Source organism: Cornus florida, unplaced genomic scaffold (assembly GCF_030987335.1).
Source record: "Cornus florida cultivar Cherokee Brave unplaced genomic scaffold, ASM3098733v1 CherokeeBrave_3.0.0_Hap2_Chr08, whole genome shotgun sequence".
Classification (NCBI taxonomy): Eukaryota; Viridiplantae; Streptophyta; class Magnoliopsida; order Cornales; family Cornaceae; genus Cornus; species Cornus florida.
Genome location: NW_026775578.1, coordinates 11,776,454 through 11,880,957, shown reverse-complemented (window position 1 = coordinate 11,880,957; position 104,504 = coordinate 11,776,454). Strand labels below are relative to the sequence as shown.

Below are 104,504 nucleotides of genomic sequence, written 5' to 3'. Positions count from 1 at the left end.
ATATATATATATATATATATATATATATATATAATCCGTCTAAAACATAAAAATAAAATGTCATCCAACTGATATAGTGGCCTGACATAAATAGGTAGGACTTCACATTTTAGTTAATCGGTCCCTAATAACACAAGTATGTAGGACTTAACTTCTTTAGTTAATCCGTCCCTAAAATAATAGAAATATGTAAGACTTAACTTCTTTGGTTAATCCATCCCTAAAATGCCACCATCCCATACTGATACATTACATCTATACAATCCAATTATTGATGAAAGAAATAAAATAATACATCAATAAATATGGGAATAAGCATAATAATAATCAGATATAAAGAATCATATTATGCAACCAACACAAGATTAAAATCATATGATCTCCATTTAACTTGCTGAAATAGTTCAAAGCAATTAAATCCTCCATTATCAATATGCAAATTTAATTAAAATTTCATACCGATTAATCTTTAGTATAACAACAGCAGAAACAATCCATGATTATATTGTACTGCTACATGATAAAAATCACATAGTATCCAATTAAATTGCTGAAATTATATTAAGTAATGAAATTATCCATTAACAACATGTCAATTTCATTAAAATTCCAAATTATTCAAGTTATTAGCATAAGAGCACAAATTATGCATTCTAGGATTTTAATATACTCATTTAAAATTTATTTAAAATCCCCATGACTTTCCAAAGCAACCCTAGAACTTCAAATTCCAACCACAGTAGCAAAAACCCACGCATAGGTGAGTTCCCAGCAAGGGAGCCGGCTCCCTCCATCATAGAACCGGCTCTCGGCCTAAGGGAGTCGGCTCTTTTCACCATGGAGCCGGCTTTCTCCCTGAGAGCCGTATGAAAACATCAAAAGGAGCCGGCTCTATTTCCTTAGGAGCCGGCTTTCGCCCTGTTACCTCTCTTCTTCTCCGTCTCTGGCGACCTTCGGGTGTGCCGATCAACTCCGTTAAGGATCCTAAACCTCTGTTCTAAGTCCCAAACAATCCCAATCAATTTCATAAAGTCCTTATGCATCCTTAACACGATTTAAAACAAGATTTCATGCCATATAATTCAAGATCAATAAACTACAAATTCATACACATAAACTTTGTTTTAAATCTGTTTAAGCATGCAAACAAGATCAATTTAATGTGTGATTAACCCTGGGATTACCCTAGGCATGCATAGAACATAGACCTAAGGAAAATAGTAAGAGTAAAATTTGCCTCTAGGTTTCGGATTGAAACCTTAATCTCTTCTTCCTAGCTTTTCCGGCGATCCTTAGCCACCGTCGAAGCCTCCTACTGCTTTGGTTTCAACCCCCGAACAGCCTTCAACTTCCTCTTTGGTTTGGCCTTAAGTCCTTGGTCGAAACCCTAGTTTCTTCTCTCTCAAAAACTCCCTGTTTTCTCATAAACCTTCTCTGCCTCCAATAGTACGTGAATAAAGTTCTAAACCCTTGGCAGATGTAATACCCCTAATTTTAAAAGGATAGTCTTGGTATTTAATTAATTGTTTAAATTGCATTTTTAATTATTTAATTGTTTATTGGCGTGTTTATTTGTATTAATTGATGAATTGTTTTATTTAAGTGAATTATTTTATTTAATGGTGTTTATTTGAATTAATTAATTATTTAATTATATATATATTTTTCTGTAATTACATTAATTGTATTATTAGTATTTTCTTTCATTGACGTAATTGTTTTAATAAGTTAAATGCGTTAATTGTAATTTAGGGTTTTGTTTTATTTTTCTTCACGTTGTGGCCAACTAGAATTTAATTAGGATTTTCTGTCTCCAATTATAAGTGGACTAAGGTTTTATATTAGCCTATATAAAGAACAATATGTCTGCCAGGGGTTTGTAAACCCAGTTCCCGTACAGAGAGACAAAGAGAAACTGAGAGAAATAGAGAGAGGAAGGCTAGGGTTTGGCTTAGACTAATACTGAACCAAGGAAGGGAAATTGAGCTTGCTTGTGGGTGGAACCAGGAGCAACAGTGGTTGGTGAAAGTAGTAAGGTCGCCGAAATTACTAGAGACGACGGGTTAAGGTTTTAAACGGAAACCTAAAGGCAAGTCTCTATTCTTACTCTTTCCCTTTAACCTGTGTTCTGTGCATGCTTAGGTAGACTCCAGGGGTTTAATTAATGCTAAAACAAATCTTTTATACTTGTTTAAACTTTATTTAACCTCGTTGAATTAAACTGGTTTGCAAATTCTTAAAGTTCTGTTAATTGGTTCATGCTGTCTTTGCGTTTAAACTTGGTTTAATTGATATCATTGATGCATGTCGATGCCTTATAAATGTTATGGGACATTGATTAAACACTGGAACAAGTTTTAAAAGAATAACAGAGGCCCTGGGTATCGCCAAAGGCGAGAAAGATGAAGCAGAAATGTTGAACGGCTGCAGGGAGTGATAGAGCAGGCTCCCAAAAGGAGGGAGTCAACTCCAAGGAGTGTGGAGACGGCTTGTGATACCCCCTAATTTTGGAACACGGATTGATCAAGTCCGCGCACAAAATCAAGGGATATCAAAACAATTTAAGTATTTAACAAGCACAGAATACAAAGAAGAATAATAAAGAATAAATAAACCGCTGAAGAAAACTAATAAATAAATATTACTTAATGATTCACCAACAATTACAATTCGGAAATCCCATAACTCAAGGACCCCTTAAAACATTATCCAATAATCCAATACTATTTAAAAGTACACAAGATGAATAGACGAATGACAGTCTCCCAGCTACGGATCCTCAACCTCGAGACTGAAACCTCTAATAACCTGAAAAATAAATCGTGGGTTAAACCCTACGAGCAAGTTCACTCTACCAGGCCTCTGAAAACCAATAAGCAGATCATCTCTGATCAAAACCAAACCTAATAAAGTTTTAACTTTAATAAAGCACGATATACATGTCTATATATAATTATATATACTATACTAATCACATCCATTAATAGGTTTATTAAATTTCCATACCTATTAAATAATTATTAAAATAATATTCATACCTAGACCAATCTACCATTTCATTTTATAAAAACTCCTTTGACCTTAATCCCATCCTAGTCAGTTGTTTAATCATTTAAACAACAAATTATAATAAAAGAAATACTCTATTTAATCCCAACCCAATAATGATTTTAATTGTTTAAATCACATATCCAAAATCCAAGTTTTGACAAATCATCCACATCTTCCCCAACATTATTTTATTAATGTAAAATAATACACTAACCAGTAAGTACTAAACTATTCTCATTTAAGAATATCTAACCCTAATCCAATCCATACATACAACAACCATAGATGATATTTTAATCATCTAACACATAATAACGTAATTATGCTTTGGCAAATCAACCATGCCGTTACAAATATTTTTATTTATATATTGGCAATTCAACCATGCCTCCACAAGTATATATATTTATACATTGGCAATTCAACCATGCCTCCGTGTATATATATTTATACATTGGCAATTCAACCATGCCTCCACAGGTATATTTATTCATACATTTAATTAGCAATTCATCCATGCTTTCCATATATGTATTCTATTCATACAAATATTTAAGTAATATATTTAATCATTTGACAATTCATCCATGCCCACACTTTAACCATGAATTAACTTTAAAATTAACAATACGCTAAATCATACATAGCCATCACATGCATATTATACGCATATCATTAATTTAACAACCAGCCTATTAAGATATGCCAAATAAGAATGATAATATTAATCATCTTAAATGATTTATATATATATATATACCTACACATATGTTATTTAATGTATATGTATGTTTAACACTTTCTTTAATAATCCTTGATTATTTAAAATCAATATACATACATACATACATACATATATATATATATATTCATCCTTCCATACAACTCATAGACAAATTAAACTATATATACACATATATAAATAATTATATATATATATATATACACACACACTTCCTTCCATAACAAATTATTAATTTATTATATTTACACAAATTAGTGCAACTAAATAGTTTCCTTTAAATACTCCATATTGGTTTAAATAGTTTTCCGACACTTTCTCACTAAAACATAAATATCTCCTAGTAGGATGGGAATCTGATAATGAAATTGGTACCATTGGAAAGAAGACGAAAACTCCTTGAATTTGAGCTCAAGAATGACCCAATTTCGATTTAAAATGACTAAGTTATGACCGTTTTAATTTCTAGTGTCGAATTAGGCCAACATAGTTACCCACGCGCGCCCACGTGCTTATTATGCACTTGCACGCGCTGGATTCAAGCCTCCTTGTGTGCTGGTATTGGCTAAGCTCTTTCAGCTACCGTGAGCTCACCACACTGAATCCATCACTTCCTTTATGCCGCATCCAATGGTCATAAATGAGTGCGCAAATGAACACGCTCACACTAGATTATTTTCTATTAACTATAATAGATCTAAGGTCCAGATCAGCGAGTGCACCATCTTCTCATGGTCTGCAATACACCAAATAATCCCATAGTTGACCAGACCACTTCTATGGTCTAGATACACCTGCGCACCAAACTTTTATGCGCCGCGATGCACCATATCAATTCACATAAGTTTAATTAATCAAATGGCCCTAATTGGCGTATACACCCTATTATCCTACACCGCGCCGCACTGGATCAATTCTTTATTGTGCCGCCGCTCCCAGTTACCTAGTATGTATATATATATATATATATATATATATATATATATATATATATATAATTATTTTCCTAACAAATAATAGGAAAATAAATCCTAATAAATTCCTAAAAATATTAGAAAAATTTCAGAAAATTACAGAACAATTCTAGAAAATAAAGAAACCATAATTAACTCTCTTGGGTCACAAATCCACCTATAGATTGATTTTAAAATATACATAACACCTATATATATCAATTAAAATCCAATAATCTAAAAATCAAATATAATAGTTTATACTTTTTAATTATTCCGATCTAACCATAATTTTTAAACAAATAAATTTAATTAAAGCCTTGATACTCAAGGTGAAATCCTTATGAGTTCTAAGAGGAAAGTTAGAGAAAACTCGCCTGAAGGTTTCGAAACGAAATCGACGCTTTAAGCTTTAATTATCTCTTCCAATTCCGACGTCCTCCTTTTCAGATCCGACCTCCTCCTTGTCAGCCCTTCTTCTTCCTCTCTCTCTGTCTGTTTTATTTTTCTAACGTGTAAAACCTCTAACCCTAAAGCCTTATGTGTATTTTTATACACCTTAAATTCCAAATCCTATTCCAACTAGTATTATGAATTAAAATAATAACCTCTAAATAATTTATATCTATAAACATATATTATATTACATATATATATATATATATAAATATATATTCCTTCCATAATTAACCCATTAGTTAATTAAATCATATATACATATATATATCAATAAATAGATATATCTATACATATATCTTTCCATAACAATTATTAATTAATTATATTTATATATTTATAATTAATACAAAAGTGATCATTTAAATAATTAAATAACCACCGGCCTTCATTAAGTAATCCAATAAGGTTTCATACAAACCCAAGACCACATCTTTTGGTCCAACTTTCCTTAAACCCAATCCAATTAATTTAAATAAATAAGATAATTAATTAAATACTAAAATTAAAATAACTAATTACATGAAGCACATAAACAAACAAGAATTTACAACTAAGTCATACAATACCAATAAAATCAACACACCAATAATTCAATCAATAATCAACCACACAAACAATCAATCATCATACATAATCACGAAATATAACTTAATTAAAATAAGATAATTAATCTAGTACTCAATAAAATAAAATAAATCATTGAAAAATAAAATAAAATAATTAATCCTAATTAATAAATCCTTTAAAAATATCGGGGTATTACACGGCTCCTAGCTCCACAGAGCCGGCTTCCAAGAGTAGAGAGCCGGCTCCCATGTTAATGGAGCAGGCTCTCACCCCGAATTACGTTTTAACTATATTTAGGGCGTTGTTTGGACTGTACAGGGTATTTCTACTTTGTTTAAACAGCTTTAAATGATGTATATGATTGTCATAGACATATAATAATATAGGAAACAATAATTCATTAATGGATTAAGGAATGAACATTGTGAACTTAGGGAAAAATCCTACATGTTGCACTTTGGTTGTTAATCAACTTACATACTAGAACTTGGAGATTCTTGTAAATATGATTTAATACTATTTAAACATATTTAAAAAGAGTTATAAGTGTAGTGAATTACTTGAAATTAACTATGCTTGGTTTGAATTAAATTGATATTTAACTTGTTTTTAACTGTATCAATTTATGGACAATTTGAAGGATTTAAATGTTATAATTTATTTTAGCAATTTAAATAGCTGGGACATGATTTTTAAATTCTGTAATGAATGCCTAATATTGTTATTTATGTATTAATTTATATTGATGCATACTTTGGAGAATGGTTGATGAATATTTAGTGCTATTTAATCAAATATGCTAATTGGAGGATTGTGTGCACCGGTATGGGATGGTTGCATACTAGGGATGGATTAGTTTAAATACTAAGTCCTACTTAATCTGGATTGAGGTATGGATTAACTATAAAGGTTAAGTCCTACCCGTATTGGTACCATGTCAATAAAACAATTGAATGACCTACTTTGGTTTCTGAATAAATTATTATACATATATCAAGCCACTATACCAGATGGATGATATTTTGTATTAGGTTTATACGCACTTTATATATTTATGTTATGGTGCCATGGTATGAGCTTGAGTTTTAGGACCATAGTTAGGGTGCGTATATTGCATAGGATGGATAACTGGACAATAGTTGTTGTTCCCTGGTAGGTCTAGGTACACATGACCACGTTATGTGCGATTTACATGGTATCTCTACTCAGGCTCCTATTGGACTAGTGAGCGTCCTATAGTGTGTACTTATACATAAATGGACTACTCTAATTATTGTTGAGTTATCTAGGATGTATCTGCGTATCGGGTTTCTGTATGGATCATAGTAAAATACGACTTGCATGTGGGCCTGACCTACTCTCTTATTTTTCAGGTGTTCGTCAACTCCAGGGTTAGAGCTTAGTCGTGCAGAGCGGATACAGACACTCATTTCTCCGATTACGTAGGACTACTTTCCATGTTTAGCTTTATGTTGTGTTTCAGTTGTTTCCTTTCTAGTTCGGGATTTTATTAGGAGTCCACCAGATGGATTCCTGAGTTGTTAAATAAATGGAGGTTTTGGATTATTGGATTTTAAGTATTTAATTTTAAAGGATTATGTTTTAAAATTCCTTCAGCTTTTAATTATTTATTTCTTAATTCATTTTGAAATCTGTGTTCATTTAAATATTAATTGTTTGATATTCCCTTGAGTTTAGGCTTGGGCTCGGGCTGATCAACCCATATCTCGGATTCGAGGGGTATCACAACAGACATATATCGTATGTATATATAAGCTAAATTCCAACCCCAATCCTACATAAAAACCAATTCCTCTAATAAAAGGAAAATTAAAAAAAAGAAAGATAATATAATAAATAATACATATATATAGGCATAGTCAGATACTAACGTGATTTTTAGATACGTATATATAATATATATAACTATTTCAATATTACTATTATTACTATTAAAAATAAATAAAGAATAATAGTGATAATAACTATCCATGTATATACATATATACTCATATATATATATACACCATCCATGGGTAATATTCGTACCCATTAATAATCCTATCCAAGTAGTCCATGTGACCCATTTACTTGATTCATTACTACTATCCAAATCCGTTTTTTTTTTAAATATAAAATAATATTTAAATTAATAAATAACTACTCATCATCAAACAACACTTAAACAAATAAACACAACCAAACAAGCACATTAATAAAGCAAGCATACCAGATAACAATTTAAATTAAAAAAAAATCCATCTAAGCACACATAATTTAAATTAAACAACTAAGTCAATTAAATATAGAACAAATAGCCAAATAATCAATTAATCAAATAAAAATATAATTAAAATAATTAAATAAATACCGTGAATATCTTTTTTTAAATTAGGGGCATTACAATACCGATTAAACCAATCAACATAATATATACCCAAAGTGTGCCTACACAAAACCTTCCGGGAAGATGGAGTACTAGGAGAAAAATAGAGGAAGGACTTATCCAAATTAACAAGCTGACCTGTTAAAGCTTCATATTTATCCAGAATTGTTTTGATTCTGCGTACCTTCAGATCATTAGCCTTACAAAAAATAGAGTATCGTAGCAAAAAGCAAATGAGAAATAAGAGGGCATCCTCTGCCCACCTTAAGACCCAGATGCTGAGAATTTCTCCCAAATTCTTGAAACAAAAGGGATAGCCCCTCCATGCACATGAGGAAAAGATATGGAGAAAGAGGGTCGCCCTGTCGGAGACCTCTAAATAGAGTAATATAATCACCCATCTCCCATTAATCAACACTGGTAGGTAACGGAGCTAACACATTCCATCATCCGGTTCACCCACTTCGGATCATAACCAAGAAGACCCATAAATTTACGTAAAAAAACCCAGTTAACTCTATCATATGCCTTGGCCATGTCAAGTTTAAGCGCCATAAAATAAGAGTCTCAATATTTTTTTGATTTAAGAATATGCAAGAGATCATGGGCAAGAACAATATTATCATGAATGAGGCGATTGGGCACAAAAGCACTTTGAGTTTCACTGATAAGAAAAGGAAGAAAGGGTTTTAATCTATTGGCGAGAACTTTTGAATAAAGTTTGTACATCACATTGCAAAGCGAGATTAGTCTAAAGTTTGACGTGATAGTAGGATGACTCACTGTTGGGATGAGGGCCAGATTAGTAGAATTGAGACTACTGGGAAGAAGACCATCATGGATAAATGAATTGAATCCCAAAAAAAGATCAGCTTTAAGCACCTCCCAATTTGTTTGTAAGAAAAGATGAGTGAAACCATCTGGACCTGGTGTTTGATGTAATACCCCTAGATTTTGAAGGAAATATTTAATTAAATAAATTGCATTTAAATGGGTTTAAATGGATTTACTGGTTTAAATTAATTTATTTATTTGTTTGATTTATTGGAATGATGATTGTGTGTGTATTAGGTGCTTGAGTGACTTTGGTTGTATGGAATGATTTTGTTGTTTGTTTGTATATGTGATGTATGTAATTAGTTATTTTAATTATTTGATTTATTTATTTATTTTATTAAATGGATTGGACTTGGAAATGGATTAAAGGATTTGGTAGTGGGCTATATGGGAAGTCTTGGAGGATTTATAGGGTTTAGAGGTCCATGGATTTATGCATGAATATATATATATATATATATATATATATATATATATATATATAGGGATTATATATATATAGTAATTACATATATATATGACGTAAATACATATAATTATCATTATTGTTGGATTTGTTATATATATATATTAACTGGAATATATATATAAATATAGTAAGTATATATATACATCGTATATATGTACTTATTTATTCTGGAGGAGTATATATATATATGTATATATATATTATTTATATGTATATTACGTATATACATATGGGGAGTTGTCAGATTAGGATTAAGAGATTAGGTGTATGTGTATGTGTATAGATAGATATATATATATACCTATTGTGTAACCCTTGGAGGGGGGTTTTAACGTGAGGAAGAGGGGAGGCAAAGAGGGTCTGCCGAGAGAGAGAAAAGAGAGAAAGAGTTGCCAAAAAGGGAGAATCGAGGAAAAAGGAAAGAGAAAAAATTGAACCAAAGGAGAGGCTAGACCAAAGGGCAGTCGGAATTTCAGAACAGATCATAGAAGCTTGCGGCGTCAGTTTCGTTTTGAAACTTCAGGCAAGTTTTCTCTACATCTCCTCTTAGAACCCATGAGTTCTACACCTTGGGTATCATAATTTAGACTGTAAATTGCATGCTAATCACCTAGACATAGGGTTAAAAGCATGGAAGGAAACTGGTTGTATGTATATATATTTATATTATAATGTTTTTGGTTGTTTTGATTTGAATGAAATCATGTTAAATCATGTTTAGAATACGTATATGGATGCATAACTATGTATTAAATCGTCCTAGAATTTAATTAGGATTGTTCTTATACGAATTGGAAGTGAGACGGACAAGTTACAGAGGTTGGATGCTGTCGTCGCGACGAAGAAGACACTTCAGCCCAACTCAGCCGACTAAGTTGGGAACTTAGCTTGCTCAGTTGGGAACTCAGCTTGCTAAGTTGGGAACTCAGCCTGCTAAGTTGGACCACGACCTGGATGTTGGTTTTAATTGCCCAGGATTAGTTTTAAACTTATTTTAACTAATCTAAATAAGAATGATTAATTTAATAATAATTTAAAGGGAAGTTTTGAATGCTTATACGGCTATTGGTTTTGGAAACATGTCTAAACAATTCATTAAATTGTTCTATGAGATTTATCATGTGTTGACATGTTGTAATTGGGATGAAAATCTTAGAGGATTATTTTACATCTTTTTGTGTATGCTTGTATTGTACCTATGTTGCTTATTGTATGCTTTATTGTGCTTTTAATTTATACTTATGGGATATGGTTGATTTGGAGGCATGGATTATTTGCCAAGGTATAAATATTTTGTTATCAATTTTGTATGTAGAGAACATACTATTGGAGGCATGGATTATTTGCCAGAGATATAAATAAATTATCATTAACTAAGTATGGACAAGAACATACTATTGGAGGCATGGATTATTTGCCAAAGTTATGAATAAATTGTCATTAACTAAATATGGACAAGAACATACCATTAGAGGCATGGGTTATTTGTCAGGATATAATTGGAATGTCAATTGGTTAAGTATATATATTATACTTGTGGAGGCTTAGACGAGCTGCCAAAGCATAAATATAATGCTATAGGAATTAGATAATTAAATAAACATATATGGTTATGGTTATGTGAATATGAGGAAATAAAATGCTCCAAGGATTGAGCATGGCATTATTAATGGTTAATTAACCATTTGGATTAATTTTGGGAAAGTAGAGTTCCATGTGATGGAAACGGTGTATGTTAAGGATGGTCGTGTGTATATATATAAATCTATATATATATATTTATTAATTCACGGTTTGGGATTATAGAGATAGTAATTATTATTGGTGATTTTATGTATTATTACTTATCACTATTTATTGAAGGCTAAAATTGGAATTAGGATGGTTGTAGTTAGAGATGTGTTATTCATCGGTTTTCAGGGGCTTGTTAGAGGGAACTTGTTCGTGGGTTTTAACCTACCTTATTTTATTTTTCAGGTTCGTAGAAGTTCAAGTCTCAAGGTTGAGGATTCGTAGTTTGGAGGCTTATCCATCATCCACTCTCATTTATTTCAAAGTAGGATGTTGTTAAGTTATTTGACTTTAGTTTTACTTATAATTTTTGGATTAATGGATATTGGTTAAGGGGTCCTTAAACTATTGGATTCCCGAGTTGTAACCTTTGGAAGATTTTTTGTTAATGGAATTATTATTTATTAGTTTCTTCAGCCTTTTATTTATTCGTTATTATTCATCTTTGTATTCTGTACTTGCTAAATATTAATTGTTTTGATATCCCCTAGTTTTGTGTGCGGACTTGATCAACCCGTGTTCCGAAATTAGGGGTATCACATTTGACAAGATATCCTATTACAATCACTAGAGACTTATGCCATTAAGAATCTCGACAATATATATATATATATATATATATATATTGGATAAATTCAAAATTAATGATCTTTTAAGGTATGGTTTTCGAATATTGCCATTTTTAATATTATAATTTTCTAGTAGAGTTGGCCAGGTAGGGATGGCAACAGGACGGGGCGGGGTTTCCATTCCCCATCCCCATCCCCGATGAATTTTTCAATTCTCATCCCCACCCCCATCCTTACTTAAAATGTCGCCACCATCCCCATACCCGCCTCCGCCCCCGACTCCTTATCCTCGTCCCCGACCCTATAATTTTTTTATTAAAAAAAAAGACACATTTTTTTTCTTATTTTCATATATATACTAAATATAATTTAGTAATAAATTATTATATGTATGGGTATATTAGTAATTTTACACTTAATCGGGGCAGGTTTACTCCATCTCAGCCCCCGCCCCTGACCCCAACAGGAATTCATAATTTGTTGCCATCTTCATCCTTGTTTAGCTAAAAGGATTCCCATTCCCACTATAAACGGGGCGAAGCGGGACGGAGCCCTGGCAGGGATGGGGAATTTGCCATCCCTATGCTCATGGAAGAAGGAGGGTAAAGAAAATGAGAATAAACTATGATGTTTAAAAAATAAGATCGGTAAGAATGATTATAGGGATTGTTTTGTCATTTAATTTTACTTAAAATAAGGATAGAAAGCAAGAGGAGTTTTGTGGGAGGCTCAATAATCTCTCCCATTACAAAAATGTATTGTCAATTTAACTAAAGTAACAAAGCAAAATTACCAAATAAAAAGGTATATAGATTCATATCCGCTCCATTTATCAGGAATACATCGGATTCAGTAATTAATAATAAATTAAGCAAAAGCTAACAACAAAAAGAGCATAACAAGAAAAAATAATAATAATAAAATAGACTACCACACAGCCGAATGACATGCCTTAAAAGGATAACAACGAACTTTACACAATCTCCTCCTCTCTTTTTGCCACTCACTTTTTCACCGCAAGTATTCAATAAAAACGAATCAATATAAAAAAATAAAAAAAAAAGTCATTTTTTTTTTTGGGTCTCAAAACTTTCCATCTCTGATGTGGAGTCTGCAATCTGAATCAGTATTTGCCTCTGGCGCTCTGGTAAAACGTTTTATTTCTATTTTCACACACTTCCAATATACTTGTTTGAAAACACTAATAAATCAGTTGTTTTATATTTGGTGTGAGAGAAAATTTAGTTAATATTTTATTTATTTTGTTATAAAATATTTTTTTACGTCAATATATATATATATATATTTTTGATATTTGACAAATGTTTAGGTTGACGTTAAGATTAAATTTATTACACGGGACATTGAAAATAATTTGCCTAAAATTAGATAAGTTATTTTTATTAAATTTTAATATATTTTTTTTATAAATATTTTACAAATACTAAAAAAAATTAATAAATATTCAAACATACGGAGCCTAAATTTTAAATTTTTTTCAAGCTCCAATTTAAGTAACCAATACAATACTCCTAAACATAATAATAATGTATTTCGTGTCTCAACATATTTTTTTACACAGATTAAACACAAGAAACCTAATAACAATAAATTGAAAGGGTTTTTTTTTTTTTTTGAACAGTTTAAAAAAAAAAAAAAAAGGAATTTTTTTTTAAATTTTGAAACACAAAAACATAAATGATTATTTCATATTTCAAAATATTGTTTTTGTATTAAAATGTAAATGAAACGTGTGGTATATATATATATATATATATATGCATTAAAATATACTGCATATATTTGTTTTTTAATACAGTCATATATGATTTCTAATACGTATTATTTATACTTTAATACACTTTCAGTCTTTTAATATAGTTGAAATACAAATATGTTATGTTTGGAAATTAAAAATTAAAGAAAATTAGTTAAAATTTTAAAAATATTTATTTTTATTTTAAATTCAAGACATGATTCAATACTTTCAAGTACAAGAGTCTAGTCAAACATATTATTCAATACAATTAAAATATAAATAAATATATTTTTTTAAACATGAAAAACATAAATAAATGTTAAATGTTAAATTACTAAAAACAGAAAGTTGAAAACTACAAGCATTTTCAGTTTCAAAGTATTGTTTTGTTTGTTGAAAATTGAAATGTAAATATCAAATGGGAAAATATATACAAATTCATTAAAAAAAATCACCTGTAAGGCCTTTTTATTTTTTTTCATTTTCCTTTTTGTTTTTCACCGCAAGTATTCAATAAAAAGCAAATCATTAAAAAGTCATTAAGTGGGTCCCAAAACTTCCCATCTCTGATGTGACCACCTGCTATTCCCTCCTCTCTCTCTCTCTCTCTCTCCTCACTTCTGACAATACTGCAGAAGATAGGTGAACTCCAGCCAGACTAGCCCTCTCACTCTTTCTCTCTCTATTATTTCCTTCTCTGTCCATGTTCTTTGGAATTTGGGGAAGCAAAAGGCATTTGGAAATTGGAATACGAGCCGATCTCTTTACTCCTCTGCTCTGCAAGCTCTCTTTCTCAGCTTTTCGATCTTTACTTACTCCTTTTATGGTATCTCTTCGTTTTCAAGATGGAGGAGTTTCTATAATGGCTTCTTTTGTCTCTGCATTTTGCCGATTACGTACGGTACGTGCTCTGTTATTGTTCTACTGAGTGATTTTCCTGAGAGAAATGGATTTGATTCTGTGGAATTGTGTTTTTTTTTCCCTCAGTAATATATTGTGGCATTTTAAGGGGTTTTTTTTTATATTATGATTCGTGTTCTTATATTCCCAATGTCTTGTTTGTGTGGCGTTTCGGAAGGGATGATTAATTAATTATTGATTCTTAGATCGAAACTCATAACGATTTTTGCTTTTTAAAAAGCTTTTACGAGAAAAATAAGTGCTTTCAAACCCAAAAGTTTGGAATTTATATGCTTTGAATTTAACATCACTTGAATTTGGGTCTTACAAAAGCAGAAAAAAAAAAATAATAAAGCTAGTTGCATCCTTTTTATTTTTTTTCTTTTACCTTTTTTCCTGGGAACCAAACGGAGGAAATGTTCAAAATTCGAATCACGGGTGGGCTCTGCTCTTGACTGGCTGGGTGGTTGTCCTTTTCCATCAGTTGTAGCTTTGATGAGGACTGCCCACGTTTCTTATCTTCATTATTGTTCATGCGAATGGGTTTCTAAGGACCACCCAATTTTTGTTTCTTTTCTTTGGCTTTCTGCGACTACGCGTTGATTACTGTCTTATTGCAGCTTTCTTCAATTTTACGACTTTCAGGACCATTTCATACCACTTAATATCTTAGGAGCTAATCTGAGGTTCTCAGTTGAATTGCGTTGTGGATCATTATTCATCACAATATTAGTGTTGTGAGATTGAAAATTAGAGAACTAAAATTCAGAGAACAACCAATCAAAGAAAATGACTGACCGTTGAGTTTGCTTTGTGGTATTGCCTTTTGTATTGGTAGGGTCATACCTATTCGTTGCCTTTTTCTTCATTCTTTGGTAGGGAAAAAAAATGCAGAATCTGAAACAATATTACAAGGGTAAACTTACACTGACCTCTTTGAGGTTTGGAAAATTACATACGGGTAGACCATTTACCCTTCAATACTTTGACCTCCCCTAAATCCTGCTGTTGGAAAGTGACTTTGAGAGTAAGAAGTCAATAATGCCCTTATATTATAATAAAATGACTTCGAGGTCAAAAAGTCAGTAAGGCTATTACTGTCATTTTAATTTTGGTCAAAAGGTCTGCCACACACGCCAAATCTCAGGGAGGTCAAAGTAATAAACGATGAACAAACCTCAAGAGAGGTCAGCGTAGTGTAATTTACCGATATTATAATTATGAAACTGTGGATCTCATAAATTGAGAAATTTTCTATAATCAAGTGGGTGGAATGATGTGTGAGGCTACAAATGAATTAGTGCAAGTTGACAGGTCCAGGGGTGATTAAAGATTAGTTCATTTTTTGTTGGGGAGAAGAAAAATAATAAATGAACAGTACATTTATTCTTCAGAAGCAAAGGGAGGATTTTGATTATATGGTAGAGCTCAATGAGTATGGGTTCTTTGTGCCGCTTGCATGCCTAAATAAAATAAAATAAAAATAATCAGGCATGTCTAAAAAAAATTAAATTAAATTAATTATGCATGTTCTTCATTTGATTCATGAGTGATAATGTAAGATTTGGATTTCTGTCAAATTCTACCAACTAGAATTTTGGTGATCATAATGTCACCTTGGACTTCTATTGCCTTATCGTTGTCCTCTGGATCGGACAATTTTCTCTCTGCTTACATCTGTTTCTTCTGTGGGAGAAGACCTTGTCCTCTCACTGTCTGTACCTCTTTATTTATATAGAGCTCAAGTGTTTCTGAGGAAGAGAGAGATGAAAGATATTGTAACAAAGTATATTAGAAAGTCATAACATTAGTGTGCTTATTGTGTATGCTGCCCAAAATTGTTAATAAAATGAATAAACATCTGCTTTCTTATGTTATCTCTTTATCATACATTTTCCGGAAACGCAAAATAGTCTAACGAATATCTGTTAATTATAACTCTTGTTTACGTGCATATAAGATCCATGTGCAAAGGATGCATATGTAGTCTATGATATTTTTGTGGATGAGAGAGGCAATGATAGAGAAAGGATCCAAATGCTGGAAAAACTATGGCTTGTTTTTGGTATATCTGTATTCTAATTTGATCACTTCGGCTGCTCAAATTTTTGTCAGTTTACAGAAAATGAAACTAGAGATTACTCTCAAATTTCTAAAGTCACTCATAAGGAAGCTCCTTATGAAAGTTTCCTGATTAAGGCTCCGTTTGTTTCGACTTAAAATATCTTTTTGGGAAAATATTTTCCTTTTTCAGGTAAAATATTTTTATTGTTATTTTTTTGTTATTTTGCAAAGGTCTAGGTCGAGTCCATTGGGTGGGGTGTGTAAGATGACTTGCCGAAAATTGATGAGTAAATTATTTTTGTTAGTTTAAAAAAAAAAATTCTTTCTATATATTTTACGACAACCAAACACAAAAAATAAAAAATACTTTCTAAAAAATATTTTACATCCAAACAAACGGAGCCTAAAAACACCTGCAGTCCTTTTCCTTGCCATACTGTTTTGATTATTCTTGTGTTCTTGCATCTAGTTGTTTTAATTGCTTATAGAGTCAAACATACCTGTTTCCTGATTGTTGCAACTTCCAGTATTCCTATGTGGTATTATCAGAAGAAAATGTATCCGTGTGATATTGTCAACTGACCTTGTCACAAGCTTTTGCAGAATTGAGAAGCTGGTAGATTGCAAGAATACTTTAATCTGTATTATGCCATCTGAGAAATAGCAGATTCTCATGTCCTATCAGGCACGTGGGATATTATTTAAAACTTGAGAAAAGTTCAAACGAATCAGCAAACCTCAGGAAGAATGGAAAATCGATGGGCAAGGCAAGGTACAAACTTGCAAGACAGGTTGAAATTAGAAAAATCCAAGTTGTCTTATGCTGATCTCCATTGCAAAGTAATAGAGAATGCAGACAATATCCCATCAACTTCAGGTAATCAGCAAAAGCTACGAGCTGAAAGGAAGGCAACTGAGAATGAAGAGCTTGTTAAATACATGTCAAATTTGCCTAGTTATTTGGAAAGAAATGAAAACCTCTGGAAGAAAGCTTTTAATGTAGGGGTTCTTGACTGGCGCAGTTTAGAAAAATGGCAATATAACCATAAAGGGATCCCCTACAGAAGTAGCAGAGATTCGCTGTCTAGCAGCAATGCCTCCTCATTTTTCTCAACAGAGGGATCATCTACGCATTCTAGCAGGGGTCCCAGCTGTTCTCCTGCTCGTCAAAGAATTCACCGGCCTACCTTGCAATCTCTGCTGATTGCATCTCCAAAGGAAGGCTATTCCCAAGGTGTCAAATCCTTTGGAGGAAGTGTTGGAAATTCTCAAGATCTCAAAGCTGCCTCAAGAGAACCCTTGAAGGGGCACCAAAGAATGCTTAGAACATACCAGTCTTTTGAGAAAGAAAGCAAGAGGAAAGATTCATACCCACACATTGTTCCAGACATAAAAGTTCGTCAGGGTTTTGAAAATTATAGTGGGGAATTGCATTCAAAGGGAAAGATGAAGATCCAAGAAGGTGAGTCTAGAAAGAGAGTGGAGAAAATGCAAGAGCCTTATCATTATTTTGTTGATCATGATTTGACAGCAATAAATTATCAAAGATCAAGTGAAGCAAATCAAAGGAGATTCTCAGACGTACTTTCTTCTGAGGAGGTCTACAGTGCGGAGCTCTATTCTGACATCCCACACTCATGCCCGCTGCCTTGTGAAGTTGACAAGATCAAATGCTCACACTTAAATCAATCCAGGTCCTTAGATAAAAAGAGTGTCAAGTTTTCAGCTGAACAGTCAAAATCTTCACCATCTTCTGCCAAAATATCAATTAATCCATCCAGAGGCAAGAAGTCTTCAAAACATTTGAAGCCTTCTGAGGGATCAGATCTAAAAATGGGCACTGTAGCTACTCAAGTGAGAAATTCTTCTCCAACTCGTCGTTTTAGCATTGATATGGGTAAGGCAAGAAGTGCCAGCTATAAAGATGGTTCAGTTTTACTGCAGTTAAGCTCCAAGCATGTTACTGCTAAATCTGGTTCAGAGAAATCTGTTCCTCCTGATTGCTTGGATAATACAAGTAGTGATAAACCGAACAGTACTAGTAGAGCCCGGTCCAGCCCTTTGAGAAGGTTACTGGAGCCATTGCTCAAGCCAAAGGCAGCAAACTCCCATCATTTTTCTGAACCATTGCGGAAAGATTCATCATCCACATATGGGGCCTGCAAATCATCTAATGGACGTGTAGAATCTTCCATTTTACATCCAGTGAAAGTAAAATTAGATTTTACAAGCTCTAGGACAACTAGTGCGAATGATTCACATCACAGGGAGAAGCATGGATTGTCAACTGTTCAAGCTCTTCTGAAAATTGCCATAAAGAACGGTCTTCCTGTTTTTACATTTGCCATTGGCAAAAATGTTGACATTCTAGCGGCTACAATGAAAAAGATACAACCTTCAGAAAAGGATGACAACAGTTGCATTTACACATTCTTCAAAATTTGTGAAGTCAAGAATAAGAATGGTCGGATAAATCAGAGAAGCAAAGGCAAAGGTCCTGGTTATGTCCCAAATGTTGTTGCCCAAATGAAGGTTTCTAATTCCCAGTTCTTGGAGTCTATCAGACACAATCCCGTGGATCAATTTAGCATCAGGGAGTTTGTTTTGTTTGCCGTGGACCTAAATCATGTGAATCGGCACACGTCAGACCTCCAGCCGAATGATGAGCTTGCAGCCATTGTTGTCAAGTTCCCAAAAGAGCCCCCTAGTGGCTTGATCCAAGATGGGCACCGGTGTGATAACTTCAATCATATATCAGTAACTGGTTTGAAAGAGCCATTGCCAGAGGTGACCAGCTATTCCAATTTTAAGGATAACAAAGAGAATGGGTCTTCTGTTGGAAGTCAAGACCTATTTAACATGACAGTTATTCTACCTGTTGGTATTCATGGACTGCCAAGTAAAGGAGAACCTTCACCACTGATTGAACGGTGGATATCGGGTGGGGCATGTGATTGCGGCGGTTGGGATTTGGGTTGCAGAATAAGGGTTTTGGCCACCCAAACTCAACTTAGGAGATCAAGTTCATCCAAAGCTCATCCTACTGCAGGACGATTTGAGATTTTCCCTCAGGTGTTTGTCTTTCCCAACTAACCAATCTATTTCCCATTTCTTTTTTAGGTTATGATTGTCAGTTAACTTTCCTAACTTATTCTCTACTTCTTCCACAGGGAGAAGTCTTACATGATAGGCCTCCCTTCAGCTTGTCCCGGCTCGTTGATGGGGTATTTTCAGTTGAATTCAACTCTTCACTCTCCCTTCTGCAAGCGTTCTCCATTTGCATAGCAGTTTTAAACAGTAGGAAACCATATGAGCTTTCAGAATCAAGTGACCTGTTTGAAGAGAAATCTTCCAAAGAAACCACATTACCGGAACACTATGAAATAAAGGCTCCTAGTGGTAATCAAGTGGAGGTTGCTGCAAGATATGCCTCGTATCCACCCCTTTCTCCTGTTGGGAGGGTCTAGTTTGCACAAGAAAGTAGTTCATGATTGGGATCAGGTTTTACATTTCCGAATTTCCAGATTGTGTTCAAGGCTATCTTCATCTGTCACTGAAAAATATCCAGAGTCAAATGAAGCATCGCCTAAAAAATCAGAATGTAATTTTGCAGTACTTGTGTATAAAGAAGCAATTTCACCAGAGTTTGGAAAGATATGTTGTTTTGTGTAAGTGTGCATTTCATAAGAAATCATTTGGTAAGAAAACTCAATATATGAATCATTTTTAGAAAAACTATTATAGCGTCATAACTGCCTCTCAAATGTATAGTGCAGCTGCTCTTTTTTGGACTGAGCTTAGTGGAGATCTCCTACTTGTTGGACTCACAGGTGTTGAATCTGTAATGAAACTTCAATTCTGGTTGAGGGATGACCCTTCGTTTTTTTTGGCCCCCACCATGCTGCACACAGAGAGAAGGGGATATACTATTTTCAGTAAAATTTTCAGATAACATCAATTTTTTTTATATATGCTTCATTCGTCCCATAACAAGTGTCTTGTTTAGAGAATCGTAAAAAAATATACCTCTCTGTCCCATAGTAAGTGTCTTATTTGAGAAACTGTGACTTAGCCACTGTTGTCCACAAAAAATATACTCCTTCTATTCTATGATAAGTGTCTTGTTAATTCACCACCAAATACATAAAATTCTCCATCTCACATGCACGGGTAATTACCGAGAAAAAACCACATAGGATCAATAGATTTTGGTATCTTGATCAAAGTTAGTAAGGTTAATGCTCGATTACCACTCCTGGGAGGTAGTGGATCCAATGAAGAAAAAAGAGTACAAAGGTCGAGCACGTGCGCACGTGATTCTCCCTTAATAGAAAAAGAATCACCTTGCATGTCCTGAGTCCCCCCTGACTCCTACCATACTCCTCTCTCTCTCTCTCTCTTCACGTGCCTGTCACAGTTCCAATACTGTTTCACTTTTCTCACTTCCCTTTTTGCTCTATCTGTTGTTTTATCTGACCTCGTCTCTGCTCTGCCCTACAAGCCTCAAAATCATTAAAGAACTATGGAATATGGATGATGACATCCCCATTAATTTGTTTGAAAATGAATGTCTTCTATTCATCTAAATATCTGCTATACTTACCTCAAAAGAAATATATTGGGAAATTTATTGAGACATATATTGGTTTAGTTTTCTACTTTTCTGTAATAGTTTTTTGTTTTTGAGAATTGAATATTAAGAAATTATAAATTTGTTTTTAATTTTATTTAGTTGGTAATTTCAGAATCAGTTAAAAATGTATGTTTTCATAAAATAGTCTTTTATAATTTTTTAAAAATAATTTTATGAATTTTTGAGAACTAATTTTAAGAAATTAAATAAAACAGGCCCATTCTATCATTGTGTCCAAAAATCGGCTCTCTTGTCAACAATTTCATTAACTCTCGGAACTTGTTTGTGTGAATTCTTACATAAGAATAAAGTGTCCAGCGGAGGGTTTCATTACTAATCATATTAAGAAAAATTATCATATAGTTATGAGATCATTAGTCACCGTCAACTACACAAAAAGAAATGTGTTTAAAGTTTTAAAATGATTTTGAAGTTGTTGTCTTGTTGGACACATAAACAGAAAGCTAAATACAACATGCTTAACACAATTGTTTACTTGTACATTGATGATGGGTCGGGACCATGCACTAATTTCAAACTTTATATTAGCTTACTAGATTTTTTTTTTTTTTTGGGTGAGCTAGTAGTGCAGAGACCGTGTAATCAATCCAAATAATAATAATAATAAAAAAAATTCTTGATAGGGAGACATTTACACAAATATAGGATATACACATACATATACAGTACTAAAATGTTAGAAGATTAGCATGCAAATATAGCTGTCTACAGCTAGTTGTAGCCTGTCCATGCCAATTCTTTGGAGGATGGGGATATATTATATGGCATGCACTTGATGAATCTTTGATGATGGCAATGACCACAGAGAGGCTCATGTTGTGAGTCATTGTAGGCTCAAGTTGAGCTGGAAAAGTTTGTCAAAAATTTGAGGACCCAAATTTTTGAGGCATACATATCTTACAGATGTGAGATGTCCACCTTTGTTTCTCTGCGACCTTTTATATCTCAATAAGAGCTCTTCTCATGGGAACTTAAAATTTTCTATGCTTTAGGTGTAATATGAAACACGAAGTCAATAAAGCTAGAAACTTAAGGCATAATTTAAGGGGAAAAAAATGTTGAAAACCATGTAATACTTATGCTGAACTATGCCAAATTATATATTCTCTCTGTCCTACAACAACAAAATGTCTTACCTTTCTATTTTTGAGTGTCTCAAAATAACTGTCATGCTTTTTATTTTAATGCATTATTTTTTTTAGTATTTCTAATTTACCCTCATTGCCTTGAAGTTATAAAAGTAATTCAAATTATGTAAAAAAGGATATATTTGAATTTTCGTAAACTACCACCGTTAAAATTATATATTAAAAATTACACTCTTACAAAGTTAGATTCCCAAAAATATATATATTTTTTTTGAACAAAAGGGGTACTAAACTAATAAGCATTTTTTTTTATTCCCGCTACAAGTTCACTATTACAATGAATAATTCCTCGTCATACTCCCCTTCCCAATGTGTGAATAAATGTAACCAATGTTTTAAAATTTTCATTGAGGTTGATAACATCTAGATTTTGATTAGATGATGGTCTTAGAAAAAGCAAATCATTGTAAAATTAGAGTATTGGTTAAATTTAAAGGTTAATTTCAAGGACACCCACTCAAGTTTGTTCAAATATCACATTGAATCATTTTTCAAAAATAACTATCACTCGTATTACAAACGTTTGATCCGTTTTTCATTTACACCTCCAAAGTTACTTTTCAAGTATGACAGATACTTTTTTGCATGTAAAATGACATTACTACCCTTCCAATTGTCTGATGACTTAAATAAGGGTTGAAATGCCTTGAATACCCTCTGACCTTCATTATATAAATTTAAAATTATTCTTCATATATATATATATATATATATATCCCATTTTTTAAACCAACCAAATTATAATTATTTTTTAAAACCAAATTATAATTATAAATTTATAAATATTTTTTAAAATTATTCTTTATATATATATTTCTCATCATGGGATATATATATATCCCATTTTTAAAACCAGCCAAATTATAATTATAAATTTATAATCATTTTTTAAAAACCAACCAAATTATAATTATAAATGTATAATTATTTTCTAAAACCAAATTATAATTATAAATTTATAAATATTTTTTAAATATTATTCTTTATATATATATATTTCTAGATAAAAGAGTGAGATGAAGAGTTTTGGGAGTGACGGAGTAATAAATGAGGGCAATTTGATTATTTCAAGCTTTTGAATTAAAATAGATTAAAAAAAATAGAGATAAAATTGTTATTTTACACATTTATAACGGAAAAAATAATGGACAAGGAAATTGAGGTCTGGGTGATAGTTAATTTTGAACGATGTTTAATGGTGATATTTGGTCAAATCTGAGGGGGTATCAGCAAAATTTACCCTAAATTTAAAAATGAAATCTGGATTAAGAATTTGACATTTATAACATTTTTTAGAATTTTAATATTGAATTAGAATTTGATATATTTACACAAAAATAAAATAGAATTTTCAAAACTTGGGTTGTTTAAAGTTGGCAAAATAGTATAATGATAATAATAATAATAATAATAATAAAACAAAAATCCGAGTATGTATGGAGTCCTATGCACTGGTTATTACTACTAAGAAATGAAAATTAATTATGCTTGCCCAATAATGAGAAAATTTTAATTATTGCATGGTTGAAGATTGCTTTCAAGTTGATATGCTGAGAAGGACTAGACATTCTTATCCCTTAAATGTTATTTTACCTAAGCCAAGTCTACGACGCTACACGTGAGTCCCTTTCTTTCCCATGCTGATTTGACCCGTCCGAAAATGATTTGTTTTAATAATCAATCCAGTCGAATTATATATTGTTTTTATTCTTAAAAAATATATATCTACTATTCTATTAAATGATAAAAGTGCCATTCTCTCCCTTGTGAAATTAAAGACAATAATTTTATAAATATTTTTAAAAAATAAAGTGCCTTTGTCAAAATATATTGATTCTTGTGATTTAAGAAATATTTTTTCTGTGAATATTATTATAGTGAAGAATCAACTACACATATTTTAAGTTGTTCATTCAAAAATTATGATTACGTCCATGAAATAAATAAATAACAAGTCAATAAGGACCACAATAACAACTACAAAATATGTCAAAATATTCTTTAAAAGACTTCAAAAATTAGACTAAAGTGTATATAATAAATACGAAATATACCAAAATACCTTTCAAAAATTTGAAAAAAATGGAATAAGGTGTACATATATATCAACAATATCATTACAACTATTCAAAAAACAACCAATATATATATATTTACTCTTACAGCCCAGCGGTATTACCCTAATGAATACAACGAAACAATAATTCTAGGGGAAAATACAAAAACGAAAAAGACGAAAAAAGAGAGGCCTGGATAAGGGTATAACTTAACGCGACCATCGCGTACGTGAAGTGTCCACACATTTAATCAGCCACGTGTTCGAATCACATAAAAGAACGCATAGAACATTTCCTTAATTATCGCGCGTGTACGTGCTTCAAATTAGAGCACGAGTTGTATCATCACCTCCATGCCGCACGAAAACCTTACTCTCTGCAAAAAGAAAACCAGAAAATGAGAAGAAAAGCCCAAAAGAAAAAAAAGATGCAGAAACAAGAGAATGATGAGCTGAAGAGAGAGAAACTCACTCAGAAAAGTTGCACGCAAGACGTGGTTTGTAGAGAGAGAGAGTGGAGGAGGAGGAGTGAGAAACCTTGGATCCAAAAAGCCTCTCCTCTTTTATTTTTCTTTTCTCTTTCTCTCTCAATCGGAATAAACAATTCCTCTCTGTCGCTCTCTCACTTTCTTCTTTCCTTTTTCCTCTGCCACGTTCACTCGAATGAAACCCTCTCAATCCCCGGAGTTCTAGAGAAAGAAAGCGAGGCGACACTTGATTTTCTACTTCTTTCTCTCTCTAAAACCTTCATCTCCGGCAATGGGAGCTCGTTGCTCCAGATTCCACCTCTGCTGGTTGTCGTCTGATCTCAAATCCAAAGTTCCAGATTCATCCGATCTCGGTTCGCTCTTACTTTCAACACTCTGTTCATATCTTCAGATCTTGCAATTTGCATGTGCTGAACTGAATGTTCTTGTTTTTGTTTTTATTTTTGTAGAGAACTGTCGCGAAAGTGAACAGGCCTCATTGCCCAGCTTCAGAGAGTACAGTTTGGATCAACTCATAGCTGCGACCTCTGGATTTTCAGTGGAAAACATTGTATCGGAACATGGAGAGAAAGCTCCCAATGTGGTTTACAAAGGAAAGCTTGAGGATGACCGTTGGATCGCAGTCAAGCGTTTCAACAAGTCGGCGTGGCCCGATTCTCGTCAATTCCTAGTTTGTGCTCTTGTTTTGATTAATTTGCTCATTGTGATTGTACCTTTATGTGTGTATGTGTTTTATGTTTGATATGTGTGGTTGAATTTTAGGATGAAGCGAGATTAGTGGGGCAGCTACGGAGTGAGAGGTTGGCGAATTTGATTGGGTGTTGCTGCGAAGGAAACGAGAGATTGCTTGTAGCTGAGTTCATGCCTAACGAAACTCTATCAAAGCATCTTTTCCATTGTAAAATTTTCATCCATGAACCTATTGCAATGCAAATAGTCTTTCTACTGATTTTGTCCTGGTTAAGTGATTTTCTATACATACTAGGTGAGTGAGGGATGTAATATTCAAAGAGCTGCACACTCTTAACTGCCTGATTGGGGTAGTGATTTCTTTTGAGAGGGTTTTGAATGTTTGAAGAGGAAATTTCTAAAAATTAAATATAGTAAAAGAAAAGGGATACAATATATATATTTATAATGTTGGCTTAGATTTTTATTAAAAGAATGCCAAGAAAGGGAAGTCTCTACTCAGCTGAGCTACATAAAACTGTTTGGCTTAGTTGTATTTCTCATTTCTTTAGGGGAATTTTTTATATTTTTTGAATGGTAAGGCCTGAAAGCTCATATAGTAGCGTGATATTATTTGTGAACCTTAAATGCAATAGAAGAGTGGGGGGATATAAAAATCTATAATGATATCTTGATTCCACACTAATTTAATTATTGGATGTGAATTTTTTAATTGAGGAAGTTTGCCATGGGTATAATTTGTATTGGTTGAATTGGATTAGGGGAGACCCAGCCCATGAAATGGGCAATGCGGATGAGAGTATCCTTGTACTTGGCACAAGCTTTGGATTATTGCAGCAGTAAGGGGCGAGCGCTATATCATGATCTCAATGCTTACAGGGTTTTGTTCGATCAGGTGCTTTTATCTTTCCTTTTCTTTCTAGCTTCACCTGTTTGTTGCCTGTCAAATGTTTAGCTATTTTTGTACTATATTCCTTATTGTAAGGGCGGTCTGCAGGATTGTAATCCCAGGCTCTCATGCTTTGGTTTAATGAAGAATAGCAGAGATGGCAAGAGCTATAGTACAAACTTGGCTTTCACCCCTCCGGAGTACTTGAGGACAGGTATATAAACTGATTACAGAATTTCATGTCCTGTTTGAACAAAATTGCATGCTGCACTGTTTTGCTTGTGAGTCATCATGGCAAGTTGAACAGCTTGAAAATTATAAAAACAAATGTTGGCTAATTTGCTAGCAGAAAAGGTCTTAATACTGTGTATATGACAACACAAAATGGAGATGTAAGTTATTATTGGGATGGAGTTTTGTATTTTTGTTCTTCTTCTTTACTGATTGGTGTATTATTACTCTTCTTAGTCCAGTTTGATCTATGAAAATTAGTTTCTATCCATTTAATCTGGCCAGACTATAAAAATATGGGCTGCATAGATGCGTCTATGGCTAGTAGCCTAATGGATGCTTCTAGCTTTATATGTATATACCATAAAAGGTTTTTGATTCTTCTAGTCCAGAATTGCCAAATGCATGTATAAATGCAATTAGTCTATGAACAGTAATATGCTCATTGAACATTTATTTACATTACTATAATTGAGCTAATGTGATTGTTCCAATTTGGCAGGTAGAGTGACGCCAGAGAGTGTAGTTTACAGTTTCGGCACCCTATTACTTGATCTCCTCAGTGGAAAGCATATTCCCCCAAGCCATGTAAACTATTCTCTCTCTTATATAAGCTTTCTTGAGGTTAGGCAAAAGTTTGGCCAGATATTTTCTTGATACTCCATGGATTCTGGTCCATGAGATTAGCTTAGGCTGCTATCATTACTTCACCAATGGTCACAAGCATGTAGGTTGTCAGATGCCCTTGACTTTCAAAAAATGTTCTGGAAGAAAATCTTATCCATACCACTTCCTTAGTTGCAAGAAACAGAGGTGGGGGACTGGTTTCTTGGCGGTCAAATAATTGTTTTATTACTTCCATAATACAATGTGGCAGATACATTGGATTTCAGGGCTAACAATTTTGAATCTTGGACAATATAGATAAATAGAGGTAGCTAAAATGCTCAACAAAAGATTTATATTGTAATTCTTCAACAAGTTTAAAGAAGCACCAAAAACAGTTAGTTTGTACAATTCAATTTAACTCAGCTAGCCTTAACACGGATCAACCATCTCCAGTCAGCTCTCTAAAGCCATATTCTTGCATAAATTATAGGCCGTGTCTGTTTCATAGCCTCAACCCATGGAATCTTTTGTCATTCGTCCTTTTAGTATCTTCAACTTGGATCAAACTCTCCTTTGCAATGGTGCGTAAAAATCCATCGCCAGTGTTGTGATTTTACGGAATAGATGCTTGATGATTGTATATTGTTCACTTTTGGTATTTTTTTTTCCCCTCATACTCCATGAAGTTGGCTGCCATTAAGTTCATAGATGTTCATAGCCACCAAAAAACGTGTTTTCTCCATATTGACTACCATTATTTGGAATTTGTATTCGAGTTATACTTCAAATACGCTCGCAGATGAAACTATGATGGTGAATTTGGCCCCCTTAACCTCTGGATTCCCATACACGTGGCCCTGAATTTATTATACCCCGTAGACAGCATTTATCTTCCAAGAAAAATGCATAACTAATTCTAACATCAAGCAACCTACTTGAAAATTTTGGCAAGGAAAAGGTCCATGAAATGTTGCTGGATGTCCTATTAGGAGATTGAGTATACAAAAGATGGTATAAATGATCCAAATTGCCTCTTCTGGAAACCTGTAGAATTTTTTTTTTTTTTGAAAAGATAAAGTTTCAGACACTCAAATAATTTCATCATTTCACTAAAAGGTGTATAAATAGTTTATATGATGTTGATCTATGGCTTTGGCCGAGTTCCATATATTTTGAAGTCTAATTCATTGGATGAAATCTCTCTCTCTCTAATCCCCAAAGTAAACATTTCTGGTTTTGCTTGTGGTTGCAGCTTGGTTAGTGCTGTCCATTCAGAGTATTTTATGCCTGATATAATTAGATGAAATGCTTTAACTTTGAGTTGATACTAGTTCCAATTACTTTGATCTTTTTTTTATTTATTATTATTTATTTATTTTTCTGGCAGGCACTTGACCTGATACGTGGCAAGAATTTTCTGATGCTGATGGACTCTTGTTTGGAGGGTCATTTCTCAAATGATGATGGAACTGAATTAATGCGATTAGCTTCACGTTGTTTACAATATGAACCTCGTGAGAGACCAAATGCGAGGTCCCTTGTAACTGCTCTTGCTTCTCTTCAAAAAGAAACCGATGTATGCCCCTAACTTCAAGCTATCTAATTGGAACTAAACTTTTGCTTGTATAATGTTTCTATAATAGTTATCTTGCCATATGCAATGTCATGTGAAGTTGCCTCTTATTCATATTCTCTCCATATCCCTGCTTGAGGAAGTAAAATATTTGTTTTTCTTTATATTTCTCCACCACGGCATATTTTTCTTCTGGCAGACCAATTTCCTTTCTTCTTCATTTAGTTAACGGTTGCCTATCTAGCAGCAAAGCTGTCATGAATGAAGGTCGTAACCTCTAATTATCAAAATTTCATGGTAAATATAATGAAAACAGCTTCCTAGTACTTAAGATTTGGTGCTGAAAATTCCATGTTTTATTGATACTCATAATTCTAATTAGCTTATTGTTGTTGAAATCTGATCTGCAGTACTTCAAATAAATAATCTAGTTGTATAATAGCATCTAATTCAGTGCTATTTAGCAGGTACCGTCACATGTTTTGATGGATATTCCTCATAAAACTGCATGTTCAACGCAAACATCAGTATTGTCACCGTTAGGTGAAGCTTGTTCAAGGATGGATCTTACTGCCATACATGAGATATTGGAGAAGGTTGGATACAAAGATGATGAGGGGGTTGCAAATGAGGTTAGTACTTCTCAATTGGTAAACTCAATGTTCTAGTTGAACGTAACCAAAGAATGGAAAAGAAAGAAAAAAAAAAAAAAAAAAAAAAACAAAAACACAGTCGCACACACGAAAAGATGAAACAAAGGTGAATCTATCTAAATAGGAAGAAGAAGAAGAAAAGAAGGAACTTTTGTGTTTAAATTCAACTTTTCTGTTCACGAGTTCCCATCACTCAGTTGACTGTAATTATCACTTATTCACTTATTTTGCTCTAATGTACAAGATTGAACCAGGGAAAGAACTGGCATTTGCCATGCTGTGATATTTTGCCTGTATGAATAGTGTAGTTGATATGCGTACTATCTGTCGGGTTGAATGTTTACTTATTTAGATTTTTAACTCATGACTTATGAATATGTCAACTAATTACAGCAAGTTGCTTTAGGAAGAAGGTTCAATAGTTAGACGCCTTATTTGCTAGGTTATTTTGGTCAGCAATTGCATTACATAAATGATAATTAAGGATTAAAAAAATTCCAGGTCCTTGGACGTAACAGTTATGAATCTTTGGATTCTGCATTCTTCTTAGTTTTGTCAGCGAGTCTAAGTCGAAAGTTTTTAGGCATTCTTGCAACTTGTTTTAATCTAATAATAAGAATACACATAACGTTCTTCAAGAAAGTTTATGCAACAATTCTCAAGCAGAGTTCAGGGCCGGAGGTGGTGGCTGAACTCACTGCAGCATATAGGAGTCAAATGAACAAAACAGTATTTGCAAATACCTACTCTTTTTTTTTTTTTTTTTGGCTTACTGATTACTGTATATAGCTGGATGGGCAGTAGTTCCTTCATAATTCTCACATGTAGGGCAGGGTTTGTTTGAGCAGCTAAAGATGCCTACCAAAGTGGTTAAAATAGATCAGAATTTTTGCTACCCAAGCAGCTTTTTACTAAGTATGAAAGATATTTACCGGTCTGGTTTTATGTGGGTATGTAAATGATAACTTTTTATGTCCATAAGTTGTCCTTTGTTCATTGCAGCCACAAATCTGTGCTGTTAAGGTCTGACTAAGAACTTAATTTCTAGTTTTTTTTAAGTAAAGGAACACCCTTTAAACTTGATTGTTGTGATAGACATACAAATGAAATAAGATGACAAACTGAAAATTGTAGAAAAGGACAATTCCTTGTCAATCGTACTTGTACATGGAATGTTCTAAGTGGAGTAGTGGATGCTTTGTTTTTTTGCCTATTTCTAACTGAAAGTTTTTACCCAATTGGGTTGCACTCAAATCTAAAGCATTGGATTAAAGCTTTTTGAGGTGTCTCCAATCCCGAGACTTCTAAAAAGATGGCTAATTTGGTCAGATCCACCATATGCTCACACATTTCCTTGAGATCGCCCATATTTGCTGGTGGACATGATGTCAATGTTAATCTGCCATATGTCATGGTATGTGCCTTTGAATTGAAATGTCAAGAATTCTCTCTGTGATGTTACTCACCATAAAGTCCTGAGATTTTGAAGTACCAAAATAACATAATGTCTAATTTTTTTTTAGAAAATCAATGCCAAAAGAATTATGGTATCTACACTAACATGTTATATTCTTCATATTTCAGTCTACTCATCTAGGCTAGCCCATTTGGAAAAGTACTCCTAAGAAGTCTTAGAATCTTCTTGCAAAAACTAACATGTTATCTATCTGCAAGACCTACACCTTATGACACAATCACAGAGAGTGCAGCAGTAATTACCAACTTTTGTTTTCTCGGATCAATATTGGCAGCTTGTTTTCAGTTAAACTTGAATTTGGTAGAAGATGCGTTTTCTGTTTCATTGATAAGTTGAATTTTTTTGCTGTCACAGCTGTCTTTCCAAATGTGGACAAATCAAATACAGGAAACATTAAATTCTAAAAACCGGGGGGACGCTGCTTTTCGAGCTAAAGACTTCACTACTGCAATTGATTGTTACACACAAGTAAGCCATTCTTCTGCAACTACAGCATTTTACTTCAGAATCTTTGCTGTTAAACATGAATGAGGCCTGGATATTTTGTGATCTAGGAAAACTTCAGTCATTACAGTTGTAGAACAGTGAAAATTTGTGAATGCATAAACGGAAAAAAAAAAATGCTTCATTGTCCAGGAAATTAAAATTTTGCAATAATGCATATCAAACCATACCTTTAAAGGTGGGGCATGCTATTCAAGTCCATGTTTTAGCATTTTCTTGGCATAAAAAAGGGGAGGAACTTCCATATTGACAATGTAGGAACACACTCATTTAACTGAAATCCTCCACTTTGACCTTGTTAGCTCAGTGGTGTTAACCACCTCTTTAGCATACAAAAATATTCCCTCAGATGATGATGGGAATGTCAAAGTTTCTAGCGTAGTGCCCTTTTCAAGATCCTGTTGGTCAAAAATCAAAACATTTTTTTAAGCATGGAATGAGTTTTGCAAGAATTCAGTTACTAGTACATTAGTGTTGCTTTTACCCATGTTCCTCGCTCAGAGGCATCTTGTTTGGTTCTTGTGTAGTTCATTGATGGTGGAACCGTGATATCGCCAACTGTTTTTGCCAGACGCTGCTTGTGCTTCTTGATGAATGGCATGCCACAAGAAGCTCTTGGAGATGCTATGCAAGCCCAAGTTATATCCCCTGAATGGGCCACTGCCTTCTACCTTCAAGCAGCTGCCCTCTTTAGCCTGGGGATGGACAACGATGCCCAGGAAACTCTCAAAGATGGTTCATCCTTGGATGCCAAAACTCTCAAAGATGGGTCGCCCTTGGATGCCAAAAGGAAAAGAATCTGAAAGTGTATAGTTTTTTTTGTTTTGTTTTGATTATTATTATTATTTTTTTTCTTTATTTAGAAATACTCCTTGTATTTATAAATTAAGCCTTTGCCATATGAGTTTCTGCAGCACCAGATGATTGATTATATCATTCATTTGTAGATGGTGTGCTAATGTTATCATTATCTGCAGAATCAAAGGAGTTTTTGTTGTATTTCGCCAGAAATCACATTTCTTTGTTTCCTCTTTGCTGCTAAGTTTATACAGCAATGATTAAATGAATATCAAATATGGTATATTCCCAATTCTTCTTAGCTTTTGGTTGATGATGTCATTGTGAAGTTTTAGTAGAAGACTTGGTGTATTATCCTTGTCTGATCTACTTATTGGTCGGGGAAAAAGTATCATGAAGATGCTCCCATGCACGTTCGTGCCATTAACTGTTGGATTGACAGGTTGTGAAGGTGATAGAGAGACCAATATAATTCTATTTCACAAATTTCTGGACTATATTTGAATTGATTGTATATAAAATGATAACATGTACTTTTATAGTAAGTATTGTCTACACATGTATAGAAAGAAAACCATAATAGATCAAACCAACTGACTTTGCTGTATATATACTGTGAATTGATTAGATGCTAGCTGGAGCACAAGCAAGTGAAGCAGATGATTCGCTAGACATGGGACCGGCAGCCTCAGCAGATGCTGGACCTGAAGCTGCAGAGACTGGACCAGAAGCTGCACCAGAACTTAGAAGCTCAGCCATTGCACGTCGTGGATTCGTTTGCTGTGCCTTGCACAAGTCTGGCAAAAACACTCCTGCAGATGTAACACAGCTTGTAAGTTAATTACCTACCTCGTTTTGGTCATAGGAATACAAAAATGCCAGTGGACATAAATGTATAAACATGTGTTATAACTACAGTGTATAACCAGTGGATCATTTGAAATCAACTAGGAAAAATGTTGGTGTTGGTGATAAAAGTTTGAAGGCAAATCACCACCTTCTGCTAGAGCCAAACTGTAGTAGAGGTCAACAATGTTGGGGCAGTTCTGATAACAAGCCGGAGAGCAAAGTCTGGCAGCGAATTCAGGCTCCAGAAGGGAATCTGAGGAGATCCCGACGGAGTATCTATCAATGCCACAAGCACTCACACACTCGTTATTCTCAACCCATTCAGGCATATTTTTCACCACCACCTCTGAGCTCTTGCATTGGTATGCAATGGTTCCATCACTAGACTCGGAAGTCTCTAACAAACATCGCTTTCCAGAAGATGCGACCGCGAACGAGCACATTCCTACGGGCAGTTGCTCACATACAAAACCACCTACATATATATATATATATATAATGTTAGTATTGCATATAAAGTTTTAGAAAGAGAAAAAAAGAGGAGAGAAGTTCTAGTGGTGGTACCTAGAGCGCCTTGGAGGAAGAGAGAGAAAGCGAAGAAGAGGATCAATGCCATTTATGTGAAGAAGCTTTGTGGTTCTGGTTTTTAGAAATTCTTGGACTTCGTTTAAAACTTTCTTGGGATGTTTTTTGGATGGAAGATTATAAGGGAGGGGAGTGTTTATATAGAGAAAATAACCTTGAAAATCTATAGAAAATGACAATGGAGAGCATAACAAGGTTTGAACTGTTTTTGGATCGCACTCTAACCTGACATAACGTGAATTCTCTTCCGTATTTTTTTAATTATAATATATAAATTAGAAGATTATTTTGGCGGAGGGGAAAATAATTTTGGTCCTTGATACCATTTTCATCTGACCTCAATACTAAATTTATTTGTCCTCTATGTTTGGCAAGGGACATATTTGGAAGCAATCATGCCTAACTATCGTCTTTTTCTTTAAAAAATAATAAATAAATAAAAGTCAAAAGAATTGCCTCAAGAGTAGTATTTTCAACAAATAATTTAAAAAAATGTTATGATGAAGAGCCTTTTCATATGAATATCCATGACAACACTTGTTTTTTAACAGAATGTCTAAAAAAATTTGCCCTTTTTCTATGTTGGATGTTTTTTCTTTTTTCTTTCTTACTTTTTCTTTTTTTTAAAGAAAAGTTTTGTTCATTCTCGAGTACTCAAAATCTATTATAAAATTAGAATGACCCAAAAATGAGAAAAGCTTTTACAAAATGTCCACATTTCGTTACATGATCAGCTACTTGCATTGAATTAGAAAAATTAAATTGAAAATTTTTATGTGCAGATATGTATGCTTAAGGAAGCTTTCAACATTGCGAGTAGGCAACAATTTCTCAGTCCAACTTTATTAAACGTGTCATGCACATTTAGGCCATAAAGATTAGGATTCAAATGTAAATATGAAAAAAAACACAGGCCTGTCAAGCCATTCCATCCTTTTCAGAACTTAAAAAACTAAAAAAAATAGAAAGTATAATCGAGTATTAAATAGCAAATGAACTAAATAGTAAGTATTATAAGATTTACTGAAACTTTGACTCACTGAGAATGCTCGAGCACAGTTTTTTTGTTCTCCATTAAACCTCAATAATGGCGGGTGATTCTCATAAAGTTCGAACATGAGAAATAAAAATAATAATTACAGTAAAAAAAGATAAATTTGGTTATTTTGTACAAAATTTTTAGCATTGAATTAAATAGTATTCAGCATCTTACGAGGTTCAATCAAATTTCGTAATTTAAATTTTTGGACTAGAAAGGGTTTTGCATTTTTCTGTCATCAGCATCCCACATAGGGAGTGCAATCAATAACTCTTTAATATAAATCAAATTTAAAATTGACATTGTTCAATCAGCAAGCTTTTCGTAGAGGAAAAAACATTTTGTAATCTAATATCCTGTACAAGATATATATTATTCGACGCATAAGCTTGCATAGTGATAACATTTTAAAGATACAACATTACCATGAAAAAAATATAAAAAAATAAAATCCAGGACTAGTTTACAGAGGAGTAAGTGTCCAATGCTGAACTCTTGCACAAAAGCTTACATTTATAAGCAATTCAATCTGCTTCTGGACATCGATGAATCTGTACCAAGGGAGCCTTAAAAATACAATCAAAATAGTTACAGCAGAACAAGGCAATTAGTATAAAAATACAAGAAAATCAATAGTTACAAAACTCATTACTTACAGACTGGGAAGAACTAACACGTTCAAATACTCCCTCAGACTCCTAGTTGAAGAAACCTTCAGACTGAATAATTAAATAGAACATGCATGTTTAGCCGTCTGGAACACCTTGGGATCGATATGAACTATAACACCTCACAACATCTCCAGATTCTCCACTACTAATCCACACTGAATTAGCTATCCTGTTTTACTTTCACCAGATCATGGCATAATAATGACAAATCATTATGGTAATTGTAACGGGTGGGCGCTTGCCCATTTACCCAAACGCTCGAACTATTGGGTAGTGCTGCATACCCATCCATTTATAGCCATGTCACTTCCCATCCGAATCCGATATACAACAAGTCTCCCCTTGTAACAGTAATTTACTAGCCCACTTAAGATGTCACTGGTTGATGATGATAGCGGAAAATCATAATAATTTACTTTTGGCTCCGTTTGTTTGGATGTAAAATATTTTTTATTTTATAGTGTTCGGTTGTCATAAACTCAACCTAGACCTTTGCCAAACATCAAAAAAGTATATATATATATATATATATATATATATACACTCACCTGAAAAAGAAAATTATTTTCTGAAAAAATTGTTTTACGTCGAAACAAACGGAACCATAGTATAAGGTTCAACTTATTGACAGTAACAAATGCAGTCAAATTGTGCCACTCCATGTCACCTTTGAAACAAAGGTAATTGGCAAATCCACCACTACTTGAGGGAAAAAAAAAAAAAAAATTAATTTTTTTTCCAGGCAAATTAGGGGAAGGGAGAACTCAACACAAGCACAACAACTCAGGAAGCTGGGCACTCTACTAACTAAGCTACTAGGTAATGCCCATTACTTGAGGAAAAAAATTCAAAATTTGATACCGAGGAAGCAAAGTATATTGACAAGGACAATCCTTGGATCCTCACTGGTGAGTACCAACTCTATCCTGCCCACTGATGTCATTCAATGACAAATAAACATGTCTCTCTAAACATCAAAAAAGTAAATATATATATATATATATATATATATATATATATATATATATATTTACCTGAAAAAATATATATATATATATTTATTTTCCGATAAAATTATTTTACATCGAAACAAACGGAACCTTAGTATAAGGTTCAACTTATTGCCCGTAACAATTGCAGTCAAATTGTGCCCCTCCATGTCACCTTTGAAACAAACTTAATTGGCAAATCCACCATTACTTGAGGAAATTTTTTTATTTTTTATTTTTTATTTATTTTCCAGGCAAACTAGGGGAAGGGGGAACTCAACACTGGCACAACCGCTCGAGGAGCTGGGTGCTCTACCAACCAAGCCACTAGGTAATGCCCATTACTTGAGGAAAAAATATCAAAATTTGATACCGAGGAAGCAAAATATATTGACAAGGACAATCCTTGGGTCCTCACTGATGAGTACCAACTCTATCCTGACCGCTGATGTCGTACAATGACAAATAAACATGTCTTCCTTGATTAAAAAGAAAAAGAAAAAGAAAAATAAGGAAATAAAGGGAATGAACCCCGATCGACCTTAATGAAGTCGGGTAAAACACGTTTCTTTTCCTTGATCTTTCTCCATCTTTTCTCAGGAATCAAACGTAGCTCAAAACTCAAGACCCACGACTTGGATCTCCCATCATTGCTACTTCTTGAATCTTAAAACTCTTAAAATTACACATTATACTAGCTATAAAAAGGTTTTTTTTTTTTTTTAAAATGGAATAAAAGAAAGCAATGCAGTAACGAAAATAATCAGTGTTTGGCTCAATCATCTTTCTATGGTGATTTCAATGAAGAAGAGTTTGGAGAAAACTCAAAACCCTTACCATCCAGTCTTTCCAACACAATGTCCCAACAAATCCAGCCTCATCCAAGTTCTTTCTACACAAGAACTCTTCACTACAACTTTCTCCACCTCCCAATTTATATCGTGCACAAACGCGTATATCATGCACAAACACGTGCATGTCCCCTCTGCCTCGATTCTCACCAGCACACCAGCGGTGAATATCGCTGCCATCTTCCCCGGCCCTGCCGGGAAGTACCCCACTTGGCCAGTCCACCAAAATCACATCCCAACCCATTTCTAATACATGATTGGGAAGGTCATTAATGCCCAATTTGCAGTTTCAGAAGAGAAGGTTCTGTAGGGGCCTACACTCATTTCAAATTTGCTCTCGAAGGGCGTGCAAATCACTCACTCTGGTGGTAAATTGAACGTTGTACTTCCTTCTGGGCATTAGTAGGGAATTGGCATGATGTAGTAATGGATTGGTCCTGGAACATAAGTTCTGCTGGAGTGGGGTAGGAGCTATGGATTGGGATCTGTTCGAACTGGTTCCATGTTGCTTATCCATTATGAAGCTGACGGATGTTCTGGCTCTTTGGGGTTTCCGGAAGTGGTTCTTTTTATTTTGCTTTTATTCTCTGATGTTGGTTTTTCTGTGTATGTGTTGGTCATGTAGTCAACTCTTGTTCTTTGTGGGTCATACCTCCTGAATTGTTGTTTGTTGAATTAGGAATTAAAAATAAAAAAATGAAGGTTGTAGGCTTTGATTTCCAGGTGTTTCTCTTCGATCCGGTCCATTCCTTTATTTCCTTCATTTTCTGATTTTTAATTAAAAAATACATGTTCATTTGTCATTGGACAACATCGATAGAGTAAGTACTCACCGGTGAGTACCTAAGTATTATTTTATTGATAAGGACAATAATTAGGTCCTGCCAAAGTTTTAAAAAATTAAAAATGGGGCATACCCATCTTAGTTGAAAACCATTGTCAAACCCAAACCTGAACAGCTATAACCTAAGATCGGCAATCAAACACACAACTGAATCTTAGCCGTACGACTTCAACCCCAAGACATAGAATTCACGGTCAACCAACTCTCAGTCGCTGAACACCCAAACATCAGTCGTCGTTGCCAATCATCAACTCCAGTAACCATGTCACCGTCACCGATCAAACGACAGTCATATTCGTAGGAGCTCTTAGTCAACAAACTCAGCTTTCACCCCAGATTGTCTCGTCGCCTTTGGTTTCATCTCTGGTCACCATCAACAGAATTATCTTTCCATCGTCACCACCGTGTCTTGTGCTGCCATTGAAGAGTTGTTCATCGCCGTCAGCTTCAGTTTCGCCGGAGCATCCCATCGTCCATATAGTACAATTGGAATTCGAAGAAGAGAATAAGAGAGAAATCCTCTGTTCGCTCTTGCTTCTCAAGCCATCGTCATCAGCAACAGACTTGTTGGTTGGGTAGAGAGAAAGACACGTTCTCAAATCTACTGGAGGGAAAGACATGTTTCAAATTTGCTAGAGATACACGATTTGTGGTTCTTTTGGGTCATTCATTAAAAACGGGTTTGATTCGTTATTTATTTTTTTTTTACTATTATATAATTTTTAGGACACGTATCAAATTTTTTGTTGGTCAAGTCACCCTTTTTTCTTCTTTTCTATTTTTTTTCCGATTAGTACATTTGGTCACGTCACCTATTAGGTCCTGATAGGGAAGGACCCCAAGTATTGTCCTTTTTGTTTTCTTCTATGAAGCACCAACACGCTGATTAGGGGTAGCGTACCGATGTCAGACACGGATACGCATGTCTGAGGCTCGGACACGTGTTCGACACCTTGGAAACGTGTCGGATTTATTTTTAGTTTCAAAAGGAAACGGACACGCCGTGGATATGCTGGAGGGACACGGCTGTCTCTATTAGTTATTATTTTTTTGAAAAAAGAAAGAAAGAAAAAGATGATACAAATATATATATAGATGTAACATTCACTTTGTATATAATATAGGGGAAAGTCTGAAAAACACCCCTGTGGTTTTAAATTTGTGCGACTTACACCCTTTTAGTTAGATTTATTTATATAAATCCCTACTAGATATAAAAATATGCAATTAAGCCACACCGGTGACTATTCCAGTGAGAATTGGACGCCAATTGGTCATGTGCATGGCACATGACCATTTTAAGACCTTAAATACCAAAATTGCCCTTAGGCATATATATATCATCTCTCTATCTACCGTCGTGTGTGGAAGCGGCGGATGATAGACTAGACGGCGAAAATTGGGCGGCAATGGTTTGGACGACGGTGGAGCAGCAATGGTTGGGTTCGCCTGCATGGGTGTGGTCAGGAACGGTGATGGAGAGAGGGACACGCCATGTGTTTCTGAGACTGAGAGTGTGTGTAGTCGTGTGAGATGTTAGGGACGGTGATGGAGAGAAGGACACGGTGCGGATTTCCCTAAGAGTAATGGTTCCGTCGGCGGCTACGCGTGGTTGTGATGATGTTGGTGTTGTTGCCCATGGTCGTATATGCAAACCCGTGACAAAAAAGTCTCAATTTGGGTATTTTCTTCGCCCAGGAACAAGAATCAGAGAGAAAGAAAGATGGATGGGTGGGTGGGTGGTGGTTCACCGGCAAAATCAAGCAAAAACTCTAAGATTGATCAATCAAAGAGGGCCTAACCTTTCCAATTCTTCCTATGATTCTTGTAAATTTTGTAGTCTGCAATTACAGAGAGAGAGAGAGAGAGAGAGGGTAAGTTTAGAGTTGAGAACGAGAATAGAGATGGAGGCGATTGGGGAGGCTGAAATTATTTGCCCTAAAACAAATTATATAAAAAAATGAGCCGACACCCTAAATTCATTCAGACCCGAGATGATTTTAGGGCTTTCCCAAGCAAACACGCCGAGTGGTTCCCCACCATTGTATTAACGATCCATCGAACCTTAAACGATCTTGAGCAGTTGGTTCAGGAAAATGTCGTCCCTGTCAGAATTCTTGGTGGATTAGTAAGATGTTGAACTCATAAGGTTCTAATCCAAATGATCCTCATTCTCAAAACCTTTGTCACAAGTCTGGTATGGATTTTCGTATGTACTATGGACCATCTCCCTTTTCTTACCTCTTCTCCGAGCATGGTTCTAGGGCAAATTATTTGGACAAATTATATATTCACTCATGGTGATGATTTGTGGAGGTCGCCGACGGAGGTCGCCATAGAGGTCGTCGATTAGGCCGGCAAGTGTCAAGGCTTGCTTCGATTCAGGGGAAATTGAGCCATCGAATTAGGGTTGGTTGTGTATAAAAGGTGTGGTTTAGTGAGTTATATGTATCATTTATGTGTGTACATGTATATACAAGGGGAGATGTATATGGGATGGATGAGTGTGAAGGGGAAGAAGCTGAAACTGTTTGTGTGAATATTGCCTGACTTAAAACGACTTCGTATTGATAGAGGGTTATTTTAGACTTTTTCCATTTTATGTTATTTTATTATTATTTTTAAATCATAAATAGAGGGTTATTTTAATCATTTTGTAGCTCCGGTACCGGTCAATAGCGGTCAACGACCAAAATGCACTTATTCGCACCATTTTTAAAGTATAGGGGAGGTGAACAAACAATGAGGGGTTATACGTACTATCTCGATATCACAGGGGTGTAAAGCGCACGCGACCCTATAATATATATATATATATATATATATATATATATATATATATATATACAAGGAAAAATCCATGGAGAAGATTCAGGAAACTATATAGTACAATACAACTAAAAACTACATATCCTTATCTTTGCTCTTCTATCGCCAAGATCGATGCTCTTCTAGGTTGCGATCTGAAATTTTCAGTTAGAAAAAGTAGATGAGTGAGAAGAATGGTCAGGAGAGGCGTGCGTGAATAAGAAAGCGAGAAAGAGAGAGAGGGGAAGTTATCTTTCTTTACCCTACCCTTGTTTGGTTATAAGGTTATGACATGTACCTTTTGGATCTAAAAAAATATCCCTTGTTTGGTTACAAGGTTATCTAAAAAATATATTTTTATTTGCTTGTAGTTTAATAAATTTGGGCCTACTATGAAACTTTATATTTATTGACCAAAAATATTGAATACTTGGGGCCTATTTGGCTAGCGCTTTTGCTTAGTGTTTTTTGTTTTGCTAGCGTACTGTAGCGAAGCAAAAGCATGAATCATGTTTGGTAATATTTGCTGTGCTTTTGAATAGTACCGAAGCGCTTCTAAAATTGAGACCAAAATTGGAAGCATCAAAATGATGCTTTTGTTTGCTTCCGCACTATTCATAAAAAATAAAAAAAATTCTAAAATAACATTTTTAACTAACAATTCAAATTTTCAAACTTGCAACACTTATTACTAAACATGCTTTCATGTTTTTGCTTCTAAAAATCTTGTAACAAATTTACGTAACCAAACAAGCTTCTAAATAGTGTTGAACACACTCTAAAAGCATAAACATTGCTTCTGTTTCGTATTAAAGCAAAGGCACAAAGCAACTGTGGTTGCAAACGGGCCCTTAGTGAGTCTAATTTCTTGATTGAATACTTAGTGATCTGAACCATCCCACGTGTTGTATCGTACCCGTATCCCATATCCGTGTCCGTGTCCCTGTCCGTGCTTCCTAGGTTTTCTTGATGCAGATCTGAACCATTTATGGTACAGATTCAAATCTAATGAAAAGAGAGTTGTTTTTAGAGTTGAACTAGATCACGTGATATAAAGCTAACACAATCACAATATATATATGTATATATGACTGTCTCTTACCTTATCTAAATAAATGATATATTATCTAGTAGGTTGTAGCTATAATAATATGAAAGTGATGAACCTATCTCACTCTCGCCACCACCAACAAAACTAGAAGTTATACGCAGCACAAAACATGGATGGCATCACCAGGTACTTTCCAACTAATATTTATGAAATTTGGCCATGGGTTAATTCACCATGATGACTGAACAAGCTTTGGTAAAGTAATATTCATAGTAAGGAACTGGGGCCAAAAAGGATTCATCCGGCCCCTTTAGTGTCAAATCCTGATAAGATACATTAACATGGATGTGCTAATTTACTCTCTTAATTTACTTGATTGTTGACAGCATTAACTAGAAAATTACAAAAATAAAAATAAAAAAATAAGACAGCAGTAATGATCAATGCAGTATGCATGAAAAAACTATATATAAATGCTGCCATATTTTTGTTCCCAAATTCTTAAAATAATGTATTGCACCCTACGCCCGTACATACCTGGATCTTTTGCCGCTCTTTTTTGTTATACCGAATTCTTCAACATACTTCTCAAGAAAAATCATATTAACACAAGTTCTAGAACATACCGTATTTTTCCCAACCAATTTTCAAAACTCTGCTGAAAATTTATCATAGAAGAGAAGATAACATCAAGAAACATACATGGTTAAACAAAATGGCTGTAATAACAACTTAAGTACAAACATATAACAACCATGTCAAGTATACAGAAAATACTCTGACCTCTTGTGTACAATACCTATGAATATATTCAAGGAAGAGAAAAGAGGACATTAAGTAAACCATGAACTAATTTATTTCAATATAAGATATAAGTTTCTACATTCAGACATTCAAGAAAATCAATAAGATCAATTGCTCAAAACCAAAACAAAAAATTTGATTACAGCATCAGTGGACAAGTGCATATGCCACACAATATTTTTTTCCTCCCTGCACATTGTACATATTTCCTCTATGATCACTATCTATAGGCAGAATAGCATGAATTATTTGCTTTAGGTGGTGGAGTCATTGGCAAATTTTGATGAGGTTACCTTACATTTTCATTATGATAAAGGGTCATTCAAGCGTATCAAGAATTTAAGACAGATACTGTGTTTATGTATGGGTTCCTACACCACTCAATTCCATTTAAGACTATGAACATCCATAATTGAACCTGATTTTTTCATATCTCACGTTATTTTGGACCCTAATACCTCTTTGGACTTCTATTCATTAGGTTTGCTTGTCCATCTTTTGATATATTTCAAGCATCCTATTGATAATTGAAATCAAAGCAATTGGATTTTCTGAATTGGGCCTATATGACATGACTGATAAATAGAAATACTCCACCGTTACGCCATAAAAAAAATTAATAATAAAATAAAATACCACCTAACAAGCATTAGCTCTCCTTGAGAAAGAGGTGAAAGTGAACCTGCCTCCAGTATAGCCGCATTATTAGAACTTCACTCCCGTCACTACCCCCCCACCTTCAGCATCCCCCTCCTCGCAGTTTAAGTTAACAACTTGTAACTATCATGACAAGAAAAACTATGTTCAGAATTACATAACAAGAGTTTTGAAAATAAAGGCGACGAGACAATCTGGGGTAAAATAATGTATTGCACCCTACGCCTGTACATCCAGGAACTTGTTCAGAATTACATAACAAGAGTTTGACAGAAGATATTTGACCATATAGAATCATCCAATTCAGTCCATTCCCATTAACCACTCAAGCAGGGACCCATAGTAGAATCAATTTCAGGCTTAGAAAGTCGAAACCCCTCTGCCTCCTTGAAACTCTTCAATAATGCAGGATATACTGGGGTTGTCTCTTTTTTCTTGGAAGCTAAAGATGAGTTGGGTAAGACTCCTAAAGGTATGGCTTCTTCATGATTACGAATATGAAGGAATAATTCCATTAATTCTCAGCCTTAGGTTTTTAGTGCTTCACAGTATACATCTAAAGGAGATATAGCTTAACAAGATATCAAGGATTGGTGACGTAAAAGATTTTTATGAAGAAGAATGTAGATAACAAAAAATATCAAACAATTGCATAAGAAATTTAACTAAAGCTTGCAGCCAAAAAACATTGCAATGAATGAGTGATGCAACTAAAAGTTCAGAACGCAGAACATACAGCAAACCTGGCATAAAACGGAGAATCTTTGAAGTCAAAGATTCTTATCCAACAGAGAAAGGTCTACACTGTAGCTTCAATTGAGCCCCATAAATTGAAACAAAAGAAATGGAGCAGATCAGTTATAGAAGCATAATATAATAAATCTCTCTCAGATTCAAACACGATTCAATCAGTAATCAATCTAGACAGCACAGGCAGGTAACATTAATAAAAAAATCAAATAAATAAAAATAATAATAATAATGACTATGCTAGTCTTGTGGTTGAATTACAGTTAAGCAAATAGATAATATACTCTAGTAGCACCCCACAGAAATATTTTACTAAGAACTATATCATTTTCACTAAGAATAAAGCAATGAAGTATGTGAGAAGAGAGAGCATATTCCAGAGAAAAGATAAAAGAAAAGGAGAAAATGAATTTCAAATACACATGAAAAAACGAAAGAGGCAAATAAAAACTAAGGAAGCACATCTTCAGCCCTAAGAGCAGCAACATCAAGAACTGAGAATCAAATTGAAGTAGCAAGAACATCAGAACAAGAGGCCTATCCAATATGGAGTCCTGAATTTTCTCACCCCAAATGCCCCAAAGGATAGCAACAAATAGCATTTAACAACTATGTCCTTAATATTTGAATATTAAAGTTCTTTACTGTGACTCATCTACAGCAGTTTCAGTTATGTTCCACTATAAATCTTACTTAAAGCTAATTCAAAATTAAAATCAAACAAAGGGTCATTGTTTGGCACAGCAGGAAAATCTCAAGCTGACAAGCATGAGGATACAAACGTGAGTCTGGATAATTTTTTTCAAAGGTTAAGTTTGTCTCCCGTAGTCTTCTCCCAACACCTACATAGGCAGGACCAGCACTTGGTGATGCAATTTTTTTTATTAAAATAAAAGGATAGTTTCCCCTTAAAAGTATAAAGGACCAAGAAAGGTTAAAGCAGAACAACCATCCTGAGCTATATAAAATATCTAGCCCCAAGGAAGATGTTATGTAAATATGCAATGAAGACAAATTCCTATCAAGAGAAATGAACCAGTTTAAGATATCTGAAGGTCAAGTAGAAAATTTATTAAAGAGAAAAGCAAACAAATTTTGAAAGCTCCTCGATGACCAACAATTAGAGCTATATATAATATATTGACTGTAACAAAAAACCAATAAAGTCAGATAATTTCAATCATTTACCCTTCAACGGTGAACTTCAATGAGTGGTCTACAATCTAACAAATACCAAAAATGCTACACCAAAACATGCAATTTTCTTTACCAGTAAATCTTCTAAAATATTAGCAATGCTCTAGGTTTTTGCAAGAGGAAGCATCGAGATGCGGCCACATCAATACATTCACATCATTCAATTTCTTATTCCAGAATGTGACAGTAATTGTTGCCTTTCAACCCCAAAATATATTGTTTTTTTATTTAATTAATATTTCCACTTTCTGCGACCCTTTTATATTTATTAAAGTGAAAAGGGGGAACTATAATGTATAACATGGTAAAAAGTGCATTTTTCTTGATACTCATGGGAATTATCTACCACCTGTGATCGTTTTGGTAAGGTTGAAAAGAGAGAGAGAGAGAGAGAGAGAGTTGACTAATCATTAAGCAAAGCAAGGAAGTCATTAAAGCAACTTTTCCTCATGCAAATGGATCAAACAGGAGACAAAAGCACACACGGTTTTATTGTCAACAACTTAAAACTTCAGTGAAAGAGTAAATTTAAAGTAAACCCATTCGATAACAAACAGAACTTTAAAAAGTTAAAAGAAAACAAATAACTGTTCTCAGGAAACTGAACCAAGCAGCCCTTATATGCTATACTTGAGAGTTCACATTTAAATATAAGGATTCCATCTCATAAAAGTTCCAAGAATTCCCTAAATTTGAAGCCAAAATAAGACAAGCAAGCAACCAATTACACAGATAAAAGCATTCACAATTTCTTCTTCTAATCAAGAAAAAGATCGATATATTGATAAATGCTTTTATGAAAGCAACAAATTCAGGTGGTTAGTGTACATTGCTACATCGATCCTTCCTTCTCTTTCATCAAGGTTAGGTATTTCCCTTTAACTTTTCAGGGTGGGCGTGAACGTATGTGTTGCAGGGTGGAAGTAAAATGGTGGTGGGCCCGAAAGGAGGCCTCCTCCATCGTCACATCCTTCCTGCTTACCAAATGTAGGCTTAGGTTGTTCTGTGGAGTTTTGTTTCTATTGTTGGTTGTGGATGGTTCTCCCTTTTGTACTTGAGGCAGGCCCTTGAGTGTATAACTCTCCTTGGTTGTTATAATGACAAATACAACCAACAGATTAAATTACTTAGGATGAGGACAGAAGGCACATGAAATGCATCAACAATGAACTATAATAATTATTGTGTAATTGGTGTTATCAACTATTAGTGAACCAACTTGGATAATCGGTGGATAAATAATAACTCCTAACAACTCTATTCCAACCCATGACACATAAAGGACTTGCTATAGGGGTTCCTAAACTTTCTCAAAAGCTTGGGTCCATTTTATCAAAAACGCTTGATTAACTGACAAATGAGAAATTGTTTATCAAAGTCACTGCATGATGAACTGCCTACACAATAGATGACGTTAACATGAAATAACAAACAGTTAGTTACGATATACCAGTGAAGTGGCATGAATCATCTTCTTTGTCTTTATTCCATATGAATGGGTCAGTCGCATACAAATATATATATCCCTTCTTTTCTATAACAAGTCATTTCTCCGACTATATTTCATCTTTAAATTTTTTTTTGAATAACTTCATCCCATATTAGTTCCAGTCATCCTCTCTGTCTCTCCTCTCTTTGTTGGTGCATCAACATGTATACATCGTATAAGTCTACACCACCTATTACCTAAGTCTGTTTTCTCTTGTGTCATCCCTTTTTTCTCTTATGTCATCCCTTATAAGTGATATCCCTAATTCCTTCCTCACAAGTTAATTATTAATCGTCTCTCTTCTAATCGGTCCTCTTAGCGATGGCTTCTTCCAACCAGGTGGTTTTCCGCCCCTAATGGGACTGGCATTGAGACCCCTTTCAAAAAAAGAAAGGGTATGGATTAAGAGATTAGAACTCTTGAGTCATGTTCAGGGCAGGACCAGGTTTTCTATCACCCGGCCCCAATTATATAGCAAAACTATGCATATACAATATTCTTATTTTGAAGTACTCAAATTGCCCTTATATACATTAAAAAATTTGTAAGGCATCTTACATCTCTGATCTCTCAAACACACCTCACCCGCTGCTCCCACGGACCAGCCGTCCACTATCTCAATACTGCCTCACTTCCCAATCAGCGATTTCCTACAATCCAAAGCCTTCTCCCAATCATCTTTTGTGCGATTAGCACTATCCCACATCTCCCAAACATATTTTTTACAGCCAGCACTCTTTCGCCCATGTCAAAGCCTTCACATCTCCCAACCCTCATTTGTCTCACCCTAAATTCCAAAGTCGCAGCGTCATACTGACACACCGACACTTTGACAATGGTGATCATCCAATCAGGAGCAAAAACCACAGATTTGGTTTATTCATGATATATTTGTGTGCTTTGCTTTTGTTCATAAACGGCCGGGATGGGTGGGGTGGACTTGTGTTTTGCTCATAAACCCCTCCTGAGTTCAGGACAGGTATGGGATAGTCTAACACTTAACAAAACGGGGTAGTGTTTTGGGGAACCCCCCTAACGCACACACCCCCCATCCCTAATTCTTATCATTCATTTTAGCATTCTCACTTTTTTTTCTTTTCTTTTTTTTTTTGGGTTGCAATGCATTTCATCAAGTGTAAGTTGGAGCCCGGAGCCAAATGTCTCTCCAAATAACAAGCTTAGCCCCGCTCTTATTTAAATGGACATTAAAAGTTTCTTATACATTAGAAGTCAAAGAACACTTTACATGAGTAGTGTACCTTTAACTTTAAGGATATTTTTAAAGGCTTCAGAAGTAAATGAATTATAATATTTAATAAATTTATTATTTATGAATTTTGTCTCCCACAATTCTACAAGTTTCTATGGTATATGATCTCCTTCAATTTATGAATGGTAATGATACATAAACCCCCAATTTAAGTGATACATCCAGCCAAAATGTCCTCACCATTAAAGTTCCATCCAAATTGCACTTGACTTGAGCAAAGATACCTGCAAGAACTAGAGTCACTGAGTTCACATCAACAACAAACACAATTTAGCTTAAGTTGATGTATTTCTAGCAGAATATACTTGTCTTGTAGCCATCCAATATTGGGATGGAAATCTTTTGCCCAACAACTCAGACCAGAAACCATGTCAGAGTGGTATTGATGAAATCTCACTATTCATCTAGCAAAGAAATGAAACATCATATTTTGTTAATTTTTGCCACCCCAACTGCATACCCATTTCGTCATTTGGATAGTGATCTCTATTTTTTTCCCCGAGATAATAAACAACTCTGAAATCAAAATCAAGTAGGCATACACTATAAAGGCATGCACAAAGCCAGGAGCATTCCGGAAGATAGAAAAGGGAGGGACAAGAAATCTTTTGTGTCTGGACATTAAGCAGAAACAAGAATCTAATGACAAGTTACCAACCAAAAATACAACAATGGTACAGCATTCAGTCTTCGAACAATCTTAGTCTATGAATTTCAAGGGGAAACCTGAAGTGACCAATCCACGCCATATAGAGCCGGACATAGTCCACATATTGTTTCGCAAAAATTTAAAATAAATTGATTCTGATCCACAAAGGAAAATAATTTTTTATAACCCACCAAGACCATGAAGAATAGCCCAGAAATTTTAACATTCGATTTACATATCAAAATGTAATGAATTGGTTAAATATTTTCAGAGGATTGTGGAGGCAACAGATTATAACAATTCCGCAATAAATCATCAATTTCACAAGCACAAACTTTGAAGCATTTGGCAAGAAACAAAGCTTATGCACTGAACATATCCTTACCATATAAAAAATTTGTGAGTAAACCTTTCTGCTGAACTTTAAGCTCTTTAGTCATCTGCTTCCCCGACAGAACACAGGTTGAATTGAAAAGATCTAGAGGGAGAGAGAGAAAAAGAAAAAAATCAACCAAAAAGTTAACTTAAGAACTGAACTCAAGTATTTAAATTAATTGTTGATAGATTATGAATTATAGCTCAATTTCATACAACTATTTTTCTGATAAGGGGCAAAAACAATGATGTTAAGTTGCTATTTGATAAGACTGAAAATTAAGTACCAAAAAAGTTAAGAACTGAATTATAAGTACAGAGGTTTAACCGCTAATTTTAATTTGAGAATTTCTTTGATACTTTTAAAAAAAAAATTTAATTAATTGTTATCTTTGGTGAAAAATAAAGTCTCTGCCACTTAAAATCTTACCCCATTTTAAGCAATTTAAAGTGATATTATAGATTGGGTTATCAAATATACTCAGTTGGATAATCACTTAATTATTCAGAATAAAATACTGAATTGAGTTAAAGCCAGAAGGCATTTAGAATGATCAAACAGATGCAAATTATGTTCAACAGAAACATCCTATTGTGCTCTCTGTTTGAAGACTCACGTAGCACGCAATAACATAAGTTGACAAGAACATTCCAGTATAAATTAGGGTTTTCATGTAGTTTATGCTTTCCTGAAAGTAATTGAATAAACTCCAATAAGTATCATAATGAGGCTACTTAGCAGTCATAAATTACCCACCTGTCTTCAATGCACAACATAATGTACTGACACAATTCAACATCACCTAACAGCCTGTAGCACGCAATGACATAAGTTGACAAGAACATTCCAGTATTTTAGTTTAAGGTGTCAGTTTTATTTAACTTGGGGCTTTCACGTAGTTTATGCTCTCCTGGAATTAATTGAATAAACTCCAATAAGTATCATAATGAGGCTACTTAGCAGTCATTAATTACCCACCTTTCTTCAATGCCCGACATAATGTACTGACACAATTCAACATCACCTAACAGCCTGTAGCACGCAATGACATAAGTTGACAAGAAAATTCCAGTATTTTAGTTTAAGGTGTCAGTTTTGTTTAACTTAGGGCTTTCATGTAGTTGTTCATGCTTTCCTGGAATTATTTGAATATTCTCTACTTAGCAGTCATAAAATACTCAACTGTCTTCAGCGCCACATAATGTTCCGACACAATTCAACATCACCTAACAGCCTGTGTGGCAGTTTTATTTAACTTAGGGCCTTCGTTTGGTTCATGCTCTCCTGGAATTAATTGAATATTCTCCAATAAGTATCATAATGAAGCTTCTTATCAGTCTTTAATTACTTAAAGCGCAATTCAACATCACCTAACAGCAGTTCCACGATATCTTGCAACCAAGTAGGGCAAGGGTAGGCCTATAACCAACTCTTAACAGTCTCCTCTTAGTTGCCCTCTCCCCTTCTTCACTCTTTTTTTAAAATATATATATATATATATACACACACGCACAATATCCAGCTATATTACGCTAAATTCAAATGCCATTTTGTCATAAAGTTCAAAATAATTTACAAAACAACATATTCTCAACTTTTTAAGAATTTAATCCCATGAGAAAACCTGCTTCCAAGAAAGGGCTCATGAAATCCAATAACATATTTCTATAATTTTTCCAAAATAGCTATAGAAAGATTTGAGCCATGCAGCCACTGGTTTGCTTGTATACCAATATTGTCACAGTTGATATTTTAATTAACTTCAAATATCATGAATCTCTTTTTTCAATTTCTCTTTGAATTTTTTTTTATGATGGTAGAGAAAAAATGTTATTATCCTTGATGACTAACATTGAACCAAGAAATCAAAACTAATTAATAAAAAGATTTCAAAACAAAATTTATTGTGAAGTTACAAAAGAGCATAGGTTCATTATGGAACTGTCTAGTTCAATTTTTCACAATTCCAATTTATGATTGCCATATGTTGGATTCTTCGTTGCCTTTTGTTAGAGGCATGGCATAATTTTTAGTTGATACTATATCTTACAGAAAATATTAGGCCATTCCAGCGCCAAATTATACCATGAAAAAAATAGCCATAATTTGTCAATCATGCATCGGCTCAACCATTTATTCCAGTCTAAAATTCCAATAGGCATTGTTGGCAGTTATCAACAATTGTTTTTTAGTGCTGAAGCATTATAGAGTATTGAAAGAATTCACACTTTATCAGCAGCATGCTTACATTCACCATTTAGAAACAAATGTGTTCAATAGTTTATTGGTTTTTAACACCTAACCACTTATCATAATGTTTTCCGAAAAATTCTAACCAAAGTAATCTTTCCTATCATACGTTTCCTATCCAGGAAATCTAGTCATCTTTCAATTGTATTTTCGATCATGCATCCCTTGCCTTTTGGGTAGGCCAGTATCTATTCTCAGCTTTCTAAATAAATGTTTCCAACTGCTGAGTGTGATTGATCGTAAAACTGTTAGAACCAACAGTATAAGAAAATTAATTACTTCAGATAAATAATGACAGGGTAAAGGGCCAACAAGCAAGATTCTAAATTCTGGAACAGGATTGTCCGTCAAAAGGTACATAAATCTACAAGTACATAATGCTTATTTAGTTACGAGAATTTGACTGCAGTATCACAAAGGTAATGTAAATCATTTCATTTCAATCTTTAATCCAGACGGTCCTGCTTTGCATTTTGAGAATTGCTGATTCCTCTGCCCTTTTATCACCCCCTAAAAGCGTAACAGAGAATGCTAACATATTGCAAGGTAAACAAAATTACTGCAATAACCGACTAGCATTGGGCAATTTCCTCATGCCCTTGCTTTAGATGATACTCATTATTGTAACAGCAGGGTAAATTTAGTCACAATCTAGTAAGCATAGATACTTCCCCAAGGTCGCCGTGGCCATATCAGATACGTATTCAACACAAATACATGAATGCAGGATACAGCAGGCATATGGATATGTATCCGGTACTGCTGGTAATCATTCAGATTTTTAAGATATTTTTTTTTCTAAATCGACACAGTGAAACTTCTAGGTGTCCTGGGCTATGGCTGGGCAAAATTATATCTATTTTTAAAAAATAAATATAAAAAATCATTTTTAAAAAGAAAATAAAACAAAAAGGACTTAAAAGCCCAAACAGATACCACCTGACACTCAACAACACAATGAGAGAGAAATACAGAAAAAAACTTAGGGGAAAAAATAAAGAGAAAAAGGTAAAAATAAAGAGAAAATGAGAAGCAGAAGAAAAAGGGAGATTCAGTGTCTACTAAAGCATGTACAAATATAAAATAAATAATTTTATATTTAATAATATAATATATTGTTTTATTTTTGTATCTTGAAATAACCGTATCCTTTTTCTTTTTCTTTTTTTCGGAGATTTGATGTTTCACCGTATATGTGTCGTGTCATGTCTGTATCCCATATCCGTGCTTCATAGGTCACAATATATAGAGGTAATAATTTAATCATTCACTAAAAAAGTAAAATAAGCGATAACTTATAAGACTGACACTAAATGGACAAATTATGTCTTTTCAGCTAAAAACTATGGATACAGACATGAGATATGGATATGAAATTTCAAATTAAAATAAATAAATAAATAATATGAACAAAAAGGGTGCATAGTAATAAAATATATATTTATACATAAAAATCGTATTATGCATGTTAAATAAACATTTTATGCTTGTACCGTGAACTTTGTAATTTACTAATCATATGATTATAATCATCTGTAGCATAGAGAAAGACATAACAAAATACCATGTATATCTTTATGTTTCTTAGTGTATGCATGTAGATAAGTAGACGTATACCACCAAAATCATCATTCTTGCCTTTTATCCCATATGAACGGATTCTGCCTAAGATAAGCAGATGCATATATAAACATCATTTGATGATTTCTCCTATTTTAATAAAATATTTCTTTCTCCTGATTCTTAAACATGATCAAACTTTATATAAATCTTATATAAACCTCTAATTCTATATTCCTTACAATTATACTTTGTTTCTGTGTTAAAAGAAAGTCTTGTTCAACTTTCAAGCTTCATCAGTCGCATGCGATTATTAGTGGTCAAGAAATGTCAAGTTTTCAAGCTTCATCAGTCGACAAATGACTTATACAGATACGGCTTCTCAGCTTTTCAGATAAATCAAGGGAATAATTTATCCACAAATTAGAATTTGGGTGCTACCGAATGATCCAATGAGGTGGAAGCATGTAGAACCATTAACAAAACTACTTATTTAAAACAAATCACATAAAATGACGGATGCCCCTATCAATTCCAAAAGAGAAAATGCGTGTTATGGAAATTTCCTCTTGATCAGAATCAATCTATTATCTCCAACTGTATCATACTTTTAACCGTACCATCTTCCTTTCCAAAAACCAAAACACCATTATCATTTTGCTCCATAAAGTAAACCCACAGACCAGCGTTTTCATTTTTACTATTAAAGATATAGCTCAATGTCTTGAAGAATTAGACACAGAAGTAGGCCAAACAGAAAAAAGAGCAAGCTGCTCAACAATGCTGGCCATTGTAAAACTAAGGTTATACATATCTGGGAAAGACAATAACTACATATGGATTCTTGCAGAGTCAGTTATCGAAGTAGAATGATTGAACAGAAGAAAACATTATAGCTTGGTTGGAGTACTATTTGTTACATTAAAATTTTAATCTTCAGACATAACAAATATCCCAATTTCCCAATTTGAGTGTTGAACCAAAGAATGAGAAAAGACGGACAATAACCAGTATGGGCACCAGATATAGACCATTAACATAGCCCTCAGCATAACTCACACAAGTGACAAGCCAATAAATACAGCCAGGTCCTGTTACCTATGAGAAAGTACCACATTTTTCCAAAAAAGAACAGCATTGACTAATAAACTGATACCACAAATTTGTTTTAACTTTTAATTAAAAATGCTCACTTAACATAATACTGTCCAATTATAAACAAAACAAACCTAACTGCCACTGCAACTCCAGTTCCAAAACCATCTCCAATAACATAAACAAACCCGTAAAACAGGAAAAAGATACAGAAGGGTGAATCAACTATATATTTCTAAGTGTGAAATTACCAAAGACACGACTTGATTCAAAGTCGGGAATGAGATCGGTGTAGTCCACTATCTAGCATTGCACCATGACTCAATACTTGTTGCCACAACCCTCATGACTGGAACTACTCGACGTGCTTGCCCCTTTAAGTGAAGGATGATCGTTGGAAGTTCTACGAGAGAAGCCACAAAATGCGTTGGAGAATTCTGACCTAAATATTAGCAACTTTTACTTAATAATAAACTAATGATAACTTACTTCTGTTTCTTTCCATTCTGCTGCTTTATGCTTAGAACCGTATCCATGGCCATCTTTTGGTGTTCCTTTGTTTGTGAATGCAGTTCTAGTCCTTCCATTGTTTCACAATCAACTTGACAAATGCCACACCATCCCATGCTTGCTAACTTTCTTTTCTCAACGCCCTGAGGATACCCGTGCAATAAAAGAGATACGTAACAAATAGAAAGGGACCAATCTAAACTAAAGTGCTCTATGTGCATACCATATTCAAGCTATATCGGTCAACAGTTTCATTATCAGAAGGAAACTGAGAAAGACAAAGCAAACAATGAACAGCAAGATATCAATACTTACTCTGTAAAAACTACCATCATTTGGATATCCCTGGGTAAAATAACTGCTTCTAAATCCAGGCTCGCCAAGACGTGGATGACTCAACTTGTTGCCTCCAAAAGATCCACCAGGAGGCAGATGTTGAGGGAAGTTTCCAGAGCCAGTCAATTCCCCAATACGTGCTTGTCCAGGAACGACACCCAAACCAGCCTGACTCAGAAAGTCCTGAGGACCCAGATGTTCACCACTCAATTGGCCAGGTAAAGTATTTTGTGCAATCAAGTCACCTCCCTGCAGAGTCCCCGGACCTTCAAGCACACCTGTTCGCATCTGATTAGGTAAAAGTGGGAACCTACCTCCACCAAACAGGTGTGATTCATTCAACGCTGACTGGTTAAGTGGGACACCTGAAAATTTTCCAGATCCACTCATCTGAATGCCAGGATAGTCTCTAATTGGACTTCTAGGAGTCGAACAAACTGTGTGATGCCGATCTAATCCAGCAACTGGTTCAAACTCACGCCTATCAAGGCGCTGAGGAGGTTCCAGAGGCTTCAACCTTTCACCCCGAAACCCTAGTATCAATGTGGAATCAAAGACTAGGGACCTGTTCATTCTTGACACATTTAATTTAATACCAGACAACTGCCCAGTTGTACCACTTTCCAAAGTCTCATGTAAATCTGAATTAAGTTGTCTGCCATCAAAGTGACAAGACCTCTGATTGGAAAAAAATTGAGTCTCCATTGGATTAATAGGATGCTGCTGACCAACCTGACCTTCAGGACCATGTGGTGGCGCTTTTCCCATTATCCCACCACGTGAATCCAACGATCCAGTACACAACTCAACCTGCGGCAAACCTACTATAGGACATTCACCTTCAGATATCCTAGAGACCCCATCATGCGGAGGAGACATATGATCTTGATTGTATTGCTTCTGAGAAGCACCAGCCACATAATTTTGAGGCTGCTGCAGATGCTTTACAGCACAACAATGCTGATTTGATCGACTCTGATTCACACCCAATGCTTGACCCTGCTGCTGCTGCTGCCGCTGCCGCTGCCGCTGCGCATATTGCTGAGGCACTGGTTGTTGAACTGGCTCCATAACAGAATGCTGGTTAACAGGGTGACCAGGTTGCTGTGCATGTGGGTAAATTGGCTGCTGTTGTGAAGAAGGGACGCTTGAGATTTTCCCTTGTGATGGCAACAAGGCTGGCTGTTGCTGATTGACCATAGGAGGACGAGGTTGGGGTGGATGCATCTGAGGAGGATGTAAAGGGAGCTGACCATGTATTTGGGCCGGATATGGAGGCAGAGGCCCATTCTGGAGATGTATGTGCATAGGGAGGTGTTCTGAGGCTCCCAACTGCATCTGCTGGATAACCTGGGGTTGCGTATGGAAGTAATGGCCAATCACTGCATCGGCCGAGGGATGCTGTGTCTGAGACTGGGCATTTGGATTTGGTAGCTGCTTAGGCTGAAGAGCCTGAAGCTGGGGTCGGGGTTGGGGTTGGGGCTGGGGCTGGAGTTTGGGTTGGGGTTGGGGTTGCGGTTGCGGTTGCGGTTGCGGTTGGGGGGGTCGGGGTTGGGGTTGGGGTTGGGGTTGGGGTTGGAATTGGGGTTGAAGTTGGGGGGGTTGGGGTTGGGGTTGGGCTTGGGCTTGGGCTTGGGCTTGGGGGGTTCGGGGTTGGGGTTGGGGTTGGGGTTGGAATTGGAATTGGAATTGGGGTTGGAGTTGGACCCACGGCTGGAACTGTCCTTGAGGTTGAAATTGGTGTTGGCCCGGTTGGGGCTGAATGTAAGCCTGAGGCTGATTTTGCCCTTGAACACGCTGTGGATGCTGCTGGTAGTGCTGGATGGCCTGCTGCTGGTAGGGGTAGTAATGTTGATAAGTCTGCTGGTAAGAGTCATATCCAGGGTACTGCTGGTAGTGCTGATATTGTTGCTGATACCACGTTTCTGGAGCTGGCACACCAGCTGGAGCTACAGCTTGGGCTTTTGAATTTGCACCGATTTGCTGATTGGGATCATATCCAGGTGGTGGTGCACCGGTAGCTTGTAAAGTCTGTGACTGAGATGTCCGCAATCCAGATTGAGTAGCAGTCTGGATCTGGTCAGCAACAACAACTGTGGCTGTGGCCGCAGTGCCCTGGACACCCTGTGCCTGCTGTGCTTGTGGTTGCACACCCTATTGTTCGATTATACAAGAATAAATTCATCAAGAAAACAAGATAATTGTCTTAATGTATGCCATATATGTAAAGATATGCAAATGCTATATATGTATAGATATGCATATGCCTTATTGCACTCACAGGACAGTTTTGTGTATGCTCCTGTGCTTGACGATGCAAAATTTGGCCTCCACATCTGTGGCATACCACTGGCAAATTTCCAAAGGCACACCCAGAACAATGGGAAGTGCACTCAGATAAAGGACCCAGCCATGAGCATCCACTCCTGTAAAAGAGACAATGAACTGCTACCTTGCCTATGGTTTCAGCCAATGTTTTGTTTGATTCTATAAGTGGCTGCAGAAAAGTGTTATTAAAACAAACTTAAAAAAAATAAGATAACAAAAAACTTAGATAGGCACAGTAAAAACAAAGATAAGTGAAAAGTAACCTTAGATTCCGCTTCGGCCACCAAGTATCCATCATATGGGCAAGCCCGTGTAGTTCCCACAATGTATGTCAAACAAGGTTTGCAATAAAGATGAGTGCACCCTGACTGAAGAGCTTCATTTGGGTAGACAAGCAAGCGACATACTGGGCAGAAGTACTCTCCAGAAAGAGATTGAATGTTCAATATGCAGTCAATATCAAAACCCATGTTGGCTCAGATTTAAGCCTATCTCCTACCATACACCAATGCAATGGTTCTAAAAATTGATGGATGATACAAAATGGACAACTACCACCTGACCCTGCGAAGAAAACAAATAAAAAAACAAAATAGAGATCCCGGTATAAATAATTTTCCAAGAAAACTCTGAATTTCAACTTGTATTAATGCCAACCAAGACTAGTACAAAGAAACAAAAAAGGATGACATCTAATACAGCTCATACTTAAACAAACACAAACCAATAGCAGTCAGACTGACCATTGTCATTCCGTCACATTTAATGCTAGGGTGAATCCGGCAACCATAAACTTATGCTTATATATGCTGAATCTCGTGGGAACACAAATATAATATATACATATAAGATATGGGCAAAAACTTGGTTCATTCTGTCACATTTAATGCTAGGGTGAATCTGGCAATCATGAAGTAATGCTTACATAAGCTAATCCTCGCTGGAACACCCATAAAAATAATATGGCAAATTTTTGAAACCAAAAAGGTAAAAAAGATCAATACAACCTTGGCAAAGCATAAAATAATAACCAAAACAAACCTCATATTCCCTGCATGAATTTTTCTCTGGCTACACTCTCTCACAACAAAAATGAATTGTCGTCATTTCCAATAAATGTAATTTCTTTATCAAAATAGAAAGAAAATTCATTAATTGCAAAATTCAGTGTTTAAAAATAAAATAAAATATTAAACCAAATGAACCTTCTAAAATGCCAAGCGACAGCACAAAGACTATGCACACTAACTTAAAGCTTAAAAGAGATGTCATATGCACTTATATATATATATATATATATATATAGAGAGAGAGAGAGAGAGTGATGAGAACTTAAAGAAAGGCTCATCAGTGATCGTGCACAACCCATCACCGTAAACTTGATAAGTATGACCATCAAGAAAGCTTACTTGCATAGGCAGGCCTTAGGGGTTAACTGTTATCATCTTGATAATGGGAGACTGGTTTGGGATGTTCGATTCAGGCGTGCCTTTCAGGATTGGGAGATTGATGAGGCAATTCGTCTCTTGGAGTTGTTATATCGCCAGAGGATTGTGGTGGAGGATTCAGATTGTTGGTATTGGGTCGCAAACTCCAAGGGGCGTTTTGAGGTGAGGTCTTTCTTCAAGTGCCTCTCTGTTGATCCTAGAGTTCGTTTTCCTTGGAAGTCTGTTTGGCGTTCTAAGGCTCCTCTCAAAGTGGCTTTCTTTGTGTGGACTTCGGTTCTGGGTAGGATCTTAACCCAAGATAATTTGAGAAGGAGAAGCCAGGTGGTGGTCAATCGTTGTTATATGTGTCTTCGTGATGAGGAATCTGTGGATCACCTTCTTATTCATTGCTCTTTGGCTAGAGAGTGTTGGGATTTGATGCTTGGCTTATTTGGGTTTTATTGGGTTATGCCAAGATCTACTAGAGAGTTGATTGAGATGTGGAGAGGTTGCCATGTGGGGGCTCTCAGTCAGGATGCGTGGAGAGCTACGCCGCTTTGTGTGTGGTGGTGTATTTGGCTTGAAAGGAATAGGAGATACTTTGAAGGAAAGGCGATGTCGATTTCGGTGCTTAAATTCTCGATTATAAATTCTCGATTATTTCAACTCTTTTTTGTTGGGTTTCAAGGAGAGATCATAGATCGTTGGAGGAAATTGTTGATTTTTTGGCCTCTTTGAAGGCTTGAGTCCTTTGTGCTCTTTTGTATTTCCTTGGGTTTCTCTCCCCTCTTGAGCGTCTTTTTTTTTTTTTTTTTGATAAATAAAAAATTTAATAAAAAAACACTCCAAGGGGGAGCGGAACCCAAGAACAATACAAAAAGCCACTCAATCCTTCAAAGAGGCCAAAAAATCAACAATTTCCTCCAAAGATCTATGATCTCTCCCTAAAACCCAACAAAAAAGAGTGGAAATAATCGAGAATTTAAGCACCGAAATCGACATCGCCTTTCCTTCAAAATATCTCCTATTCCTTTCAAGCCAAATGCATAATAATATTCTTTTATTTATCAAAAAAAAAAAAAAATGGGAAGGTTGCCCACATGGGATCTTCTTGAATTAGCTTGCATTGTGATATGAATTCCAAATATATTATTTAGAAAGAATAGTTAAAATATTCTGGTAGTTTAAGATTAATACTGATTTATTTTTATATGTTCTTGCAATCTTACCATTTATCGGTAGTGTGTACAATTTAAGATTTATTCATATAGAAGAGCACAATCTCATACCAGGCTGGAGTCACTGGATAGCAATTAACTACAGTAAAAGAAAGATGTCTCACCGTAAAAAAATTTGGAAAGTTATACTTTATATTCACCAGTCATATAAAAACACTAAAAACAAGAATCAGATTCGAGGAATAGCCAAGGACATGAATGATAGCACATCCAAAAACCTTTACAGATGATGCAACGCAAAGAGAAGATCCATATTTACATAAAATCAAAATCAACATAAACAAATAAAAAATCACCATGAAATAATGTACATAAATAAACCCTAAAAATTTCTGAGATCAACCCATGCTTCCTTGGATATTTGACTCTCACTCTGCTAAAAGTGACATAAAATAAACTCAAAGAATGACTAGATACAATAATTCTTGGGAAAAAACAGGGAAATGAACTATGCACATCCAAAAAACTTTACAGATGATGCAACACCAAAAGACTCGTGTTTACATAAAATCAATGCCAATGGAAACAATTAAAAAATCATCAAAAAAATGTACATGAATATATATGTGTGTGTGTGTGTGTGTGTGTGTGTGTGTAAGCATTATCATATACAATACAATGATAGCACAACAAACAACAATAGATATTTGCACCTCATGTAGAAAGAATTCCTGAATTGTTGAATTTATTGTCTCGTTTTCCTGCATAAAATAAAATAAATATAAAATCTTAAATCATATGAACCTCCTGACATGTGAGAAAAAAAAAATCATATTCCAAGTAATAACACAGATATATCTATACATAACTAACGCAAACCTTAAAATGATATTTGGATGCGCATGACAGATATGAACTTATAAAAGGCCAATCATCCATTAATTATAAAATAAATAAATTTGATCATGCACTACCAATCGACGTAAACTTAATAGGAACGACCATCAGGAAAGCTTACTTGCATGCCTGCATGTAATACCTGCAAACATGGAATTTTGTTGATTTGTCTTGAGTTGTTATATGAATTTCACATTTACTATTTACAAAGAATAGTTACCATAATCTTATTTACCGAAAAAAATATATATAGTTAGCATAATCTGGTAGTTTAAGATTAATACTAATTTTATGTTGATGTGTGTATATAGTTTGAAACTGTGAATATCAGGTGACCTTTTGCTCATATAAGAGAGTGTAGTCTCTCTCAAAACAAATTTTAAAAATTAGGGTGTGGGATGGGGACAAGTGACAGCACAAAAACTATGCACACTAACTCAAATCTTAAAATAGATGTTATATGCACTTATATATATATATATATATATATAGATAGAGAGAGAGAGAGAGAGTTTGATGAGAACTTAAAGCAAGGCTCATCATTCATTGGTTGTATGCGCATGACAGATATGAACTTATAAAAGGCTGATCATCCATTAATTATAAAATAAATAAATTTGATCATGCACTACCAATCGACGTAAACTTAATAGGAACGACCATCAAGAAAGCTTACTTGCATGCCTGCATGTACTGCCTGCAAACATGGAATTTTGTTGATTTGTCTTGAGTTGTTATATGAATTTCACATTTACTATTTACAAAGAATAGTTACCATAATCTTATTTACCAAAAATATATATATATAGTTAGCAAAATCTGGTAGTTTAAGATTAATACTAATTTTATGTTGATATGTGTATATAGATTGAAACTGTGAATATCAGGTGACCATTTGCTCATATAAGAGAGTGTAGTCTCTCTCAAAACAAATTTAAAAATTAGGGTGTGGGATGGGGACAAGCAACAGCACAAAAACTATGCACACTAACTTAAATCTTAAAATAGATGTTATATGCGCTTATATATATATATATATATATATATAGAGAGAGAGAGAGAGATTGATGAGAACTTAAAGAAAGGCTCATCATTCATTGAAAAAAATGATCGTGCACAACCCATCGACGTAAACTTGATAAGAATGACAATCAAGAAAGCTTACTTGGCTACATGGGATGGTTGCCCACAGGGGATCTTCTTGAATTAGCTTGCGTTGTGGTATGAATTCCAAATTTACTATTTAGAAATAATAGTTAAAATAATCTGGTAGTTTAAGATTAATACTAATTTATGTTTATATGTTCTTACAATCTTACCATTTATCATAAATGTGAACAATTTAAGGTTCGTTCATATAGAAGAGCACAATCTCATACCAGACTGGAGTCACTGGATTAACCACAGTAAAAGAAAGATGTCTCGCCAAAAAAAAAAAAATTTGGAAAGTTTATACTTTATATTCACCGGGCACCGAAAATCTCAGGGAATATAAATAAAAATAAAAACCATAACAAGAATCAGATTCGAGGAACAGCCAGGGACATGAATGATAACACATCAAAAAAACTTTACAGATGATGCAACACGAAGAGAAGATCCATATTTACATAAAATCAAAATCAACACAACCAAATAAAAAATCACCATGAAATAATGTACATAAATAAACCCTAAAAATTTCAGAGTCTCACTCTGTTAAAAGTGACATAAAATAAACTCAAATAATGACTAGATACAATAATTCTTGGGAAAAACAGGGAAATGAACTATGCACATCCAAAAAACTTTACAGATGATGCAAAACCAAAAGACTCGTGTTTACATAAAATCAATGCCAATGGAAACAATTAAAAAATCATCAAAAAAATGTACATGAATATATATGTGTGTGTGTGTGTGTGTGTCTGTAAGCATTATCATATACAATACAATGATAGCACAACAAACAACAATAGATATTTGCACCTCATGTAGAAAGAATTCCTGAATTGTCAAATTTATTGTCTCGTTTGCCTGCATAAAATAAAAATAAAATCTTAAATCATATGAGCCTCCTGACGTGTGAGAGGGAAAAAAAAAATTCATATTCCTAAGTAATAACACAGATATATCTATACATAAATAACGCAAACCTTAAAATGATATTTATATGCGCATGACAGATATGAACTTATAAAAGGCTGATTATCCATTAATTATAAAATAAATAAATAAATTTGATAATGCACTACTGATCGACATAAACTTAATAGGAACGACCATCAAGAAAGCTTACTTGCATGCCTGCATGGAATATCTGCAAACATGGAATTTTGTTGATTTGTCTCGAGTTGTTATATGAATTTCACATTTACTATTTACAAAGAAAGCATAATCTTATTTACCGGGAAAAAAATAAATAAATAAATAATAGTTAGCATAGTCTTGGTAGTTTAAGATCAATACTAAATTTATGTTGATATTTCTGCACACACAAAGTTTGAAACTGTGACTATAAAGAGTGTAGAAACAAATTTAAAAATTAGGGTGTGGAATGTGGACTGTGCATGCGGTCCCCAACACCACCCAAGGTCAAAACAATAAATAATAAATGAAATAAAATAACAGTTAGTCAAATTTAAAATAAAAAATATATATAGTTTAGTGATTTTCTTCCGGCCAGATCATATAAAACAATAAATAATAAATGAAATAAAATAAAAATAACAGTTAGGTCAAATTTAAAATTAAAATAAAAGATCTCGTTTATTTTCTTTCAGGTCACATTAAAAATAAAAAAATAAAACTAAAAAAATTCTGATAGAGACAATAGCCTTCAAGAAAGTCTTTGACTCGACTCACTCTGACTCCACTAAAAGTTACAGGATCAAAATCTTCTCCTGTCACAATCAGGGATCAAAATCTTCTTCAGTGGTTGAAGTTCATCATTATCAATAATAAATTTCACTACTATAACTATGTGAAATTCACCAGTAAGCAAACAGTAACAAAATTCAACAGGTGAAATTTCACATTAGATTGAAATTCACCGTGATGCTGAACTTTACCCACAGGTTGTAACCGCGAAAAACGTGACTGGAGAGTATTTTGATCCAAACATCACACACAATAAATCTTGGGAACAACAGGAGAAATGAACGATGCACGTGCAAAAACACACCCAAAAGATTCATATCTATATCAAATCAAAATCATCGAGGCAAGTATATGTGTGTGTGTGTGTGTGTGTATATATTATCATATTAATATATATATCATTTTTTTTTTTTTTTTTTTTTTTGTAACTCAGGTGAAATCTGCGACTGTAGATAAAGATTTGGCACCTGAATTTGCTGATACAACGATCAGACTCAAATTCGATAAATGTGAATACGGTTTGAAGATCAAAAGTGAGTAGAGGAAGTCTTGAAGATCAAAGGGACTCGGAAACAGGTGTTGGGCAGGCGGAGAGAACGAGAGTGAAAGGAAGCAAGGAAGTGCCGAATCGGTAAGGACAGTAGTGCTTATATATAGAGACGAGGGCCCACTCATGCGTTAAATGTTCTCTTCTGACAGCAGAGTAACGGCGTTAGGGTAAAACTAACGCCCGCACTCATGCGAAATATGTGAAATGTGGATAATCTTGACGCAGATTTCTGTAATACTTATCCACCAAACTACAAATTGTGCAATTCGTCTTTAGTCCCTTTTTACCAAAGTACAAACTGTACAACTCATCTTTAGGTTTTTTTTGTTTTTTTTTTTCATCGAGGAAGAGTTGAGTAAATGCAAGTGGATCTTTTTACAAAACTCTATTTTTTTAATTTGAAGGTTACTGATGTAATTTGGTAATTCCAACTACAAATTTTTCATGTCACATGCTTCGATTGTGAAATATATTTCGGTCAGTGTAATTTTAGTTAAACTTTAATTTTTATGTAAATATATTCAATTATAAATAATAATAATAATAACAATAATAATAAAAAATAAATACTTAAACTTTTTTATGTAAATGTATTCAATTATAAATAATAATAACAAATAAATACTTAAACTTTTTTTTATGTAAATGTATTCAATTATAAATAATAATAATAAGAAATAAATAAATAAATACTTAAACGGATTGACAGACATCTACATGTAAGGTTCACAGTTTTTCAAATTTTCGTACGAATGGACCATTAATGGCTCTATAGCTCAATCATTTTTTAAAAATTTGTCGTTAAGCGGTCGAAATCGCGGTAGAATGTCATTTAAAGTTCATTAATGACTTTGTAACTTAACGGTATTTTAAAATTTTCGTCTCGTTAAGATCATAATAAGTGTCCTGTCAAGTTCGTTAATGATTACGTACTTGATAATCTTTTAATATCTTGTCGTGAAATGATTTGTCGTGGTTCAGTTTGCGGTATAATATCTTATACAAACCGTTAATCTATTATTAACTTAAGGATCTTTTAAATTTTTGTCATCAAACTGTCGTGATTATGACAGAGAGTCTTGTCAAGTTTTGTTAATGATTTTGTACTTAACGATCTTTTAAATTTTTTGTCGTTTAATGACTTATCATTAAACTATCGTAAACATGATGAAGTGTCTTGTCAAGTTCGTAAATGATTTCGTACTTAAAGATTTTTAAAAAATTTATCGCGAAATGATTTGTCGTTAAGCAGCGTATCATTGTGGCACGTCATGTAAAGTCCATTAATAACATCAAAACTTAATAATTTTTTAACTTTTTTTGTCGTGATGTGATTTTTCGTTAAGCAGTCGTAATCATAGTGATGTACTGTTAGATCTTTTAAATTTGCCTCATTCATAAATCAATTTGAGCAGTCATAATCACAGTGATATGTCGCGTAAAGTTCGTTAATAACTTCATAATTTAATAGTTTTTTAAAATTTTGTCGTAAATATCCTTATTAATTAAACATACAAATTTAACCACCATTTCCATATAATATTTACATTGATTTGTTCATCTTTTCAATGGAAATAAAAAAATAATATCAACAATAATGGTACAATTTGCATTATTAAAATTATATATTATTCAAGGGCATTTTGAAACAACAAATATGGGCGTTCCACCAAGTTTTTGCCATTACAACAAGAATAAAAATAATCTCAATAGTATCCGATTGAATTGGACTATTAAAGGTTTTGAATTATATTTTTGAGTAAATTTGTCTTTTTTACTCTAGGAACATAAATGGATAACGTAAGAGTTCTTAAACGAATAAAAAGAAATAAACAAGTTAGTCATGCGAATCAATACACATTAGTTCAAATGATATGATTGATTGATTTATTCTTTTCAAAGTGGAGGTTAAAGTTTCGTTTGGATAAACACGAGTAAGAAGAAAACAAATGATATATGAGTTATGGGATAAAATAAATAAAAGAAAGTATAGTAGTAACCTACATTTTATGTTTAGATAATTTACAAAGAAAAATAAAGGTGAAAACATTATTGTTTGGAAAGTGTAGAGGACAGAGAGAAAAAAGAAAAAAAAAAACAGAAGCTATTTAAGCAATTTACTATCATGCCCTAATATTAAGTTGAGTCTCAATTGTCTTTTAAATTTTCTTCTTTAAAATATTAAGGTTAATTTTAATATAACGAAAGTTTAATGTTACATTGTCATCATTTATTTCCAAATAGTCTCACTTTTGAATAAATAGCAAATGAAAACCTAGAGGGATAAGTTCCCTTCAATCTCTTCAAATAATTTATTTTTTATCATTATTAACAAACCAAACATAAAAATTACTATTACATCATTTCTTTTCATTTCCTTATAATTCATCAATCCAAACAAAGTCTAAGAGTTCGCGAGTGTTTACTTGGGAAAAAAAATACTAATCATGTACTATTCACATATTTTACATTATATTCGTAGTTAATGGTAGAATAACAATAAATTGCAACATTTGAGTAAATTAAGGGGTTTCTTGCAAAAACAAAACTACAAATTTAATTTAGCATTAATCTTTTAATAAAAATAAAAAGGTTTACGTAAAAAAATTGAAAGTTTATGGTCCTTTTTTGTTTCCTGCATTTTGCACTTAAATTAATGCATTCACTTACATTCATTTCAATTATATTTTTTAATTCATTTAATACAGTGACGTAATAGGGAATTGACCAGAACTCTCTTAATTTCGACCCAAACAAACTTTGTTGCTTTTCTATTTCTATCGTAATTGCATTAATTAGTTTTTACCAAATATATCGTATTAATTGCTTTGATGTTAGGGCAAGCTTATCCTCAAAATTAATTAGTATTTTTTAGTATTTTTTTCAAAAGTCAAGTGTGCGTCGAAAAAAGGGCTTATGAGTTGCATCTCAAAATTCAAAGTAATAATATTTGATTTGAAAATTGAATGTGTCTATTTATTATTGGTATAACCAATGAGGACCAAGTATTGTTAATTTGTTTTTAAATTTTTGTTATGAGTTTTGGTTGATCACGATATCTGGAGGTAATTAGGTTAGTTAAAAAAAAAAAAAAAAAAAAAACAGGTGGACACACACTTAAATAAATAAAAAATCAATGAACTAAAGAAATAAAAAGATTTGAATAGTACTACTAAGGCTAAAGAATTTACTACCAATGAGTACGATACATTGGTGACATAGTTTGCTAAAACGAGCACATGTTTCATATTTATCTATTGAAACTATTAAGAGTTATTGTTTAAATATAATTTATATAATTTTATTTGAAGATAATTACTAGTAGGAGATAAAAGAAAAAAAAAAGAAAAAAAAAAAGAGAGAAAAGACAATGTTAACCGCTTATTGGTCGATTAATGAAAGAACACGAAGAAAATGCTAGTAATTATATTTAGAAAAAGAAGAAGAAAAGAAACTATTTTAATGAATTTATAATAAAAAAAAAATTTACATAGATTTTGTCTTTTATAAACACAAGGCAAATTTAAAATTAACAAAATTTTATTAAAAAATTTCCTCTCCCTTTTCAGAAGTAACAAAAGTTACTACTCCGTACTATTCATCTCTTATCATATTCTTCAACCTTTTCATTTTTCTTCATTTTCCTTCCAACATTTCATACTAATTACTAAATACAATTTCTCGTCTCTCTCCATTATCATTATTTTTTTATTCCTTACATTTTCATTGTACAAGATTCGGCCCTTAGTTTTTAAAATTGCTTGGATTGTTTTTTTTTTTTTTTTTTTTTTTTGTCCAATTACATCTAAAGTAAATCGAAGCTCTAAGATTGAAAATCATTGGGCCATTATGAGCCCATTGCAAAAAATATATTTTATCCACATTTGTAAAATATCTTTTAGACCCATTCAAGTTTTAGGCATTGCTTGCACATCAAAATGAGTCCAAATAAAAGTAAATTCGGATCCGATACAACCCTACTTGCAAATAATTTCAGATTTAAACTTAATCCAATAAACAAATTTAAAGTTTGTGAAAAATGGGATTGGGCTCTAGCTGTGTCATGTGTGCTTATTTGTAACTGGTCTGGACATGGGACAAGATCCCTTTGTAAGAATTTTTTTGCATGTAAATTTGTAATGTTACGATTGGGCTATCCCACTTATTCGAAGTGTAGATTTGGACGTTTGAGGTAACACCCGATCAAGAATGTGACTCTAATATTAACTATACCCTCTGTCTCAAAAAAAAAATATGTCGTGTTTTCTTTTTTGGTTCGTTCAAAAATAATTGTCACTTTTTTTTTTCAAATAATATATTTTATATCTTTGAAACTTGAATATTCAAAACTCAGAAAGACAAATTAATAACTTTTAAAAATTCTTATATTCAAAAATGACATTTAAATTGGGATAAAGAAAGTATAATAAATCGAGTACGTGGCAAACCAATTAAAAAATTTATGTCACTAAATAGTGCCGACACAGAACCCACGTGTACCCCCGTCACATTTTCATTTAAATTCCAAATAGGAGAAGAACTTCAAGTAAGCTAGTTAATTTTATACTGTAATTAAGAGTCAACTGCCAAGCCAGACCGAAAACCAAAAGGGCTTTTGCGACAAAATGGGTAAATTTTAAGTTTTTGACTGTAAGGTGGCACCAGTATTGGAGGTGAAAAGTTTCAAGCTACCAGTCTAAAGACTCTCAACTTATCAGCAAACTAATTCAATTGCTTCATTCTGAATCCGTTTCTCTCTCTCTCTGTGTACTGTCACAACAATTTTCAAAAATGAATTGAATTAGCAGACGCTGCAATCCGATTGTATATACATGGAGTCCCGTGTATCACCGGATTGAAGGTACGAGACCTCCACTGAATTTCTCGTTGGTGATACAGTAGTTTATGCTAGGGTTTGATCTATCTATATCTATGAATGTATATATTTTATGTTGATGTATGAAGAGGCCAACATATGTTTTGATATTCCACTCCACTTGTATCAGAATTTCCCCATGATTACTTGTAATCACTGAAATAGCTTATGCTACTTAGGCGCCAAAAAAAGTAAAGTAGAAAAGCGACCGGTGATTTGGAGTTTGAAGAGTATGCCCCCAAATTTTTTTTTTTTGGTATTATATGTGGGCATAAGTTGTTAACTTCACATGGTCAAATTGTTAAAAGAAGCATATTTGAATATAAAAGGAAGGTGAAAGAAGAAGTATGTACACATCTTACTGAAATTAAAGGTGAAGAATTGAAAATGTGTGTTTGAAACTGATCGTAAAGTTCGAATTACCTTTTTTAGTACTGTTTTATGTTATTTTCTTTTTCAATTGGGTTCCTAATTTACGGAAAATAGAAGAATCATTCCTATGACTTGTATAAAAGAACTAAAAAATTTGGTGTTTATCAATTTATTTTCAAAGATTGATGGATCATTCAGAGATATTTTAGGAATTGCTTGTGCACTTTCATAGTGTGTGAGAGTTGGGTAAACAAAGGGATTTATATTAAACAATTTTGTAAACCATTTATTGTGACACATTATTGCAACTCACTTGTCTGATCTAAGATGTGTTTAAAGACGCTGGTACTATTATTTATTTATTTATAATGTTGGAAAGCATACTAACACCAGGTGTCTTTCATAAAGGAGATACCGATAGAGCTTATCTGAGTCTATCTGGTGGAGCAGTGATGGAGTTATTTTCTACTTTGAATCTCAATGTTCAGAGACCATGCGCAATAATATCATTTTTGATTTCAGTGCTACTCTTGCTAATGAGTAGTAAAGGAATACTCTCAGCTTCTGATTACTTAGTTGGGCTTGGAAGCTATGACATTACTGGACCCGCAGCTGATGTTAATATGATGGGATATGCTAACATGGAGCAGACCACTTCTGGTGTTCATTTCAGGTTGCGAGCACGAGCATTTATTGTTGCGGAGCCACAGGGAAACCGTATAGTGTTTGTAAATATCGATGCTTGCATGGCCTCACAACTCGTGACAGTTAAAGTGCTCGAGAGGTTAAATGCGAGGTAATTATTATCCAATTGAGTTCCTAACACATAGCCAATTACACTGAATCATATAGGAACTTTGTTAATTGACGCATCCATAAAATTGTGAAAAATTGTGCTAATGCTACACAATCTAATAGCAGTTAGAACCAAGGCCCTTTAAAATGAATTAATTCGGATATATAGTTAGCCCCTTTTTGTAGGAGTGTTATATATGTTCTAGCTATTAACTGAAATAACATGGTGCTGTCATTTTTGCAGGTATGGGAACCTATATACTGAAAAGAATGTTGCTATTAGTGGTATTCACACCCATGCTGGCCCTGGGGGTTATCTACAATATGTTTTGTATATTATAACATCTCTTGGATTCGTACGCCAGTCATTTGATGTTATTGTTGATGGCATAGAGCAAAGCATCATACAAGCTCATAATAATCTGCAGCCAGGATCAATTTTTGTGAATAAAGGTAATGCAAAGCTGTCTTTAATCTCTCTTGTTTTTTGCATGTTCACATGACCAAGTGTTCTTGATATCTAAGGTGAATTCACATGATCGAAATGTAGAGATTTGCACATCTATGCTAAACAAAATGGTAAAGAAGAAAAAAGATCATTAATTTTTGGTTTTTCGTGGAATTGAATTATTTTGACGAGTGGAATAAATTTGAAGCATGCTGTAGTAATGGACCCTTATATTCTAAGGTGTCTTTGATTTCCTCTTCCCGTCCTCCGTAGAAACCAGTCTATGGAAGTTCTTTAAGGAATTTTTTGAGACACTTATTTGCCAGATGTGCCCTGCATAAAAAACATAGCCTACAGCTTTATTTGGTAGAATATGGACTCCATGAGATAACTGGAAATCTTACCCGTAAAAGTGTATGATTGTTGAATTTTAGGCTTGCCTCAGTAAGTGTCAAATTGCCAATTTTCAAAACAGGATTCGACCATGAGGTTTATGTTTCAAAACACAATTTTCTGTGTCGTGTATTGTATCCATTTTTCTAACCTGGCCTTGTGAGTTGTGAGTGAGACATGTGGTTCATATCTTAGTCAGAATCAAGTAACAAAATTTTTCCTCGGGGGTTATTGAACATAAAAAATACAATTCTTTCATTCTTTAGTTTGTGGTCTCTTTCTTTTCTTTTGACTAAAATCTAATTGATTTGTGTAACACAAACAGATTCTTTGGTATCTGTTGTAACCTCTTGTTCACATTAATTTTTTTTCTGGGTGATGCTTAAGGATTCATGTCATTGTTCTGCAATATAGTTTTATGAGCTCCTTGCTCCCATTTGTTTGAATTGTGGATCAGGATTTGCTGGGAACATTGTTTTGCCACTTTTATTGTCTTATATGATGGTAAAATTATTTCATTACATTACTTTCTTTTCAAAGTAGCTATTGACATGCTCATTGTCTGCATTTCTCAGTTGGGACTTTATTATATATTTCAACAGCAAAAAAGGAAAACTAAATTTGTAACTTAAAAAGAAGGTACTATGCCCCATCTTGAGGGCATCCCCATGCATTAGCTGGCTGAAGTTCTATTGTTGTCTATTGCATGTTTCTTATTTATTTTTATTATTCATTCATTTATTTATTTTAAGGCTTGGTGGTGGTTGTTGTTCATTTATTTATTTTGACTTACCAGTCACCAAATGGCTAGATCTGTTTCCGTGCATTAAAATGAATCAGAGCTAAGGCTATAGTTTCTGAATGTAACTATTAGATATTTTTCTTACATCCATAGCAGCAGGGTAACAATTGGTTGCTTTAAATTGTTACACATCCAATCTCATGGTTTTATGCTCTCTTTTTGACATATAGATTGGCTTGGATACTTAAAAGGTCAAACGGTTTTTCTTTCTAGAATTCAATCTCTAACATGAAGATACTTCCTGATATAAAAACACCGGTTCCATGTAATCTTTCCATTGACTCTGCTGCACCAATACTCTTATAATCTTGAAATTTGCCATTGTTTAATATTTACTTTAGTACATAGTTACTCATCCTGATTTTGGGATTTCTACTTACAGGAGAGCTTTTAGATGCTGGTGTGAACCGCAGTCCTAGTGCTTATATGAATAATCCTGCAGCTGAACGTGATAAATATATGTATGATGTTGATAAGGAGATGACCCTTTTGAAGTTTGTGGATGATGAATGGGGTCCAATTGGTAGCTTTAACTGGTTTGCCACTCATGGAACTTCTATGAGTCGTACAAACTCGTTGATAAGTGGGGACAACAAAGGGGCTGCTGCACGATTTATGGAAGACTGGTTTGATCAGAATAGTGTTGAAGATGTATATTCTGATAAATCTGAAGCGAATGAAATCCCTCGAAGAGTCTCAAACATAATTTCTGTCGTCCATGAAAATCGTAAGCTAATACCTTTTCCCAGTCATCTACAGTACATTAAAACAGAACCAAATATAATGAATGAAATACTATAGAAGCGATTGGCTGCACATCATGCCAGAGAAATGAGAAATATATTTTCTATGGTTTTCTACTGTTGCTGGGCATTGCATGTGGCTTTAAACAACTCATATCAGGGCCTTTTTAGAAACCAAAGCATACCTTTATTGACAGTAAATGATAGCATTGACAAAATGAAATTTGAGATGCAAAATGTCAGACTCGGAGCTACCTGAATAAAATAAAATAAAATAAAAAAGCATAGCAATTGAGATTAAAATAGTTTTTAAAAAAATAGAAGTGAATTTTTTTTTTTAGAAATATTTAATTATCAGTTAACATCACTTGTACCTTGAGACACAAAATGTTGCTAGCCTGAAGCCTTGAACAATCAGGAAAGTGTGGTATAGATTGGTCTAGTCTGTATTTCATACCCACAGCAATGTCATTTTGAGTCGTTATATGGGTAAAAGATAGATTTGAAGGCTCAGGCAATGTGATTGTAGCATCAAGTGCACAACTTTATCATCTGTTGAAATGAGAAGAAAGGGAAGAAGTTTTTTCTTCTTTACTTCCTTTTAAATGGTTGAGATATTTTTAACGCAGACCACAAGTTCCTGGAGGTTGCTGCCTCTTTCCAATCTTCTTCCGGTAAACCATCAAGTAGGCTTTCAAGTGTTGCAAGACGTGTCAGGAGTGCTCTCAGGTCGCCTGATAAGCCTAGATTTGTTTCAGCGTTTTGTCAATCAAACTGCGGTGATGTTAGCCCAAATGTTCTTGGTGCATTCTGCATTGATACCGAGCTACCTTGTGACTCTAATCACAGTACTTGTTGTGGAAAGAATGAGTTATGCTATGGTCGAGGACCGGGGTATACTTTTCTTTTCTTGCTAAGATTTTCTGACCTTACTTATGTGAAATCAATCTCATCACTGGCTTACGTGGCAGTTACCCAGATGAATTTGAGAGTACACGTATCATTGGAGATAGGCAATTCAAAAAGGCTGTGGATCTTTTCAATGGAGCAACTGAACAGTTGAAGGGGAAAGTGGACTCGCGTCACACTTACTTGGACTTCTCCAAGCTTGAGGTTGGACTTCCTATACAGGGAGGAGGTGTTGAGGTGGTTAAAACATGTCCTGCTGCAATGGGGTTTGCATTTGCTGCAGGCACAACCGATGGACCTGGAGCTTTTGATTTTCAGCAAGGAGATGACAAGGTAATGAAGAACTCAGTTCTTCAGAATTCCAGCATACTTCTATGTTTGTAATGTTTATTCATGTCACTTCAGGGAAATTTGTTTTGGAGGTTGGTTCGCAACTTTCTTAAAACACCTAAGAAGGAACAAATTGATTGTCAACACCCAAAGCCTATTTTGCTTGATACTGGTGAAATGAAGGAGCCGTATGATTGGGCGGTGAGTTACCTGTTTGGACTTTTTTTTTTTAAACTATAGTTGATTTATAGAGTTTCAAATATGAAAGGTTCAATAATTGTGTTCTCTAAAACTCGATATGGGTAACTGTATAGGTACTTCAATTTTTATAAATATATTATATGTGACAGTTCCTATATGCATACACTGGAATTTCAGTAAGAGTAATCTTAGAGCGTTTAGCCATTTTTATGTATGGCTAGAGATTTTAAAGGCGGAGTATCGAGCTATTGTATAACCCATGTCAAACCATCTGAATTTCAGTAAGAGTTGTTTTATAGCAGCATTGATAATCGAATTCTATGGCAAAATAGGACTGACGTTGCCGACCCCAAATATTTGAGAAAAGGCTTTGTTGAGTTGAGCATTGATAATGTAATTCTACAAGTGAGATTCTTTAATGCATTCCTGAGATTTATATCTGGAAGCCTCTAGCTTTTATGCACCTTGTGTGTGCATAGAAGAGATTAACATTTACATTCTATCCGAGATAAGTTTGGGATAAGTTAGTAATGAAAACTAAGGTTTCTTTTAGGGACTTGGTGGATTATTCAGGTTTATTAAATTCTCAAAGCTGTAGAGGATGTCTATCTCATTTTGTCTTCCTTCTATTGTGGCTAATCATGTCTGTATTGTGCTTTTAATAAAGAATACTGATTATTTCCCCTTGTGTAATTGAAGATCAAGCCTGATTCCTTTGCCTACATGCACATAATCACATTTATTTGCGTCTGTGAAACACATGGTGCAGATAACTGTGAACATGAATCTGTTGATTTTACTAAGTGTATTGATGGTTTTACTCCCAAATTCATTTGTTAAATTGTATTTTCTGCAGCCTTCAATACTTCCAATTCAAATCCTCCGGATAGGGCAGCTAGTCATTCTCAGTGTACCTGGAGGTATCTTTGTTTGTTTGTTTGTTTTTTTTTTTTGGTACGCTCGATCAAAGTTATTGATTCACAGTCAACTTCTGAGTACAAAAATCAATGACTATAAAAAGCGGAACAGATATTCAATTTTTATTGATTTTATAAAAATGGAGCAATCCTCTGTTGTAATTTATTTACATAAAGTATTTCTTTCAGTTCCATCCCCTTTACTAGTCCTAATAAGGATTAAGGACTGCAAAAGGTTTATTTTGAATCGGGTTATGTAGAGTCTTCCTCAAGTCATTGAGGTTGAAGAAGATCTGGTAAGATTCCCAATCTGGTGATGCTTGATCTGGAATGCCAACACAGTGACCCTTAGAACTTGTTGAATAACTTGAGAATTAAAAAAAAGGTAGGGCGCCTATTTGGAACAGTTCCTCGTTAGCCCAGAAAGATAAAATGAAAGAAATTTATCTTCATTTACTTGAAATGAGTTTGAATTTAAATTTGATTTGTCAAGATTTCCCATAAAGGTTTTCGCCTTGAGTTCTTGACGTGTCTATCGTGAGACCCACATTCCTGAGTTGAACTTTTACAACTTGAACTTGATCAAGACCTAAGCTAACTTCTTGATTGATAAAACAGTGATTAAGCCAACACAAATTTTAGTTTCCACAATTGGTTTTGGAACATGCCCTGATCTAGATATTCAACCAATACGATGATGACATTGATGAGTGGTTTTGTTTCTGATTGCCACAGCTTCAAATTGTATCTGTTGGATTTTGTTTAGGTCAACCTGCAGCAATGGTGTCGAGTTTTGCAGGTCTGAAATTCTGAATGCCACCATAAGTTTGATTTTAGTCAAGGAAATGCATTCATCTAAAATGCTTGAAGCATACTCGAACTTGAAAAGGAGAAACTCAAAAAGAGAAATTTTAGCAGACTAAGCTGAATGAATTATTTTTGTATCAGAGCACAGAACCATTTTATAATATCAAAACATTTTATCCTTAATTTACTCTCATAGTCATTCCAAATTTCTACTTAAAGCCAGGTCATGGGTTGAGGTTGAGGTGTACCCTGCTCAATTTGCGCCCTTAGTTACCACACTACTTTGTGTGTTCTTAAGCAGCTTATTAGGATGACCTTATCTGCATGACTTCTATGGTCATGCTTTGTTTGGTAGGAGGGATGAAAATCCGAGAAGATGGATTAAAAATAATTAAAGGTGACCACACACTCTTTCCCCTTCAGAGAGAGAGAGAGAGAGAGATGACAACCATTTTATCAATACCACTTTTATTTCTTCCCCTTCCTCTCCTACCAAAGTAAGAGTTTTGAATTGTAAGAGTTTAATATTCTATTTTAGTTGTGTACCCAAGTGTTGAGTTTTCTTTTATCTTCTTAAAGAAGATGCATTATGCAGAAAGTAGAATCTAGGAATCATTTTAGAGGCTTTTAGAAACCAATTCTTGCTTGCCTAACAGAAAGAGGTTGTAAAACCAATTTTAGCTTGAAGTGCCTTCTTTTTAAAATAAGATGCATCATGCAGGAGGTAAATGCTAGGTATCAACCTAGGCGCTTTAAGAACCCAAACCGAGCTGGCGTGCCATAAAAAGTTGTTACTAAACCAATTTTAACTTAGACTATTTGCTCATCCTAAGTGCAATATTTGCTTCTTTGGTTTTGATTTTCCTTCCTTTCCCTACTTAATGGTCTTGGCTATTGTTGAGCCATTCGACGCTGATTAATTCAAACCTCTGGCAGTTTTTTGTACTGAAGTTGTTGACTTCCCCAATTTTGTACCAGAAAACCTGATTTTGGAGTATTATTATTATTTTCCGAATGGTAAAACAAACACACACACCCTTTTGCCCACGCCCGGACTTGAACCCCTCCCCTCCTCTCTGAGGATTGGGAGGTTATACCACTAGGCCAAAGGCCCTTTGGTTATTTATGGTTTTCCAGTAGTGTGATTTTGAAGTATTATTTCTGATTCTCCAGTAGAGCTAAAGACAATCTATGACACACGTTTCTCATGGCTAATGAAATTTCTGTTCTTTGATCTTTTTGTTTCCAACAGAATTCACAACAATGGCCGGGAGGCGTCTCCGAGATGCTGTAAAGACGGTGCTCACAAGTGGAGGACATGAAGAATTCAGTGGCAATGTTCATGTTGTAATAGCTGGGTTGACAAACACATATTCACAATACGTGACTACCTTTCAGGAGTACCAGGTGCAAAGATATGAGGTCAGTAATCAGAAAATATTCTTGATTTGAGGGGCCATCTATTTGTTAAATATTTCTTCTTAGGAAGCCTACTGGTGAGTTTCTTTAACTGGAGTACATCATTTGCACTCTCTACATTGGTCACATTTCTTACTTTTAAGGCTGTAAACCATTAACTTGCTCTACCACCGTTCCAAAATTGTGGACAAAATTCAAATATACTTATTCTGCTATTATTGTTTTGCGTCAAGGCAGTATGATGGTCAGATTAACACAAAAAAGCTAACTGGCGGTGGGAAGTCTTCCTGCTATAGGATTGTTGTAATATTTGTTTTTTCTTTTTCTTTTGGTGACTGGTATCAAATTTCTCAGGGTGCCTCCACACTGTTTGGTCCCCACACGCTCACTGCTTACATTCAGGAGTTCAAGAAGCTGGCAAAGGCTCTGATCAGAGGCCAATCTGTTGAACCGGGACCACAACCCCCAGATCTCCTGGATAAGCAAATAAGCTTGCTCACACCAGTTGTTGTGGACATGACCCCTCATGGTGTAAACTTCGGGGATGTCAGCACTAATATACCCAAGAACTCCACATTCAATAGAGGTGATATGGTGACTGTAGTTTTCTGGTCAGCTTGCCCCAGAAATGACCTCATGACTGAAGGTACATTCGCTCTTGTCGAGATTCTCCATGGAAAGGACACTTGGGTCCCTGCTTACGATGATGATGATTTCTGCCTTCGCTTTAAGTGGTCAAGACCTGCTAAATTCAGTCCCTGGAGTCAGGCAACCATTGAATGGAGGATCCCTGAATCCACAGCTCCAGGTGTATACAGAATAAGCCATTTTGGTGCCTCCAAAAGTCTTTTGGGATCGATTCACCATTTTACTGGTTTATCTAACGCGTTTGTGGTAACATGAGAAAGCTTGTGATGTTTGTTCATGTATTTGCTTCTGAGCAATTATTGTGTGTATATATATAAACTATACGAGTAGTTAGCTTGTTTGGAAGTTTTGGATTTGTAGCTTTAACTCATGCTGCCTGCAAATAAATAATCTCTGCAATTCAAGTATGTTGGCTGCAGGTATCATTGAAACATATTGTGAGTTGTGCGTTGTGAAATATAATATGGATAATTATCCTAGGAGGATGGTGAATAGATTTAACTTGCCCTTTTATCTAATTTTTATTTATTTTAATTTTACCAAAATAAAACTAAAATCAAACTCACAAAGCAAAAATAAAATGCAAGTAAAGTAAATAAAGTTTGAGAGATGACATTTGGATTTTTAGCGAGGAAATTTCAATTGGTCGAATAGACCAATTGTTGCGGGAAAAATTTCATGGACTGTGTAGTTCAGAGCAAACGATTCATTATGTTTGAAACGAAATAAAGTACATTAAACTTTGACTCAGGTTTCCATTCTATCGTTCTACCATAAACAATCGCTGACAATTCCCAACTTTGCGACTCTCCCGTTTAATAGCTCTCGATTTCAGTCTTACTCTTGATTTGTATAAAAGAGTTGCAGGTATATCAAACAACACTCTACAAATGCTTTGACCCCTTCAAGAACATCAGACAATAAATAAATTACACAAAATAAATAATAGAAAATATGACAGATATGAGTTTAAAACTTCTATCAACATATTTGAACATTGTAACACAATTGGATATTTCTAAATTGTGTGAGCTGGATGTTTACATTGTAACACAATTGAGATTTGTGATGTTACCTTCTTTGGGTTTTTTCTAAGGTGATCATTTAAAATGTGAAATTGAATTTATAAATTTAAGAGGATGGGATTACAATGTATCGAGTGTTCTCTTGATATTTATTTTTTCTTGACATGTTTGCACACAGGTAGCAATCATTGAGCCCTGGGGGTAGTGCTTGGCTAGGTGGACAGCTCTTTTCGGCTATGGTTGTTCGGAAACCGGCTCATCTATTCCTTAATGAGCTTGGTATTGATTTGGATTTGGTGTAAATGGATGACGTAATTGATGTGATAATTGAATTTTAATTATATTTGAGTTGCTTCAGAATTGGAATTTGATAATAAATGTTATAGCATTGGAAACGCTTTGGTTGTTTTCCGGGACTGATTTCGAGCCTTCACATCTTTAACTTCTAATATAATATTTTTGCCTTAATATATATATATATATATATATAAATAAATGCTATATAATTAGTAAAGTGTTTTTATTTTATTCAAGTTCTGATAAATAAATTTTCATAAGTATTACAAATTGTGACGAGACAATTTTTTTTTTTTTGGCAAATAACACTCTCAATGGAGAGAATCGAACCCACCAACTTTCACTTTGAAAAAAGAAAAAAACTTAAATGCAAAGAAATTTCAAGCTTGTCATTTGACTATAGTTATTAATAATATTACATACTTGTTTTAAGATTTTTGTTATGGTTGGACCATCTTGTTTACCTGTCCTTTCAACATGACCATATAATGGCCTGGATACCATTCAGATGGGCTTGTAATGTGATACCATAATCAATGACTAAATTTGCTCTAATACCATTTGTAAGAGCTGAACGCAATGTCGTTTGCCAACCCCTTAAAAAATTACTTATATAAATTTCATACGGACTGAAAACCTCAAACATATCTCCTCTACAATAATTCAACTTCTTCTATAGCTGAGGATCAAATTCTTCTAAGGACTGGAAGAGGGTGAAAATAAGAAAAATAATGGCATTAATAAAATTATTTGCCAATTACATGGGCATTAATTTTTTTTTCAATAAAAGCAATAAATGCACTCAATATGTTATAAATAGTATTTTGATCTCAATCACCCTAATGGTATCCAAGTCATAATAAGATCCTTCAGTTGAAAGGACAAGTAAACAGGATGATCCAACACAAGTTCACAACACAAGTTCATTCTCTAATTACCTTTTAAAGAGGAAAATAACAAGTTAAAATCTATCAAAAAAAAAAAAAAAAAAAAAAAAAAAAAAAAAAAAAAAAAAAAAAAAAAAAAAAAAACGACACCGTATAGTATTGTATTTGTTGGGGTTCCCGTAAAGTGTAGACTGTAGATCCACCGATCGAGTGAAATGTGAAAGGCTTCCAATTTTGAACTGTGAAGCGGAGACAACTTTGAAGATACTGAACCCGATACTCCAGAATCTCTTCGAGTACATTCCCATCACTGAAATTAGGCAAATATTTTCATCAAATTCTTCAATCCAATATATATATATATATATATATCCATATATATCCACAAAATTTTCGACTGCTTCTTGTTCAAGAAACAATTAAATCAGAGTCTCTCGTCTATAAAAGAGCAAGCTAAGAGAATAGTAGTAGAAGGAAAATGTCGGTGCAAGAATATCTGGACAAGCATATGCTCTCTCGCAAAATCGAAGACGCAGTCAATGCCGCCGTTAGGGCCAAAACTCAAGATCCTGTTCTTTTCATCGTAATTAACTTTCTCTCTCTTTCTGATTTATATTCTTGATTTCGAAAAGAATGGTTTAGTATATCTCTGATTTTCTGATATACACACACACACAGATATATGCATGTATAGTGATTTCTGTATATACTCTTTTATACGTGCAGTCAAACCACATGAAGAAAGCGGTTCCTTCGATGATCACGAAGGTGAAAGCCAGGCAAATCCTGGATAGCAGAGGAATTCCTACTGTTGAAGTGGATTTATACACCAATAAGGGCATGTTCCGTGCTTCGGCTCCTAGCGGCGCTTCTTCTGGAATGTATGTTAATGTTATCTTTTTCAGTTTTTTTTATTTTTATTTTTATTTATAAATATTTATTATTTATTGTCTCAAAGGGTTGGCCTTATTGCTCCATGTGACCAGGAGGTCAGGGGTTGGAAATAGCCTCTACGCATGTGGCTGCATACATTGAACCCTCTCCAGACCTCGCCTGCAGTGGCGGGAGCTTTGTGCACTGGGCTTGCCCTTTTTATTATTTATTGTTTCAAAATTAAAGAGCCATTGCAAATTGATTATCGTCTCTAGTTGTTTTGGCAGAAGAAAATTGCAATTAGAGTGAGTTCATATTGTTTTTCATACTGGCCAGTATGAATATCACTAGTTGATAAGATGCATTAGTTTGCTTAATTTGGGGTTGGCAGTTAATTAATCCACACATATTGGGTGTGTCATCCCATAAATGTGGTAGGAAAATTGCTCTTTTCCTTCCTTTTGATTTTCTCCTTTTGAGAAGAAATTTTGCAATAAAGAAAAGTTTCATCGAGTCCACGGGAATATAGTAATGCTGCTTTCTGCTATGATTTTATGGTCCACTCCCTAAAGGGTCATATCCATTCTGTATTTTTTATTGCGTTGTTGTATAGCAGACACACACATATATAAGTATATAACAGCAGATAATGAATCAATCTCTTTGTAGCTCACATAGCTTACATTTGTCTGGTTACTGATTCTATCTCTCTTGTGCCTTTGTGTGTGTATGCATGTGTTTCTGTGTGTCCAATATGAAATTTCCACTTTGCGTCTTCATTGTTAACACTCTGCATCAAATACCATGTTACAATTCCTTTATCATATGACTCCAGGTATGAGGCTATTGAATTACGCGATGGAGACAAAGGAACATATCTTGGAAATGGTGTGCATAGAGCTGTTAGGAATGTCAATGAGAAAATATCTGAAGCTTTGATCGGTATGGATCCAACTCTTCAGTTTCAAATTGATCAGGCCATGGTAGACTTGGACAAGACAGAGAAGAAGGTACTTCTAACCTTTTTTCATTATAATATGCATTACATCTACTTGTTTTGTATGGAAATGCCAATTCTCTACACCATGTATGGTGAAATTGGAAGGATGTCATTTTTCTGAAAGAAAGCTTTCGGATTGGGTTTCCTAAATACCTTGAAGATCTTGATGACTAGCGTTGAAACAACACATTCTAGTTATAATTATAATTACAATAATAACAATTATTATTATTTGTGTGATATGTAAGCCAATCCCAAAACCACTTTACCCAAATGGGAAGTTGAACCCTCAACCTGTTCTTTTAGGAGGAAGAGGCAATGCTTGGTGGTTCACAATTGAAATATTGCTATCTGAAAGTTTGAATGGGCGACAGTCAATTTAATCTGAGGCAAGCTGCAATGATTTTGTTGAGGATAAGTCATATGCAGCTGTCAGTTGTGAATCTAAACAATTTTGGCTTGAATACATTTTTCAAACAACATTTAGATTGATGTGCTCTTTCTTGAAACTCAATTTAGTTCCAATTTTTTTTTTTTGATAAGTAAAATTTTATAAAAGAGCGCTCAAATGGGGAGCGAATCCCAAAGAAATACACAAGGCCAAAAAATGCCTCAAGCCTTCAAAGAGGCCAAAGAAACAACAATCTCCTCTAAAGATCTATAATCTCTCCCTGAAACCCAACAAAAAAGAGTGGAAATAATAGAGAACCTAAGTATAGAAATAGGCTTCTCCTTTCCATCAAAATATCTCCGATTTCTCTCAAGCCAAATGCTCCACCAAATACAAAGAGGCGTAGCCCTCCAAGCATCCCGAACGAGAGCCCCAATTGAAAAACCTCTCCAAGCCTCAATCAACCCTCTAGAGGATTGAGCCATGACCCAGGGAATCCCAAATAACCTAAGCATCAAATCCCAACAGTCCCTAGCCATACTGCAATGCAAAGAAGGTGATCCACTGTATAACGACCGGACCCGTAGGCCTGAACCATTAACTGGGTTCTTATCCAAACCCGAGGTTACCTAGGTCAATGTCATCTAATCCGGTGCTATTACGTCGTTAATACATCATACAAATGCTCCAAAAAGGCCCTAAGCAACCACCCAAGGTTCAGTGTTAGGCAAACTGAACGAGGGAACAAGATTCACCAAACAGCAGCAAACCGGTCGACCAAAATGGAGCTTCGGTTGACCGGAATAGCTCCTGGACCGGTCGACAGAAATGGCCATTTCGGTCGGCCGGTTGTGACCTAACAGTGATGGAGGCTACTGGAAGTTTCAGTAAACCGAAATGCCCATTTCGGTCGGCCAAAATGGCCCTGCGAGCTGAGGAATCTCTGCTGGACTGCTATAAACATAAAGATGCAAAAGGGTTGCTATGGCACCTTTAAAACAGATTAAATTCACTCCCATACATATATAAATTTGTAAAATACAACTTAGCAACACCCAACAACATCATGATACATGAATCTTCATAGTTCCTTACAAAAGAACAAATGTTTACAAAATTTACACTCCACAATTTACAATTGTTTCTACAACTTCTACATTTATACAACATTATGCAAAATTACACTCGGTTGCTACAAAAGTTAATAATAAATTTAGCAACATAATAGTCTTGGTCCCGTCTAGATTTGTGGTGGATTGTCGTCCGCCACCTCCTTTCCCAAACCTGAAAATGTTAATAATAAAGGGGTGAGCCTAAGCTCAATAGGAAGTGTCTAAGACACACTTCTTATGTCCTCGTGAATCCATACAATGAATAGGAAGAGAAGAGGACGGGATCATGCCAATTCCGGGGGAAATACAACAATAATATCAATAGCAATAACCCAATTCACAAATATACATGTCATGCCGTGTCATGTGATGTCTCTCCCCAATTCCCAAAACAATTTCTTTTCACCATTTCAAACCATTAATACAACCCGACCCATAACACCTCTATGGCGTCACAAGGAAAGGGTTGGCTAGCAATCCTCGACCACATGGCACCTCCATGGTGTCGTCTGGGCCTAGGTAGCTCAACCTCCTTCTACATTACATTAACACCACGGACCATTAGGCGTCCGGTTTTCACAAACACTTTCCAGAAACATTTTCCCAAAACCATTTCATTTGCTCTAAAAAAAAATACTTTTCCCTTTTTCCTTCCCAATGGATGATGAATGCTTCATGTTTCTAATCATCAATTGAACTATAAAATTGTCACACATACTTTCAAAATAACTTTTAAGATACATAATTCATACTTTCATTCAACATTGATCTAGCAAAGTAAGCATACAAGACAAAATTTCTATTTCACATAGGCATGCTTGCAAACAATATATCAACTAACACATTATCACATATTTCATATACCACACTTAGGCAATTTGCAAGAATTTAAACTAATTAAGCATGCAAATCAACAAACTATAAAGAAATAACTCACAAAGGTATAAGAAATCATGTATTAGAGATCCCTACCTCTAAAAATGAGAAAACCCCCAATTTGAGCCCAAAAATTCCTCTAGGTTGGCCAAAATGGTGAATTGCTCCTATCAACGCGTAGATCACAACGAGCTCTTCGATTTGTCGCAAACGGCACCAACAAATTCTCAAAATTGAGAAAGTAATTGAAGATTGAAGTTTGAAGTTTGATGGAAAAAGAAAAAGAAAAAGACAAGGGAAAGAGAGAGATAGTTGGGGAAAGAGAGAATTTGAGGCCAAAATGGCCTCTTGGCCACTAGAATAAAATAAGTGGTAGGTCCCACCACTTTAAAATCTCCCACCTTTTCCATTATATATATGTATATACTTACAAATAGAATTCCAACCACTCAATTAACACATTAGCATAAAATTATGCACAAAATAATTATGCATGAAATGCAATGGATCCGTGACTCCACCCCCGTGCACAACAATTCCGGCAGTGGGTCCCACCCAGGGACTGTCAGGCCCGAAAAATGGAAAAATACTGAAATGACAACCCTTGCATTTCAAAGAGTCCTGAACTCAATGAAATGCCCCATCCAACTCTCGGACACACCCGGCACACTCCACGGTGTCTGGTACGCAAAACTAGAAAAGACAAAAATGCCCCCGCAAAAAAAGAAATTCCAGAAAATGAAAAATGGTGAAAAACAGGAACATCATACACTGTTTCCTCATCCCGCAGGCACAAGTAACATCGATTAACCCCCACCTGATTCCTCCTCCTCAAATTATCTTGGGTTAATATCCTACCCAAGGCAGAAGTCCAGGCAAAGAAAGCCACCTTGAGAGGAGCGTTAGAGCGCCAAACAGACTTCCAAGGGAAATTGCCTCTAGACCCAGCCGTGAGACATCTAAAGAAAGATCGAACCTCAAAGCGGCCCTGAGAGTTAGTGTTCCAAAGCCAATAATTAGAATTCCCTACCACAATCACTTGACGGTACAACAACTCCAAAAAACGAGTGACCTCCTCAATCTCCTAGTCCTGAAAGTGCCTCCTGAACTGAACAGCCCATAACAGCCTCCCGTTATCAAGAATTCAAGATGATAATAGTTAACCACCATGGCCTGCCTATCAGAAGCAATCCTGTAAAGCTGTGGGAAAGCGAGAACAAGAGGAAGCTCCCTACACCAATGATCCTCCCAAAACTTAATCCTCCTACCATCCCTGATCTGAAAACGAACATGTTTGTAAAACTCATCCCATCCTTTCCGAATGATCCTCCAAATCCCGACCACCCCCCTAGGACCACGTACCTTCAGAGAACTCCACCCACCGCAACTTTCCTGAATCTACTTGCGACAATCCTCCTCCACAACCAATGCCTTTCCACCCCAAACCTCCATTACCATTTTCCAAGAAGGGCTTTATTGAAGGGCACCAACCTCCTAATCCCTAAACCTCCACACCGTAGTGGACAACAAACATGCTCCCACCGAACCAAATGAAACTTGAACTCCCCCCCTACCCCCAAAACAGAAAATTGCACTGCAACCTCTCAATTCTCTCAGCTATAGAAATAGGAATCTAAAAGAAAGAGATGAAATAAGTGGGAAGGCATGAAATGGTGCTCTTAATCAAAGTGACTCTCCCCCCTTGGAAAAGTACTGCTTCTTCCAACCCGTCGGCCTCTTCCCAAATCTATCCACAACCGGATCCTAACTCATAACACACCTCGAAGGAACACCCAGTGACAAACCTAAATAAGAGATAGGAAAAGAGCCAGTGCGACATCCAAGAATATGAGCAAACATCTCAATCTTTGGGATCTCCCCAACCGGCACCAACACGCTCTTACCAACATTCACCTTAAGGCCGGAGACAACTTGGAACCAAATCAAAGCGCATTTTAAATACCTTAGCTGTGACACATTCGCATCACAAAGCACTAAAGTATCATCTGCAAACATCAAATGGGAGATCTCCAACTGACTAGCAGCATCCCTTCCCATTCTGAAACCTCTAAAAAAAACCCCTCTTCATCAATCTACTCAGAGCCTCCCTCACCAAAAGGAACAAGAAAGGAGACAGCGGATCCCCTTGTCTCAATCCCCTCGAACTTGAGAAAAATCTCGTCGGAGCTCCATTCACAAGGACCGAGAAACGAGCACTAGAAATACAAAAGAGAATCCATCTCCTCCACCGCACACCAAACCCCCTCCTCTCCATCAAGTAGAGGAGGAAGCTCCAGCAAACATGGTCACACGCCTTCTCAATGTCTAACTTGCACAACACACCCGGAACCCCATTGCTCAATTTGGAATCCATACACTCACTAGCAATGAGAACTGAATTCTGAATCTGACGAACTCCCATAAAAGCATTCTGGGAGTCAGAAATCACGCCGTCCAAAACCTTCCTCAACCTAGAAGCCAGGACTTTCGCCATCAACTTGTAAATACATCCCACCAAACTAATAGGGCGAAAATCTCTAATATCCAGCTCCCCTCCTTTTTTTGGAATGATATCAATGAAAGTGGCGTTCAAGCTCTTCTCAAAAGAGCCCCCAGTATGGAAAGCATAAAAAGTGGCGTTCAATCTCTTCTCAAAAGAGCCCCCAGTTTGGAAAGCATGAAAAGTGGCGTTCAAGCTCTTCTCAAAAGAGCCCTCAGTATGGAAAACATGAAAAGTGCCCATCACCTCCTCTCGAATGACCTCCCAACACTCCAAAATGAATCTCATGGAATAACCATCTGGACCTGGGGCTTTATCCTAGTTACAACTCCTCAAAAGAAAAGGGCTCCTCCAGGACAGAGCACTCCTCACTCGAGATAGCATCAAAATGAAGCCCTGCAATCAAGGGTCTCCATCCAGCAGATTCTGTAAACAACATCGAATAGAAATCAGCAATACCCTTGCAAATATCCTCCTCCTTACACAACACCTCCCCATCCACCCGGATCCTCCCAATGTGATTGCCCTTTCTATGAGCATTGGCAAGTCTATGGAAAAACTTCATGTTATTATCGCCTTCCTTGAGCCATAGAGCTCTAGACTTTTGCCTCCACGAGATCTCCTCCATGACTGCAATATCAACGAACTCCACTTGACACTCCACCCTCCTACCTCTCAAGGAATCCGTCAAGTTGCCTTGACCCTCCATCCGATCAATCTCAACAATCTCAGAAAGGACTCGATTCTTCCTCCAAATCAGATTTCCAAAGTCCTCTTTGTTTCAAACTTTTAAATCATTCTTCAAGAGGCGCAGCTTACCTGCAAGAGAATGACTTGAGGTGTCAATCACTCCACCCTCCTCCCACTAGGATCAAACTCTCTCCAGAAAACCCTCCGCCCGAAGCCACATATTCTCAAATCTGAAAGGGGATCTTCGACTATGCATCCCACCACAATCCAACATCAACGGAACATGGACAGAAACAGGGTGAGCCAAAGTGGCCTGGACAACATCAGAAAACTTCTCCTCCCAATCACTCGATACAAGGAATCTGTTAAGTCGAGAAAGAGTGGGAGGAGAGCGGCCACTAGACCAAGTGAAAGGACCACCACCAAAGGCAAGTCACATCAATGAACTCCGAAAAAGACTCCATGTTTGTCGTCCACCTACCCCCCGTCGACCTCTCAAAAGGAGACCGAACAACATTAAAATCCCCTCCAATACACCAAGGCAAAGACCATCTCCTTTGAACCTCTCCGAGCTCACCCCAAAATAGATGGCTCACACTATCCTCTGTAGGACCATAGACGCCAGAAAAAACCCAACGAAATCCATCCTCCACCAAGGAAAGAACACAAGAAGCAGAGAAATTTAGTTACAAATGGAAACTGATTATGGATGAAATTCATGTACACATCAGAGAACATTTATGACAAGGCAAACATTTATGACCAGGCAACTTTTTTAAATTTTTTGGAAGAACCAGAACTTTTATGTGATAGTTCTCTGGGGACACACATCTCCTAAATATATCAAGCCTGGGATTTTTTAAGGGTTGTTTTTTGCACTTAAATTTTTACCCAAGCTCTCCTTTTCATCTCAGACTAGCCAGTTATGGGTTGTATATACACCCCCCCCCCCCCCCCCCCCCCCCCCCCTCCCCCTTCTTTTTTTTAAGTACACGATGCTTTCATCAACCTGCTCATTTTGTTAGAGGCACTTCTGTAGGCATGGCCTTTGCTATTTTGCATCTGTCTTCATCTAAAAAATGCACACTGCAACAGCCTATTTTAAGGTGATTGTTTGCTTTTTGGAAGAGATATTTTGTTTTCCTATTGAAGAGTTAAAACTTCATTTCTTGTCCATTCTTTCTTTTGGTATTATCTTTTTTGTTTCGTACTTTTTTTGCAGGGTGAACTTGGTGCAAATGCGATTTTAGCTGTGTCAATTGCTGCTTGCAAAGCTGGAGCTGCTGAAAAAGAGGCATATAGTTTTGTTGCACTTGCATTTTCTAATCTTCATTCATTAACTGCAAGTTGATTTTGAATACTTTTTTTTTTTTTTTATTCTTTCTAATTTATTTGAGTAACATTATATTCAGGTTCCACTTTACAAACACATAGCTGATCTTTCTGGCAGAAGCAACTTAATTCTTCCTGTCCCTGCCTTCTCTCTTATAAGTGGAGGAAAACATGCTGGGAACAATCTTCCTATTCAGGTATGCGTTGTTGAGGTCCTAGTAAAGCGATATGTTTGGGGTTTTTATTATTATTATTATTATTATTTTCTCTTGCTCAATGTTCTTAGGAGATACCTGATGGCATTTCCTTGAAGCTCTATATGATTTCATGTTAGTGACAATTATTCAATAGTGAACAATATATATATTAGCATAGCATTTCAATTGTGTTATACCATCCCATACAAGGATGATTATGAAAAATTAAAGAAACATGCTTTGTTAACTAACGCTAGAAACCCTGGACAATTTTTTGTTTCTTTTTGTGGAGTCCTGTTTACAGTAAACGGTCTTATTTTAAGTGTTTTCTTACTCTAAATTGTGAAAACTTCTTAAAATCCAAGTACATGTTGGTGGAACATGCACCTCTATGCAATGCATCTTGACACTTTTTTGATACATTGATACAACAAATCTCCAAAAATAGGATACTGGTACAGCAAGATATGGCAATCAAATAACAATATATTATATTTTTATATATAAAAAATTAATTTATTGATTTGTTTTCCATAACATTATGAATGTAATATAATCACAAATATGCTCATAAATAAAGAGACAATTAGATAAAATACAAAGATAGAGAATGAAAACCCTAAATCTATAACTTGAATGACCCAAGTTAATGCATTCTTTAGTAGACATCGGATCTCCCTTATTCTTCTCTCTTTCTCTCTGTTTGCGTTGATAAGTATTAATTTAGGATTTTAAGTCCTTTTAGTTCTATTTCTTTAACAATGAACTTCTTTATTATTACAATTCAACCCCCATTTTTATAAAAGTATTTAAAAATTAGCCCAGCCGTAAGTATCCTGCCGTATTTTAGCAGTATTGATTGGAAGAAAAAAAAAATTCTAGATACTTCCCAGCCGTATCAGACACGTCTCTGGCGTGTATCCATGTTAGTGCTTCCTAGGTGGTCCTGGTAGGAGTATGCTTCCTGGGGTGTCCAGAATTCGTGATCCCAGGGCACTGGGATTTCTTTTTGCAGGATGCCTGATGAGGGTACACTGAAATTTCCAGGAATGTCTGAGCACATTAAGGCGGAAGGTGTGACTACAGCAAGGAGGGCCATAGAGCTAGAACACTTTTGCTGAAAGCTTCTGCATGGACAGAATTATGCTTTTGAATAGAAAGAGAGGAACCCTGTTTATAGTTTTATACTAAAAAAATAGCTTTGTAAGGTGTCAATAACTAGTTTTTTTATTTTTTATTTTATTTATTTATTTGATTCTCTCACTAATGGAGTTCTATTGCAACACCTACTGTTGCCACTGGTGTCTGTTTCTGAATCGTGCAGTCCAACATGCTGCTCAGCAACATTCCAACTGCCTAGGATAATAACTATTGAATTCCTTTTCTTCAAGTAGTGCAAGGCCATTTTATGTCATTTAAGATGTTTCTAGTGTCACGCAGCCTAATACTGACCTAGTCAACAACTGGGATTGTCCCCCCAAGGTCAGCTTTGTTTTTCTGTGCTGATGAAAGAAAGCTCAAGCACAATCAGCTTAAGATTGTTGCCCTCTACTCTCATGCTTATGCATTATCAGTGTTGTGGGTGACTGATTGTTTTGTGATAAAAAGGTCACTTCTGTCATCCTGAGTTATGGGGTCAGGCCACATGGCTGTGGTGAATTTGATGTACCAAAAGCATGCATAAAGCAGCCACAGTTTTTATTATTTAGTGATGATGCATCTTCTTGTTCTTCTTTTTCTTTTTGTTGTTATACTCCAGTTTGCTTCTGACAATAACAAGTATGCACCATAGTTAGCGAAGATTCTACTTCATTACATTTTTCTTTGACATGCACTCAAAAAAATAATAATAATAAAAATGATTCAACATTAGATACAATGTTCTGCAAATGTATTATTTAGTAATTTCCTTGCATTTCTTCTTCTTTTTTTTTTTTTTTTTTTTTCCCTTCAGTAATTAAGAAAAGAAAAAGAAGTGATTTGGCTTTTTTTACACAGGAATTTTTGTCTGTTCTAGCTGTATGTGAAATTGTGTATCAATATTGATTTTTCTTCTTCAAACATTTGACATATTAAGGTTGATTCTTTTACCATGTTGTTTAAATTAAGTAGAACTTGAAATTTTATCTCCTAGGATATTATGATTCTCCCAGTTGGAGCAAAAAAATTTGAGGAGGCATTGCAAATGGGCTCTGAAACCTACCATCACTTAAAGGTAAGTTCTTCTTCTTCTTCTTCTTTTTTTCTAAGTCACATAAGCTAAAAGTTACATCTTTCAGATTTTGATCTAATTTAGTGGATCCTAATCTATTAAAGCGAATTGCTCGGTTATTATTGCATTATTGATAAACAACTTATGTTTTTTTTATTTCATTCAGAGGATAAAAGTGATTTGACCATTGTACAACTGCTGTAACTACAATTTTAGAATTTATGCTACTATGTTTTTCAAAAGATAGAGAAGTTTATGTAAAACTAACAAATAAAATTTGAGGAATTATCATTCATCAACTGTACTTTTGCTTTCATGGCCTTATATATTTCTCTTAAATTCAATCTTTTTTGAATTAATTTTCTTCAACATCCATACCATGAACTGCCATTCTTTACTGGAAATTTGAATCACAAAATTGAAGACGGAGTAGGAATTAGTTTTGCAGATCATTTGTTCCAAATTGTGGTTTTGCAGTTTTCTGAAAATGTGACATCAAAAAATTGTTATAGCAACTTAGGAAACAAATGCAAAAGTTTCATTTTATTTCATTTGCTTCCTTGCACATTGACGAGTTCAAAGCCACTATCAATGGTAACACACAACTGGCTGTTTAATTCAGTTTTCCAAGCGGAGAACTTCTTCTTTTTCGTTGAAACAGTTGCGGATGATTGATGTAATTTTGTCCAGTATGTCTAATCTTTGTCAAAACACACATGATCTCAATGCCTAACGTACCCAATATTTTTTCGCAATTGGCATATTTATTATTGTTCTGAGATATGCTCATGTCTCATTTCCTGCCCATGCTTCTGGCTCAATCATTTATTTTCATTTCTGTTCACAAAAAGTGCAGGCTGTTATTTCAGAAAAATATGGTGCACATGAACGTAATGTTAGTGAAGACGGTGGTTTCGCTCCAAACATTTCCAGGCAAGTTTTATCTCCACATTGGGCATTCTTATTGAATGTCTTTTTAGTGATCTTGGTTGTCTGCATTTGCAGCTTAAGAGAAGGGTTGGATCTTGTCAAGGAGGCCATTGATAGAACAGGCTATAATGAGAGAATAAAGATAACAATTGATGTTTCTGCCACTGATTTCTGCATAGGTAGTGTATTCTTTCCTCCAAAAAGATCCCACAGTGATAATAAATTTTGAATACAATGGTATCACTAGTTGAGAGACGTCATTATTGTGAATTGTCATAGGCTGACAAGCAATCATGCGTGTCCAACTTAGGTCATTTTCCTGGGTTTTGCTATGTGCATTTATATATTGCTTATAAGAAAACTGATCCATTTTTCCAATTTTCCTTGATTTAGGTACAAAGTATGATCTGGATTTTAAATCCCCAAATAGATCAGGGCAAAATTTCAAGTCAGGAGAGGATATGATTGCAATGTATAAAGAACTTTGTTCAGGTATATTAACTTCTATTTAGGTATCTCGGGTTGTTTTTCCTATCACTTCACTTGAAGACTGCACAAAATTTGGTAGCATGGCTTTGATAATGAGACTTCTTTCTTCTTTTTCTTTATCCATTTCTTTGAATTTTATTGGGCTCGTAGACTACCCAATTGTAGCGATTGAAGATCCATTTGACAAGGAGGATTGGGAACATGTCAAACATCTTTCTAGCCTTGGAATATGCCAGGTTTGTACAATTCTCCTTCAATGTTAGCTAGTTTCCACTCAGGTCATTTAAATGAAACTGCTAGATGGACCCATTTGCACCACAGAAGGCACCATGCTGACGGGCGAGGTACCATCATGTTTGTTTCCTATATGCAACAATGACTTGAACTAAACAGATATCCTTTCCTGCCCCTCCCCTATCGGGATGGGTTTGTAGTTAGAGGTGCGTGTAGATAAAAAATCATGATCTAAGACAGTAGTTGCAGGTCATTTTTAGCATAGATCGATAGTCCAGACCCCAATTATACTACATGTCTCTGTGTAGCCTCATATCCAGATATGTCTTCAACAAAGCTCTGAACGTATTAATGGTTACAGTGCTCAGTTAGTTTTTGATGGGAACACTACCTTGTCAGTATACTTAGACATTATTTTGTCGGTTACTTTTACTATTCATATATTTTATGACAAAGATCCAAAGCCTCAGCATAGAGTCTGTGCCCTTTCCTGTCCAAATGTTCTGTTGGTTCCTTGGATGCCTAAGGATCCCTATTTATATATTTATCTATTTTTCTTTTCAATTCTCTCTTTGTATTCTGTCAAATTATATTCAGGGGAAACTTTTTTGTTCCAGGTTGTGGGGGATGACTTGTTGATGTCAAATCCAAAACGCATTGAGAAAGCCATTCAAGAGTCTGCTTGCAATGCTCTTCTTCTCAAGGTATCATGCTGATCCATGAATGAATTCTGAGGCATCGTTGTCAATGTGATCCTCATATTGTGATGATCAGTCATCCTGGGTATGACTTTAGGGCTTTCTTGTCAAAGTGATCCTTCTATTGCGATGATCAATGGTCCAGTGTTTGATTTTAAATTATTCCGTATTTTCTTTGCTATTAGTAGTGACCCTTTTTTTTTTTTTTTTCTCCTTGTTTTAAAGAAATAAATCCACTACCTCATCAAAGCCTTGAACCAATTATTTGGCTTGATTGTATGAATCTTGTTTTGTCATTTTCTTATGCCTAGGATAATAAATTCAATTAAACCATATGTTATCATATTGCACCAAAGATGAATGGCCCAACTGGAATATTTATTTAAATAAGCCCAATTGCTTAGCTAGTTGCGCCACTCGCTTTCTTGTGGCTGAGCGGTATTCAAAAGCTGTGGGATGTAAAATACATAGGTAGGGGAGCGTTCTGCCTTAGAGGGAAGCATCTGTGAAAGCAGAAGCAAGAATATCGGCTTGAGTAAAGTAAAAACTGGTGAGAATCCAATGCCCTAAAAATCTAAGGGTTCCAATGCAAGGTCCATCCGTGGATTGGTGAGTTTGGGTTTAATGCTCTGTTTGGTAGGAAGGATGGAAGAGGGGTGGAGGGAAGACATGAAGGAAGTTATAAACTTCCTTCATATTGTAGAGAGGAGGCAAGGAGTTGAGAGAAAAGAGGATGGGTGAGTCATCCTTCCTCCTTAAAAAAAAAATTTCCCTCCAAATACGGACGGAAGAAGCGAAGGAAAAGAGGTAATGCTATTATAAAAAAAATTCAAATTACAAAACTTTCCTTATAATTAACATTCTCTTTTCTCTTCTCTCCTAACAAACAAAATAAGGTATTATCTCATTCTTTTCTCTTCCATCCAACCAAACAAAAAGAGGGCAGGACTCAATCTCTTCCCTAGGGATGTCTCATTCATCTCTTCTTCTCTCCCTTCAATCCAATTTTCTTTCTTCCTACCAAACGGAGCATAAGATTAGGCCGAAAGATGCAGTCAGTGGACAACATGTGAAAATTCTTGTGGTATCCCTTGTTGGTTTCCTGGGATGGAAGAGGCGAGGTTAGTCGAAAGATAGTTATTGATTCAAGGATGTAAGGTGACCTTGCTTTTTCAGGTAAGAATGGATAGAGGAAATGCCTCGAGTCAATGTTCAAGTACCAAGTTGTATGCCGCTAAAGTAACCCATGGCATAAGGAAAAGGTCGAATGACCTTCAGCAGAAAGGAACTCGTACTTGAAATCAAGACAGGTAGATTGGCTAAAATACCTAGGGGTGCAAGGCAACTCTTTATAAGGAACTTGGTAAAATAGCCCTGTAACTTTGAGATAGAGAGAGATCACCCCTCAAAGATTTGGTTGCAACGACTAGGCCGGACAACTGCCCACAAAAGACACAAATCTGCAAAGTCATAAGACCGTAACACCTGCCAAAGGTCAAGGAAGTTGGTGACTTGATGACAGGGGAGCAACAACCATCCTAATGTTAACACAAATTACATCACTTTTACCCATTGATATATTACCGGTCGTTGCTGCACACTGGGTATGCATTTGGGTTGGATACCTCTTTCATCTTCCCTACGAATAGGATTGCAATGAGGTCGTTCGTGGATGTTGCGAGATTACCCCGTCTATTTCAAGGCAGAACTGTTAGATCTGCAAACACTTATCGAGGGCATTCGTTTTTTCTGGATAGTGATTTGGTGGATGGAAGAAGAGAGGACCTTCGATCGTGTTTGGTGGGAAAGTTCGACAAGGATGTGGGTGATTGGGCTCAAATCGCGGCTTGGGCTTCTCGTGTTTGGAAGGTTTCTCCCGGTGTTGTAATCTCACCTCTACCGGATTCTATGTTGCTTTTTCGTTTTACTTCTGCGAAGGAGGCGTCTCGTGTGCTTAAAGAAGGTCGTCGTGTTTGGGGGATGGCCACACTACGAATGGAATCTTGGTGTTTTAGGGTGGGGTGTTCCGAGGTGTTGAAGGGTAAGGGCCTGAAGATTGTGATGTTGTATGGTCTCCCGCTCCATCTTTGGAGTCATGCCCTGTTTGTTATGGTCGGCGATCTTTGCGGTGGTTTCATATGGGTGGATGCCCTTCTTTTGTTTTCATCCACGATGATCGTCTCTGCTACAAAGTGAAGGTGTGGGAAGAGAAGCCTCCTAAGCTTGTACCGACAACGGATAGTTTGGAAGGAGGTGATGGTTCACACCTGCTAAAGGAGACAGAATGGTTAAGGTGGGACTCGTTGGGGAAGAAAGGTTTGGCTGAGTTTTAGAGATGGGAGGAATGGAGGGACGATTTATGGAAGTGTAACTCGGAATGTTTTAGGAGGTTATGCACTCTGAGAAGGAAAGAAGGCTTCTCGGATGGAACTGGTGTTTGACGGCAAGAGAGATCCCGAGAAAGGCATAAGGAGGGTGGTCTCATCGGTCTTGGCCGGCCGGCGTTCATGCAGATGTGGAGAAAAGAGCGTCGACATGGTGATTCTCACGTCAATCAAGCGCGTGGGAGGGAGAGCGTTGAAGGCCTTACACGTGGTTGGCGCAGAAGATTTGGCCGTTCAAAGTGGATGACAGCTGCATCCACTTTTATTTTAAATTCTTGGGCTCCGAATAAAAGCAAGGCCGATTTTGGGGTTAAGTCGGTGGCTGGGCCTAATAATGGGCTGAGGGTTAAGGCTTCTGGATCCAACTCTTTTTCTCCCTCTTGTGGGCCTGTGGTTGGCAAGCCCGGCCTGATTTATGAAGATAATATGTCATCTGCTGGGCCGGATGGAGATGGTGCGGCCCAATCATTGGATGTTGCATGTTGTGGACAAGGACCCGTTGTTGTGGGTTGTGAATTGAAGAAAGGACCGTGTTCTTTTAATGTTTCGTCTGGCCAGTGTTGGACAACAGGTTTGGGCCTTTATGTGACGGTGTTGATAACATCGATGTTCAGCCGAACAGAGATCTTCCTGAAGGCTCTAGAAGAAGTTGACGTGCTAAGGGGCAGGTGCAGGGGCACCATATGAAGAAGAAAGTGATCTTTTCCCCTGTGCGCAAAAAATGGTCTCGAAAGGAAAAGCAGAAGTGGATTCCGGTTTCGCAGTTAGCCTATGGATCGGGTATGTCTTTTGCTTCGCCTATTCACTCTCCTCCTCTCCCTTCTTCTTCCACTTTTCATCCTTGCGGGGTGTCTCGAAGGAGCTTGGTGCCGAAAAAGGGAGTTGTGTCTTCTATGTTAAAATGCTTGTCTCCGGTTTTTGAAAGGTAGTCGGTGCTTGGCCTTGAGAAAAGGCCTGGTGATGATGGTGATTTTGAGATGGGTTTTACTCGGTTGTGTGATTTTAACAGTGACGGATTTACTGTGTGTGTGGGTCGGGATGTGAAGATACGGATTGATGATGTTTCAGCTGCTGTGCTCTTGAATGAGTTGAGAGCTCATCTTGTGTTGAAGGGCTCTGTCATTGAACGGAATGATCGTTTGGCCGATGAGTTGTTTGGAACTCCTCTTTCTTGCTGCTCTCCATCTTTGTCATCTGTTGAGTATGGGGAGGATGGGTCGTGTTCCTCTGTTTATGGGGATGCGGGCATGGTTTTGTGGAACGGATGTGAGTCTGATGTTGATTTGCTTACACGTTTGGCAGTTGTTAGACCATAAGAGAATTATGCGGAAGGAAGGGGATTTGATGCAGGGTTGGCTGATTTGGAGAATGATTGGATGAAAGAAAATGGTGTCGAGATAGGTTCTCTTTTGGGTGTGTCATTTAAGGGTCGAATGGAGGAGGCGACTTATCTATTCCTAGATGTTCTTAATGCTCAGTTTGCTGATAGAATGGATTATAGGGGGAGTGCTCCAGTGGTGAGAGAGGAGAGAGGGGCTCCAAGTCCCTCGACTGTTGTTACTTATGAAAGGAGGAGGAGGGGGGCTAGGGAAAGGGCCAGTGGGAGGAGGGGTGAGACGGTCAATTCTACTGTTTCCCTATGAAGCTTCAAATTCTCTCATGGAATGTCCGGGGTCTTAACGACCCGGCTAGAAGGAAAGTGGTGAAATCGGTGATTCGGAAAGCGGGTGGTCATCTTGTATGTCTTCAAGAAACAAAGATTGCTTCCATGATGGATGCGATTGTTCGAAGTTTGTGGGGTGGGATATTCGTGGAGTGGTGTGCCTTGGATGCGATTGGCTCTTCGGGTGGTATCCTGATTATGTGGGATGTCCGTTGGATCTCTTTATTGGATTCTCAGGCTGGGCGTTTCTCTGTTTCCTGTATTCTATCCATGGTGGAGGATGGCTTTCGGTGAGTTTTTTCTGGAGTCTATGGGCCTACGGAGGATAATGAGTGCCATCTGTTTGTTGAGGAGCTGGGGGAGATTCGTAGGCGATGGTCGTTGCCTTGGTGTATCGGGGGGGATTTCAATGTTGTTCGTTCCCCTTTTGAAAGATCGACAGGGGGCAGATGGACAGTTGATATGATGGCTTTCTCAGAGTTTATTGATGCTTGCTGTTTGCTTGATTTGCCTTTGGTGGGTGGGCCTTTCACTTGGTCCAGTAGTCGATCTCCTCCTACTTTTTCTCGTCTTGATAGATTCTTGGTGTCGAGTGATTGGGAGGAGAAGTTTTCTGATGTTGTTCAGACCATCTTGGCTCGTCCTTTGTCTGATCATGTTCCATTGCTGTTGGACTGTGGCGGGCTGCGTAGCAGAAGATCCCCATTTAGATTTAAGAATATGTGGCTCCGGGCAGAAGGTTTCTTGGAGCGAGTTCGATCCTGGTGGACGGGGTATGGAGTGGTTGGCACTCCGAGTCATTCTTTGGCAGGCAAGTTGCGTTTTTTGAAGAATGATCTCAAAGTCTGGAACAAAGAGGTGTTTGGTAACTTGGTCTTGAGAAAGAATCGGATTCTCTCTGAGATAGCTGACATTGATAAGATGGAGAATCAGGGTCTTTTGACGAGTCCTTTGAAACTTAGGAGGGTGGAGTGTCAAGCAGAGTTTGCTGAGATTGCTGTTATGGAGGAGATTTCATGGAGACAAAAATCTAGAGCTTTAGGGCTTAAAGAAGGTGACAATAACACTAAATTCTTTCATAGACTTGCCAATGCTCACAGAAGGGGCAACCACATTGGGAGGATTAGGGTGGATGGGGTGTTGATTAATAAAGAGGAGGAGATTAGTAAGAGCTTTTCTAAGTATTTTTCGACTTTGTTCACTGAGTCAGCCGAATGGCTTCCTTTGCTTGATGGGCTTCATTTTGATTCTATTTCGGGAGAGGAGGGCTCTGTTTTGGAAGAGCCTTTTTCAGAAGAGGAAGTTCTCTCTGTTCTGAAGAGCTGTAACCCTAAACCCTAAACCCTAAACTCGCTGTAATGGGGATAAAGCTCCTGGTCCGGATGGTTTTACTATGAGGTTCCTTTTGGAATGTTGGGACGTGGTTCGTGAAGAGGTGATGGGCTCTTTTCACGCCTTCCATGCGCAGGGCTCTTTTGAGAAAAGTTTGAATGCAACTTTTATTGTTCTTATTCCGAAGAAGGGAGAGGCAATGGATGTTAGAGACTTCCGCCCTATTAGTTTGGTGGGATGTTTTTACAAGTTGATTGTGAAAGTCTTGGCTTATAGGTTGAAGAAGGTGATGGATGGTGTCATTTCTGACTCTCAGAATGCTTTTGTAGGAGGTCGGCAGATCTTGGATTCTGTTCTTATTGCTAGTGAATGTGTTGATTCCCGTTTGAGCAGCAGTGTTCCGGGTGTTCTTTGTAAGCTAGATATTGAAAAGGCATACGATCATGTGAGCTAGAGTTTCCTTCTCTACTTGTTAGAGAGGATGGGATTCGGTGGGCGGTGGAGGAGATGGATTCTTTTTTGCATCTCTAGCGCTCGTTTCTCTGTCCTTGTGAATGGAGCGCCAACGGGTTTCTGCTTTAGCTCGAGGGGTTTGAGACAAGGGGATCCGCTTTCCCCTTTGATAGTTCCTTTTTATGATGGAGGCTCTTAGCAGATTGCTAAAGAGGGCTGTGGAGCTGGGTTTTTTGGGAGGCTTTCGGATGGGCAGGGATGTTGCTTGTCAATTGGAGGTTTATCATTTGATGTTTGCAGATGACACTATTGTGTTTTGTGATGCGGATGCGTCCCAGCTGAGGTATTTGAGATGCGTTCTGATTTGGTTTCAAGTTGTTTCTGGCCTTAAGGTTAATGTTGGGAAGAGTATTCTTGTGCCTGTTGGGGATGTTCCGGAGATTGAGTTATTTGCTCACATCCTTGGATGTTGCACTGGCTCTTTTCCCATTTCTTATTTAGGATTGCCTTTGGGTGCCCCTTCGAGATGTGTGGGGAGCTGGGATCCGGTTGTGGACAGAGTCGAGAGGAGGTTGGCGGGTTGGAAAAAGCAATACCTGTCCAAGGGGGGTCGTGTTACCCTGATTAAGAGCACCCTTTCTAGCCTTCTTACATACTTCTTGTCTCTGTTTCAGATTCCTTCTTCAGTGGTTGAGAGAATTAAAAGATTGCAGTGCAACTTCCTTTTGGGTGGGGTGGGGGGGGGGGGGGGAGGGGGAAGAGTTCAAATCAAATTTCACTTGATTCGATGGGATCAAGTGTGCCGTCCAATTCGGTTTGGAGGCTTAGGGTTTCGGAGGTTTTTGCTTTTTAATAAGGCTTTTCTTGGTAAATGGCTCTGGAGGTTTGGGATCGACAGGCATTGGTTATGGAGGAAAGTTATTGCTAGCAAATTTGGGGAAAGTCGTGGTGGGTGGTGCTCCCTGGAGATGCGTGGTCCAAGGGGGGTGGGAGTTTGGCATTTCATTCGGAGGGGTTGGGATGATTTCTGCAAGCATGTTCATTTTCGTATTAAAGATGGAAGGAGGATCAGTTTTTGGATGGATCTCTGGTGTGGGGATCTCTCTCTTGCTCTCGCGTTCCCACGGCTCTATAGGATTGCTTCTCATCGACAGGCTATGGTTGTTGACTGTTATCATCTTGATAACGAGAGACTGTCTTGGGATGTTCGTTTCAGGAGGCATTTTCAGGATTGGGAGATCGAGGATGTTTCTCGTTTTCTGGAGCTGTTGTATAGCCAGGTGATTTCTTTTGGGGGATCGGATTGGTGGTTCTGGATTCCTACCTCGTATGGCCGTTTTGAGGTTAGGTCCTTTTTTAGATGCCTTTCGGTTGGTCATGGAGATCCCTTCCCTTGGAAGTCTATTTGGCGGTCCAAGGCTCCCCGCAAGGTCGCCTTTTTTGCTTGGACTTCTGTTCTGGGTAAGATTTTAACCCAGGATAATCTGAGGAGAAGGAATCAGGTGGTGGTCAATCACTGTTACATGTGCTTGTGTAATGAGGAGTCTGTTGATCACTTCCTTTTACATTGCAGTATGGCCAGAGATTGTTGGGATTTGATGCTTCGTTTATTTGGGGTTCATTGGGCCATGCCTTTTTCCTCTAGAGGGTTGATTGAGGCTTGGAGAGGCGTCTTTGTTGGGGCTGGCATTAGGGATGCTTGGAGGGCTACGCCGCTTTGTATCTGGTGGTGTATTTGGCTTGAGAGAAATAGGAAATATTTTGACAGGAAAAAGAAGCCTGTTTCTATGCTTAAGTTCTCTGTCATTTCTACTCTTTTTTGTTGGGTTTCAGGGAGAGATTATAGATCTATGGAGGAAATTATTGTTTTTTTGGCCTCTCTAAAGATCTAAGGCGCCCTTTGGCCCTTGTGTTCCTTTTGTTTCTTTGGGCTTCGCTCCCCTTTTTGAGCTTTTTTAATAAAATCTTACTTATCAAAAAAATATATATTTGTTAAATTATTTGAATAATATATCTAATGCATCTGTTCTTGAAATTTATCGAGCCTATGTGACAATTATTTTTTATTTTTTCGTATTTTTTTATTACTAATCTTCACTATATATTTGTATTCCTAGTTTTGTTATAACTACATTTCACATATTCAGTTTTACTATTCAATCTGTTGCTCTAATTAGAGGTGGTTCCTTTTTATGTTATTAAGAAAAATCTTGTGGATGTTGCCAAATTTAAAAGAAAATAGAACTGATAAAGTGAAATTAGTCAGCGCACTTCTGAATTCTGTTAATAATTTTACTTGGCAAGTTATGATATGATGTTGTTCCCGAGTGGAATTCAGGTAAATCAGATTGGGACTGTGACAGAAGCCATTGAAGTAGTGAAGATGGCAAAAGATGCCCAGTGGGGACTTGTGATCGCTCATAGATGTGGGGAAACTGAAGATTCTTTCATAGCCGATTTATCTGTTGGCCTTGCCACAGGTCAGATTAAAGCTGGTGCACCTTGCCGAGGAGAGCGGCTGGCAAAGTACAACCAGGTCCGCTTCTCTTTCCTAATATGCAGTTCTGAGCAATAGCTAATAAACTATTTTGGCGTAACCATCAACTTCTTTCTAACAACTTTATTTGAAATTGACATGGATTTTACCAGCAACCAACTTCATTTTATATTGACATCTAGATGTATCAACACATTGTAACAAACTATAAACGCTTTTGCATGATAAGTTATAAAAGATATCATTATGATCAAAATCCCACAGTAGCAGGTATATAATATCGGATCTGCGAGGCATGATAGTTTTTCCAGCTATGCCCTGTCAATTCATTATCAAATATTTATGTTAAAATACTGATATGGCTAGATTTACTACCCTTGCAATAATTTGAGGGCAGCGGTGTTGAATCACTGCGACTTGGGAAAAACTTTGTTCTAACTCTTTGTATAGGCTGCATATTGGTAGGGTACAAAAATGATATTTAGGCTACTACTTTCAAGATTTGTTGTTTGCAAAAATAAAACTAAAGTCGCTTAATTCTGTTCTTATTTTTACTAAACTTCTGGTGGGTGCTTTTTTTCTGCTTTGCATGAGACCTTATTTCCTGATACTTACCATCACTTAGAATGATCCAACTGACGAGCACAAAAACTTGGTGCAATAGCCCTTTTTATGAACAATAGCCATTTTCTTGCATTGATTGATTATTTGTTCTTTTTATTGGATGTTTTAATTTCCAATTAAAGTAGAGGAGAATTGTTCCGGTGACACAGAATACCTTCAATATCAGGCTCGTGTTGGCCTAATGGATTACTTCTAAACAGTATAAATTGACCAGTTACAAATTTACAGCAAGGAAAACGTAGATGGAATGTGTTCATCAATTTTCTAGTCTTAAGCATGTGATGTTTGCTCTTTTTTCCTTGAAAAGGAGTATGATAGTAATGGTCAAAATATATTTTGCAGTTGCTTCGAATTGAAGAAGAGCTTGGCGACCAAGTAGCGTATGCTGGCGAGGACTGGAGGATGTCCTGATCATACTCTTCAGTTTTGGGTTCTCCAATTTTTCTTAATTGCTTCTTGGTACATGAAGCTACTAGGTCATGATGAAGTTGTTATTCTGCACAAAGGCTCTTTATCTCAAGTGTTTCGTCTGATTGTAGAGGGGACTAGAAATGCATAGCAAGGTTCCATTTTTGGGTGGTGATAGTTGCATTTTTTTTTTTTTCTCTTTCTTTTGGTGGGTGGGGGTGTATTTTCCTTCCTTTTGAAATATCAGAAAATTATAACTGAATTTGTGAAAATGGTATGTACTTTTTACCCAATGACTTGTCAAATACAAAAGCCTTAAATAAATCGCGACGAGAAGTGGCCAAATTTAAGGTGTTTTAGTGAGGGTTCCAGTGGAACATTATAACAAGTAGATAGATAAATGAAATGGAAAATTAGTTGTTAAATCTTTTTCTTCAATTTGAAGTTTAGGAAGGTTTCTTCAGCAATAAGGAGTCACCACCCTCCACACAGACTGATGATGGGCATTATACTTGTTAATTTATCAAAAGATTGCATTGATAAAAGGGGGGAATTTCTCACGCTTGATGGAGTGGCCAAATACTTGCGTTTGAAATTTCTACAGTTTTCACCACCTAGTGGTGAAGAAACTTCTTTTTCGTAATTGAAATTCTTTTAAATGAGGGCTCATTTGGCAATTTTTTTCCCATTTTTTGTTTTTTAAAAAACTGAATTAGTTGTGTTTGTTTTGGAGAGAATGCTGTTGGAACCATGAAGCACTAGAGAACAAACAGAGAGATGGTTGATTGGTCATGATACAGCTGTAGCTTCTCTCGACTGTCGAGAACCCTACAATCCTAGTAAAACCCTAATTCTTTCTTGCATGATGCGAGTGATCATTGATCAGTAATCGATAATGATTAAAACAAGAGAACAATAATAAATTCATGATCAGTAATCGATAATGGTTAAAACAAGAGAACAAGAACAAATTCAAGAGACCGGAAGAACCAATCGAACTGCATTGGTGGGGGTTGCGATTCTACTAATCCCCAAGTAGGGCACAGATCTTCAATGGAGATGGTACAACTGCATCAGTTCTAAGACAAATTGCCAAAACTGATTCTATGAGCATGGTAATAAGTAGCTCATGTGGTAATTTGCATTTAGCCTTTCCCGGTTCAATTATCTTGAAATTTTCTATGGCCATTGGCATAGCACATTTCGTTTCAGTAGGTAGCTCATGTGGTAATTTGTGCAAAATGTTGCTCATTCTTGTTTAGCAAGTTCTCAATGTACACTATTGAGGAATGTTATACTTAATACTTTTGTGACACGTACTTCAGTCATTTGTGTTTTGGTTATATATCAAACTAGCTAACGTCTTTCACCTTAATACCCGTTCCATCCATCCTCCAGACCATGAAAAGCATCTCCTGCCACTCTCCAAGAGTCCAAAGAGAGAAAATAGTGGAACTGTTTGTAATTTAATGTGCACAACAATGTGCAAAAAGCAAACCATTTAGTATGAAAACTGCAACAAATCCATGCTAGAGAAACTTAATGTGCACAAAC

At 35.7% G+C, this 104,504-nt stretch overlaps 6 protein-coding genes across 10 annotated transcripts; 4 read left to right on the top strand and 2 right to left on the bottom strand.

Annotated features, from left to right (window-relative positions):
- Window positions 1–14,198: 14,198 nt before the first annotated feature.
- Window positions 14,199–20,219, top strand: LOC132269385 (uncharacterized). The gene is made up of 3 exons (XM_059770567.1): window positions 14,199–14,484; window positions 17,151–19,619; window positions 19,718–20,219. Exons 2-3 carry the CDS (start codon window positions 17,295–17,297, stop codon window positions 20,012–20,014), a joined length of 2,622 nt encoding a protein of 873 aa, XP_059626550.1. The 5' UTR covers window positions 14,199–14,484; window positions 17,151–17,294; the 3' UTR covers window positions 20,015–20,219.
- A 4,531-nt stretch (window positions 20,220–24,750) lies between these two features.
- Window positions 24,751–33,957, top strand: LOC132269384 (serine/threonine-protein kinase BSK5-like). Of its 4 annotated transcripts, XR_009469487.1 has the most exons (12): window positions 24,751–25,246; window positions 25,343–25,563; window positions 25,656–25,791; window positions 26,345–26,478; window positions 26,581–26,686; window positions 27,206–27,291; window positions 28,700–28,888; window positions 29,350–29,517; window positions 31,370–31,483; window positions 32,047–32,326; window positions 32,946–33,149; window positions 33,269–33,957. XR_009469487.1 is itself a non-coding variant. In XM_059770564.1 (11 exons), the coding sequence occupies exons 1-10, from the start codon at window positions 25,165–25,167 to the stop codon at window positions 32,320–32,322; spliced, it is 1,512 nt and encodes a 503-aa protein (XP_059626547.1). In that variant the 5' UTR covers window positions 24,751–25,164; the 3' UTR covers window positions 32,323–32,326; window positions 32,946–33,255. The 4 variants fall into 4 exon arrangements, 3 of the variants coding, with proteins under 3 accessions (XP_059626547.1, XP_059626546.1, XP_059626548.1); XM_059770564.1 differs by lacking the exon at window positions 33,269–33,957 and having other exon boundaries at window positions 32,946–33,255; XM_059770563.1 differs by lacking the exons at window positions 32,946–33,149; window positions 33,269–33,957 and having other exon boundaries at window positions 24,752–25,246; window positions 32,047–32,609.
- Window positions 32,942–33,609, bottom strand: LOC132269721 (uncharacterized). Its single transcript, XM_059770976.1, has 2 exons — window positions 33,315–33,609; window positions 32,942–33,129 (listed from the first exon to the last, which is right to left on the bottom strand). The coding sequence occupies exons 1-2, from the start codon at window positions 33,607–33,609 to the stop codon at window positions 32,942–32,944; spliced, it is 483 nt and encodes a 160-aa protein (XP_059626959.1).
- Window positions 33,958–41,000: 7,043 nt separating the features above from the next.
- Window positions 41,001–60,829, bottom strand: LOC132269720 (altered inheritance of mitochondria protein 3-like). The gene is made up of 8 exons (XM_059770975.1): window positions 60,594–60,829; window positions 57,539–57,839; window positions 57,229–57,444; window positions 54,927–57,101; window positions 54,591–54,754; window positions 54,353–54,504; window positions 49,206–49,298; window positions 41,001–48,575 (listed from the first exon to the last, which is right to left on the bottom strand). The coding sequence occupies exons 2-6, from the start codon at window positions 57,743–57,745 to the stop codon at window positions 54,423–54,425; spliced, it is 2,844 nt and encodes a 947-aa protein (XP_059626958.1). The 5' UTR covers window positions 57,746–57,839; window positions 60,594–60,829; the 3' UTR covers window positions 41,001–48,575; window positions 49,206–49,298; window positions 54,353–54,422.
- Window positions 60,830–68,899: 8,070 nt separating this feature from the next.
- Window positions 68,900–78,325, top strand: LOC132269382 (neutral ceramidase 1-like). Of its 2 annotated transcripts, none has more exons than XM_059770562.1 (10): window positions 68,900–69,047; window positions 70,108–70,230; window positions 70,474–70,682; window positions 72,255–72,599; window positions 73,245–73,509; window positions 73,587–73,857; window positions 73,930–74,055; window positions 74,912–74,975; window positions 77,032–77,201; window positions 77,553–78,325. In XM_059770562.1, exons 2-10 carry the CDS (start codon window positions 70,181–70,183, stop codon window positions 78,099–78,101), a joined length of 2,049 nt encoding a protein of 682 aa, XP_059626545.1. In that variant the 5' UTR covers window positions 68,900–69,047; window positions 70,108–70,180; the 3' UTR covers window positions 78,102–78,325. The 2 variants fall into 2 exon arrangements, with proteins under 2 accessions (XP_059626545.1, XP_059626544.1); XM_059770561.1 differs by having other exon boundaries at window positions 69,843–70,230.
- A 1,920-nt stretch (window positions 78,326–80,245) lies between these two features.
- LOC132269381 (cytosolic enolase 3) lies at window positions 80,246–103,243 on the top strand. The gene is made up of 13 exons (XM_059770560.1): window positions 80,246–80,638; window positions 80,782–80,936; window positions 81,764–81,938; window positions 88,720–88,791; window positions 88,910–89,026; window positions 91,161–91,241; window positions 92,095–92,171; window positions 92,244–92,347; window positions 92,562–92,660; window positions 92,808–92,893; window positions 93,509–93,595; window positions 101,760–101,957; window positions 102,885–103,243. The coding sequence occupies exons 1-13, from the start codon at window positions 80,534–80,536 to the stop codon at window positions 102,951–102,953; spliced, it is 1,425 nt and encodes a 474-aa protein (XP_059626543.1). The 5' UTR covers window positions 80,246–80,533; the 3' UTR covers window positions 102,954–103,243.
- Window positions 103,244–104,504: the final 1,261 nt, after the last annotated feature.

Coding starts and splice junctions, on each gene's coding strand:
- LOC132269385 (XM_059770567.1), top strand. CDS start 17,295: ATGGAAAATCGATGGGCAAGGCAAGGTACAAACTTGCAAGACAGGTTG. Junction 19,620..19,717: donor GATTTGAGATTTTCCCTCAG/GTGTTTGTCTTT, acceptor CTTCTTCCACAG/GGAGAAGTCTTACATGATAG.
- LOC132269384 (XM_059770564.1), top strand. CDS start 25,165: ATGGGAGCTCGTTGCTCCAGATTCCACCTCTGCTGGTTGTCGTCTGAT. Junction 27,292..28,699: donor AGCATATTCCCCCAAGCCAT/GTAAACTATTCT, acceptor TTTTTCTGGCAG/GCACTTGACCTGATACGTGG. Junction 28,889..29,349: donor CTCTTCAAAAAGAAACCGAT/GTATGCCCCTAA, acceptor AGTGCTATTTAG/CAGGTACCGTCACATGTTTT.
- LOC132269721 (XM_059770976.1), bottom strand. CDS start 33,609: ATGTGCTCGTTCGCGGTCGCATCTTCTGGAAAGCGATGTTTGTTAGAG. Junction 33,130..33,314: donor CAGTTTGGCTCTAGCAGAAG/GTGGTGATTTGC, acceptor TTACATCTGCAG/GAGTGTTTTTGCCAGACTTG.
- LOC132269720 (XM_059770975.1), bottom strand. CDS start 57,745: ATGGGTTTTGATATTGACTGCATATTGAACATTCAATCTCTTTCTGGA. Junction 57,445..57,538: donor TGGCCGAAGCGGAATCTAAG/GTTACTTTTCAC, acceptor ACTTTTCTGCAG/CCACTTATAGAATCAAACAA. Junction 54,755..54,926: donor ATGATGGTAGTTTTTACAGA/GTAAGTATTGAT, acceptor GGGTATCCTCAG/GGCGTTGAGAAAAGAAAGTT.
- LOC132269382 (XM_059770561.1), top strand. CDS start 69,887: ATGGAGTTATTTTCTACTTTGAATCTCAATGTTCAGAGACCATGCGCA. Junction 72,600..73,244: donor TTCTGTCGTCCATGAAAATC/GTAAGCTAATAC, acceptor TTTTTAACGCAG/ACCACAAGTTCCTGGAGGTT. Junction 74,056..74,911: donor AGGAGCCGTATGATTGGGCG/GTGAGTTACCTG, acceptor TATTTTCTGCAG/CCTTCAATACTTCCAATTCA.
- LOC132269381 (XM_059770560.1), top strand. CDS start 80,534: ATGTCGGTGCAAGAATATCTGGACAAGCATATGCTCTCTCGCAAAATC. Junction 80,937..81,763: donor AGCGGCGCTTCTTCTGGAAT/GTATGTTAATGT, acceptor ATATGACTCCAG/GTATGAGGCTATTGAATTAC. Junction 92,661..92,807: donor GTATAAAGAACTTTGTTCAG/GTATATTAACTT, acceptor TTGGGCTCGTAG/ACTACCCAATTGTAGCGATT.